This window comes from Drosophila ficusphila, unplaced genomic scaffold (genome assembly GCF_018152265.1).
Source record: "Drosophila ficusphila isolate 14025-0441.05 unplaced genomic scaffold, ASM1815226v1 contig_791, whole genome shotgun sequence".
NCBI lineage: Eukaryota > Metazoa > Arthropoda > Insecta > Diptera > Drosophilidae > Drosophila > Drosophila ficusphila.
The window spans coordinates 24,240,371-24,350,035 of record NW_025064737.1 but is presented as its reverse complement, the minus strand read 5'-3'; the positions used below and the strand labels follow the sequence as shown (position 1 = coordinate 24,350,035).

The following is a 109,665-nucleotide window of genomic DNA, read 5'->3' as shown; positions in this document are numbered from 1 at the left end:
TCACGATTGTTGTTGAACGTTTTAACTTAATTAAATTTGCATTGATCGCCTCTGTTGTTTCCATTCAATGAGATTAAACCCAGTTGATTATTGTTTTTGCACATCCAATAGCTTACAGTTAATACGGTTTTATCAGCCTTCCGGCTGCTTTTAGCCGCATTCTTTTCCGCGTGTACCTGCAACTTTTCAGTTGTTTCACTTTGGGGAGCTGAATTTCACTCGAAATGCGAAAGAGGCAAGGCAGTGAACCGTGTGGGAAGGACCCCTCGGCAGGACCCTCGGCAGGAGCACCCACCCACCGAATGCCACCCACTGCACCAGCACTCGTGGCTGTGATTTATTTACCGTTGAAATTATCTTGTTTTGCGGTTTGATGCATCGCATTGCCAAAGTAACTTTATTTTGCACTCGAAACCTTTTTGCACTGCACCGCGCAGAGATAAAAATTTACGTTTCGGCTTTCGTTTTCTTTTTGTGTGTTTCTTTTTTTTCCATTTTTTTTCTTCCATTCCGCTCCCGCTGCTGTGTTTTGGCCCACTCCCACCTCGTGTTGCTAACTTTTCAACTAACGTCGACTTGGGTGAAAATTGACTTTGCAGGCAGCAGGCAGCCAGCTGCCACGCCCACACGCCCACCGCTAGGCGTTCTTTTAGTGCATAAAACTTTTGTGTTAGACTATCAATATTTGCACCCGTGAGGGCGGACTGTTTATCTAGCTGCAGTTTGAAGTTTGTGTGCATGCTGCGGCCGAGCCAGGATTCTAGATGGCCAGATAGTGGGATGGATGGATGGCAGGATGGCTGGATGGCTGGATGGCAGGATGGCAGGATGGCAGGATGGCTGGATGGTGGATTCCGGATACGGAAGGATAGTGGGCTTGACTGGAACGCAACACTTTAGTTTAATTGGTTACCAGGCGAGCTGTGTGCATTTTTAAGTAAGAGTTAATATTTAAGGGCTTCAGTTCGGCAAGCACAGCTAATTTGACACTTGAATTCGAAAGTTTGGTGGACAGCGAGAGTTGGAGACTGGAGGCTTCGGTTTTGGCCAAGCCGCATACATACAAATCCCATATCAAAGCCGACCACATGTCACAATCACACGCACGGGGGAAAACTCCTCTGCAGGCTCTGCAGGTGTGGGTGTGTTTTTCCAACCCCTCCCCCATATTTACACACACACCCCCCACACAGCCATGCGAATGAGTGTGACACCGTGTGCTTATCGTGCTTAAATAGCTTACACAATTATAATAATCCCCACCGCCACTAAGTGCAGACAATGTCCGTGGAAAACACACCGTGGAACGCGAAAGGGGGGGAAATCAGTTGTCGAATTAAATAAATGTATACTTTCCAAAAAACAAAGTTCCTTTGTTTGTCATAGCCGAATGGCCGGGATTAATGGCATTAAGCGTGCCACATCAACATCAGTTCGTTCCGATATCCTGCTCCTCGATTGCAGTGCATGAAGCCCATGGTAGCAGCAGTTGTTTGCCAACTATTTTGTTTGTAATTTATTTGAAAATTGAATATAAATTATTTACTAAAAAAGCATTAAAAGCAGGACGGGTGAGAGAGTCCGACGGAGCGGGGGAACAAGGACACAACAGGGCCACAGACATGGTTCTGTAATTTTAATTAAAACAAACAAACGGACGAACACAGGATGGAGCCAGCTACACGGATCGGTACATACATTTATGCATTTGTATGTATGTATTTGTATGCATGCACAGTGCGGAGGTCCTGCCCGATTATATTCTAGTTGTATCGCTCAACTTTCGCCCATAATTGCTGGTCAAAACGAAGGGAGAGGACTGGATGGGGGGGTATGATTTGTTTGTTTGTTTGCTGTAACTGTCATTATAAATTTCATTTCAGCCCGAACGGAAGTCCGTGTGTCTGCGCGTGGGCTTACCAATTTTAATGAGGTGATACAGGAAGTTGCAGTGGCATGGAGTCCGCTCTAATTGGCAAAACAAAAAGTGTGCATTGTGAATCAATAATGAGTCGAAACACATCAAGCCCTTAAAGTCCCTTTTGTTGTCCGCAATTAAACCGCACTGACCATTGATTGAGTTACAGGTTGCTGGCATTTGACGAGGACGAGGACGAGAAGGAGGAGAATGACCAATGCTATTTGCACATTAGTCCAATTCAATAATAATGGCAAATGCAAAACTGAAACTAATTGCTATTTGCATGCAGCTCCTCCGAGTTCTAATGCACATGCCAATTGAGTTAGTCCATAATTACAATGGCCATTGCCACGGCACACCGATATTGTTTTAGTTTTTGGTCCTCGCCCGGGGCTTTTGGTCGAGATTTCAAACCTGAGACAGCAGAACAGAGATGCTATAAGTCCATGACTTTCAAACTTAGTATTGCAATTTAATTAGGTATTCATCTGAGGATAAAAACTTGTTATGTTTACTATTCAACTCATATGTACAAATATTTAATTTGAGAGTTTTCCCTCAAGCATCACTGTGGCAATCGTAATGATTTCAAAGCCAACACGAAAACCGCAAATGTAACTAGCAATTCAGCAATCCAGAGGCGAAGGGCTGGAAGAACTTGCCTCGAAAGTAGGCCTCGATTATTGCCAAACTATTGGCCTGGTCGGTAATATCATAAATTCATTACCCGCCAGGCGACCGGCCACGCCCCCCGATAACCACACGCCCACGGCCGCAGTAATGAGCTTTCACATTTCCACATTTCAGCGGAGCGCGGCAGGCAGCTCATCATCTGCCTGCCAGATGCCACGCCCCCATTACGAGCGGCAATGACTATTGAAAAACGGTTGACCGAAAATGACGCGCAAATGTTGGCAACATTAAATTAAAGCGCCAGTAAACTGGCTCAAACCGCACGCGAAAATTTATGCATATAAATCAGGCAACGTGGCCGCCGCTCGCTGATTGACGTGTGCCCGTCAGCCAGGCCCAGCAAACTACTGCTAATTTGTCGGGGGGTCTGGGAACACTCCACCCCCTTCCACCCCCCTTTCCACCAGACTCCCCCTCTGCGAAAAAAGAAGCAGAAAGGAAAAAATCCGAAACAACCAAAACAAGGCAAACGCGGCCAAGCCAAACCAAAGCAAACAACAACACGAGCAGCTGGAGCAAGAGCGAAATGTGCCGAAATTCCATCAAAGCGACGTTTTACGGATAAAACATTTGCATATTTTGATTGGACACGCCCAGTTGTGTGTGCACAGTGGGCGAGCAAACAATGGGACGGCGGCGCGGCATTTGGGACGGTTTGGCATGCAGCTAACAAACTGCGACGTGCGCTAGGCTCAGACAACCTCCGCGGTGGCACAGGAGGCACAGCAGCAATACCAGTGGCACCAACAGCAACACCAACAACAATAGCAACAGCAACAGCAACAACAATAGCAACAGCAACAACAGCAGCAACACAATAGCGATAAGGGAGTCGGCATTCAGGATTCAGGAGTCAGGAGCCGGACACGCCCACTGGCAGGGCGGTCAACTCCCCCGGACTGGACTGGTCTATCATGCGGCTGACGTGACGTGACGCGGCAGCGATTTTTACACTTTGCACTTTTTTCCACAGCCAGATACCCCGCGCATTTTAAAATGTAAAAGGTAGTTGGGTTTAGAGAGCAGCTACCACTCTATTTGTTGCGGGAAAATTATTATTTCTTATTTTACAAATAGCATGGAAATTGATAAACCACTTTATAAAAATTTTTTAGGATTTAATTAACATTAGCCTAAGCATTGAAATGAAGCCTTCAAGAAATACCAACTCCAACGGGCATCTAAACTTATATTTAGTTAATTATATGCTTCATAAAATATGTCATGAAACCATTCCTTATAACCTATTTATTTATTGGCAAATCCAACTTGTGTTTACACAGCCCTTCCCAGTCGATAACTGGAATGATATAGGGCATTAACTGCTGCCGATTTCGCTGGTCAGTGGCTCTTTGTTTCGCTTTTGTTTTAAACGCGCTTTTTAGTTGAGCTCCCCTCCATTTTTTTGGCGTTTCGGCGACGTCATCCGTCGCTGTCGTCGTCGAGGGCAATAAATCTTCATTTTCGCTATTAAAATGTTGTAATATTTTCGCTTGTTTTTTAACGCGCTGCCGATTGTCCTTGTCGATCCGCACTGCCGCCGTCCGCTGGCCGAAATGTATTTAGAGTTTTGGTTTAAGGGCCGCGGACAGAGTCATAAATAAGGAATAGAGAATAAAAATTGAATTGCCCGACGTTCCAGCGGCTGTTGCCTTAGTTTTTGACCGTTTTATTAAGGGGTGCCGCTTAGATTTTGTGGCTCTAAACGGATTTATGCCCGTCCGTAATTGATCTCTGGGAGGGAATTGCCCGGGCGATAAGCTTTTCGATGGCAGCTCGACTTTAATGCGATTTCTTTTGACCCTGCGACCGCTGATGTCACTGCTGACACATTGCGTATACGCAGCGTGTGGCAGGGGCTTTCAGCTTTCAGCACGATAGCTGCGACCCTCATTGCATTAAAATATTTGACACAATTGCAGCTTTATGGCAATTTGCAAATTGCATGCCCCCCCCGCGGAGTCCTCTTCCTCGGCGGTCGACTTTGTCAGGTGCACACACATTGTGTGCACCGTGTCATTTCGAATAATTCCGGAGTGCGTGACAGCGTTTTCTGCCCCGCCTCGCATGCAAGTCAATCAGTTCGCCGGCGAGAAATATTAAAAAGCAATTCCGTATTACCGCTACGAAAATATATTCAGTTCGCTGGGGTTAAAGTTTTGCTAAAAGAGCACTGCTGCCGATCAACTAATAAATTGATTTACTAGCCGGGTTATTTTCAGGAATTTCCGCCTGGCGGTTCCAGCCGCGGAATAAATTCAGCAAAGCTCGATTCACTTCCGCGCCGGGGTCATAAATCAAACTGTCTAAAATGGCACACATAAATTTCCATACTGGAAGAGGCATTTGCGATGAAATTAACACGCTGCGGCCAGGTATCGTTGGCCGTGATTAATGCAACGCGGCGTATGCGTAACGTTTCGCTAGCTGTCTTTATTAATGGACGCTGATTTGCACATAAAGCACGGCACACACACACACACACACGACTCGGGCGATAAAATGTGGCCAGGAGGAGGCACTAGGAGGGGAGAGGAGAAAAGGAGGGCTCTGGAGTGGAGCACAGGGCACAAGGTGCTGGGATTAAGCCAGATAGCTGCTCAGCTCCTGTGGCTTCTTGGCCGGAGCAGCTCCTCCGCTCCGAGCCGAGGTGCCCGGGCATTGTTGTAGAGTCATTAAGGTGTAAATTATACCACTAATTAGCCATTAAGCACCAAACGGCATCAGGCAGCAGGCGGCAGGCAGCGGCGTTTAAGCACGTACATGCCAAAAACAAAACGAGTTCTGCGTGCTGCGAGGGACTTAGAACTATACGGAGCAATAAAATTTAATGAGCATATAAAATGTGAGAGTGAAAAGTAAATTCCGGGGCTCAAATCGAACATTCGTACTGCTCGTCGAGGTGCCCCGGGATTATCAGCGAGTGTGTCCTCAATCCTTTCCAGAAGTAACGCAGAGGCGAGCGGCGAAACAAAGCGAAGCAAGAGCGGCAAAAACAGCAGAAATAGTTTGAAAAAATATTGAATTCCTAAGACATAAACAAAGCGAAGAGGAGCGCGCAGCAGAGGCAGCAGCCGTAGAACTCCGGCGGACTATTGAAGCAGAAAATCGAAAATTTATACAAATATGCTGAAGGAGCGGAGTGGGACTGAAAATGGAGCAGCGCTCCGGCGCTCGGCAAATGTGCAGCGGCGGCAACAAAAGGAGCAGCAGCAGCCCTTCGACCAATGTGTGTGTGTCTGTATGTGTCTCTGTATGTGTGTGTGTGTTTGCCATGGCTAAATTTGCATTTATTTTCCGAGGGTATGTTCAAATGTGCAACGAACTGTGCTTGAGTAGAAGACAGGCGGAGAGCCATGCAATCAAAGACGAGCCGCTGCCGCCGAGATCGCTCCTTCGCTCTTCAGCTCCTTCAGCTCCTTTGGCTCCTTTCTGCTCCTTTTGATGCTGCTCCACTTTTTTTTGGGGCCCTTCGGCAGTTCGTGTCCAGTGCACCCACATCTCATCCACATCCACCCTTTGCCGTGTCCATTCGCAATAGAGAACACATAGAACAGAACAAGACAAAAGCACTCGCACAGCTGACCCTGCAGCCAAATCGCAGGAGGAGATCCATCTGGAGATCCACCGAGTCGGCAACTGCCTTTGATTGCCTTTAAAGCGCCCTCCGCTCGGAATTGAAATTGAATTTGCCATTTGTTCGCCGGCAACTTGTAAATTCAAATAAGCCGAGTCCCGAGCCCCGCTCCCCAGCCATCCGCCATCCGCCTGTGTTTTTCATTGCGTCATGCTGCATAATGAGCTGCAAAATCCTTGCCCGGCTTACATGGCGTGTGAGTGACGTTTAATTTGCCGTCGACAGCGCTCGAAACCCCCTTACGGAAATCTTGCCTTAAATACGAATAAAACTTAGCACTAATCTTCCGATCGGTTCCATTACCTCCTATAATTGGCGAGCTAAATCGAAGAAATTGGAAAGGTCTTGTATAGTCTTACTTTCTACTTTTTAGCTTTACTTCCTTAGCAATGATGAAGATGGAGGTGTTATTACTGGCCCTGTTGGGTTTAAGCCACGTTAAGTTCTCAGTGGGTCAAACCGGAGGCAATCGGACCCTTGGACAACCATCGCTGGATGATTACATGGTTCGCTTGACGAATAAGGACGGGATCTTCTGCACCGGAGTGATCGTTAATAGGCGGCAGGTCCTCACTGCGTGGAATTGCAATATGAGATCGTATGGGAAATCCATAAAAGCACTCCTGTCCGATGGCTCCACATATAGCATCGAGCACGAAACTTGGGCCAATGACTACACAGCAAAAGACGTCCCAGAGCTGATTCTGCTTGAACTGAAACCTGAATTGGGGGAACAGTTTTCTCAGGCGCCGCCCTTTTGCAAGGAACGCCCTGGCTCCTCCGAAATACTTGATCTCTGGAAGTGGGACTCGAGTGGCAGAAAACTGGAGAAGAAGCCCACTCCGCAGACGCCAGCTAAGGATTGCGGGCGGCATATGTACCGTCTCGACGGGAGGCTCAACTGGGACGAAATCGTCTGCCTGAATACCTCGCCTGCCTCGAAGGAGCATTGTTTGGCCATTCGCGGGAGCCCCTTCGTTTGGCGGAACACCTTCTGCGGCATGAACGCCAAGGGTTCCTGCAGCACATTGGACCTGCCAGGTTTATTTGTTCCACTGCTCAAGGTTGATTAGGTTCCTAAAGCAGGCGCAAAAATAGAATGAATAGGGAGCGTAGCATGTAATCTCTTCAGTATTTAATCAAATAAAAGCTCCTATGACAACCGTGGTCAATTTTTCATTTCGTCAAGCGTCATGCTGCATAATGAGCTGCAACATCTTTTCCCGGCTTACATGGCGTGTGAGTGACGTTTAATTTGCCGTCGACAGCGCTCGAATGAAACCCGCTTATGGATATCTAGCCTTCATGTTGGTAAGTAAATAATGCTACTAGTTTTATAAGAATATTTAAAGAACATTATCATGGGAAAGGTGGTATAAACCAAACTACATTCTTTGTATGGAATGTCATGGATAGCAAACGATAAGGGATAACTTTCACACCTTGCTATATCAAATCGCGACTCGACTCTTGTTTCAGATTTGGCGCCCATCCAACTGATTCGCTTTCTGGCAAATGGAGATTATTTATTATACAGCAGGAACACTAAAGTGCAAAACTAAAGCGAGAAGTGAACCGGATCCTGCACGCATTTTACAGCTAATAATAAATGACCCGAGGTGGCTTGTCGTCGGCCACGTTTTTCAGCCGGGCACGTACGCATAAATTTCGACAAGGCCGTTGAATGTCCTTTTCCCCCGAATCCCCCTTCCCATTCCTTTCTCCGTTTCAGGTGTGTGCGTTTTTCGTCCTGTCCCCGTGCGCCGGCCCATAAACATAATGACCAGCTATTACGGCCGGTCGGCTCGACTTACATGCCGGCGAACACATGTTTGTCAGTCGAGTTATGTGCCAAGTGTAGCATATTTTAAATAATTGATGAGCGAGCCCGACCCGACCCGGCAGCTGCTCCTTCCGTCCGCCAGCTGAAGGGAAATCAGAGCCAGATCCCACGAACTGTACGGGTATTTGCATGGAAAAGCCTTTGGCCGGCCATCAATTAGACGCACTCGTCGCCGGCGAAACTGCCGACAAGGCTGTCACTTTTTGCTGTCGACGCCAGGGAAAGTCTGGAGGGGCTGGAAGTGCCTTTGGCCATCCGTTTTCTTGCCGCAGGTGGTGCATACATTACAAACACTTCAATTTCCGACTGCCAGTCTTTCTGCCTTTCTGGGAGATGGAGATGGTGCCTGCTGATTCGGGATCGGCTTCGGGTTTTTTTCCCCCTCGCAAAACCAGACAACTGTAATCAAAGCAAATTAATTATCTATGTCCTCCGTTGTGCGCCTCTTCTTCCGGCTTTTCCTGCCCTCCTGCTTATGTAGGTACTCGTGCCTTCCAGTCAGTCAAGCCTTTCATGTCCGGCACAATGTCGTCTGCCGTTGTCAGCCGGTCCACTCAGCTGTCTGCCCCCTTTGGCGGCAAAAGGCGAAAGGCAAGAGTTAAATGACGGCCATTGATGCCTGGTTTATAATTCAATATGCAGCCAGACTCCTGGACTCCAGAACCCATCACAATGCAGTGTCTTTCATTCCCTCGCTCGCTTTCAACGCTCTCGAAGGCAGTCAGCAAAAAATGCAAATGCCAAAACAATGACTGACACGGCAAATAAAGGACATGGCCAGAATTGGAGAGGCGTGCGAGATGAGTCTGCCGATTGGCTTTCATCTAAATTCTTAATTAATATTGCTGCAGGTACACTCGGCAAAACAGCAACGCAAAGCGTTTTAAAAAAGATCTACTTATTTGCAATCTTCTTCTGCATTGCTTTATGTCGTATTGACTTTATCTTTTTTTTTTTAGCAAGCTGTGCAACTAATCTGATAACCGAAACAAATGCCTTTTGAGATGGAGAATCGGATAACTTTCCCTGGCAGTGTTAGTTATTCTCCGACATGCGAATCCTAATCACAGGCACTTTGCTCGTTCTGTGGCTAGACTTTGGTGCTTCCATGTGGCTGAAACAGTTCGATGAGAACTACCATCGGCCCACGTACTACAATAGCCACCACAGATCGAAGCAGCACGTGGACTACAATCGCCAGGCTCTCGAGGATCGGGACAAGGAGGATCCGGTGACTCCCCGCAGTCTGCCTCCCTTTGATGCCTCGACGGACTTATCCTTCTACGTAAATGTCCTGAACAAGGGATCCGTGATCTGCGCGGGGGCTCTGATCTCCCGCAGGATGGTCATCACCTCGACGCACTGCTTCGAAGCGCCGGCCAGCGACGCCATCTACGAGTTCTCGGCCAAGGACATGAGCATCCTCACTGGGAGCGAGTTTGGCCAGAATCCTGCTGGCCACAGTGTGCTGGCCTTCTACATCCCGACGAACCGCAGGGAAGGGCGTGTGAATCGAGCGGCTCTGCTCGGATTGACAATGAAGCTGGACAAGTTCACCTACCGGTACATTCCGCTGAACAGGAGGAGGCCGAAGGAGGGAGACCGCGTCAAGATGGCCCAGATCTCCCCGCCCGAGTACCAGATAGAGCTCTACGACACCCGCGTCCTCGACTACGATCGCTGTCGGGTGCATTACGGCCTGAGGGACTTCTTCCAGGTGTCCACATTCGAGCCGGACTTCTTCTGCGTCCGCAACAGGCGGCACTCGAAGAAGAGCACCTGCGCCACTCGACCCGGCGATCCCCTGGTCATGGACAACAAGCTGCTGGGCATCAACATCTACGGGGAGCACTGCGACGAGGAAGAGGACTCCATCAACATGGACATTTACCTGCCCATCAGGCCAGTGATCCCCTTCATCCAGACCGCCACGGATGCGTTGAGAGCCTTCACCCTCAGTGGTCCCTACAACCAGTCGCTGCCCACCACGGTCTCTCCCCTGATTCAGTCCCTGATCAACAGGTCGCCCAACATTTACGTGGGTGAGCATGTGCCCGAGATTCTCTTCGACGATCCCCTCAACGGTGGACCACCCGGCGATGACACGCCTTCGGAGGAGCGCCACATTCTATCAGTTCCCGATTACTACTAAGCTTCTTACATTACCTCTGAAGGTTTCTGAAAGAATATATATAATTAAGTTTAAAGTATATGTAAAAAAACAAACTAATTAGCGAAATAAAATCAGGCGTAAACGTAACCAATTGGTTTGTTGTTATACCTTTACGAACCATAAGTTCAGTGCCAGTGATTTCCTCAAGACACAATGCAGCGTCTAGTGCTTATTTTTGGAATAATACTACTAGCTGCCCTGGCAAATGTATCGCTCTCATCAAATACCCATTATCACCGCTATATGCTGAGCGATTACAAGGCGCAGCACAATCCGAAGACTCAGATGGACTACAAACGACGTCGAGCGCGGACTGGGGACACAACCGATCAGCCGGAAGAACTTCCACCTCCACAAGATCAAAATGTGACCTTCGGGGACTCCAGGGAACCCTTTGTTATCTTGACCAAGTCCAAAGAGAAGGTGTCGCTGCACGAGCTGATGGTCCGGATATACAAACAAAGCAAGTACATCTGCATGGGAACCATTATATCCCCGAAACTAGTGGTGACCGCGGACACTTGCTTTGATGAGAAGGACGGCGACACGGTGCACATGAAGATGCACGACAACGAAATAATCGAGGGGAAGAAGATACCGCTGAACGAGACCTTTCTGAAGGGAGCAGATCCCCTTTTGGTCGCCATTCAAGTGGACAAGCTGCCCAAAAACTCGAGTGTAGTCGGGGATACAGTGAAGCTCTGCGACTCCGAACTGGAGAACTACAGTCCCGTCGAGGTGCCACTCTGGATAAGGAAGCGCCACAGCATCCACTCGCAGACGTCCTTCATCCTCCCGCTGCAGGAGTGCCGTCACCGCATGAACGATCGCCAGGGTCTGGTGGCCATCGACACGATGTTCTGCGTGCGGAACCCGAAGTACACGGTCCAATGCCAGCTGGCCATCGGGAATCCCCTGATCCACGACGGGGAGATCTGCGGCATCAACGTGGCTGGCCACAACTGCCCCGTCTTTACGGGGGTCGACCTCTACATCAAGATCTACGACGCCCTCGAGTTCTCGATTGTTGGCATGGAACTCATCAAGAACTCCCGCATCGAGGACACAATACTGTAACCCTTAAATAAATAATATCAATGATTTACTTCATTAGATTGTTTGGTAGTGTCGTAAGCCATAAGTAAGCACCATAAATAACTGATTACCCAGAAAGCCATTAATAATTTCATTTGACAAGAGGCGAGTTAAGTAGCAGTTAATTTTAGACTTCTAAAGTCAATACTACCATGTTGAAACTTGGGATTGTTTTGCTTTTGGCCTTGCTGTGCTCAGCCCACAAGGGTGAATCCGGATCTTCTGGTCCAAAACATCACAAGTTGAGGTACATGAGAGATGACTGGCGTCCACACTTTGGCTACCATCCTAGTCATGCTGCAGATAGCCACGGCTGATTCAAACCGTAACTACAGGATGTCGTTCTTAATTTCTATAAAATTTTTTAAATGTAAAAGCTAAGAAATGTACTTCGCAATGCGAATAAAATTTTGCGCTAATCTTCCGATCGGTTCCATTTCCTTCTATAATTGGCGAACTAAATCGAAGAAATTGGAAATGTCTTATATAGTCTTACTTCTTACTTTTCAGCTTTACTTCCTTAGCAAGGATGAAGATGGAGATTTTGTTACTGGCCCTGTTGGGTTTAAGCCACGTTAAGTTCTCAGTGGGAGAAGGCAGTTGGGTCCTCCTCCAGCCGTCGCTGGACGATTACGTCGTTCGCGTGATGATTAAGGACAAGATGTACTGCAGCGGACTGATCGTTAATAGGCGGCAGGTCCTCACCTCCAACATTTGCTATTCTAGATGGGGTACGAAGGACCACAAAGTAGTCCTTTCCGATGGCTCCACGTATAGCGTCGAGGGCATAACTTATTCCAAGAACTACACAGCAAATAGTAAAAGGTATACTAAGCTGATTCTGCTCCAATTGGAAACTGCATTGGAGGAGCCGTTTTCCTGGGAGCCGCCCTTTTGCAATGAAATCCCTGGCCCCTCCGAAATTCTTGATTTCTGGAGGTGGGACCCGAGTGGCAGAAAACTGGAGAAGAAGCCCACTCCGCAGACGCCAACTAAGGATTGCGAGCGGGAGGAGCCCAATCCCAATCCCGATTTTTTCAAAGATAACGATTTCGTCTGCCTGAAGAACCAGGGCTGGTCCGTGGAATGTGTGCCCACCTTCGGAAGCCCCTTGGTTTGGCGGAACAGTTTCTGTGGCATGCACACCTGGCACTTCTGCGGTTCACCAACAATCAACTATTCAGATGTATTTATTCGACTGCTCAAGGTTGATTCGGTTCCTAAAGCAGACGCAAAAATAGAATGATTAACTATCTATTTATAGGGAGCGTAGAATGTAATCTCTTATGAATCTTATTAAACAAAAGCTCCTATGACAACCGTGGTCAATTTATTTTCGAACGCTAATGTCGTAATCGCCTTATTTATTGTTCCAATTGGTCTCCTTTAAGCTAAACGATTCCCCGACCAAGTTGCGACTGGCGAAGATCAAATAAAAACAATATTTCGTGTGTCTCGAATATGACATTAAATTGTTCTGTCTCATTTCCGTTCGCCAGAGTTCGGCTGAGGTTCAATCAAATTAATGAAATACCGCTGCCGGTGGCGCTGCCGAATCAAAGTTTCCCGACAAGAACCAAGAACCATTAAACGCGCAGACGCCCGGCTTTATTTGCCGGGAAAGGAAGGTCCTTCGGCTCAGTGTCATTGACAAAAAGCAAAAAGCAGCGGAATGAATGGGAGGAAGCTCTGCAAACACTGGGATGAAGTGGCAGTGGCAAAACCTTTTGTATTGCAGCGATAATGTCATCAGCTAAAGTACTCCGTCGGGCATAGTGAAAAGTTCTAGTCAATCGCCATAAAGCACATAATGTGGCTAAGAGCCTGCCAGCGAGTCACAGAATCCCGCTCCCTGGATGTTGACGGTCGCATTCGAACTGTGTAAACATCATTAAAATGGTTTCCCTCACCCCCCTCCACCACTGCCGATTCGAAATGGAAAATCATTGAAATTATATTTCCGTCCATGTGTTCTGTTTGCTTTTTTGATTTCCCTTTTGATCTCCGCACTGCGATTTGTCCCCTGCCAAGGAGCGAGGTCCTTGCAAATTAGCCGCATATCACTTTATGGGAAAAGCACTTTGGTAAATTAAACTAAATAATTCAGAGGCGCGACCGCAGTTCATAAAATGGGGGCACAGCTAACGAAAACAAAAACTCGCGCCTCCTAAGCTTTTGTTTTGCTTTTTGTTTTTGCAAATATTTTCAACTGGCACCCGCACTCATAAACGAATATAGTATGTGGCTGCAGCTGGATGTGGAAATGTGGAAATGCTTGACAAGAAAAATGCGTTCGTCTACTCGGGGGAAAACTCAGACAATGCTATGCGAAAAAATGTTAGCGTACACTGAGAAAAGTCAGGGATCGAAAAAAATATTTGTATGGTCTATACTTAATAATATTACTAAAGCAACTATTAAGTGACTATCTTTTTTAATTTGTTTTCCTTCTATCAAATAAGAGGTGGAAGCATTTTAAGATTGATATTTGATTTTTTTTGTGTGATTTTGTTCCTCTACTCCGGAACGCATTTGTATGTGTGCGCACGTCCTTGGCCGTCGGGTGTGCGTGTGTGTGGGTGTGCGTAAAATTTTACGATAATACGCAACAATTCCGAAATGAGTGCACCCTGCCAAGCGGCCAAGTCTGCAGAGCATTTCGAGTGCAAAGAAAGCAATTTCCTCAATATTCTTTACGGCCAACAGGAGCCAGCGGGAAAGAGAGAGCAATAGAGAGAAAGAGAGTGGGAGAAAGAGAGAGAGAGAGGGGGGATAACAGGGGCACTCCTTGCTGGTTTTTTGTTATTATTTTCAAAGTTCCATAAGCCGCTTGCTAATAAAATTTTAGAAGCCTGCGTCGGGCCGTTAACATTATCATAACGCACACAGCGAAGCCATCTTGTGTGTGTGTGAGAGTGGCCATATAATAATCACACCTACACACACACACCCCCACCCCCACCCCCACCCCCACCTCCACCTCCACTCACCCACACTGTCATAGACACTGACACATATTTACATGCCACTTAGACATTGTCGCCCATTTCTTTGACTAGCGTTGCGTATACGCCGCGTTGTGCGTGCGCCTTATAATTCATTTATTGGCATAATTTCGTTTTATTTTTATTTGTTTTACGGCTTTTGCGATTGCCTTTGATAGGACGCAAACGACGCGAGAAGCAGAGATGCGAGAAGAAAGCGGCAAATTGAAAACATATTGAATATATCGGGTTTTGTTGCCTTGGCCGCCCTTGAATTGGCCGCGCCACTTAATTGCTAAGCTGCACACGCGACCCGGCATACAATTAGGTGTATCCCCCAGATCCTGGCCCCGTGCATCCATTACAAAGCACTTTAATTCGACCCAGCTCGAGCGCATAGATCACGCCCGACTTAATAAATTCCCACGCCAACGCCAACGCCAAAGGCAATGGCAATCGCAGAAGGCAAAAGGCAGCCGAAAACAAAGGAATCCTCGGACGTCGCTGCCACTCAATGGGGGCGTATGTCTTACCTGGCAGCAGCTGGAATCGGAGGAGCCGGAGGAGCGGAGCATCCGCAGCTCCGGTCTGTCTGCACACTTGTCTGGTCGCTGGAGACGTGACTGGGAAAATGCATTTCCGCTGCACGTGAAAAGCGGGGCGAGCGAAAACGAGAACGTTGCCACGGCAAACTCGCAAGGAGCGAGGAGCCAAACGAGAGGCACGTAAGTCAATCAGCGAGCGGGCAGGAGCCACAAGGACCCAGGATCCAGTGGCAAGGACCAAGCACCAAGCACCGAGCACCCAACTACTAAGTATAACCCTAATGCAATGCGGAAGTCACACTCCAATTTGGCTCGGGCATGGCGCCTGATTTTGTTGCTAACTGAATGAGTTACTTCCGCTTTGCCTAACAATTTTAAATAAAATCACATCACTCTTCGGATGGGAAGGGGCATCCTTTGCCGGCCAACAAACTCGGCCACCGACCAATATGGACAATGCTGTCTGGCCAGTGGGTGTGTGTGTGTGTATGTGTGTGTGTGGGCTTGTTCGTGTGTTTGTGTGTGTTCGGCAGTGGCCATCTCCGCCTTTTTTTCTTTCTGGGCGGCTGTGCATGGCAACCGACGCGACGCTGGCCTTTGAAATATTTATGGCAGCAACAAAGGCCATAAAAAGGCAATGCCAATATGCCAGTGAGCCACTGAATCGCGACTCAATGAAAGCGCCGGCCGTTTGGTAGCCAATTTAATTCACTCCGGCCCCGATTTATTCGCCATCAACTGATTGACATAGGAAGCAGTCTATATTTGCAAGTCCATCACGTTATTATGTTATGTTCCCGGCCCGAATCAACAGCAATTATGTGTTTGCCGGGTGCCGGGTGGGCAAATAAAACAAATCAGAACGCTGCATAATGAGGGGGAGGTAAATTGTGCAAATCATTACACTCAATTAATTGCCAGCAAAATATGAATTGCGAAATATTTCCGCGCTGTACACACAAAGTAAGTAATGCAATTATAATGCAAAAATAATGTAATCAAATGAGGTGGCTGGCGAAGCTCGCATTCCAACTATTCAATAAGCGGTTTTTTGTTGCCGGGCTGCTTATGAAATAGTTTCTGGCATATCAATAACACTCAATCACAATCCGCTGGTAAAAGCTGCGGAATGTCTGATATCGGAGTGCGCCAAGGGCCATGAATGAAATATCGTCGATAATATCGTCGCCCCCTCCAAAGTCCCCAGAAACCTGACAGCTCATGGGTAATAGATAGTTTCGTTTGCCGCAATTAACACCTTACGAGCTGCCCACAAATATTTGCCAAACTTATCGAGCATTTATCACTGACAAGTGTGACAAGAAGCGATGATATGATTCCATTCGCTGTTATATCGCTCGTTCAGCATGTGACGACACAATCAAAGGCAGCTAAGTAGAAAAGCTGAAGAAACCCACCTTTTCCACGGAAAGTGATAATATGAAAGACGGCCGAACAGAAGTCATAATTCTGAGGGCAGAGCGTGGAGCTCCAGTCTCAGCGATTTAGTTTCGTTTTTCGGCCAGACTTGTGACTACTCGAAACGCCATGCGGAAACGAAATCGGAATCAGTTCAGTTCTTATAATATATTTTGTCATGTTCGCTGGCAGACAATTTCGTCGACATCGCCGATGGATGGTCTATTTCCTGGGCTTTGTGATCTTTCAGTTGGTTCTATCACTTCTGTTTCTCCGTAATAGAATCTATAATGATTTATCAGTAAATGGGGTGAGTTATTTATGTGGAAAGTTTTTATCGTTTGTTTTAATCAAGTTTTGTTCTCAACAGCTAAATCAAAATGAAAACAGTGGAGATTACTTTCTTGACTGGCGCGAGTTTATATCCCATACACCTAAAAGATCCGAGGACTTTTACCAGTACAACCTTCGTCTTAGTGACACTTTGGGAGTAATACGCGAATTGCCTTCGACAAGACATCAAAGGTAAAAAAAGGGGGAAGACTTCTCTCTTGAGTTGCCTTACAATAACTTTATGAATTATTTTCCTTATAATTTTAGTTGTGCTAACCGCTCCTTTAGGCTTCCTCCTCCGGAAAGGGGAAATGTGAGCGTGGTGATCAGTTTCCACAACGAGGCGCGTTCGATGCTGCTGCGCACTTTGGTGTCCCTGCTGGTTCGCACTCCTGCGGAGTTTCTGCACGAGCTCATCATCGTGGACGACGGCAGTCGGGATGGTGGGTCCTTGAACTATTCGAGCCACTTTGCAAGCACTTACCACTCCATTAATAGTCACCCTGCTGGCTGACCTAAAGAGATTGATGGAGGGGGTTTACGCCTCGAGGGATCGCCTGGGGCTCATCTTCCTATTAAATCAAGAGCGGAAAGGTCTGATTTGGTCGCGCAACAAGGCGGCATCGATGGCCAGTGGACACCACGTGCTCTTCCTGGACAGCCACTGCGAGGTGAACGAGGGCTGGCTGGAGCCCCTGCTGGAGCGACTAAATTCGAGTCCCAATCTGGCGGTTAGTCCCCTGCTCGACCCCATTGACCCCACGACCCTGAGTTACCGCAAGGGCAACGAGATGCTGAAGGGCGGGTTCGACTGGTCGCTGCACTTCCACTGGCTGAGGCGCCAGTTGGCCGGCGGAGAGCTGCCCGAGATGGCCTACAGAAGTCCTGGCTTCGCAGGCGGTGTCCTGATGATGTCACGCGATTGGTTCCTTAAGCTCGGCGGCTTCAACTCGCTGCTGAAGGTGAGAAAACCCAATTAGCCCGTGTCAAGTGCCCTAATTGCCAATGTCCGGTGGCTTCTCTCTGTCACATTTCCGAGCGAATGACTTCGCAGTTCAGCTGTCCCTTTGTCCCACTACTCGTTTTCCTTGCAGATCTGGGGCGGCGAGTCCATCGAGCTGGCCATCAAGCTGTGGCTTTGCGGCGGACAAATTGAGATCGTGCCCTGCAGCCGAATCGGGCACATCTTCCGAGAGCGCCACGCCTTCGACTTCCCCCGCAATCCGACGGGCGGATGAGCCCTGCCCAGGAAACCTATCTGCAGTGAGTCGAGCTCGGGGATTAGGTGTGAAATGGCCGGTGGCCGCACCGCCCTGGTATTTTTCAATTTATTTCCGCACGGCGTCCGTTTAATATAAACATTCCGATCACATGCTGATTGACCCTTCCCTTCTTTTATTCCCTGCTCCTCCTCTGCAGCAACTCGAAAATCATCGCCGAGTCCTGGCTGGACGAGTACAAAAATATGTTCTACGCACTGAAACCGGCGGCCAGGCGCATTCCACTGGCTCACAATCACACCTCCGACGGGATGCGGATGCGGATTGGATGGATGCAGCGATTTAGGAGGGAGAGGCACTGCCATAGTTTCGACTGGTATCTGCGGCATGTGAGTCCCGAACTAAGGTCAGTCCACTGGGGAAAAAGATTGAGGATGTGGTTGTATGTTAAGATTTCTGAGCTAGAAGTGAGGAATGTAAAATATCAACTTCTCTATTTAAATCAAATTAATTCAAAATTAATAAATCAAATCATGTAATGCATAATTATGAATTGTGAATTATATACCTATGATAGTTCGAAATATTTGCAACACATATTTCTTTATGCATAATATTATTATTATTTTTCATATTGTTTTTTATGAGAAGTTTCCTAGGTTTTTCAATAATATTAGTACCTCCAAAATATTTTCTGTGTGTTCAGTTATGTGAGTTATGATTAATTTAAAAATAGCTAACACCCAATACCTCCGCAGGCTGCACTTTGACGAGCTGTCGGCGACGGGAACGCTGAGGAACGAGGATCGCTGCCTGCACGCCGGGCCGAAGGACTCCCACCTGGTCCTGGCCAACTGCTACCTGAGCGACATCACCCAGTGGAGCCTGATGCGCGGCAGCGGACAGCTGAGCACCCAGAGGGAGCTCTGCCTGGGAGTGGCAGCCAGGATGCGGGTTTCCCTGGAGCCCTGCGGCAGGAGCAACGGAAGGGGGAAGGCGCAGCGGTGGAGGCGCCTCGGCACCCGCCTCCTGCACGCCGAGACGCACCTGTGCCTGGATAATCCACTCGGGGACCGTCTGGAGCTCAGCTCCTGCCGCTCGCATGCGGTCTCGCAGTCGTTTCAATTTGCATTGGAAATGGAGTGGAGTAAACTTGGCTAATGATCCCGATTCCTGATACGCGAATCGATGCCGCTTAGCTGGTGGGCTGCAGCTGGTGGGGTTGAGTCCGGTGGCATGCAGGTAAATCAAAATGCTGACATGTTGCGCTAATCTCTGCGAGGCACTTCCGCTGCCGGAGCAACTCGACCGTAGATTACGCGCGGCGGCTGCCGGGGAAGCAGTAAATTATGGCGCCACAGATACACGACTCCTTGCTGCCTGCCGCCGGCGGGCTCCCTTTTTTCGAGGCTATCAAGACTCGCAGCGCTTCCTGGCGCATCCGTCACACGGGACAGGACACAAAGGGCGGTGCGGCTGGAGGCGGGGGCGTGGCAGATAAAGGCGGCGACGCGGCGCGTATTGTGCGGATTGTTTAGGAGCTCCTGTCATCAGTCGGCGAACAAAAGGCGAAGGCAAAGGCGGAGGAAAAGGCGGTGGCAAAGGCAATGGCAAAGGCCGGCTTCCCCTCGGCGGCAAATGTAATTGAGTTGATGACAATGACGGTGGCACCGACTGCCCGGCTCGCGCTTCCGGCAATTTTGATGGCCTCCGGATGGCGGTGACAAAAAAGCGGCGACTCCGGAAACGAGACCAAATAAAACAGGAACGGCAGCAGGAACAGCAACAGAAACAGCAACCAGCAACAGAAACCGAAACTTTAAGGAAGGAAGGGAAAACAGAAGTTCGTGCAACTGCAACTGCAACTGTCGCAACTTGAGATTTGTTTTGTTTCGCCATTGTTGCGGTAATAAAGCGTAAAAGTTAATTTCGTATCTCAACAATGGCAACAAGTGTGTCCACGGGCCTGACAGTCAGCCAGCCAGCCATCCAGCCAGGCAGCCAGGCAGAGACTGCGATATTTTGCTCACAATAGCTGCAGCTGCGCGTAAAAATCGCATTTTTCACGGAAGTTAATAAAAACAAAAAGCCTTGGGTGGCCGGGAAGTCTAACAAGTTGCAGTTGCTCCGGCTTTGGTTTTGGGTTTGGGTTGGGTTCTTCTCGCTTCCGGACAGCCAGTCGCGACATTTTATTGTCCCGCACCTGGAATGCAAGGACAATAAAGCGAGTGGCGGTAATAAAACGGCGAAGCACTAGAAAATTTAATTTTCCATAAAGTTTGCCCAGGTAACGCGTAACGCCACCACCACTTTAAGGAGTCCCGGTCATTTGGCTAAAACGCTTCAGTCCTTGACTCGGATTCGCCAAGTTGTATTGCCTTTTGAAAGCTGGATGGTTTCAAAAGCCGCTCCATCATCGAGTGAACCCAACTGGTAACTGCGAACTGGGAACTGCGATTCTGCTCAAGGACGGACCTTAATTATGAGCGGTTCTCCGGCCAGCCATGCAAAACTTGATTATTCATTTGAAGACTCATTTTATTATCTGCATAAATCTTTGCCGAACCCACCGACCAACTTTCTGTTTACTTTGTTGGGGGCCAAAGGAAAAAAGACAAAACGGTATCCATCATTCACTGGCGTGGCCGCATTTAAAACATCTTGATTAAAAAACTAAAAGCGGACCGGGGCCGCGGCGAAATGAAAGCCAAATGCAAACTCAGCGCATTCTAAGTGCGCTGGCGGAAAAACAAAAAGGAAATTCGCGGAGCGGAGCGCAGAAAAAAAAAGAATCGGCGAAGGCTAAAAAACTTATAAGCCGCGAGCTTGGAGCTTGGATAGTGGAAAGTGGAGGGAAGTTGCGGAATAACCGCGGGTGGGCAGCGTTTAAAAAGGGATTTCGAAATTAACGTCCGTCAGGAAAAAGTCAATTTGAATGATTAAATAGCGAAAGCTGTGTAAAAGTTGTGTCCCCAGACCGGACCGGACCGAACCCACCGCAATCGACCCCGACCAGAAACGCAGCCGTTTCCAATCCAGAATCCAGAATCCAGATCCCCGAAAACCCCTCAGTCGCGCCCACCGGACCAAAAACAGAGAAAAAGCGATTAGTGTGGTCTTTTGTGTGGCTTAAGCAGCGCAGTCGCCTCCTCTCTGGGCGCTCCCATGCGGATTTACATTTATTAATTCCCCCGGCAGGCTCCGAAAAAGGGTCAGGTTGTATGCGCCAGTAAATAAAAACATGTGAACGTTAGCGCAAAAAGCGATAATCCATCATTTTCGTCACAGGTTGAAAGCGTTCCCCGCACAGTGGGACAAACCTTGCGATTGGTAAGCAAAATGCTTAAAATCATATTAAGCTTGGTTACAATTTGTATGAACTTGAGTAGTTAGAGAGTATGATTGATGGGAAGAGGATACCCTGGAGTTCAAAACTATTCCTTTTGAAATACTTTTACTTTTTTGAGTCCCACCCACAGTAGGTCCTTTGACAAGACCAAAAGTTCGTGTCCCTGGCAGAAACTGGTAATCCCTATCGCATGATTATGCCGAAAATGAACCAATCCATCGCAGCACACGAAAAAGGTTGAGCTCAGTGTCCCTGCAAGATGGGTCCTTCGATCCTGCGAGTGGGCGTGTGTGCGTTTGTGTGTGTGCGTTTGTGTGTGTGCGTGCTGTTTGTTGTACGGACTGCGTGTGTGCGCCATCGGATTATCATGCCGCTCAGAAGCACCCAAACAATTTTGACGCAATGAAATGATTTTGATGAAAAATTAAAAAGCATTTCAATCACGTCGAAAGTTTTCTGACATCACAAAAATTGTTGCTCTTGGCGAGGAAAAGGGAGAGTGCAGGGTATTTTCCGAGTGGAACTTTCGAGGACGCGTGGGTGGGAAAACCAGCCAACTCTCGTGTCTGGCTGCCGTTTATTTAGATGCTAATTTAAGTGTGTGACTGGAAGAATGCTTTCAATTTTCGTTAAAACGCTGCAGAAGTTGTGGTTCAAGGTGAAAGTGAGTGTTCGGTGTTTGGTGATGTGAACTTTAAAATTAGAAAATACTATGGAACATGTATAATATATCAGACAGGTAAAGAATACATCAACTGAATCATTGCAATAAATTGAGTTCCCTTAAGTATTATTTCATTAACTATCACTTTTCATATGTTCGTCACCTCCAAAGTATGCCATGGAATTTCAAGCACTGAACTAGACCAATTGAACTATGGAAAATTAAAATCAAAGAAAAGCCCATTATATTGCTCAGTTGGCAGAGGGAAAAGTGATTTCTTCGAGGACCTCTCGATTCGTTTGCTTGCCACTTCCGGTCCATTTGTTAGCCACCCGCAAAGTATGCAATAAAATGGGATGAACGGCCAAGATGGCGCCTCAGCTTTTCAGCCAGAATTCAACCATTGTTGGAATGCTGGCCGTTTAAATAGGCAATGAAGCTGCATTAAGAATTAAAGACTTCATTAAATCCGCAGTGCTGCACATTAAATAAACATAATGCCGCCTGCGCCTCTTGCCATTTGCTGGTTGCTGTTTGCTTGGCCATTTCCAATTCCATTGCGATTGCCGGTGATTTCTTGGTTTAATTTTTTTGAAAGCCGCCGCTGTTGTTCGTGGCGCTTAATTCGCATTTAATCTCATCAGGTTGCCGACGTCCTCGTCAGGGGTGCACTGAGCCATGGCCCCACATCAGCCGGAAAATGTCGAGCGACAGCTCGCCGCAGATTTGATGGGGGCCACACAGCTGCTGTCGCCGGCTCTGCCGCTGCCTCTGCCACCGCTAACTGCGCTGCCGCCGTCGACGTCTGCAGGTGACAGGTGAGTATTGCGCTGGCAGCGGCAATAAAAAGCATGTAAATGAGGCGGGCTTGGCCTAGGCCAAGATTGTTCCAGCTGCGGTTACATAATGTTGTGACAAGCTGTCCCCGCCGAGGTGTTAACTCTCTGGATCTGCGGAGCACGAGGCGCCTTGTTTGTTCTTCCCTTCGCCTCCGACCCGCCCCGCCCCTCCCGCTCCTCGCGGGGCAGTTAATCAGAGAAATTAAGCAAAGCACTAAGGGCTGCGAGTCCAGCTGTGCGAGACCGCCCGCCGAGCAGGACAATGGCCGCCAGGACCCCAGTCGTGATTGCCCCGGCAATCGGAGCAGCCAGAGCAAATACGCCAGCCAGCTGAAATGGGTTGTAGATTGGGGGATTGGGAGATTGGGGGGAGGTAGGAGGAGGTAGGAGGAGGTTGGTAGAAGGCATCACACACTCACGCACAACAACCGCCGGCGCTGGCTGGCTGGCTGGTCGCTATTGTTGCCATCATTCTTGCTGGGATGGCTGGCGTCGCTGCCGGCGCTTTTCCACTGCCACTGCCACCGCTGCTGCCGCCGCCGAGGCATCGACGTATTCCCCAGCAAGCTCGGCCAGCAATCAGTTGGGCGCTGGAAACGAACGCGTGCAGTGTGGATTTTGAAATTGGCCAAAAAGCCGGAGAACGCCGGGCGAAAAACAGCAAACCGAAAACCGAAAATCGAGAAGCGAAAACTGAAAACCGAAAAGCGAAAGCCGAAAGCATAGAACGTCTGTTTTGGGTAGAGCCGCAAAATTTATGCCATTCGTTTGTCAATAAAAAGCGGAGAAACGTAAACAGAAGCGAGGCGAACGGGGCGGACCGAAAGAAAGAAAGACATCATACAGAATTTATGGCGTAGGTGCAGCGCCGAGTCCTCGAGGATTTCCCCGTGTCCTTATCATCGGGGTGTGACACGGCGTCGACTCGTACGTGCCTCCTTGGTTCCTCAATTCCTCGATTCCTCAACTCCTCGTTTCCTCGCCTTTGAGGCCCGAGTGCGTCCTTTATTGTTGTCTTACCTGGCAACAATTACCGTTATCGGGCGATGGCCAAATTGCTTTTGCCACCAGCCACCACAACCAGCACCACCACCGCCTCGATTGAACGATTGAAAAATTCCGGTCCGAGTCCGCACGGCGTATGCGTTACGGTTTTTTTTGAGGGCTCGCCGCTCGTTCGGTTTTGCGCATGATAATTGAATTTTTGTGGCGGCTGCTTTGTCCTAATTGGAAATTTGTTACCCGAGTTCGATGAACTGTGAAAAAGCGATGCGAAATTGAAAATGTGCCATTGCAATCGAGTGAAACTAGCCGGCAGCACAAAGTTATAAATCAAATATAAGATTATATATAATGGAGAACGCCACCTTCTTCCCGGCCAAGATGCTGGGCAGCTTGGCTTCCAATGCTACCAGGAACGACGAGAACCTCACCACCTTCTTCACCGACGAGGAGTGGCTGGCCATCAACAGTACGCTGCCATGGGTGGTGGGCTTCTTCTTCGGGGCCATCGCCATCACAGGCTTCTTCGGCAACCTGCTGGTCATCCTGGTGGTGGTCTTCAACAAGAGCATGCGCTCCACCACCAACCTGATGATCGTGAACCTGGCCGTCGCCGACCTGCTGTTCGTCATCCTCTGCATCCCCTTCACGGCCACCGACTACATGGTGCCCTACTGGCCCTACGGGCGCTTCTGGTGCCACAGTGTCCAGTACCTCATCGTGGTCACAGCCTTCGCCTCAATCTACACCCTGGTCCTCATGTCCATCGATCGGTTTCTGGCCGTGGTGCATCCCATCCGATCGCGGATGATGCGCACCGAGAACATAACTCTGATCGCCATCGTGACTCTGTGGATCGTGGTGCTGGTGGTCTCCGTGCCAGTAGCACTCAACCACGACGTGGTGGTAAGTCTATAGTAGTTGTGGATGTGGATGTGCATGTGGTTGTAGGAGGAGGCATGCTGTGCCTTAATCTGCTGCGAAGAACACGGGCCAGGCAAATTTATTGCTTTCCATCATCGTCACCTCGTTAGATTCCTCTCGCTGCACGTCAATGCTGGCTGATCTTCAGATACAAAGATAGAAATATAGATGGGTAGGTGGATCGTAATCCAGAAGGTGGGGAATACCTCCCCGCCGAACGATCCACTGATCCTGATACAAATCATTTGCCTCACTATTAAAGTTTCCCCTTTTTATCTCACAGAGCAGAAACTGTGTGTTTATATTGAAAATTTTGGCTAGATGCGCGGCGCCCGATTTGTTTTTGTTACTAATTTGCTATTTTGCTATTTGAATTCATAAATTCTTAATTATAGACCAGATAGGCAGCGAGAAACACTTGCCAACTGGCGTTCGCCGCCCACTTCCCTTCAACTGGGGCTTGCAGCATCTCAGTTTCAATTGTTGGTCCGAAGGCACGTAAATCACGGCCAGTCGTAAGTCGTAACAAGTGGTCATTATGGAAACTTTGCACTTGCGAACTTCGGGCGCACACTGCGTATGATAAATGTGTTCGCGGTGGCGACCTTGGAGTGCTCCTTGGCCTTTGGCATTTATGATCGATGGTTTAATTGCGGAACAATCGGTGGAGATTTCGATTGTTTTCTTGGGATCAGCGGGTGATATCAGAAATTTAGAGAGGCAAAGTTCACCTACTGGGGGGTCTTGTCTTCCTAACAAATTTCCCTTTAATTGCACAGTGGGAAAGTGTTTTTAAATCCTTTTTCATTTTAATACCAAATGAACCACAGCTACGATACATTTATTACTCATTTAGTGTTGCACTAAATGCCCGATTTCACCATTACGAGCATCAATTACAACTAATCACTGGCACAGGGTTATTTTCCCGTTTACGTCACCAAATGGCTTGTTTGTCCCACTGTCGCACTGTCCCACTGTTCCACTGTCGCATTGTTTTCCCACTGCCAATAAAGCGAGTCCCACATCACACACGACCAACTTTTTATTCGGTTGGTTATGTGGTCGCTCTTCTCTTTACTTTTCCTTTGCCGAAAGCGAAAGAATCGCGGTTAATTAAACGGATCCCATCGTCACCGGGACGATGAGCTATTTTATCTGCGAGATGGCCCACTGTTGCGCTATTGCCGTTGTTATTGTAACCTAATATTTTATTAAATGGCATTTCACGCTTCGTTATTTTCCTCCCGCTTGTTTACCATGGAAAAAGGGGTTGGGTTGGGTAAAGAGGAGAAGGGATGGGAGCTCCGATGGGTCGCATTATTGTTTGTTTATGTGTTTGCTTTGCTTTGTCTAAGGATTAAGCTGGAAAAATACAGGCCAAATTGAATGTTTTGTGTGTGTGCTCGCTTGTTATCTGGCCGTGCGTGTGCAAATACAAAGAATCAGGCGATAAAAAGGCATAATTAAGTCATGTTTGATCAACATGTTAATTAACAGTTTGCCATTAATTATTTCCATATTACATTGACCGGCGAGCCGACATGCCAGCCACACACACACACAAATACACACGCACACACAGAGAAAGAAATGCGATTGAAGCGCTGCGAGCGTGTGCCATTATCTTTTTATTAGAAATCGATAACCAATAATCATAAAGGCACATATGTCCGACTGCGTAACTAGATACGCGATCTCCAGGTCATGGCATTGATTGACAGCTGTTGGCCGCCTTTCTCGAACATTAATGGCTTGTCAAGTCTAATGGGTCGATGGGCTGGCGGGGAGAAACCGAACCAAATTAACCCATAAATCAGCGGAGGGTCCACTTCACTGGCCTTGGCCACTTGACGCTGCCCAGATTCGAACTCTATTTGGGGGCCAACATCTCTCGCTCAGTGTAACCACAACAACAACACAAAAACAATGGCGGGTAATAAACAAACATATTTGTAAGCATTTACGGGTATTAACGGGAAGATTTTTTAAATGCGATTTTCCACACGCATCCATCGGTGAAAAGCGCGGGCCGAGGAGCCGGCGATTGTAAACAAAAATGTAAACAAAGGCTGCAAATATTTTTACGATATGCCAGCCAGCCAGTTTATTACCCTCCTAAGCGTCAGCACACTAGGCCGGCCAATAGACCGAACCCCAAGCCAAATGCCCATCCCTCCCCTCCTTTGGGTAACCAAACTCGGGCAGAACAATTTGTCAGCCAAATGTCAGCGACAGAGGAACAAAGCGAGATTGCGATTGCGAGTTAGTTGTCGACGGCCGAACTATTCGAATGACAGTTTAGTTTTATTTACGATGTCTGGCTGTGGGCCGTCTGATGGTTCTTCGCTGCCATGCAACTGTCATGGGCAACATGACGTATGCGCGATATTAGATTCCCACACTGAAAAGCCCCGCTATCTCCTTTCCTCCTTTTATCCCCCAGGAGGCCATCGACGAGAAGAAGAACATCACCTACGGCCTGTGCACGTACTCCCCGAACGAGTTCCTAAGCTCGCGCACCTACCACGTGACCTTCTTCGTCAGCTCCTACCTGATGCCCCTGATGGTCATCAGTGGGCTCTACATGCGCATGATCATGCGGCTCTGGCGTCAGGGAACGGGTGTCCGGATGTCCAAGGAGTCGCAGCGGGGTCGCAAGCGGGTCACCCGGCTGGTCGTCGTAGTGGTCATCGCTTTCGCATCCCTATGGCTGCCAGTTCAGGTGGGTATCGAAAACCTTGGAGTTCCTGAAAAATATCTCAATTATTATGAGCAGTAACATTGATTCACAATTTAATTGAAATTGCTATTCATTTAACAATCAGTTTTCTTTCCATAGTTGTACCATTGGGTACTGTGTTTCTTTCTTTAATAACCCCCAATCGATTTGTTCTATTGAACAGCTCATCCTCTTGCTGAAAGCGCTGGATGTCATCGAGATGAACAGCCTGAACAAACTCATCATCCAGGTCAGCGCTCAGACGTTGGCCTACAGCAGTTCGTGCATCAATCCGCTGCTCTACGCCTTTCTCTCCGAGAATTTCCGGAAGGCCTTCTACAAGGTGAGTGTGGGTGTCCTCGAAAGGATGAGCTGAGGGTCCTCCAATGGCCGTCACCTGAGAGCTCGGTCAATATATCGATGATTCGACTGCCGGCAGCGTTGGTTGATATTTTCCCATGGCTTTGTTTTCGCTTCCATTTCATTTGACTTTCCGTTCACATTTTTATAATTTTAAATTGGGTCACCGTGTTGATTTATTGACTAACAAACAACAATTCTTTGCCACACATGTGATATTCGTTCCCATTTTCCGATATATAAAGTTTTATACGTATCCGCTCGGCTGCATTTTCATTTCCAATCCTAATGAGTTTTTAAACGGGAATGTTTTCATTTCAAATCAGAAGTCTGAAGTGCAATTAAATAATTTACGATAATAATGGACGGAAGAAACCCGAAAAAGAATCCATCGGAGAGAGTTCCCAAAAAACAGCGCGTGTTTTCCCATTAAGTTTCGACGGGCAAACGGCGACCGTTTTAATGAGTTAAGTGCGAAAAACGCGCATACGCCGCGTGGGCCGAATTTGGCTCAGCTCGCAGCGCCAGCATCAGCATCAAATTTTATATTTACGATATAAATAGGCAGAGTTTACAGAATAATTTCGGCCCAGCAGCCGGGCAGTTGAGCAGGCCCATCAAACCGGATCATCATCTTCATCGGCCGTCCATCTTAATTTCTCTATTTATAAAGCCGGCAAGAGGGCAACAATTGGATGGAAAGCAGCTGCTGGGCATTAAGCACAGAGCACTGGCCTTGTTATGAGAGCATATTTCCCCTAATGGGGATGTGTAAAAATCTTTTGTCTTGTCCGGTCGATGGAGTGCATCGAAGTGCGGAGGAATTCACACAATGCATTCAGCAATTTTCCGTGGAATTGCACGATGATGCGGCCTTTAATTTCAAATAATTCCTCGGGTTGGCCGTTTAAAGACATGACCAAATTAGCAACGCACTGGGGCACTGGGGGAGTAGGAAATTACAGGCTTTACATTCTCCGCTCGCGCTTTTTATAGCATTCCGTGTGAATTCATTGACGGTCGTTGGCATCCGCTGATGCTGATGCTGATGTCCCGCCCGCAAAGTGAAACAGACGGTAAAACTGACAGGCTGCCCGCGGTTTTCGGTTGCTTTTCGGGCTCCGGATCCGGCTCCGGCGGCTCATTCCAATTCAACTCACTTTCGGGACGCATTAATTCTTTTGGTCAGCGGCCATTTGCATAAACACAAAAAGCGTTGCGGGACGCAAATCACTGGACAGCCACGCCCCCCACCATTCGTCCTTCGCCCTCAGCCCACCGCCCACATCTCGGGGGTGATTTTGGTTTACTTATTTTTAATTACTTTAGGGACAAACAGACGCAAACAGCTCGAGAAACAGCGGGCGGGAAAAGCCGGAGACACAGCACTCATCGATCGAGTTCGGCGAGTTTTGCTTTCGCCGTAACAACATTTCCTTTCAATCATTTTGTGGCTTAATTTTAATATTTTAATTTGTTTTGCCGCTGCGGTGCGTGAGTCCTGGCGAGTCCTGGCGAGTCCTGTTTTGCGCCAGGCTTTCGGGCACTTTGCATATAAATTGTGTTCCTGGTCCGCCCTGTCTTGGCCTGCCTTTCGCTAATTGATGTGTTTGTCAAGTCATTAAATTAGATTAATTACGTTAATTAAATTGCCGAGCCGTTGTTTGTATGGTTTTTCGCTATTCCTGTGTATCCCTGTGAAGCAGGAGCGTGTTTGGAATGCCTTCGGTATTTTCCGGATACCACGTGATCGGGAATATGTCAATCTGATTAATTGGCCGTGTGACTGGCCCTCCTATTAGCCGGGCATTTATTCATGTGTCGAATCGCTCCATTTCTCCCCGTTCTCTTCCCTTTCACGCTTTTACCCAAAGAGTTTTTACTCCAAGAGGCTGGGCATGATGACAGTGACGCACCAGGATGTGAGTTCTGAGAAAACTACCATTTAAATATAACAGTAAGGCGGAGTAAATATTGCTTGTTATTTTGTTTGCTTCTTATTTACATAATTTAAAGCTCTCTTTGAATATTTTTTGCTTGGATTGAAGGCAAGCTTAATGCCGCCGCATGCATGTTTTTCTTGATTGTTTTTCTAATTGCTGCACCAATCTGTATCGCACTTTTTGCATCCCCAGTTTATTGTTTGTACTGCAGATTTGAACGATTAAATACCACCTTTAACAGCTTCCCGCTGCCGCCTATTTGCCATAATCGAATAATGAGACAATGGGAGTGCAGAGCGCACCTAGGAACCCGGAGCCGAAATCCTAAATGCCGTCGGTTGAAAGGCCGTAATTCATTTCCCCAGTCGCCCGGTTGTTGTTGTTGTTGTTGGTTGCCTCTGTGACGAGGCACTAATCAACAATTTCAGGCAGTTCAATCAAAGCGCAAATTCATAAATCATTTATATGCAAGCTCTCACTCCTCAATCGGCCTGGATTCAGTGGTCCCAGCTCCCAGCTCCCAGATCCCAGCTTTTGGCTTTCAGTTCCCAGTTCAACCGGCTGGTTGCTGGGCAACTGGGCCCGTCGATGCTTGTCTGGCGGCATTTCAACACCTCAAACCACTTTAATAATTGAATATTGAATCAAATCTAATCATTCAAATGCAAAGCGACGGCAACAATCGCAGCCAGAGGCCTTGACAAGGGAATAGCTTTCGGGCCATTTCCCATTTGCCCGTTCGAACGCCGCAGAAGTGACTCTGCATCAAAACACATCATTAATCAAATATTGCGGCCGAGCTGTGAATTCAGTGGGCCATCAGTTCTTTATGTACTTTTAGCGCTATATTCTGCCAATTTTCCATCACTTCCTCTGTGTTCTGTATTCTGTGTTCGGTATTCACAGTCCTTCTCCTTCTGCTCCCGCAGGCCATTAACTGCTCCTCCCGATATCAGAACTACACATCTGATTTGCCGCCGCCGCGCAAGACGTCCTGCGCCAGGACCTCCACCACAGGACTCTAAGGGCAATTTCCTAAGCGGGCACAGCCATACGATTAACCGATAGCCGGCTAAGGGGGCAGACCCCAGGAATTGGCATCGTTACGAGTGAATCTCCGTGGGCGAACGTGGAGAGCTACGGATGTCCTTTCAGGGAACCAGAGGACCAATGGAACCAGGACTGCAGGCGATCACTTCAGCACAGTGATGCTCTTCGAATGGCTAGTTTTAGCCATAAGTATTTGTAAATAGAGCGTAGCACACGTAGATTAATAGCCTATCATTAAATAAGCACTATAGTTAACTAAAAAAATATTATTATATATTCGTCCAAAAAAGAGCATGTAATCCAGATAACGCTTGTCTCAATAAACGAACCTACCTTTTTGTTGGCTGATCTTAAACAGTATCAAGATAGTGCGATTCTGTGTATAAGGAATTCTTAACTCTCCTCGACTAAGCGAAATTGTTCTCTTTATAACGCAGTTATTGAATATTTATATTTAATGCTTATCGGATTACAATCTATTACAACTTCCCTTGCTGAAAACCACATTGTTAACTAGGTTACCGCAGTTTGTTATTTGTGTAAACCATTAAAGAATTAACGAACACACCATTACCTATTTGACTTTAACTGAATGGAGTTGACAAAATATTTGGTTGTCAGCCTGCGGCTCCCGAGGCAATTGCCCAAACTATTCGAACCGCATAGGTATATGTATGCTAATTCGCCTGCCGGCTTTTAAATGGGCATTTAGTGACGCGTGAAACATGAAATTGAAATTCTTGTCGAATATTCGCGATGGCATCGATTTCGGCGTCGGCTGCCTGCTGCACTTGTGCAATCACTCGCTTTCGCGTTTTCACAGCCACTCAGCCATTCATTTATTCTAAGGTCCCCTCCCGAAAAAGTCCTTCCACGGCGAAAGGGTTCTGCTGTCACACCACTTGATATATTGGCCTTTGATTGACAAGGAACTTAGACGCTTAGCTAGTGCTACCACAAACTGTGATATCACACTGTTTAAAACCATCAAAGAATGGGAAAAATTTAATCTTTTTGGTGTCAAAATTTCAGTTATTTAATCGGTTTTATTGTCTGAAAAAAGAAAAACTATGGTCAGAATGTGGAATGCTATACCTCGTTGAACTCGCAATAAAATTCCCGATCGATTAGTGTACTTGCCAAAAAATATTTTTTTTCACCAATTTTCGCAAAAAATGCGATGGTACAAAAAATGCGAAAATCGGTCGATATTTAATTATTTTTAAATGCTCCAAAAGTGATATGTATCGTTAGAGGGGGTTGCCAGTTGTCCAAAACGGTGCGCCTTTCAGCTGTGGGTCAACCTTGGGCCAAGTAACAAACAAAAACTTACAAGAAAAATGTGTTTTTTGCCAATTTTCGGTATAATTTCGAGGCCCTATTAAAACACCAAGGAGATATAACTTTCGTAGGCAAGCGTTTCTTTAGGACTTTGCTCTGTGAAAGTCTACAACACAAGGTTCTGCGATGGCTGCGAAGTCAGCGACTCAGGATGGTGATTGCATTTCGCTCTGCGCTGGCGAATGACCGGAATTAATTATGCGGTGTCCATCTTGGGGATCCTGGCGAGTATATGTATTGGCGCAGGAGCATCGACTGGGCTTTCCGCGCTGCCAGGCCACGCGCACTTTTGCATAATTTATTCAATTTTAATAAGCGGCCCGTCTAGAGTCGAGGCGTTGCTTTTTACACCAGGTAACGTAATTAATGCGTATCAGTCGCTGACAGGTTCCTCTTCGGCGCGTTGCCAATGTAATCAAAATTTCAAATGAGCTACAAGGAGTGCGGGCCCAGGTGCTCGGTCTGGCTCAAAGTGTCCTTGCAAATGAGGCGGGAAAATCAATGGATCGATTCGGAGCCTGGAGGCGAGCTGCAGGAAGTCGGCGAAATAAAGCTGGGCAACTATTGGCGCCATAAACGAGCACGCTTCGCTGGCCAAAGTTTTGTTTCGACTTTATTTACACGCGGAAAAAAAACGAATGCGAAAGCCATTCTAATACAAAAAAACTTATTTTCGCGAGGAAGAATGTTTCAATATCAAGTCAATAACATTAAAATTTGGAATATCCACTTCATGACGAATTACTTTGATATATAATAATTTTTTAAAGTGTTTTTTACTACATATATGCTTGGCTAGCCCATAGGATAAGTCATTTCTCCACCGAGCAAATAGCCAAACAATAACGCCAAAGCCGGGTAAAACAACAACAAGGACTGCTTATGCTGCTGACATTATCATAATAACAATAATCATAACTGTGAGTGTAACAGTTGTCGCACCCCTCCCCCCTTCTTTTGTCCCTTTCTGCTTAAAGCCGCCGAAGTATTAAGAAATTGCGGCATATCCTGTCGTGTTGGCTGCATACCAAGCAGTTACCGTTACGTGGGCGTGTGGGGAACGGAGTGGAATCGGGACTGTTACACTACTGACCTAGTCTACACATCAAGCGTTTCGTGCTTAGTCTAAAAACTTGAAATACTCTGATTTATTTATTAAAAGTCTGCTTTACTTAACATATAAGAATAATTACGGCCAGGGTTATTAAGTTGTACTTCTGATAAGAAATAAGCTGAGATCAGAAACCAGATTGCAACCCATTTCAAGAGCCGGTTAAGTTCAAATATTTGTTTTTTACGCGGCCAAGAGAAGAGCGACTTTGTTCGCTTAAGAGAGCGCGGTCGAAGAGAATTACTCCGAAAACGTGGTGAGTTTCGAGTTAACAGTGAAGAGAGCGAAGGAAACGCGTGGAATTGGGACAGCGAACGGAACGTAGCCTGCTTTTGGGCATTCGAGTCGCTCGACTCGCGAGCGAAGGTCACGGCGTGGCCAACGTGGCGAATACGCAACGGCCCACCTGCTCCGGTCAGTCACACGCTGCTAGTCCCGAAGGGGGGAGAGGGGAGCCAGCGGAACTGGGAGCCGGGCTCCTTGGCCAAATGAAGCGTAACCAAATGCTGATAGCCCAAATGTTGCAGTTTATGGCCGAGGCATTGGCCAAATTGCCTCTTGGCGTGCGGCATAATGGCGACAATGGGCACATTGTCTTGACTCTGAACCGGAGCACGGGAGCACCGGAGCACCGGAGCGCCAGAGCGAGAGAGCAATAACAGAGGGAGGGTGGGAGAGGGTACGGTCCACGCCCACCGCGATTGCATAATGCGGTGGCGCCAAAACAGAAAAACAACTTTGAACAGCTTTGCAGTTCATTTCGGCGTGTGCTGCAACTTCCCATCCCTTCACTTCCATTTCTTCTTTCTTTTTTTTTCCACCGGCTTTTTGTCGTTTCGCGTTGAACTGGCAAATTTCCGGCAAGCTTTGCATGCACACAAAGCCATCTTCCGTCTTTGTCCCACGCACACCCCCACTCCCCAACACACTCGCACACCCACTCGAAAGGAAAGTTTATCTGTCAATTTCGGTGCACAAACACACGCAGGCGGAAAACGGCAACGCACTGAGCGGATTTCTTACCCTGCAAGTTACTTGGCAACAGGCAGCATGATAAAGTTAAATAGAAACAAAATTAACCCTTAAAAATATATTACTATCAGCATCAAAATTTAATTAGTTCTGTTATAAAGAAAAAGCTTCTTTCTGTAAAGATTACCTACTAGTACTTTGTTATAGACATCGTATAATCCCATTTCCATAACTCAAACTGCCCAACTCTAAATCCCCATTATTCGAACTGGCTTAAATAACCATCGAGAGTATTAATAATGCCCATCTCTGGAGCGCATCTGATATTCAGGGGAAAGCCGGTTAGTTAAACTTTTTTCCAGTCCAGCACTTCTGCGATAGTTTGAGGAAGAAACATTTTGTCAACTTTAATGCGCTTTGTTGTTAAGACGGTAAAACGAAGGAAACGCTCGGAAGCCAGAGCCACGTTACATGTGCCATTTTAGCAGCAGGTAAAGCGCAAAAGTTCGAACCGATTTGCATATAGCTCGGTGATCCAAAAAACGAATTTCTCGGTTAGTTGGCAAAGTACTTGGCTCAGCCCTTATGCATTTTAAAACCGAGAATCCCTTTTCCATTTGCCCAAACGATGACACAGTTCCGAGTTCGATTTAATTTGTGATTTATTTCGCTAAGCACTAGGGTTATAATTTTGATTACAATTGGAGTACACGAAGGAAGGGGTGTGCTGTTTGCATAATGGAATTTTTAAGTAATTTTGATTAGGAGTTAGCCAGCAATTGGTTAAGGCGCATACTAATGCCCACTAGCGTCCTTTGGCCAGGATCTTCTTCGTTTTCATCTTCTTTTAGCCGCAGCAAGCGGCGAGCAGCGTCAAATAAATAAATGATAAACTTTGGCCGAAAACTGACAAGAACATAATTTCCGTGTCGTGGGTCCTTGTCGAAAGCCGCAGGAATTAATTGCGGGTCGCTCGCTGGTGGCCTCGTTAAACTTTCGGCCGGATTAGGAAGTGCGGGCGGGGAGCGTTCGTTTGCAATAATTTAAATATTAGTTACACATAATGTAAAGCATAAATTAATTTTGTATTCGCCAACTATTAAAAAACTTTCCCCTCGCTCTGGGGAAGTGCTGCAAAAGTGGATTGCCATAGGAGGCAAAGAGGGACATCCGCTTAAACTTTATCCGCAGCTCGGGGCAATTAGTTATTCACGCTTGCGCTTGTCTTTGGAGCAAGTTGGCCGCTGCCCAATGCGGATTGCGCTGGCATTCCTTCCTAGCTGCGATTCGAATTAGCCGAAAGATAAATAACCGGACCCCGTGGGCTCACCCGCGATAATGTGCACCATGGCGTGGCACACCGCTCGCCGCTCAGAGGCTCTGCAACATCCGGCCGTAGACCTGACTCCGCTCGAAGCTGCTGAAGGCCTCGCGGAAGCGCTGCCGCTGCTCGCCACTCAATTTCGCATGGAAATCTTGCGCAGCTGTCACGAACAATGCAATTTCGTGTTGACCCAATTTTCTGCCCGTCGCCGGTGCCGCTGGTTCAGATGTTGCAGTTGCCCTTGCAGTCGCCGTTGCGTTCGTCGAGTTGGCTGCCCCGATGCCGAGCACCAGCGGAAATAGTTTAATCAAATGCAGATTTATGGAGGCGGATAAGAAGATGACGCTGAGGCCCCAGACGCCCTGCTGCTCCGGCTGGTCCAGGAACGTCGGCAGGGTGCAGATCAGCCAGTCCTGGAGCATCTGCAGGTAGGAAGAGTCGATGGCAGAACGGAATACCTGCAGAGAGAGAAGGAGAAAGGATAAAGAGGGGTTAAGGGTAAGGGGTTAAGGGTTAAGGAGTGCCAACGAAATGCTTAAGCAAAGCCAAGTCGACAATACGGAAATTAAATTTTATTGTGCCGCTCGAGACGAGGTGCTCGAGGTGCCTGCACAGCATACTTTGTGGCAGAAAGTTGGCTAATGAAATTCCGCAGCCAGGGAATCCTCCGGAATCGTCCTGCCAATGACAGTGCAAACTCTGCTCGATGGCGACCGTAGGATCCCGGGGATCCGAGCTCGTTCTTATTAATTTCCATGCACGCACCCACCGGGCAACCTTGAACCTAATGAAAAAATTTTATGGCACCACAGTGGTCGCCGCCGTAGGCCCTTCGCATTGACCCACATACTCGCTGTGGTGGCACTCGCACCTCCTGGCAAAGGACCTGCTGCTGGACAAGGACCTTCTGGACAGGGGCCAAGCCGCAGCCATGAATTCCATTAATTTTCAAGCTGCCAAAAATTCCAGAGGCGCACACGCACACACGCACACTCGCACACACACATGTGGCAGCTGGCGGCGAGTGCTTTACCCTTTCGACTTGTGGCAGGAGCAACATGGGCGCTGCACTGGCCCCATTCCGTAAAGTGAAGCCTACCCAAGAATCCTTGTCTGTGTGCATGTGTGTGTGTGAATCAGGAGCCACGCACGAATGGCCAGCGTCTTACCTTCGCTAGATCTTCTGACCAGCCAGCACTCACCTGATATACAATCATGGCAATAACATCGCCGTGCGGTTGATTTATGGCCAGAAACTCCTTTATGACCTTCGTCAATATTTCATTCGGTGGCACTAAATCACGAATAATTTGGCACAGCACTTGTCCATAAATCCAGGCGGCATCTCGAGTCGATGATTTAATACAATGCAAAAGTATATCGACCTTATCGTTTTGCTGGGCGATTATCTCCGGGTCGTCCTGCACAATGCCGTTCGACAGCTCCGTGTTCTCCAGCTGGGCAGCAGATCCTGCGGGGAGGGAGAAAGTGGAAAGTGGAATTCAGAAAACGGTAAGTCACCCACGAGTTGCAGGAGAAAGGAAGAAAGTGAAACTTTCTAATTAACAAAGCAGCCTTCGAGCCACATGCCGATGGCCATTATTCACATGCTCGGGGTCCTTCACACGCCACCGCTGTCACTGCCCCATCCCCGACCAGCCAACCATCCAACCATCCTGCTCCAATTCCCATTCCCCGGGACACCGGAATCCCCAGGACACACACGTACATAAATTTGCATTTAAATTTTATGGATTTTTCGGGGCAACAGCAACGCTCTCTGAATCTGCTTCTGGTTCTGGCAAACTTTCTCCGATGACCGGGCACCCGCCATCAAATTGAAAACTAAACAAAAAACGGAACCAGAAGCCGGCAAAAAGCAAGAGCAACCATAGATTAGAGCTGTTCGATTGAGCCCGCCGCCGGGAAGGTCACCAAATAAATGTGCGTTCCTTCTGGCCAGGTGAAAAATGATGGCTGCCGGAGACCGCTGAAAGCCACAGCCTGTGTGCTGCTTAGTGTGGTTTAGCGGCATCGAATTATTTACAATGCGAATGGGCCACCTCCATCTCCTCCACCACCTGGCTAACCTGCCAATGGGCCAACGGGCCAACTGGCCACCTCAGCCGCCTTTTGGCCGCGCCAACTTTGGCTTTGGCCTTTGTTTTGCAGCTTAGCATTGTTGGCCGTGGCCGGTGGCCTGCGGGCAGCTTGTTTGGCTGGCTGTTGCCAATTTTGGCATTGTTGTTTCCCGCTTTGAACGGGGATGAAGTATGGCCAAGTGACCGTGGAGGCGGGTTGAATTCTATGGGAATGGGGATTGGAAAGGGGAGTGGCAGGGGAAAGGGGAGTCTCGGCGCCTGGCCACAATTATGCGCGCCACGAATGCCGCAGGCAATGCAGGAAAAAAATGAGAAAAAAACCCAGCAAACTCTAAAATTCGTTTAAGCAAGAGCGTGTTGCGAAAAAAACGTATTTACTATAAGCACAACAGCACAAGCAGGGTCAAACATAGACCATTCTGCAATACAGTTGGTTATTAATTCGAATAATGTATACCCTTTAGAATATTGAACAAGTTATCTTATAAACAGGGGAAGTATAAATACCTTCTAACTCTTCCCGTTCCAATAAGCAAGGGCTGTTCCATTTAAAATATTTTTATAAACTAAATCAAATGCCAATCCTCCCCTTTTAAAGGGTGCTCGACATACGAGGGTTTGCCTTTCGAGCGTTTCCCACCAACGGGGTGACCAATATTGCCGCAAATATTTATTATTGCGTTTTGCAACTTTGAGGGCAAATATATACACGTTTTTTCCGACTTTCCCTGTTTTGCCGGCGCGCTCCTTTTTTAAGCTTTCGCTCTCTCCGATATTTTTTACCAGCAGGCCAACCTGTATTGTCTTCGGCGACGCGGTCCTTTGTTTATACAGCGCTTTAAAAAAGCAAGCAGGCGGAAAAAGAGCAAAAAAAGCGTGCCCAGAAATGGCCAGCTTCCGCTAGGATGCGTCCGTTGGTTCGCTGGCAGGGTCCTGTCCCCCGAAAGGATCCCGATTCGAGGGCTGGCATATTCGAGATTTGTGTGCGTGTGCGTGTGCTGGCAGGAGCCGAAATCGAGGCAGTCGCCGCCATTTAGTGGCACAAGTAAGCATCGCGAATGGCCTGCTACGCAAACATTGACGTTTCTCAAAGGATTTGCGTGCTGTGGCCATGGCAAAAGGACTCGCAGTCGGCAATCCTGCGAACTGACAAAGTGCAAGGCAAATACGCAACGCTCCACTTCCAATTTCACCTACACACACACACTACCGAATACACACACACACACACACGCACACACACTCGCACATTCAGCCGCGGGCATTCTTCGACATATTTGTGGAGCGACTTGCATAATTTCTGGCCAGGAGTGGCCCATTCGAAAGCTTTGCCAAGATTCCCTGCACAGCAGATTGAATGGGCATCAGTTAGCAGCAGGCAGGCAGCACATCCCGATGCTGGGAGAAGGGAAAAGGGAGAACCAAGGCACATTTCCTACGTTCCTTTTTTCCAGTCGGCCTTAAAATGGTTGACGGCTGTTGTTTTTTCTCGTTAGGGAATGAGCAGGGATGTCTGTGGAGCCAGGGAACCGATTGGCTTAGGATGTTAAATGAAACGAGACTGAGCGGATTACGATTGACCCATCGAGTCGATTTCCATAGACACCTATGCACGAGCCTTTAAACAAGAGTTCCGGCTAATGAACTAAACAAGAATGAAAACGGGTGTTGAGTAAGCCAGCTGCCTGGTTTTCTCTCAGCCACTGGAAATTCTTCTTTAAACTGGGAAGTGAATTGGTAAAGAATCTTAGGAAGGTTTACACTCACAGATGCTCTAGTTTGAGTTGTTCTGTCCGTTCTTCTCCCCCCGAAACATAACTTGCAGATAAATCTAGTTTATGGTTCGGATTAGGGCAGAGACCTATTTGCCCGCATCGGAGGCCCAAACTGAAACTGGGCCCCGTAAACTGGGCCAGTAAACTAACATTTCGGCTGACAGGGCGAGTGCATGTGCGCGACAGTTGAAACGATAATAATTGTCCTGGAATTGCGCTAATAACAGCAGCAGGGATAATTGTTGGCCGGCGACGGCAGAGATACGCGTCGCCCATCGGAATCAGCAGCAACAGTCGGTGGTGTTTTGGCCGCGACAGCAATTAGCCTTTCCCCGGCAAGGGCACACACACGCAATCGCACACACTCATGGCCATAATGATCAGCGCCAAACTGTTGACCCGCAAACACACAAAGTGCCTCCTAGCCATCGCAACTGGCGCATTTAAAATCGAAAGAGAACTGGCGAAACAGCAGCCAAATAAAGGATATCGAGAGTGTAAAGGGAATAAAGTTCAGTTGGCCGACTAAAGCCGCCTTGTCGCGCTTTAAAGTGATGCTTCCTTTTTGGTTTTCAAACCGTTTATTTCCGCAGGCATTTCCATCCCCAACGCACTTGGATGTCTCCCCCTTTCCGCTTTTCCCTTTTCCCTCCTGCAATTTTCTTATAACAACAGCAACCCGTTCGCGGCCCAAGCGGCATTAAATGAAATTACAAAATATTTCTGTTCCCCCTCTGCGACACTCGATTTCGGTTATTCTCGCTCCCCTTTTCGATCTTGGCATTATTTTTGTTATTTCTACGGCCCGAGTACTCACCCACATACATGCAGGACAAAAGCAATTTCAATGCCGGAATCGAAAATTTCTCATTTTCCATTTTCAGCAGCTCGAGTGCAAGTTTTTCAATTTTATGTCGCATCTGCGGTGTGACCACGACTCCGCCTCCGCCTGTGCCTCCGCTTCCAACTCCGATTCCACTGTCTGCTCCTGCCAGAGGGTCTCCAGCCGAAGAGGAGTCCTTTCCAGTAGGCTGGACGCCGGGAGACGGCACTCCGCTGCTGACCACCAGGCGCTCCAGGCCCTGGGAAACGGCGCAAAAAGAGGGATAAATAAATACAATAAGCAACGTATAAAACAGGGAGGGGGAGGTGCGACGGAAGTGGGAGGAACTCATAGAAATAGCAACGCGGCTCTCGATTCGCTTTTGAATTTTTATCATTGCATACTTAAGTGGGTTTTTTCAGTAATGGCCACGCTAATTGAGTGGCAAATTGTTATTGTTATGGGCGCTGTTGTCGCTGCGCGCCATTGCGCTTTCCCCTGCCACTTTCTCTTGGCCGCTGCTGATTCAGAGTCCGATTCCGATGATGCCGCCATCAAAGCAAAAGGCAGCAGAAGCACCAGCAGCAGCAACAATAACAAGGACATCATAGCAGCGGCCGCAGCGAAAGCAACAAAATGGCGCAATTGAATTGCGTGCAAATTTCATAAATTGCTTAAAAAGTCGAATTTAATTTTCGTCCGAACGGAACGCAACGGAACGGACGCCCGGAAGTGCGACGGGCAAAAACAGTTTTTAATTACTTGCCGCTCGGCATACTTGTAAACTGCAATTAAAATCTCAGCTCTATATTAAATGGCGGCAAAATGACGCTCGCCCACGGAGGAATTCTTTTTATGGCGGACACGCAGTGTTTAAACAAAATGCCCGACTCTTTTTCATTACGCTCAATTTGGGAGCGATCCCCCGGCCCGATTCCCTGGCCATGGCCATGTGAGCGCCTCTCGACCGGGCCAATAAACATTCGCTGGGCTGCCTGTTCAGCCCGTCAGTTATGACAGCGGCCGTTGCGGTCCGCCCGCGGAAACCCTTCGCTCTGTTTGGACAGCTCGGTCCGCTCGAACTGCAGCCGGCAGTCGGCAGTCTGCCGTTTTGAAAATTGTCAATCAAAAAACCAATTAAGCGCAACGTTGGCTCCCCGGCTAAGCCGCAGCAGGCAGGGGAGCGTTTGCCCCGGTCGATGGCAGTCAGATTTGGCCGCGAGTCGCCCGACAGCTGGCAAGTGGCTAGACAGGCTGACAGGCATTCAAGTGGCATGCTAAGTCCCTCCTCCCCAGTTCCTCCTTCCCATCAACCAGTTAACTTCGATATACTCACATGCAGAACGCACAGATACAACTCCTCGTCCACGGTCGTCTTCAGGAAGTTGTTGGCCGCAATGATTGTGTTCGACAGCAGATGACACTGCGGCACGAATTTCGATGTCCACTCGATCAGGCTGTAATTGAGCGTCCAGACCAGCTTCGTGTGCTCCGCGCTGAAGGGCAGCGGGCTAAAAGAGGAAAGAGGAGAGGAAATTCCCAGAGATGATTACAAAACGATATACTCTGCACTAGGGCACTGCTGCACGCGGCGTGATTCCATCTAAATTAATTACAAGTCTGACGACCGCAGAATTGCATCCGCCGCTGGCCAATGGCCAAAACAGCCAAAATAGCCAGAGCAGCCCAACAGAACCCCCTCTCCAATTGCTTTTCGCGCGCAAAATTACAAAATAATTAGCTCGGCGAGGGCAGCTCGCTGATTAGTTGCCGCGGTCGTGCCTCCGAAAGCAGGGCCATCCATTGATTTTATAGCCGTAGTCAGAGTAGCCAGATTGGCAAGAGTTGCTGCAGCTGCATCTGCAATTTTCGCTGAGGTTTCGGCTTGGCATACGCTGCGTATGCGCAACAAAAGTTGTTTGCTCTTCAAAGCGCGGAATGGGAGTTGTTACTTTCAAGGTTGCCCAACCCATCCAGAGCTGAAGTTCGGCCGCCGGAAACCCACTTAAACTTGAGAATGAGGTGCAGCATATGAAATTCCATCAAAACCGCGAAACAGGAGGCAGCTGCTCAGCCAATAATTAGAATTTGCTGGCGAGCATAAACAAGCAAATGCAACGCGGCACGAACAACAGCGTGCGCTTGATTCTCCAAAATCTATCGAAGGCAGCCCAAAGTTTCGATGGCCAGGTTCGTCGATGTTCTGCACGTTGTCGAGTTATGGCAACTTCCCCGGTATCCTTTATCGAGAAGGAAAGGAAAGGATGGGGGAGGAGGGATGACTGCTTCCGGCGCAGTCCTTGAAAAGTTTTTGATAACACCCTAAACAGCAAGGTGGAATAAGGAGAAGGAAAGGAGGAGTACACCAGACCACAGAGCCCAGATGCCGATGAGCCGAGGTAACTAATGCGAAATGAGAACTTTTGCCATTAGTGAGTGGATCTGTGGAGCAGATAGAGACACGCCGGGAGCCGCAGGACTCCGGCAGTCTGAGGAGCCCCGCCAAGCCGGGTTGATGAGTTTCGATTCAAGATGGTGCCAGGTACTCGTACTCGCATGGCATTCAGCTTTCGGTTGCCGGCTTTCGGCTTTCGCCCTTGGAACAAGTTCCACTTTCAATTCCATCCAAGGGCCAGAGCAGACTGATAATGGCGAAGGACCGGCTCTTAATTGCGCCGAGTGGTAAATTATGGACAGCAGGTTCCGGGTAACCAGAATCCGTATTCCGTACTCCGTATTTCGTATGCCGGATCCCCCACTCTGACCTTCGATCCCCGCACTCACCTCTCGTCGATGATGCCATGGCGATTGATGTAGCCCACAATTAGGGCTCGCAACAATGCCAGCTCCTCGCTGAGCCTGCCCATTGTCGTGTTGGTCTTGCTGCAGCTCTCCAGCAGGCAGAGCAGCCCCTGCAACGTGGCGATGCGGATGAAGCAGTGCGTGCTCTTCAAGTAGATGTTGCCAATCAAGGAGCACAGGACCTGCAGCTCTCCCAGGCTGGGGATGAGCAGGGCTTGGCTGCGGCACAGTAAGTAGATTATGTGCTGCGGAGAACGGAAAGCAATAGCATTAAAAACAACAGAAAGGGATAATGCACTGTCAAAAAATTATATTTATCTATATACTAAATAATAATCAAGTAAGCAAAGAAGTCAACTTATGACCACAAAATACATGCTAATACTTTTAATATTGGGTAACATTTTAACCAAAATTTATATGCACATTGCATGTGTTCAATTAGAGAGTTTCAGCTTTCCTACCTGATGGGAAATCGTGTCGTCCATGGCCACCTGCTCCTGCAGCTTGAGGCAGCGCTCCCTGATCCACTTGACGTGGTCGCGGCTCTCGCAAATCTCGCAGAACTTCACCAAATTGGGCAGCACCAGGATGTGGTTGAGCTGTCGGGCGAAAGAGTGAAATTTGGCAAGAGTTATGGCAAGCTGCAGCTGCAAATTAAATCACTGCCAAGCCGCGGCCCAAATGGCCAACTGCACAACAGCACAACAGCACAACTGCTCTGTAATGTCCGCCGAGCGCTGAGCGGCTTGCATAATCGAATTAAAACCCATCGAATGTGCGGCACGCGATGTGCGAGTGCCATTGCTGGCAATGCACAGGACGTGACTGCCGCGGGATTTTGACAGGAGCTCAGGCAATGGCAGTGGCAGATTCAGGAGCAATGGTGCTGTGGGGCAGTGGAGCAGGACCTACCTCGATCATCTGCTGCAGTACGTCAAAGACCAGCTGCGTGCTGCTGCGAAAGTCAATTCCCGACAGCTGCGTAAAATGGCGATAGTTGCGCATTGCCATGTCGGGCACATCCGACGCATCGCCGGACTGCTTAATGTCCGCCGTGGAGTCCTGTTCCCCGCCCCCGCCGGATAAGGCCCCCGTTCCCGTTCCCGCTCCCGTGGCCTGGGCCTCCATTTGGGCCCAGCTGAAATTGAGATCGTACTGATTGGCCGCAAAGGTGCGTGTGCCAATCACATTGTCGTGGGCCAACTCCCTCTCCAGATTGGGATGGTAGAACACATTGTTCGCGTCCACCAGGAGCTGCACCTTGTGGAGTTTCTTCAAGCTGCAAAGGTTGTTTATAAAATAAAGCATACACTACAAGCTGATAAATCTGTTTGTTGTAGGGAGTCCCGAACCTAATTGCCAACTCCTATCGATTTAATAGCGCATACGCACTGTTGACCGAGCAGCTGGAGTGGCAGGCAAAAACTATTTGCTTGTAATTAAAAACTAATTTATAAAGTCAACATCGGGCGACAGGGATTTGTCAGAGTTTCGTGTTACCCAGAAAGGCCAACAGCCATTGCTGGTCAGCTAATACGGAAAATATGTGTGTCGGCAAATTTCCTAGGGGTTGTCAACAGACTTTTTGATATTTCAGCTTGGGAGCTTCCCTCCCTTTTTTTTTTGGCTCTTCGTTCCAGGCAATTGAATCGCGTCGACGGGAGACATGAAAAAGAGTTCGGCACTCGTTAACTTTTAAAATTATTTTCATAATTCATGTGCTCACGTCACGCCAAACGAGTATGCGAGCATATGAGTACTATATGCAATATTCGTGGTCCCACCGACAAAGACTTTTTGTCGCTTTTAATTAAAAGCGCAGACATTGTAAAAGCATCCGAAAACTTGTTTACCAAATTGTTTTTGGCCGCTCCCATGTTAACAAATTAGTTGTGCATTTAAAGTTGAAGGATTTTTTCGCAACGGGGGAGCGCTATGGTATAGTATGGCATAATGTGTGCCCGAGCCGAATCGGGATATGCCCGCTCATTCACAGACTCAACTTTTGCCGTTCGCTCGCATTTAATTTGTACTTTTTGCCATTTACACATTAAAAACTTTTGCCACCGCTCTGTGAATTTTAATTTTCATAAATTTCCACCCAACGGACGGATGGACAGAGGGACCGAACCGAGAACCGAGAACGGAGAACCGAGTAGCGACAACCATCGAGGAGGAGGAACAAGTGAAACAACTCACCTAATGCTGTCACAAGTGATGCGCTGCCAGCGAGTCGTGTGATGGAACTGTCCGCCGGCCTGGCCCACAATGGGAAAAGTTTTGTACGTCATTAAAAGTTCGAGGATGGCCTGCAGGCAGACCTGCTTGATCTGGAACTGCTCCTGCTGATCGACCATGTGCTCGTCGTACAGCCGGTTGATCAGCAGCAGGCTGGTCATGAAGTACTCCTCGAACTGCTGCCGCGTTGTGAACCCGAAGATGGAGAGCCTGGAATCGAGAATCCGGAGTGGCGATGAGTGTCAATTTAATTACATCCAGCAAAAGCAGTAGCATCCGCTTCAGTTTCAGCTTCAGCAGAAGCATCCACATCAGCATCCACATCCAGCTGCCGTTCGTGTGTGTAAGTAATTAATTGGAAATTGAAAATTGAAATTTGTGCATAAAATGTTTTCAGCCAATGCTTGAAATTTTAATTCAATTAGTGCTGGCCTCTTCAAATATTTAAAATATGCAATATACATGCTAGCATATACACACATGTATATATATTTATACATATTTAGGGAGTGTAGTTAAATGTGAGCAGGCCTGAAATGTCAATTAGTCATCGATTACTCCAGGCATTCGTCGGTGGAGCGGAGCTCCATCCATTCGAGCGGAGCTCGGGGATGCGATGCTGTTGTGCATCGTGGTGGTTTCTGTGCAATTAGCAACAATGTTGCTCCAGCAAAGGCATCCTCATCCTCATCCTGATCCGCATCCGCATCCTGGCATGACGTGCCTTTTGTTAGCAGCCATCTGCAACACGCACACATGCATTTATCTCACTTTGCTGCTCATAATTTGTTTATATCGCTCGCTGCCTCGACGGCGGCTCTTCCTGCTCTGCGCTGTCTTTCATCTGGCTCAGGGTCCCTTTTACTCCATCCTCTACTCCACACCGTACTCCGCACTCCTGCGAGGCTGATCCTGCGCAGAGTTCCATCTAATAGAGTTGTTGATGTTCCGCTCCGCAAGCCCTTTGGGGATTTTGTCGTTATCGTCCTCGCAGCTTTCCTCGCTGGCTGCTGAGCTGCTCCCCGACCGATGTGGTTTTGATGTTTGTGCTCTTGTCGGTTGGCCATCATCCAGAACAGCCAAACCAGGCAAAGGAGTCAGGCAGAAGTGCGAGTGCAAGTATGCATGCTTTCCGGGGGAGAAAGTCAAGTTTTAGGCCCCGCACAACCACCGTGGAGACCACGGCCACAGACATCTAGCCGTGTACAATTATTCCGCCCAATTCCTGGCTGATGACGATTCAGCTTTCAGCTTTTGGCTTTTCGGGGGTTCAGCTTTCGGCTGACAGCGTAATGATGACGACTGCCATCGAAACAATGGGCCAGCAAAAGCAATAGCAATGGCATCAGCAATAGCAGTTGGAGTAGCAGTAGCAGCAGCAGCAGCAGCAGCAACAGGAACGGCGGCTTGGGGAGCCTGTCAAGTGACAAGGACGAGGCAAACAAGCCAAGGACAATGACGATGACGATGACAATGAAGTCTTACGGCCGCACTCTAGCATACGTACTTTACACACACACGAGTGTCGCTGTGTGTGTTTGGATTTGTGCTTGTGTTTGCAATAGAACAACAGGATGTTGATGTTTCCAGTTGCGGTTTAGCCGTCGTCGTTGCCGTCCTCATCATCGCTCCATGTAGCTGCCATGCGCTCGTCAACGCTGTCAGGGCATTGTCAGCAACTTTGTTGTTGCTACCGCTCTGGTTGTTGTCGCCGGACACGATGACAACGACAGGAGCAACACCAACACACCCACACAGCCACCAAGGAACACAGTAATACAGCAACACAACAACACACCAACAGGCGGGACAATGCAACTGGCCAGTTGATAAGGGGAGCGACAGTTGGCCAAGAGGACAATGGCGCCTACGAGCCAGGTGACGGACTCGAAGCCCCACTGGTTTTCGTTTAAGGTGTGACCCGTAAGATTGCCGAATTTAATTAGCAGGAGGCGGTTTCGAACTCCCTAATTAAGGCTTTACTGTCAAGGAGGTAAGCTTAAAGGTGATAATAAGTGCATTGCAGGGTACTAGATTATAAAACCCCTATTTACTGTTAAGGAATTAATAATATAACTTAATAGAAAGTGAGTTTATCAAGAAGAAGGTATCAATTTTAAGGATTAATTCAGGCTGCTCCACTGAATGCTTATCCAGCATGCAACTATTGTTTGAATTAAATAGACAATAAAGTTATTACAGCACTTCGAACCGTATTAATATCCCTTAGTATCAATGGTGCTTTAAACCAGTTACTTCCTTCGGATTTAAAGAACTGCCAATCTTCACCCTTCGACTCCCGTTCTCAACTCACCTCTTGACAAATTGACGCAGCACATCCACATCGCTCAGGCAGTCCACGGGAATGGTCGGCAGCTTGCCGCCGGCCTGGGCCTGTTGCTCCTTCAAAGGCTGCTCCTCCGGCCGGAGGATGAGCTCGTGCGGAGTGACCGCGTAGGCATAAAACTGGTGCGTGCGCAGCAGCGAGATGCCGATGGAGGCCACCAGCGACTGCAAAAGAGGAGGAGGAAGAAGGGTAAATGGTAAAGTGCCGCTGGATAGGACTGACAAATGACCGGCCGAGTGTCACTTACCAGTGGCACTTGGAGCCGCGCCAACTCCTGCCCGGCGAACTGCAGCCGGGCATCCCCAGCCTCGCCTGCCAGGACCCTTCCGCTCTCGAGGGACTCGATTTCAATTTGGGTTTCAATCAATTTGGCCAGGAAAACCGCCTGCGGCGCCGCTCCCTTGGCCTTGCTCCCTTCCTGGCGGTGGCGTCGGTGGAAAATGCTGTCCTGCAGGACGCACCGGGCCACCGAGTCGAGCAGCTCGAGCAGCTGGCAGCGCAGGGTGGGCTCACCACTGGCATTCAGCTCACGCCAGACGCGCGGCTGCTGCAGGAGCGCGTCCACGGTGGCCAGCAGAGTGCCCAGGGCGTCCTGCTCCGCCTCCTGTGCATTTACTATATCCAGAATCCCTTTGGCCGCCTCGGTTAGCCAGCCCAAGTAGGCCAGCCACTGCGGCAGGTGCTCGGGGCGCAGGAGCTGCTCGGCCACGAACTTCTCCACCAGCCGGGCGTCGATGTAGACGAGTGCTGTTCGCTCCACATTCCTGGTGCAGGCCATCAGCGTGGCCACCGCCCGCGCCACGTCCAGTTCCTCTTGGCTGGGAGCTGCTGTCTGGTGGGTGGCCTGCACGCAGGAGGAGACCTTCGCCAGGAGCAGGGAGGAGGACACACGCGCCAGCGGCGGCGGCTGCATGTAGTTGATGTGCGGGGCATGTTGGATGCACTTCTGCCGGAAGGAGGTGAGCATGGCATCCAGGGATCCCGCGATGGCGTGGCGCAGCAGCCTGGCCTCCTGCTCGGGGCCCAGGCTCCGCAGCAGGCGCTGCAGCTTCGGCTCCGACTGGATCTCCAGGAGGAGGAGCATTAGCTGCCTCTGCTGCTGCGGGGCATCCGGGTGCTGGGTGGCGAACTTGATTAGCTGCGTGGCCAATACAGAGGGAGGGGTAACCACCCGAGGAGGAGGAAAAAGGGAAAAGGGGAGGAAAAGAACAACAAATTAGCTGTGGCAGTGCCATAATGGCCGAGTGCTCGTCCCACTCACCTGCGCAAAGAGCCAGCTCTCATCAATTATGCGCGACGGCGTTGCAGTCTCATTGTCCTGGCGGCACTCGAGGTCCTTCAGTCTGCGATGCGGAGCAATGAAACATAAATAAAAGCATCGAGGATAATGAGAGTCTGCTGATCCGAACAGGGAGTACTCTTCGGTGGCTCTGAGTGGTTTACTTGCTTGGCGGGGGAAGGGAAACCACTTACAGCAGGGTGGGACGTATTGTGTTTTATAAATTGTGGGGGGAAGTCTTACAATATTTTCATGTCACATTAAGGTGACACAACATCGCAAAGAAAAAGCTCAGCATTAGGAAACTATTTAAAATTCTGTTAATTGGGAATCAATAATTATGGTAAGGAAAATAAATTCAGTTAATTGGAAATCAATAATTATAGTAAGGAAAATAATTATTTAAACATATTCAGCAAATGTGGTTCCTATAATTTCATTGCAAAAGAACCACCCCAACAACTAACATTCGCATAAAGTGAATGCAAATCTGCACTCCTTCCGAAGAGTAATTGCCAAGGATCTACTCACAGCAGGGTGCGCAGGGCGTCCTGGTCCTCACCGCCGGCGAGGTCCCCTTCGACCAGCCGCTCGTAGATGACGCTCCTGGCCGCCGGACCGCTCTGGGCACTCAGGCGGCGGGCCATCCGCTCGACGGGCAGCTGCAGCGAGCGCTCTCCCTCGTGCAGCTGGTGGAGGCGACTAAGGAGCTGGAGGGCCTGCAGGGTGGCGTCCGCATCCCCGGCGGCGTCTCCGGAGGCGCCCTGCTCGGCGGGCTCACAAAGCCGTCCCAAGAGCCGAAGGACGATGCGAATGGATGGCTGTGGGGACAAAGATGGGGGAGGGGAGAAGAAAGGGGCTGATGAGGGAGGCGCTTTGTTATGCAAAAGTCATCGCAACTTACCCTGCTCAATCGGTGGGCGCTCCGCAGCAGGGCCACCTGCAGTAATGAGCCGCACTCGGGACGCTCTTGGCATAGTTCGCAAAGGAATTCCAAGTGGTCAGCAATTAGGAAATTCAGATACCTGCCGTCGAACAGGCGGCGCACTTGTTGCGCACTCCAATCGTAGCCCTGCAATTAGTGGACAATTGTGATTTGGTCGGGTTCACCGGGAATTATAAGCGATTGGAAAGCGGATGGGAGGATGGGGGAGCCATTAGCCAACAAGTGGCGCATGTTCGAGTGGCAATCATTTAAATTATGCCCGCCAATGAACAGTGCTTAAAGTAAGCCAACCGTTTAAAGGCTCACTCCCGTCGGCGGGACTCTGAACCGAAAGCCGAAACCGAAAACCCGGTGCGGTGAACCGCAAAATTGCGAGCGCGACAACTGTCAGCTGGAAAAATTCGCATTGTCGTTTATGGTTTGGATATTCAGGGGGGAACGCGGCGGTTCTGAAGGCCCAACAATCGCTGTCGTCTGCCAAACTCAAATTAAACTAATGTGTCTGATTCGCCATGACTGCGCTGCCCTCCTTTGCTTGGTTACACTGCAAGAACTAAAGCACTAATTACAAAGACTGTGGTCAGTTCTGGAGTTCATATAGATATGGCTGAATAATGAGATGCATTTAAGGACATTCGGAATTTTCAATAAGTACTGAATGGGTTAAGAAAAGTAGTGCATCATTCAAACGGCATTTAAATTACCTTTCCATTGATGCCAAAAATTAAGCGGAGCAAGATCAAGTTTCGAGTATATTTCACTTTTATTTTGTGAAATTACTTTTGACCACCCCTGTATATCTTTGCAGTGTACGAAACCGAAAATAATATTCCTGACCACTTTTGGAGAATTTTAAATTTCTTTTGAATAAATAATTACCCAATCTGAAATGACCACAAAATGTTGTAAGCCCAGTTTTCCCCCAGTTCACTTACCACATTGGTGCGACAAACTTCGCGGAGCACCGCCCGCTGCAAGTTACTCCTCAGCGGCAGCTGGGCGGCCTGTTCCAGGAGGGTGGCAGGCTCCTCCAGCCGCATGGCCAGCAGCAGTCGCAGGGAGGCCAGCAGCACGGCGTCCAGTGGGCCGGATCCGCCCTGGCCGGCGGCACTCAGCAGCAGCAGGCCGTGGAACTTGCAGAGGAACTCGGACTCGGCCAGGACCAAACGGAACACCGACTGGAGGGCGTCCTTGTGCCGCGAGCGACAGCAGACGTTCTGCAGGGCGTCGACGAACCGCGCGGCCAACTGAGCGTAGGCGTGGCTGGGAATCGAGCTGGAGTCCTGGCCCAGCAGGACGTCGAGGCAGGCGAGCAGCTTCTCGGAGAGAACTTTGGCGAAGTAGTTAATCTCGCTGATGGTCGAGCGGGAGGCGGAGGAGGCGGAAGCGGCCGCCCGGGCAGCTGCGGCCGCCGAGGAGGTGGAGGGCTCCTCGTCCTTCCAGAGAGGAGCAGCGGAGGCGGAGGGCAGGAGGGGAGTGCAGACGCCGCTCGGCTGTTGGATTGTTCTTCAAATAAAGTTTTATGTGATTCACCAGATAAATCTCCTCGGTCTTCAGGATCACGTTGGCCAGCACGACCGTGGCCAGGGCCAAATCACCAAAGTTGCCGACGCCCTGCAACGAAAGTGGGGAGAGAAAGGGGAGAAAGACGTTAGTTCGCTGGCTGATGACTCCTTTCGTTGCTGACCGCCAGTGCAGTAAAGTGTGAAAGTTTGCATAAATTTGTGTGACAAAGTTGCCAGTGCCAACATCAACATATTTTCCGGCAGTAATTAGAGTGGATCCTCCCCGCTTTCCTTCAGCCTCTGCGTTTGCCACATGTGGCGAGTGCAATTCCATTTGCTGCGGTGCACATTTTAAATAAGCTTTTTTCCGAACGCCTCGCGTGCCTCCTCGAGTAAATGTTTACACGCAGAATGTTGTTTAAGTTGCGGTGCAATTTCAATTTCAATTAAAACGCTGCTGCCATAAAACTAGTCACCTGCCTCCCATAAATAAGGGAGGATGGTGATGGGGGCTTGGTGTGTTAATTACTCATCCCACTTGAGCGGCGACGAGTGCATAAAACCCTCTAAACTTTCCCAACCAACTCATCTCTCCTGCATGTCAAAATTAAATAAACGATAATTAGTTAAAGTTTTTAAGCCGTGCGCATAACTTACAAGTTAAATGAAGTTGAATTGCCGGTGGCAGTAAAGTGTCAGGTCGCCATTAATACGAGCGATTTGGGGGGATGGCAGTTGGGTGCCCAGTTGGGTGGGTGGCCAGTGGCCAAGGGCGTTAGACAGGTGGATGCAGCCGGGGTCAAGTTGGGTCTTCACGTGCAATTGACTGCCTACTGCGACAAGCACTCCACCCTACTCAACTCGACTCGAGTGAGGCCACCGGCCCCCGAGAAGCGACACACACTCGCTAGTGAGACTGTGTAATTAAGTTGGTTTAACTGTAGCATAACGGTTGACTGGTCTATCTGGGGGCGGGATGGCAGGGGGCGTGGCCCTGCCCCGGAGGCAGCAGCAGCAGCAGGAGGAGTACGAGCTATGTACATACATGTGAGGCAACTCCTGCCCGACAGTTAATGCATGTGTAGCTTAAATGCGCATTAATAGTTGAAAATGTGCGGCGTTGAAGCGTAGGTATTAAAAATGTCACGTATACGACATGTGCCACATTAACTACAGCGCCACATGGATCAGCAACAGCTACAGCAACAGCAGTGGCAACAACAACAACTGTAGTAAAAAGCAAAAACAGCAAGGCGAAATAAAAAATTGCCCTGTAACTGCAACTAAGTGCATTCGTGTGTATGGAAATGCAGAGGGTTGAATGGACGGACGGACGGACGGACGGCCAATGACAAATCGTTGATGAGCTTCGATGGTGGCAGAGGCCCTACAGGTGTTTTTGCCACCTTTCGAGTTGCCTTGGCTTTCGATACTTTACACAAAACTCATTCGGCACTGACTCCGAACGAATGCAAACTGATGAAATCGCCTGTCATCTTGAAGCCAAAGCATCTGTCGCCCGGCAATTCGAGCTCAATCGAGTTCAATTTATGCAATTGCTGGCGTCGAAACTAAGTACCAGTTAAGTCGCACGGCCGACGTTGCCAAACTGAGAGCGTTGTAATTTGTGGCATTACTTCAATTATATTATTAAGTGGATGCCTGGCACGCCCGATGACACCTACTCAGGACTCAGGACTCAGGACATTCATATGTCATTTGCATTGGCAGCCTGCCAAACCGGCGGCTGATAGACAGCTTTATGTTCATTTGCATGTCGGCTGTGTTTTAAGTTCCGTCTGCATTCATAAATATTACAAATTGCCCGACGCCTCGAAGTGAGTGTGTGCGGCATGGCATGTATATTTAAGCAGGCAGCTCGCATATTTATGAGTTCGATCTGCCGGAGCGGAGACTCACTGCCTCCATGCCCTGCGTAATTGAAGTCCCGATGGGCAGCTCTGAATTGGCTGACTGGCTGAGCAACTGAGTAACTGAGCAACGGAGTGGCTTGCCAGGTTTTAGGCCCTGCATCCTGCATATTTAACCCACCTGCTCGACGAACAGCTGCAGCAGCTGCAGGAATCCCTTGCTGTCGGCCAGCACGTGGTTGCCGTTGTTGCGGAAGCAGCTCTCCAGCAGCCGCAGGTCTCCGGCGGAGTGGAGGCGCCACTGGTTGGAGGCCAGGCCGCGGCACAGCGTTCCGTAGACGGCGTCCGCGTCCTGGGCACTGCGGTAGGGAGGCGTGTCCAGCTCCTGCACACTCCGCTCGAAGAGGAGGAGGAGGGCCAGGACCTGTTGACTCGGCCGCGCCTCGATGAACTTCTCCAGCATCCCCAGGACCACCTCCCGCTGGGTGTCCAGTTCGCGACGCTGCGCCAGCAAGGCCTCTCTGGTTTCCGGTGTGGGAGCCGCGCTCAGAGGACTCTGGCACGCCGTTCTTCCCGAGCCATGCTCCTCCGTGTCCAGTGCCTCCTCCAGCTGGCTGTGCATGAAGAAGAGCTCGTAGCTGAGGGTCTTTAAAGCCAGCAGGGCCACCTCGCGAACGGACCCGTTGGCCAGCAGGTTGTTGGTGATGCTGATGATCTTGGGGATGGTGATCAACTGCCGGACGCTCTTGTGGGTCAGCTGCACCAGGAACCGCAGCATGGGTGGCACAATTATAAAGGCGTTTCTGAAAGAGCAATTTGAAATTAAACGAGCAATTGTAATTGAGGGGAGATAACAAAGATACTGTTCAGACTCATACAAATATTGCCTATATAAACCAAACTCAAGAAAGAATAAAATCAGTTTCCTACAAAAAACTCAACCCTGTAAGTGTTTTCTTATTGGGAGCCTTACAGATACTATTATATCATTATCTATATGCTTATGGCTTACCTATCAATTCCACTCTCGATCAGATCCATGGTGCTCAGTATCTGGTCGAATATCACGTTCTTGGAGTCCAGAATGCTGTAGGTTACATTGAGTTCCAGCAGCTGGGAAAGTAGTTGCAAAATGGGCGCCTGAACCAGCGCATTGGATTTCATGAAGAGCTGAAAGCGGAGAAAGAGGGATTGAGGTATATAGTGTGTTACATGCGGGAATGCTAGCACAAATTCTGCCATTAATAAAATATCAATGGCTGCACTTTGAACCAGCCAACACACTCACATGCGGGGCAGATTAAGGACTGCTCCCCAGGACGTTCGCTATTCGTGTCTGTGCATTTTTAATCAAACAAATTGGCTACAACTAAAATTAATTAGCCATCGCTGGCCAACGTAACGTTGTTACACTTGCGAAAAAGTGGAAATAATTATGGAATATTCTAGTAAAAGGTATGAATTACTATTCAATATGTATTTCAATTTCATATGTAATTCAGCTTTCAATTTATATTGATTTAATGGCATGAATGGGTTCCTATTCAGCTTTACCCTCTCTTTACTTCTGCTTCAAACTACTTGTATATTTCTTGGAGTGTACTCACCGTCAGACAGTATATGACCAGTGGTTCGAATAGCTTTATAAGCCGGACGCAGTCGCCCGTCGGCGGAGAGGCCGGCTGGAGGCCCTGGACAAAGAGCATGCCCATCGCCTGGAGCGGGGCGTCAGTATCAGTATCAATTGGCTGGCGGTGGGCTGCTCCGGCTGCTCCTGCCCCGCGGAGAGCCTCCTCGGGTTTTGAATTTATTGTTGGCAACGGTGCTGAGCCGGCGCCGTGACCCCTGCCCTTGGCCGCGAAGAAGGGACGGATGAAGGAGGCATGGTGACCAACTCCACCGCTGGTTGGCGTTGGCTGCAGCCGCACTTGGCTGGCATAATTTTGGGCGAATAAATATTTCAGCAGTTGCCGCAGACATGCAACGCACTCGGCGGGCGCATAATTTATGAGCTTGGTCAGATAGTGGAGCACTTCTTCGATTAGTTTGAGCTCCGGGGGCGAGCCACTGTCCATGGCCTCCAGGCAGAGGCTCAGTGCGTTGAGGCAGGTTTTGAGGAGACAAATTAATAAGCTGCCCGCCTCGTGATTTATGGTTATCTGGGGAGGCGGAATAAAGAGTTACCCAGTTAGATCCTGTGGCTGATGGGTGGCTGGGGGGCCCTAATGCAACCCGCACATTAAGTCACTCGGCGCGAGAAGTTTTCTGTTTGAGCTGCGAGTGGCAAAAGTGGCAAAAGTCAAGTGAGGATGCTACGTTGCCTGCATTTCGTCGCGGGTTGAATTTTTACAACTCATTGCCGTTGCATATAAAACGGCGCATTGCGCTCTACGTGCAACGCAGGCGGGCGAGGGCAACTCCATCTCGTAGCTTGAGTCCTCAGTCCTGAATCCCGAATGCTGCGAAATCTCAGTGCACGTGCTGTGCAACTTTTGCCATTTCGGCGCCACCAGCGACTTAATGGCGGTTGCTCGCTCGAGTCCGCGAATCTGCGAATCTGCGACTCCGGGAATCCGTGGCTTGACTTACCTTGTAGCTGTCATTAGCACCTCTTAAAACGTTGTAAAGTTTCATGTAAACGTAATCGCCGGCAAAGTAACCCATCGCCTGTGGGGATCCGGCTGGCGGTTCGCGGGCGAAGAGCTCGCTCTTGGCGGGCTTCGAGCTCCCGTGGTGGGATCCAGTGGGCGGGCGCTGGTTGGTGGCCAGGTGGAAGTAGACGTTCAGCATCTTGACGCTGTGGCGCAGCAGAAAGTCCAGGTGAGGGCCACTTGGTTCGCCGGAGGAGAGCAGGGCACCTGGAGTGACGGAGTGACGGATGAAGGGCGGTGGCGGTGGCTTATTAATGGCAAATTAAGTGATCCCGCCCGGCTAATTGTGTTAAAATGCAAACGAGCCCTCAACATTATACAAATGCGGCGTAATTGCAGCTCACCGAATGAAAAACGCATTAATGGATTTGCAATTGAAAAATGCCTGATTCAATGGGATTGCCATGGCGATATGCGGATGCGGATATGCGGATGCGGGCGAAGGCCGAAAAGGCGGAAAAATAATGCGAAATTAAAACAAAAATTGCATAGGTAACGAGCGGAAAACGCTTCAAAGTCCGCTATGATTTATCTGCATTAATTAACGCGTGTGTGCCGTGTGTGTGTTGTGTGTGCGGTGTGTGTTTGCTTCTGCACTGCGAGACACGCAACATTTCAATTTATGTGTCAACAATGCAACGCGCTCCGGCAATAAGCATTTTAAATTTGTATTTCTGCATTTTTGTATTTCTGTGGCAGCGGCAAAGGAAACGCCGGTGCAAAAAAATATTATTTACAAATAAATTAAATTGTGTGCGCATAAATATTTATAAAAATTAAGTGTTAAGGGAGCCATTTAAAGAGCCCCCTTCGGGTGCTCCGATGGGCGATTGGGCGATTGGATACGCCTGCGGCCCGGATCGCAGTTTGCATTACATTTACTAATTAATTGAAAATCGCACACAATCGCAATGAGACGCCGCCATTCTTCCGTTACCAATTTATATTTATTTATCGCGCATTTCAGTTATTTTTCCCGTTTGGCGCCAGTGCAACATTGGATCCTAGAGGGGAAAAGGTGGAGTTCGCACCGCTCACGATATGTAAGTAGATGAATTAAACCGCACGGCACACAAGACCATTCGTACACGGACAATTGTGATAAATGATTCCCCGAGGCCCTTAAAATTCATTCATTTATTATTAGTGCAAACTTCAAAGCTGCTTCATTAAAACTGTTTCATTACTCCTTTCATTCATCTAATCATCTGAAAGCTCTTATGGAATAAAGGGAGTTCATCTCAGGTTTATTCGACACATATTAGTAATAAGAGCAGTACTACCATCTACAAGTTTAGCTTTAAAATAACAACAAGCCCTACCTTAAATAACATTGTAATGCAGGTGGCTAAGTGGCTTTAAGCCATTGGTGAACTGTGAATTCACACAGGCTACAATTAAGGGATTTTCGCGGGCTTTTTGTTTTCCGCTCGGACATGAATTGGAAACTATTTGCATACATTTTGGCAACTGTCAAAACTTATCATGAAGCGCACGCGGAGTGTCGGAAAACATTTGGCGATTCCGTTTCCAAATCGATGTGCAGATATGCGAGCCACACGGACAAAAGGACTAAAGGACACGCGGCCACATAAGTGCACGCGGCTTAAATATTAAATTGTTGAATGCGAAATGCAAAATGGGAAATGCGAAATGCATGTAAGCAGCACAAATGCAAATGCAAATCGCCATAGGATCGATGGGCAGTGCAAGAGCAGCCGGCGCCGCTGACACAAAAATTGTTTAACATTTAATGGTTTATTAATAATTTAATTACTTTTTGATTATGGTGGATTACATTAGCGCGTAGCAAGTACGCGACCGGCATGATAAATAATTGAGCGCCTGTCGCCGCTGCCCCGCCCCTCGGCATAATGTCCCCAAATTTATAGCATCCTAATGCACGTCGGCCGATTCGACGAATGGGTGGAGTGGTGGTTCGATGTGAAATGCACTAATGAAATTGAGTTGAAGTTTGGTCTGCTGTTTGCGTTTTTGTTGTGCGCTATAAACATTTTGTAAATTGAATTGAAATGTTTATTAGCGCACTATCCGCGTAACTGCCGCTGATGTTGATGTTGCCACAGTTGCTGGTATTTTTTAGATACGCACTTTGTTAATGATGTTGTTGAAAATTATTAAATTATAAACCCCAGGCTAAATTGTGGGAAAGTCGGGACTGGAATGCAGTCTGTTGTCTATACTAAAACTGTATTAATTTCAATGTAAATCGCAGTTTTTGTAGCCTGAATTAGAGTAGTCTGTGGAAAACTATTTACCACATAAATTGGATTAGTCATACTTATATTGAAGAGTGTTTTATATTCGACCTGTTTGCAGTCTGCACTGGGTTTTTTCTAATTTTAATTGCTAACCTTTTTGGTAGCCAAACAAACTTTTAGTGAAACGGAAATTTAAAACCATTTATGCTAATTTCCCGTTGCCCTGATTAAATTTAAAAATAATAACAGCTGGAAAAAAATAGACTGCGCCCAGTCACTTACACCGCAGCATAAAAATATTTATGCAAATCTATTTAATGACAAACAATTAATTAAAATGATTTATGCAAACGTTGCCACAGCATTCATTACAGCATAATGCAATTAAATATGCAGTCTCAGACTAAAAATTACTGTTTTTGTAATTCCATTTAAATTAAATTAGCCAAACGAGCCACAAAGCGCAGACCTCCGGCCGCCAGTCGAATAAATCCAATAAATATCGGAAATATCGGGAATGCATTCGACCAGCCAGCCATCCGTGCATTAATGCGGCATGAATGCGAGTGTCGGTCGGATCGGGGGCAAGGAAGTATCCCAGTAAATCGACCCCAGAATCAGAATAATACTCAGACCCACAATGGGAACCCCTTTGCGATCGGGCCCACTCACCTGCCATTAGTTTGCCCATCACATCAATCAAATCGTTCTGGCAGCTGAGGTCCGCAGCTGTTGCATTGTTGTAGTAGGCATAGCTAATGCAAATTTCGACGAAATTGAATTCCAGCCAGGTCTGTTGATAGTCCACGAAATTGAAGTGCCTCAGCAGGAGGCGCAGCGCGTAAATTATGCCAAACTGTAACGGGCAGAGGGAAAAGGGGGAGGGAATGAGAGCGGTCTGGTCGATTCGCCTCGATTCGATTCTGTTCGATTCGATTCGATTCGGTTCGCTTCGATTGGCGGCTGGCACACAAATATTTACCTGCACATTTTTATCATTCAGCGTCATCAATTTATTTGTCAAGCGATACAAAACTTTGGCCAAAACTTTTTCCTCCTGCGCGATTTGACGTTGGCCCGCCGATGCCAGCGAAAAAACATGCCCCTCGGCGATTCCGATGCCGTAACTCGCCGCGAAGTAGGCCGCCGCCGCGGAGACTGGGGCTCCGGATCCTGAGGAGGCAGCTGCCGATCCCGAGGACGTGCTGCCCGAGGAGTCCGAGGAGGAGCTAGAGGAGGGTAGTGCATCCAACTCAGCCAGCGGAGGCACAATCGTCGAACTGGCCCGGAATAAATTACGCAACGTCACGGACATGCTGCCAAATATGCGATAGTCGAAAAAATCCCACAGCAAATTGAAATTAGTTTGTTGAGTTTCCACGTTGACGTTGCCACTGCCACTGCCACTGGTGGAGCCTTCGATTTGGCCCGCTCCTCGGTCCCCATCCCCATCCTTGGCCGTCGAAGGGTCCTGGCGCGCCGTTTGCATTATAAAGCGGCAAAGACAGCAGGCGGCGTGTTCCCGCACCCGCGCATCATCGTCGCCGAGCAGATGTAAAAGTTCAGCCAGGAACTGCGCCTGCGAGAGCAAAGTGTTTTTTTGAGTCGCTTGACGGCACGTTGTAAATCAAAAAGTGAGCCAAGTTTTCATTATGCAGTTTGGCAGTTCCCGATGCCGTGCAGATGCGGTTTGCCTAGTCGGTTTACCCCGCAAGGAGCTACACTCGAGAAAACCTAACTAGGACTAGGCTTAAAAGAAATTACTAATATATTTAGGCAGGAGAACGGCTTAGTAAATAAGTTGTTAATTTTCTAATTTCGATTGTAAGTTCCCAGCAATAAACCAATAGAACTTGTTATTGTTTCAAATCCTTTTTTTCTGAGTGTGCAACCAGCAAAAATGCGGGATGCGAAGTTTTGAACTTTGTGAAAACACAGTCAACCATAATTGCTACTGCGATTGGAATACTAAATCTGGGCCACTATCCTTGCCTATCCTATCCCATCTATTGATGGGCGCCTAGGCACACTAGTCAAGTTCTGCTCATGCCATTACGTTTCTTGGTGCTCAGTTTGATCCGCCAGTCGCCTTCTTTCGGCTCGATTGTTTGCCGACTCTCGAGTTGGCGTACGTTTCCCCCCTCTGTGCCATTTAGTAAATTGCTTAGCTTTGTCAAAATAATAAATAAACAAATATATGTGCGAGCGCCATGAAAAAGCCCGAAGCTCTGCGCGTCAGTCGTCGGTCCGTCAGTTTGTCAGTCGGTAAGTCGTGGAAACATTCGGCAGGATGCGCTCCGCAGTCTCCTGCGGAATGCACAAAGAGCCCGGCCACACACTTGAGTGCACAAATGTTCAATAAGAGTTGTCAGAGGACGGAGCGCCAGGCACTCGAATTGCTTTCGGAGCTGCAGAGCTGCAGAGTCGGGCGAAAACACACTCGTAAAATAATCTGCACAATAAACAAGCTGGCCAGAAGTGCGGCGGACTGCCAGCGGGCCCGGCTGTAATAAGACGATTTAGCTGCTTACCTCATAAGTGCAGACAATGTCCTCACCCTCGTCCTTCGTCGTGGAGTCCTGCTCCCTGGCTCCCTGGCTGCTTCTGTTGTCTGAGCCGCATCGAAAATTTGCGTAGTACGACCGCAGCAGCACGTAATTTAAATTCGAGATAACTTCGGCGTATTTATTCTGGACCAGCCAATATTTATTGTGATGGCAGAGCCGGAGTTTGCTCAAGAGCAATTTGGGCGAGATGGCAAACACGCAGAAGGGTTCCACTTTGGGGTCGGCCTCATTACCCGACTGCCCGCTATTCTTTTGCTGCTCCTGCTGTTGTTGCTGCATGCCAGTCGATTGCAATTGGAAATCATTCAAAAGAGCAGCCAGTAGCTCATCATTATCAGTGGCCGAGGAGGACTTGGCACATGTCCCGGCATCATCGTTAGGACCCCTTTGTTGCTGCCGACGACTGCTTAAGGCATTATCCTGCTCCCTGGCAAAAGTTTGTTGGCCAAATGTTTGCGCCTGGCCCGGACGCCTTTGTTGTCCACTTGAATGTCGCTGCAGGTCCTGCTCCTTTGGCTCCTTGTCATCCTGCTCCAACTTTAGCTCCTGCTCCTTCTGTCGCTGCTGCTGCTGCTGATGAGCATGATAATGACATGGCGGCTCTGTCAAATATTTGGACACCACATGCGGAAATATCTTATCGAATGCATTCAACGCTTGTATAACCACTGTGTGGATCTCGTCCTCGAATCCCTGCAAGAAACGAAACGAAGGGAAGAGCTAGAAAAAGTTTTCGGCTAAATTTCTTTATACAGGGTCTCAAGAACAGGCAGAAGACGGCCAAAGCGAGACGTTGGCTAAGCGAATTTGTGTTTTATTGTTTGCACAAGCAAAAAGTTTTCCACAATCACACAGTGGCCAGCTCTCCGGCATCCGGATTGCGGCCATCCTTCTGGGGGAGTGTGTGCATTTTTAACGAATCCCTAACAAGCTTTTCCTAGCTGCAAAGGGCTATTGTTATCAAAGTTGCTTTGCCTTTGGCCTGCTCCTGCTCCTCTGGCTGCTGCTCCTGCTCCGGGGAGGATCTTCCCTATCTCGTTTTGGCTCCAATTTTGGCATGCTGGCAAGTGCCATTGAGACGGATTTGCAGCCATTATGTAGCAGGCTTCTAATGTGATTTTCAGCCAGCACGTCCTGCGTTCCCCCTATCCACTTTTTCCCTTCCCTTTTTCCTTTGCCCTTTCGACAACCCCTACTTTTCGCTGCAACAACATTGCATAATCAAATTGCACTTTTGGGGGGCCAGCACAGCCAGTAGCAATTTAAATGTTCGGTGCCGGCCACTAAATTATTGAATTCAATAAGAAACCGGGCCCAACTTACTGCCACGGCCAATCCCCAGACAGAAATCAATGTGCAACTTATGCGCACATTCCGCATGCCGGAAGGGTATTTTCTGGAGGAGGTGGATGGTGGAGGAGCCACCGTGGCAGCGGATGCGCTGCTCCCTTTGGGGGCATTTGCACTTGCACATTGCGAGGGCGATAAGAATTCTCTTTCTTGCTTTCCAATGAAAAACAACCAGCACACTGAGTGCCGCCGGCCAAGCTCCACTGCCACTTCCACAGCCACTGCCACTGCAGCTGCAGTTGGCTTGAGTCGGTGGCCGGAGCTGGGAAATATTCAAAAGGCAGCAGCCATTGATATGGACACGTGTCCGGGTCCGTGTGTGTTCGTTTGCCTGCATGTGTTAAAATATGTTAGCTTGATGGTTTAACATAGAAAAAAGTACAGCGAAAAGGTGGGGGCGCATATTTATAGATATAGAATGTTTGCGCAGGGAGCGCAAAAAGGGGAGCTACTGACACATGGTAATTCAGATCATACGAAGACGGAATGCTCTTGAATTCCGAATAAAATTATTCAACCAATTTTCTTCTCATAAAAAATAAAGATTTTTATAAACAGTATTTAATGCCTTGATAATTATAAGTCTTTAGTTTGTATAGATATAATACGAAGTGTACTTCCTAACCAAATCTCTGTACTCTGAAAAGGGTAAAGCAAATATTCTATCGTACAACGTGGCGTATGCGTTATGCAAACGCAGGGGAGAAAACGGAGTAACATGGTGAAAAAAACAGTAGCGAAGAGTGGGGCAAGTGGGCGTTCTATGACAAAGATATAGCGCCAGATATACAAAGCGGGTTGGCATACATGTAATGTGGCTTACCATTAACCGTGGAGCCACCCATTAGGGAACTTTCTCCGGAGTGCCCGTGGCTACGGAACGCTTTGTGTTCGGGATTATCGATGCACTCACCTTCAGCAAAATGGCCAGCAAGTGTTGCAGGCCGAGATTACGCCGCAGCTCCAGGAACACTCCAGCGCCGCTGGATTGCAGGAAGTAGCCCACAACCTGCTGGACGCCTCCCCGCAGAATGGGATCGCAGTGGTCGTGGAAGAGCAGGACGTCCGAGAGTGCCTGGCTTCCCTGCTTCGGAGCACTCTCTGCTGGCGAAGGCAATCCAATTAGACCCGCTCGACTGCGCGTGGACTTGGTGCGCTTGGGAGGACGCGGTGGCAGACTCAGCGGAGGCACATCCTCCGCAGCCACAGTGGGTCGAAAGGAGCTGCCGATAATCTCGGACTTGGAGAGCTTCTCCTCGTTCGCCGATCTCTTGGCAGACCGGGATGGAGAGCTGCCTCCGAGCAGCAGAACCGAGGCATCTGCACTGCGGCTGAGGGAGGGAGTAGTTGGCTGCAGATAGGCAGGACATGTGCTGGGGCCAAAGTGGTCGTCCTTGATGTCCAGCAGCAGCATATTCTCCTCCAGCTCAGTCTGAATGAGGGGACTGTCCACGGTTGATTTATCTGCACTCAATTGAGAGTTATCGCTGCTCTGCGGACTGGAAGCCTGGGTGCTGTCGCCACTGGCCACCACCTGCGAGTCCTCCAGCAGCTGCAGCTCCTGATCGCTGATCTCCAGACTGAGCTGGAGCACCCTGGGCGCCAGCCGTACACAGTGGGCCACCACCGCCAGGGAGAGGCTCTTGATAGACACCCGGCTGAAGCTGTCCGGCTGCAGTCCCGCCGCCTGTCCGCTGAGCAGGAAGCGAGCTGCCACCAGGCGGGCGGTGTAGTGGAGCATCGGCTGCTCCAGGATGCTGCCGATTTTCACGGAGACCAGGGTTCGACCCACGACCGTCTGTCGGAGCGGTGAGTTCTCCGCCAGAAAGGGATTAGCTGCGGGGATAGAGCTTCTAATTAGCGGCTCCTGAGTGCAAGGTCCTCTGACTTACCGTTCGGCGTTCCTCGCAGCTGCGGTGTTTCGGGCTTGGGAGCCACCACCTCCTCCTCCTCCGCCGCAGGAGCGTCCATCATAAGGGCCGTGGAGGCGGTGTGGGAGGCAGTCATCGAACAGGAGTCCTCCGCGGGGGTGGGCGTCTCGGCAATCGAGGGCTGCCGCTCCGGAGGCTCCAGGTTGCCGCTGCTGGCCAGCGAACTCAGCGACAGGGTGAGCGAGGCCGTGGAGGCGGCATCCGATTTGTCGGCGGGCGCCGACTTCGAGGGCGTGGATTTGGAGGCACTTGATTGACGAAAGAGCTTACTGACCGACTCCGAAGCTGCAATTGGAGTACACAAAGGCACAAAGGCGAGTTAGAAGGTCCAGCGGATAACTTCGCCTGACACTAATTCCTGCGATGGCGTTGGCTAATTTGCGGTCACTCCAGACGGCCAATTACCAGGCTCATTCGTCTCCCCCAGCAAACTTTTCCAGCAAAGAAAATGGATGGGGATGTGGGAGTGCATGTGTGTGTGGAAAAACCGCTAAAACTATTTTCCTTAGCTGCTTTTTATGTTGTTCTATTAGCTGGTCGCCGCGGGCGAAACTTGCCGGCTCTCCATCTTGTATTGAAAATTAATTGAAAACTTCAATTTCATGGAGAGTACGAGTAGAGAGCAGCCAGCCACTCGCCATTCGCCTCCCCCACTGACCACTTAAGTGGGTTAAAAATGGCTGCATCTTTTAGATGCACTTGTTGTGGCTTCCCCGCCGCTGTGTTTGTTATTGTTCTAATGGATGTTCCGGCCGCATGCAAGCGCTGTAAAAATTAGAGCAGCCACGATTGCGACTGCGGCCAGCGGAAGCAGCGGAGCACTTTATGGCCAAAGTGCTCGCATGTATTGTTCGAGGGATGAGTGGGATAAACCGAGGAGGAAGCCGATCTGTGTTGCATTTGCAGCACACACTTGAACCAGAAGTGGCAGTCCGACAATGTGGTTAAGAATTAGCAAGGAATTGTCAACTGAAGTAAGTAACGATATAGTTTGGATATCAGCCGAGACCTAATCAAAAACATACATATTTTAAAAAGGTTTTCCCAAGAAGTATATCATACATATTAATGGTAATCCCCACTTTCAGATGCAGATTAACCGAAAAATGCAACTCGAATAACATTGGCATTCCCTCAAATTAGCGAAAGCTCGCTGCTCGTAAAAAGCCCCGAAATCAGGGAGCCCTTCATGCAGTTTTATGGAACTCCACGCTCATCCACTCGCCTGTAATTATGTTTGGGGTTGTGCCGCGGGTTCGGTTGCCTTTTATGCTTTAATAGTTTCGCCCCATAAAAGTGAAAACGGCAGCAGCTCCGCAACTTCGGTGGAGTGTTTTCTTTTTATTGTAAAATCACGTTGAAAACGAAAACAAAAAACGCAGCACACAAAAATGGCAAATAAAACTTTGAAGCGTATGGGCAGAGAAGCGAACAAAACCCCAAACTAGACGACAATGAAAACCGCGTAGGAAACGCGGGCTGGTCGGGAAGCCCGATGGGAGAAGGTCTCATGGTTGCTACTTTATGCCTGACACACAGACGGCAAACCTCTTTCTCTCCGCTGCCAGCACACATGCAAATGTTTTTTACAGCCCGAGTTACATATGTGGAGCTGCGAGAGGAATGGCAAAAAGTAGGGAAAGCGGAGCACAGGACCTGCAGTTGCTAAAAATTGTTTATGAAAATAGGCTAAGATGGTGAGCCGAAACAAAGTGGGATCCTGAATATACTATCTAACCACCTATCAATCGATCTATAACACTATTCAAAATTAATTTAGTATTGATACATTAATAAAAGATTTTTAAAAATAATACATTTTTAAACATAACATACGAAATGTATAATGTATGTACACACAATAAAATCACTCGACAAGGACATGTCCCTGGAGTCCTTGCTAGAGTATACTAATCGTCGTGGCTCTAATGCAGATAAAGACGGGCGGCTGTGGCAACATATCTGAGCACACATACTCGTATATATATTTATAAAAAAGACAAACAAACAACCGGCAATAACTACCGCGGACGGACGGGCAGAGCAGCGCAAAAGGCTGATAGCGCATAAGTGCACAATGGCAAAAACAACTAATACGGCCCAGAAAGGATAACAACAACAACAACAACAATAAAAAGAGGAACTGGAGCAACAATAACAACAGAGGCAGGCAATGGAGAGGAGGAAGAAAATAAAAACAGCTAAACGCGGAGCAGGCAAAGTGCAGCAACTGATGGCTGGCTCCCCGTTTCGGCCCGCTCGTCTCACGATTCCTGGCAATGCTAAATAAACCCGGACACACACATGGCACACTTGGCCCACACTCACACACACACACCCACATACACCGCACCGCACACCCGCGCCGAAAACTCACACACACCCACACCCACACACGAATACTGTGACACAACATGTAAGCTTGCATACATGCAATTTGAGTAACCGCATTTTATCACGTAACCCATTTGTCTTAACCACTTTGTTGCCAACTTGCAGTGTGATGCTTTGGCCAAGTGGCAGTGGCGGCACAAGAAAACCAGCAATGAGGTTGCCTTGGTGGCGCTGGTGGGCGGACTTTTGGGGCCATCGCACAGCAAATGCATTGCCATGTTTCAGGCTTAATCCGCATCCACACACACACCCACGTACACACATACACACTCACGCGCGCTGGCAAGAAATGCCGGATTTAAGCCCAACATTCACGTCAAGTAGATGTGGGTTTTTCGCAGGCACTCCCCTCTCCTTCTCTCTCTCTCTCTCTCTTTTACCCCAATCAGTTGTCTTTTTTTCCCCCATCAAAGGACTCTGCTCCGCCCACAACTCATTCGCTTAATTAGTACTTCCGGCTCAGTGCAGTACATTTCCTTTGTTTATTACTAGCCCCCGCCCCGCGCACTAACTAACGACAGGACATGGGTCTGGCATCGTGTCTGCCACTCTTCCCGGGCTCCTTCCTTTGTGGGTCAGGGGAAAGTGGGGCACACACGCGTGCACTCGGCGCTGCGATCCTTTCGCTCCAGCAAGTCAATCAGCCAGCGATTTAAATATTAAAATAAATTATCTCAAGGACAATGCAATCAGAAGGCATCGAAATGTCAGCAAACAGCATCGAAATCAAAGAGCGGGATTTGTTTACCCTATTTTCGCAATGATGTTAACCGACTAGAAAAAGCTAACGACGAGATGCACACACTTAGCAAAACAGGAAACAAAATCAGAATTAAATTTAGTGTGATTACCAAAAAATTATCATTACTATTTCCAATCAAATAAACGCCAATAAACCTTATGATATCTCCATATTTTTCATAGAAAACTTAAAGATTTCCAAACAATTAAGTATAGTTCGATGATTGTTTACCATTATTCCCCAAAATAGTTTCCCTCCTCCTCAAAGGACGAAACTTCTGCACGAATTGCCTATTTTTACTTGACAACTTTAGGGAGTTGCAGCGGCAACAATTACGCTTCATTAAATCGCAAGTGCAATTGGCAATCGAGAACTGCTCGCCGGCAAGTCACGTCTGCAGCTCTGCCGTAATTATGCAAATAATACCGCCGAATACCGCCCGAATATTGCACATAAATGGGGAATTGTTTGGCGCAAAAAAAAAAAAAAGAAATCAGAAATCAAAAGGCGGGGGAATAATAGAATTTGGTGGCGACTGCGGTAGACCGTGAAATGCAATAACATCAAATGGAAATAGTTTTGAACTTGCTTCGCTGACTTTGAACTTTGCTAATGAAATATTTGCGCGGGATATAGTCATAGTTATGGCGGACTCACCTGCGTTGGAATGCGACAGCAGATTGTTGAAGAATGTGCCAATTGCCGTTGCATCGCCGGATTCCAACGAATCATCCGCCGCAGGATGTTGTTGTTTCTGTTGCTGTTGCTGTTCCCGCTGCTGCTCTTTGCTGCCAGCAATTGTGATTTCGGCTTCGAAATCGATGCTGTTGAAAGATTCATTGTCGATGTCACTCAAATGCTGGGATTTGTCGTCGCTGCCGGCGAGCAGGTTCTGCAGAGATGACTGATGCTGCGGTTTAGGCAGCCCCCCGACATCGGCATCAACATCAATCAGTTTATCGTCCTGCGATGCTCCTGCTGCTCCCGCTGTCGTTGTTGTTGCTGCTGCAGTTATGGTTGTTGCTGTTGTTGCGGGCAATCGCAATGCCGCTGACAGCGGCTGTTGTTGTTCATTTAGTTGCGACAGGGTTGTGAAGTCATCACACTCGGCACTCAGCAGCTCCATGTCGTCGTCATCGTCGTCGTCGTCCTCCATGTCATCATCCTCGTCCTGCCGCTGCTGGTGTCCTTGCCCCCTGGCGTCCTCGTCCGGGGCAACGCATTCGCTGATGCTGCGTGCGGCATTCCTAATGTGGCTGCGCTGCTTGGCTGCCTTTCTGTCTCCCCCTGGAAAAGGCAAACGGGTGTGGGCGTGACTGTGGGTTAGCCTTACAATTTGTGTAAATATTTGTGCAGGATTCCGCTGGCGGCAAATGCAAATGCAAATTCGGCCTGACCTCGTTCCTGCATGTGCCGCCTAAGAGCATGCACTAATAATTTTCATATGTGCATTGTGTGTGTGTTGTGTGTGGGTGTCTCCATCTGCCTGTGCAATTGCTCAATTTTCTTGATTTCGGCATGGTCTGTCTGTCTGTCTGTCGGTCTCGTTCCTTAGTTCCCCGGTTCTCTGGTTCTCTGGTACCCAGTTCCTCTGATCCTCTGTCAGCATGTCACATTTCCACATGACTTCCCGCACACACACACTCATACCACCAAAAACCCACAAGCCATCTCGACTTGCATTCTGCCTTATTTGCCATACCTTCATCAGCGACGGAACTTGCAGCCTCGGTCGTGGCATCTTCCCCGGCATTAATTCCCAGCGAGCTCCTCTCAACCCCGAGCTTCTCCTGTTGTTGTTGCTGCTGCTGTTGACACTTCGCCTGCTGCAGTTTTGCATTTGAATTCTTTTTCATTTGCATTGCACTGGCCCCATCCGCCAGCTCATCCGCATCCGCATCTGCATCCTCGTCCTCGTTGTCGAGCTGCTGTTGACTTGTCGCCACTTCGTAATTTTTCAATTGGAATATTTGATTCTTTAATGATTTCCTTCGCCGCAAATACTCATTGTGCTGCAGTTGTTGATTGCACAACAGTTGGCGCAAACTTTGGCCCAGACCCTGGCTACATTGGCCATCGGTCGGGGCGTCCAGCGCCTGGAGAATGCCGTTGATGACCTCCAGTGTGGCATTTATGATGGCGTGATTCGTGGTGGGCTGCGTGCTCAGCAGGTGCAAACAATAATCATAAATTTCAATAATTTGCCGGCAGTCGGAGGTCGTCGTCGTCTGCTGCTGCTGCTGCCTCTTCTGCAGATTCTGCTGCTGCTGCTGGCCGGCCAAGGACTCGGAGTCCTCGAGGCTGTCGGCCGAGTAGCCGCGTATGAGTTGCGGCAGCAGGAGGCGCAACAGCCCCAGAGCTCCCAGCACGCTGCTCGTCTGCTGGTCCGTCAGCAGGAGCTCTGCGAAACAAAGGATAAGGGGATAAGTTGGTTAATGGCGGGAAACTTATGGCAGCTGTTGATACAAATTAAAAACGCTCCTCAAACTTTTTGCGCAGCGTGCGCCGGCAATGCCAATTTGCTCAATAAGCAAGCCCCAGATACCGATACCAATACCAATAGCAATACCATTACCGATACCAGCAGGAGATACCAATGGCAATGGACTACCTTTACCCACTTCGCGCTGCTTTTGGCCGGCCAATTGCAGTTCATACTTCTTTCGTGTTCTTGGCAACTTTTCCCTCATATGTTTTGCAACAAATTGCCTCCAATTAAATTTATCTCGTTGAAAACTTTCCATCTGATATTTATAGACTCCGCACACATGCCACCCACTCTCCCACTCGCCCACTCACCCACTAGCCACCCACTGTGAGCAGTTCCCAGCAGTTCTTGCTCTTGTTGTCTCCGCTTATTTGTCGTTTCATTACGTATACGCCACCAATCACAAAACGCCATGTTGGAAGTTTGTTACTCAATTAGTTTTCATTTTCTTCCTTTGGGGCGCAAAATTGAAAACACTTCTCGCCGGAGAAACTTTTTACATGGCCCTCATGGCAGGCAAGTGACTTTGCCGAGCACAACTTGCGGCCTGTTTCCATGTGTATCAATTAATTGCGGCAGAAGCCGCAAGAACTTTCTGCAAAATTGGCGAGCCCGAAATGGGCGGGGGGTGGCATCATGCTGGGCACGTTTAAAGACTGCAATTAATAGCCGCCCGAAAGGTGTACTATATACTGTGGGAACTACTTATCGGAATCGATACCAAAGTAATCTTGGACCAGAAATCAAACTTTTGACAGGCTTTAAGTTTGTGTTTAAAACCCTTAACCATCATTCGTTTAATAATAAAGAGAATAATGAAACAAGTTCTTTAAATGTTTAAGCATTTAATAGTATTACCCAACACATTTATCATTAATTATCGAGCTTTGCACAAACCCAAAATTAAGTCAAAAACTATGCATCTCTGATTACTTTGGCATGTTCAGTCAGTTTAACAATCAGGAGCCATAAAGCACAATTTTAGATGGGAGCTTCAGCGATTTCAGAGAATGAACTGGACATTCGGCTATTTATGCTGCCACAGCTGACATGAAAATAATTTGCACTTTTTGTTTAGCTCGGCGTCAGTCAGTGGGCAACATAAATTTTGCATGCTCCCTTCGCAGCTGTTGGCTTTGCTGCCCTCGTTCGGCTGGCATTTGTTTACAACGTTGATTATCCGCTTTAAAGCTGCACAGGAATGAATATCTGATTCAATTTCGCATGAATTATTGCATGGAAGTGTCCGAGTGCATAAATTTCATTTCGTCTACGGGCGGAGACAAACAAACGGAGCTGGCGGGGGCGGCTCCGAGGTCTAGGACCCGAGTAGTCCTGAGGACCAGGGCCGCACTTTGTGTCTGCTTGTTGGGGCATGCCAGGCAGCCAGCAGCCAGGCAGCCAGGATGCCGGGATGCCAGGATGCCAGGATGCGAGGATGCAAGGATGCCAGGCAGCCCAAGTAGGGCCGCCGAGATGGATGCCCATAAAAAGAGGCGCCAGACTGTATAAGGATGCGCTGAAGAGCTGCCTGGCATTGTGCCTTTGCCGAGAAGTGGCATAAAGTTGACACAGGACTAGAAGACTAGCCGGCAGGGGAAGGAGCATTCGGGTAGGGGCAGGGGCGGCAGCTGAAGGAGTTGATTTGAAGGTAAACATTTGGACAAGAAAAGAGCAAAGGTAAAGTCAAGTCGAAGCTTAATTTATATGAACTGAGGTGAGGTCAGAGCTTTGACTTCCGTGCATGAGTCGCAAAAGTAATCCCAGTAAATGAATTAGTTTTTCCCTAACTTCTCACTTTAATTGTTTGCCAATGCCATACACAGATCTCTGCCAAAGTTTATTCGTAACTCATAAAAAGCAATGGAAACTTTAACTAGGTGCATTTACCTTTCCGCCGACGTGTGCCAACAATATTTTCATGAAAATTCAATAAAAAGTGATTTGTGTTTGCAATTTTTAAGCATTTTCGCATGGCTCGCGTTGCCATGACTTTTGTTTTTGCCGCTGCAGTTATTGCTGCAGTCCGCCAGTCAGCAAATGCTAAAATAAAAACTGCCGCTATCGCTGTCTAAAATCAAAACAAATCTCAAAAAAATATATACGTTCGATGGCTCGCCCATTGATTGGGAAAGGTAACCAACAGCAATGTAGAAATATAATTTATTTCGACCGTCTAGTTACTCTTATTGTGGCCCGCCCATCAGCGCCCACAAACCACAGACAAACAAACCCACGGTTGTGATTGCATCCCCAATGCGAGTTTGAATAAAACCCGAAAGCCAGCCTTCTTCCCGCTCACGTAGTTCGCAGTTCGATGGCTCTACTCTTTGGTAAGGTATTTTTCATGGATTTGCGGCTTTTTAGAATATTAAAAATATTTTTTAGCAACAGCGCTCACATGCCCAACAATATATATGCAGATCTATGCGGGGCTTAGCGTTTGGCCGTTACACGCTTTTTAAACACCACTTTCATTATTGATGCGAATATAAAGAGCGTTCTGCTGGACGTGTTCGAAGCGAAAATGCGTTAAATAACTAACAGCGATAACACCGAATTGTGGATTAGTTCATCCAAATCTGGACGAACAATAACGGGCTTTTATGGGAGCCGGCGTGTTTTCAAATTAAAAGGCCTTGACATGGCTGGGAAACAAAAACTGTTCAATTAAATGGATTTTTTGGGGCAGGCAGATTTTATGCAACGTCGAACCTATATTTTTTGTCATCTTTAATCACTTACTAAACAAGAATTTAACACCTGTATAAACAGATTTTTCTATTAACTTTTTCCTGGAATTGCGTACTACTATTCAGTCTATAACTCTATATTTTTTACAAGACTTATTAAAATTGCTTCTTATAAGGTCTTGAACATCTCTCGAAAAGCGAATTTTTTATTCCTATCTGACGCTTCATTTCCGTTTTCCTCTGCCGCTTACCCATCACTTTGTTGACTCCATGTCTGGCCATTAGACTTTTATTGCGTGCATGCTCAATCAGACTGATGCAATTTTGCGCCGAGCAGCGACGCTTGACGGCACAATCGGAGCCAATATTGTCTAGAAAAGTCTGCAAAAAATCAACATGGAATTGAGTAACTAAATAAATTAACTGGTAGATGATCATAAGCACCTCGAATAGCTTGCAGGACTCGCTATCGCTGAGTCCCTGCTGTAGATAACGGCCAAAGTGCTTGACGAATTCGGATAGGGTTTCCTGGAGCAGCGTCTCCTTGCGCTGAGAAATTGTGGTCATGCATTGGAGTAACCTGACAGCATACCACTTGATGTGCTTCTCTTTTATTTGTGGGGCATAGTAGGAGAACAGGTTCAGGCAAATCCTCAGGGATCTAAAATGAGTACGCTTTTAGAAAATGTGGTAGTACGAGTTTGGGCTGCCTACCTCTGGTTGCCATTCCTTTTAATCTCTCCGTACAGATCCATGAGGATGCGACTGACTCGGGTCTTCTCCAGTGCCCGCAGGATCTTGTTGAGGTTCTCCTCCGCACTCATCCGCACTACGGAGTCCACATCCTCGCAGAAGAGCAGCAGGACATTTGTGGCCGTGCCGCAGTGGGCCGCATAGTTGATGTGCCCGGCCAGCGAGGGCGACATGATGCACTCGGCTATCTGCTGAAAGCAGGCGATCTTCTGCTTTTGACTGTGGGAATTTGAGATAGTATGCAATTAGTGCAGGTATGTGGCATGACGTCATAACGGATGTGCTTGTTGTCAACGGCAGCAGGAATGTTTTCGGGCTAAATCAGTCGGCTGAGCCACGTAAGAGGCATAAAGCCCCAGGGAAATAACCTCGACACATAGATTTATTAATGTTATTCCGTAATCAAAACAAACTGTTGCCGGTCTCCTCCCCAAAACATTCCATTGCAACCGAAAAAAAACAAACAGGATCAAAACACACCTGCATTCTGTATTGCGCAACTGCTCCACAAAGCCAACGAACTTGTCGTAAACACTGGACCTAGATTTGTCCATTTCGTCGCTAAACGAACGTTTTTAAACGTTATTTTAAAATAAAAACACAGAAAAACATTGCTCTTTTGTTTTGTTTTGATCTGAAAATGAAAGCAGTATTTTTTCACTAGTGTTGCAAAATTCCGAGCAAAAAAGAGTAGTCGAGTTCGTGAAAAAATGTTCTTAACTATCGGTACGTGTGATTCATATGCATAAATAAATTATTATAATTATTTTTATTAAATGAATATAATGTTTCAAATCATATCTACATCTGAACATATAATAAGCAATATAGTCGACAGATAGTGAACCTCTTTTAAAATGAGTCCCAGCTTTTATAGCTGCATTGAGGTCGTGTTGAGTAACGATAACGGTGCTGCCAACCGCCAATGTTATCGATAGCTCTTTTTTTAAATATTTATTTAAATTATTTCTGGTAACTGTTTTTACTATTCCGTTCATTAAAAGAAATAAAAGTTTTATTTACGTTTTATTATTATTTATACATAACTGCGTTCACATAGTAATTAATTTTCTTAGCTTAGAACGTTTTTCACTTGTTCGTTGTTTATTGTCTTATTTATTTTTTGTTTTGTTCGATGTGAAATACTTATGCTTAGTGCATAATATTTCCTGAAATAGATTTTTACATACTCTTTAGTGTAGTGTACATTATTGTATTTAATTATGTTTTACCTTAAAAACTTAAACCCATACAAAAAATGCTTTAAGCTACTTAATGTTATTAACAAACCCACCATTGTTTTTGTTCGCTTTTCATTGTGTTTTGTTTTTGTTTAGGCTTGCCCTACGTGTATTCGCGTGAATTATGTAGAAAAAACAATCACAGTCCATTGAAGAATATATAAAATTAGTTGTGTGTGAAATAAATTGCCCGTTTCGGAATCGTGAAAAGGTCTAGTACAGAGGGTTGCAAATAATGGACATCTAGCAACGGATTACTGAATTCGTGACACAAAATATTTACAACAATTCATTTAGGTACCTAAACCTTACGCTTTAACCTACGAATGTGCAGAACTTAGTCTAGGGAAACGGGTGCCGAGTAGAAAGCTAAGGAAAGCTGCGAATGTGCTTAAATAATTTATGACATTTGGGCAGATACGGGGAAGTGAAGAATCGGAGGCGGATAAGAAGTGGAGCCGAAGTAGGGGGTAAACTAACTAGGACGACGAGGACGACTAATCGCGAGCTAAAGTACGCATCTAAAAGTAGGTTGATATCAGGAGCTCCTAGCCGCGCTTGGACCGCAGCACGAGGAGCGTCAGCACCAGGAAGCCCACGATCCAGGACAGCGTGCTCACGTAGCCGATGTACACATCGGACTCCAGTATCGCCCAGCCGCGGGTGAGGATGGATCTCAGCGAGGAAGTGGCCAGCGTCAGCGGCAGGCACAACGAGATGTATCTGTGGGGTAAATAGGTATTTATAAAATACAATCTTTAAGAGGAATCCCTATCTACAACTCACCTCAGCACCACTGGCATGCCCTCAATGGGCCAGATCACTCCGGACAGCAGCAGCGTGGGATAGAAGGAGCCCAGGGCCAGCTGGATGGCATTCCTCTCCAGCTCGCAGACCGAGGAGATGAGGAAGCCGAAGCACATGCCGCACATGCCCTGCAGCAGGGTCAGCACGATCACCCAGAAGAGGTCGCCGTTGTTGGTCACCCCGAACACCACCAGCATGAAGATCAGCACCAGAGTGGTCTGTCCGCACATCACCACGAACTGTGTGATCACGTGGGAGAAGAGGATCTCGAAGGGCGAGACGCCAGCCACCCAGGAACGATCCAGAAGACCCTAGAATAAAGCAAAGATTTTATTATATTTTTTTTCTGAATTTCAATTTAATTGTTTGTTCGACTTACCTCAGTGCGCTCGATGATCAGGGCCGATGACGTCAAAGCGACAGCCAAGAAGAAAACAATGCTGTTAAATATAACAAAAAACACTTTAACGACACACCCATAAAAAGAGATAGCAATGAAACCTACGTCAAGATCACGCCAGGTGCCACGAAATCGGTGAACGAGGGATTCATGGTGCCGTAGATGGGATCTCTGAACTGAATGGGCACGTCGCCCAGCTTCGGATTGCTGCCGCACTGTCCCAAGAGTCCCATGGCGAAGTCCCTGAAGGCCAGCTGGATGTCCCTGTTGAGCATGACACCGATCTGCTGGTTGGACATGTCCAGCCAGACCTTCACCTCGGAGGAGTCGATTGTCTCATCATCCGAATCGCGTCCCAGATTCGCGCGGGCAATGAAGGCGTCCGTGAAGTTCTCGCTTATGTACACCGCTCCCCAGGCTGTTCCCTTTCTCACGGCTTCCTTGGCATCGTCCAGGTCCTCGTAGTACGTTTTGACCACACTCGTGTTCAGGTGACTCAAGTAGCGACATCCCAGGTTCTTGAAGTGGCAGCCGTCTTCCCAATAGCAGTTTTCCTACAGAAACAAGTAATAAATTTGATTAAAGAGATATCGGGTTTATAATAAGATATTAATGTGCTTTGTTGTATCTTGGGACTTCTTTTATATCTCTTTATGGAAGATATTTCATAGTTTACAAAGTTGTGCCGGATTGAGTGTATGAATGTGTGTCTTACCCTTACCGTGTCGTTCATCTCCCCGTTGACTATAGCCAGGTTGAGGCCCTGGGGATCGCGTCCGATGGCCAGGCAAAAGAGGATCACCTGCATGACGGGCAGGGCGAAGATGAAGAGCATCACTCCCACGTTCCGCCACATGCGCAGCATGTTCTTGGTGAGCAGGGCGCGGATCTTGCCCTTCGAGGTGATCTTGCACAGGTTGGAGTAGCAGTCCTGGCAGCTCTCCTCGTCATTGGGATTGTTGTTGCGCCTCGACGGCGGCGGACTGTAGGGTTCCTGGTTCAGCTATCACACAAATAAGTCAGGAATTAAGTCAGGAAACCCCTTAATAAATAGGAGAACAGACCGTGTAAATGGAGCCATTGCTGTCGTTGATGAGCACCTCCTTGCTCTGGTGGAAGTTGAGGCCCACCACGCCGCCCTCCTGACTGGAACTGGGCTTGTCCATCTTGCTGCCAAAGGCCATGGCGTGCAACGAGATGTTGTTACTACTCCCGAAAAACAACCACAAACAGATGGAGGGTGGAACACAGATTGCGAGCATGCGAGTGTCGGATGGAGCAGAGTTCATAGTTCAGAGGTCAGAGTTCAAAGTGGAGATTAAGAGTTTTAAGTGTGATTAGAGTGCTGTCGGGTTAGCCACGTGTGCATGCGGGATGCTTACCTGAAGTTCACGTGGGTCACATCGCCCTTCTGGCTCTGGATGCGGGACAACTTGAGGAAGACCTCCTCCAGACTGATGCACTTGTAGATGGAGAGCAGGACGCTGGGCGACTCCTCGGCCAGCAAATGGCCCGATCGCATGAGACCAATCTAAAAAAAAAAAAAATGGTTTATAATATATTTTAAATAATCAAATAATTAGATTGCTTACCGTATGCGCCTGGCGAGCCTCCTCAATGTAATGTGTGGTGATGATGACCGTCTTTTGGCCCGCCTTCGTGATGTGCACCAGGTGGTTCCAGATGCTCTGGCGCAGCAGGGGGTCCACTCCCACGGTGGGCTCGTCCAGGATGAGCAGCTCTGGATCGTGCATCAGGGCGACGGCGAAGCTCACGCGGCGCTGCTGGCCTCCACTGAGGTTCTTGACCAGACGCTTCTCCGACGGCAGGTCGAGGAAGTTGAGCAGGAACTGCAGGCGCTCCAGGATCTCCTTGGTCTCCATGCCGAAGATCCAGCCGAAGTACATCATGGTCTCCTGGATGGAGAACTCGCCGTAGAGGGCGATCTCCTGGGGCATGTAGCCGACGCGCTTTCCCGGAACTCCGGATCCCCGGGTGCCGGGCTTGCCGCCCAAAACGAAGATCTCGCCGGCGTCCATGTAGCGGCGACCCACGATGCAGGACAGCAGGGTGGTCTTGCCACAGCCGGAGGCGCCCAGCAGTCCATAACTGGGGAGCACAACAAAATTAACATTTATATTAAAAACTGAAAGCAACAAAAAAAACCATTGCGAGTGAGAATACTTTAGCATCTATTCAGCGTTTTTACGGCTCGCAGAGGTCAAGAAGCCAACCATGACAAACAAGTAAAGAAAAACTCGGTTTTATAAAGGGGGGAAAAAACTTTGTGCCAAATCAGCACGAAAACTGTCGCCAGCACAACATGTCTATAAATGTAACTGGGCAAATAATTTTGATGATCGTGGCATGTCGGCGGCGATGTCAATGTTAATTCCAGCAGTTCAAGTTGAATTGTTTCGAAATGTTCACCTTGAAATGTAAGAAATGCCGTCGCACAGCGAGCGACTCCGCCTCTTTTCGGAGGGGCTAGTCTCCTATCATTATCATTATCATTATCACCGCCGTCGCCGTCATCATGATGAACTTGGTAGCCGAGATTATTGTGATTATCGCTTCGTTAGTCTATCGTCTGTTTTCGCCTGGTCTTTCGGCCTTTGACAAAATATTGCAGCACGTAGGTCGCACGTTTCGGCCTCTTATTGGATCTATTATAATAATTAGCAGGCTGCGCCGCTTATCGAACTAATCGTAGTGGCAAGTAGCAAGGCCTCCGGGGAGAGGAGTGTCTGTCCGTCTGGAAGTTGGCCAGGCAGGCAGACTTCAACTGGTTCGATCGTAAATGCGCTGGCTTTGAGAGCCCCCAAAAGCGGGTTGGCCTGCTGCGTGCAGTTCGTTGACTCGCCGAAGTGACTAACTCGCCGACCTGACCTAGGTCAAAAAGCTGAACGAACCGGGCTGTTAACTGGGTCAAGACTGCTGCACGTCGGAGCGGCGGAGAATAACATAAAATTCCGTTACGACACCGCGGCATTAATTCGGCGAATAAATCACTCAGAATGCCGAAACAAACAACATTTTATTAATAACTCGCTCGGCCATATCCATATCCATATCCAATGCCAAAGGCAGCGAAGAAAAAACAGATTCGTTTACGATTTCGCTTTATGGCCCCTAAATGTTTGCCAAAATTCGTGAACCGTAATTAAGCACATGTGCCTCGACTGAGATGGAGATGGATGGCTTTGGGCCTCAAACAAATATTTGCAGTCTTTTCGGACGATAATCGATCAGTACAGCCGGGCATATTGTTTATATTGCTGCGAGAATATCGCAAACAACCTCAGTGCCTGGCATACGAATGGATTTTCGGATTAATTGCAAAGACGTGTGGACTTAGCGCTGGCATTGACGTCAGTTAGGAAGCGGCTTAATTGGGATCACTTCTGCGGGCATCCCGAGAACTCTGCTGGCGACCCTCGTTAGTCGCTCAGAAATTATCATGCAAAAATGCCGTTTCAATTGCAAGATAGTCGAACGACTAACAGGTTTGCCGTATATAATAGCCGCAATTATCCGCCAGCGTAACCAAGTGACCTCTGATATAGACGAGATCCGAGATTCGAGATCGGAGATCGGTGCACAAGGAAATCGCCTAACATTGCCCAGTAGTGCCGATTTCCAATTTTCAATTCGAGTTCAGATCAGCCGGTCGGCATTAGTTAGTTAGTTGCTAATTACTTTCGCCGTTTCTATTTTACGAACTTGCTAAATTGAGCTGTCAACATTTCACTTTTATTGATGAACCCGCGACCACTCACATCGTTCCCTTGGGCACAGTCATGTTCAGGTTGTTGAGCACCTGGTTGGCGTTCTTCTTCTTCCCGTACGCCTTGAAGGCGTGCCGCACGGACACGGCGGCCTGTGTGTTCCGGGGTCCATTGGCCGGGGCTCCCCAAGCTGCCACCGCATTTGGCTGCGTGCCACCGTCGTTGTTTGTGGCCGCCATTGCGGAGTCTGTGGAAATGCTGCAAGCAGAACAGAAAACGTAAATTAGTTAAAAGTTTTCGATTAAGACATATATACAATAGTCATATAAATAAGGGATTTATCAAGAGGGGGATGTATTAAAAATTCAGAGGCAGCCTGAAATAAATCAAACGCCCTTCCACAGGTAATAAATATTTATGAAGTGCTGCTGTAAAAGTTTTTAAATTATTTAATGATTTTAAAGGGTCTTTAGGTTGATTTATAGGAGAGTGTCATAGAAATTAAAAAATAAATAAGACATCAAGAGTCTAAGCTTTCTAACACTAAACAATAAATAAGCAATTTAAATGTGTTAATCGGATGAAAATCAACATTGCAAGTGCAGGATTAAATTGAACTAGAAGAAAAAATAAATATATCACAACGTTTATATTATGTGTATTATATTTATTCTATGAATTCATTAAACAAGTGGTAAACATGTCTTTTAAGTAAGTAATGAGCTTGCTTTTCAACAAGCCTGTTGAATAATAATGAATCCAACTGCCGTCTGCTGATATTTATCTTTACTTGTTAAAACAACTAACTGCAGTATAGATTTTTCCATGTTTTCCCAATAGAGATTTTGACAAAAAACATTATTTGGTAATCATCGTACACTGTAGCGAGCTTTAATGATTACTTAGTAGACTTATTTTTTCCATTTAGATCAATCAATAGAATATTTATAGCAATATAATTATCAGTCAGCTTCCTGCTCCGCAAATCGCAATTTGCATAACGATCGCGAGCGGATTTGCATCTCAACCCGCGGCCAGTGGGTTTTGTGTTTTGTGTCTGCTGTTTGTGTGTCTGTGGGTATGCTTCAATGGCTCGACTCGACAGCAAATCTGTGTCAGCGGCACACATTGCAAAAAACATAAAACAGAGCGAAACAGCTCCACAATGGACAGGCTTGGCAACACTTTTCATTTCAATATTTTCAGCTGGCCACTCGGAGCACTCGTCTCTTGCCCAACGCGCTTTTGGTCACTTGCTCGCCCGAAGAGCTGGACTCCAGATGAAGTCGGAGTAAGCTTGAGTCGTTGGCCAAGTCTGGTTTTGCAATTGCCCAACAGCCATCTATCCATCCGCCGCCAAGTTGGTCAGCCGTTGGCAAATTTGCAAGCCGCACTTTGCAGCTTGTGCAGTTTGCCTTTTGCAGTTTGCAGTTTGCTTTTTGCATTTGCATTGGCAGCGCTTGTTATGCAACTTCCCATGCAGTTTTTGGCTCGCATCGCGAAACGTGTGGATCCGATTTTGGGTCAAGGTTAGCTGCACTGTTAGTGGCGGAGGTCCCGGGGAAGAAAGTTCGTAATTGCCCGCAATTAATCACATTCGCACCTTTTTAACATATTTCGACTGCCAGCGTTTTTTTGGCTGCCAGCCAGCTTCATATCATTAGCGCTGGCGAACGAGCAAGTCATACCAGAAAACGAGAAGCGAGACAAGCTCACCAAAATATAAATAACACGCTGGGGGGAAACTAGTTCAAGGTCACTGATTGAGCGCATTCGATCGCCGCCGTTGTTGTTTTCCCCCGAAGGCGCTTTCGAAAACGATTTGGCTACGGTTTTGGCCGCCTCGGGTTTTTGCTAATCGATTGCGTTACTTCTCGTTAAGATAAACATTCGGTCGGCCGCAAATATTTGCATTTATTATAAGGCGCGAGATGGGACCGATGGTTGCCCAACGGTCGAGTGGCGAGCAAACATCCTCGAAAGGCCGGGCAGCCAGGGAAAATAAAGTGTCTTTATTATGCGGCCTATCAAATATTAGCATAATGCGCTGACAACATTTTTTGGGCTGGGCCGCACGAATTCTGAATACGGAGCGCGACAAGAAATGCCATGCTGCAATTTCATTTCATTTCGTTTGGTCGCCTGACGGTTGACGAAATGTGTGTTCAAGTTCGTTGCCTGAGTCTTTCGATTTGCGTACGATGGCCGGAGTTAGTCAGATCCAAAAACTGAATACCAAAAACTGAAAACCAAGAGCGCGGGTTGCGTAAATCGGTGCGTCGCTGTGTGCGCCAGTCAACAATGGACAAGGTCAGGCCAGGCGGTTTTTTATAATGACAACAAACCGACATTTCCCCCCTCTCCCCAGTTTTTTGTGCTTGACATTTACGGCGCTGGAAACTCGGGCCGTTGACGATGGTGTTTGTCTTCGTGAATGCTCATTGATAATTTAATTAACTATTAGAGCGCTGTTTATGCATGCAGCGATGTGCCAGCACGGGTCCACATATTTTTGGGGATTTTTCGGTTGATTTCCCCAGAGAGACGCGCCTTTTTGAATGACACAGCGTGAGAATAGTGTGCTGTGTGTCAACACAGTGAGTAATAGGTGAAACAAGTCGTTCGAAACACCTTATTACGAGTACACAGCCCAGCACATCGTTTAGCCAGAAACCATCAATAAGTTTAACTGCTCTACTCTGCCATATTTGACACATTTTCCGCCCTTTGCCCAGCGAATTAAGTGCGGACTTTAGAATGTCTAATTAACGTGTCGAATAGTATGAAATGAAAGCGGGAAAGCAAAGTGCAGAGTGAGGTCATCAAAACAAGACACTAGGCAGAAACATGATCATTAAGATAGTGAACAAATATATCAAATCGTACGAAATAGTAGGTATCCATCAGATACTATAATTTCAATTTGATCTTGAGAGGCTTTTATTCTCTGTTCAGCTTTATATAATGTCTAAAGACCCTGCCTTTCGTGCTAGGATTTCATTGATGATCGATCCGCCTAATCGTCTGTAATCGGCCAAGGGAGAGGCATTATCAGGGGGCTCAAATTGTTCCTGGCTCTCCAAAGCCGGAGTCTGTCACGCACCGAGAACGACTGCTGAATGCTAAGCACGCCGATCCCCCCAGTGGCTCTTGGGTCCCCAGACTTCGGGGAATTCCAGGCCGGACCGGGCACTATTGACAGGCAGAACACCTCTTAGCCGTTTCCAAACAAGTCGCTGCCACACGCGGAAGATGCAAATGTCGTGTAATTGCCTTTTTCTGTAGGGTTCGCCTCGTTTTTCTTTTCGCGCGTTCTATTCTTGAGAACGACGAGGAAGCCATTAAAATGACAGACCCGTCGACACTCCGAATAAATCAGCCAACTCCCATGATTTACAGAGCAGCGGGGGCCGAAATAATAATGCCCGGGAGATACCCAAGCGATACTAAATGGGTGCTTCATCTCCTTGGCTGATTCGAGTGCGACTCAATTTGATTGGAGCCGAAAGAAGACGAATTCGCGATGATACGAGTATGGCGGGGATTATGCAACGAGCCTTTGGTGTTTGACATAATTACAAACTTGTTCGCCCCGCTGAGAAATGCGGTCGCATTTTTCGCCCCAGCCGAGCTGGCGAATATGCAAAAGCCGCTAAAAAACAGCAAAAGAGAAGCAAATTGCGGCCGAGGCGGGAAAAGAGATGCAAAGGGCGAATCGCTGGAAAAGTCAAATCAAAGCCAGCTCGGATTACGCAAGAGTAATGGGAATGCGTCGAAGACAAGTGCCGAAGATCGGGCGTTGACAGCAGGAAACTGGAAGACAAAGCCGAGGGTCCCAGCGAGCGGATGACTGATGACCAAGTGGGTCAACACCAGTGGGTCAATAGATGAGGGAGGGGGAGGGGAAAGAAATCCGAAACTATTGCGTTTGTTTCGCGCCTTGATTGCAATTTATGGCCGTAATCTCTGCACGTTTACCCACGAGTTTACTTACGTTGATATCAGCATTTTATTTGATGGTTTTGTTGGATTTGCTGGGTTTGTTTTGGATTTGGATTCGGATTTGCTGGTGCGCCGCTGTGGGTGTTGCTTTGTTTGCTTTGCCTATTTCTGGTTTTTATTTGCCTTTGTCTAAATGCTAGTTACTTTGTTAAGCGTTTACTTTTACTTCGCTGCCGGCCGAAATCTTTTGCAATGCCCAAGTGGTTGGGAGGCTGAGTTTTTATGTGTTTCGGGCACACATTGCTGAAATGTATAAATAATAATCATGTTTGAGCGTACATTGTTGTTTGATTTATGCACTGGACCTGGACTTTGCCGAGCTTTTGTGTGTTTGCCTTGTTTTTCGCCCCGGCTTTTGTGTCTTTCACCCGGCGCGATATTGCGCATGCGTCACGTTGCCCGGAATTTGCTCCGTCATCGCAGGTGATGGCTGAGAACCATCAATGATCCCTCTTCTTTTAAGGAGCTTATGGCGCAGAATTCCAGGGCAAAGTCTCCCAGCAGAAGAATTGCCAATCGATCAGCAAATTAAATTCCCAATCGGGGATCGAATTCCCCGTTCGATTTGTTATACAATCAACACCTTGCGGTGTTTACCTCAGTTGTTGTGATCGGAACAACACATAATGACGAGTCATGCTTGGTGACTGCAGCATTATACGATCAAGTCGATCAATGAAAACTGTGAATGTTTCTTGAGGGCAGCGGCAATTCGATATTCGATATGCGAACGGGCAAAAGCCGCTTAGTTACGCCCAAAAACAACAATGCCAATAGAAATAATAACAATAATTGAGCTTGAAAGCAATGTTCGCATTTGACATTGGGGCTCAGTTGTTTTCGGAGCCACTCGAAGATGTGTTTTGCGCCGAAGTCTCAAAAGTCTCAAAAGCCTCAAAACAACAGGCGGTTCTTAACAACCGCTTGCGATTCGCTGATGCCTAGTTTGCATGCCAAGTGCGTTGCCGTACTGCCAAGGTCAAAAGCGGCTGGCATGCAATGGCTTTCCGTGAATTTCCGGTGCAGCGGAAAGTTTTATCTAAGCGCTGGCAAGTGCGTCATCGAATGTGCTAAGTGAGAGAACTGAAAAGCCACTGAGATCCACATGACTCACAATCACAACACAACTCCGTGGATTGGCAACGCACTCAACACTTCAACAGTTTCCCCATCAGCTGGCCACTTGAGCATGAAAGCATTTGGCCATTCGAGGAGCTAACCATTTAACCAGCTGCACACAATGCTTGGATGAATTTATTTATATGCCATTTAAATTTCAATTGGGCAATCTCGATGCAACCGCCGAGCGACTTTTCAGCAGCTGCAGACGGGAAAACCCACCTTCATTGCCTGATTAAAGCTCAGCCTGGCCTAATGAGTACGTGTGTGGCAAGTGGGCCAAAAGAGACTTTAAATCGGCCTCCAAGGTGATTAGAACTGCCTTGAAGAGTCGAAAAACCCCCATGAACCGATAACCACTTTCGATCTCCGCTGGTCGATGGCCAGTTTTCATTTTCCTCGACTGGCTTTTCCGATGACATAATTTCAGGCACGTCTGTCTGTGAGCCTTTATTCGTTGGTGTGCGACACAGATTCGTGACTGTAACTGCGACTGCGACTGCTACTGCCACTTCTGCAACTTCTTCGGCGCGGCTTTTGGCCATTTCTGCAAATGGCAAGCCGGCCGACCAGTTCGCAACTGGTTCTGCAACAGGTCTTTAGACTTTTCTGTCAAGCACTCACCCGCGCCGCCTGGGCCGGGGTGTTAGATAATCCAGATAGTCTGTGAGCCAACTTAGCGAGCCTAATCAATTCGCAAGTGGCGTGTATCGATCGCCGCAGTCGCTCTACAAACCAAACCAAACCAAACCAGTCCGCAGTCCACAGTCCACTGTCCGCAGTTCGATTCCCGAAAGAGAATGTCCGATTGCGGCAATTAATATTTAATTTTCCCAATTGTCGAGTGGCCCGCAGTTGCTCAATCGAATCCAGGCAGGAGTTGAGCCGGGGTCACGTGAACCCTGACAAGTGTCTTGTCCCCCTGGAGCGGGAGCGCATTACCAATTCTGAATTTATAATATCCACGGGCTGGAATAACAAGTGCTCCCTAAAGGTCGACACCCCTGAATGGCAGTTAAAAATCAATAAGACAGCCCCCCAGCCCCATTAAATCTCAGCCAGTCACCCAGTTTGCCAGTTTTCCAGTTAGCCAGTTAGCCAGCATTTGCTAAGCATCTCGCCTGACATTATTGAGCAATTAGGGCCTGTTGATCGGCCATTAAGTGGCCGGCCAGAACGGAGCATAGAATTAAGTCCAGTTTAAGGCTAATTCCATTGGCTATGCGGCTCGGCGATCAGCAATCATCCGGGGGAAGCATTACAATCGATTAGAGCAATGCAAATTGTCCGCAATTAGAGTAACAATCCCCATAATCACGCCGGATCGGGTGAACTTCCCCGTGTTCTGCCGGCTGTTTTTATATAAGGCGCCTTGGGTGCCTTGGTATTAATTAAATGTCGCACCGCTTAATGGCTCGATAATGGCCATATCGCTCTAGTCGCAGCCTCACTTGGCATCGCTCTGTTGCTGAGTGGATCGGATCCGATCCGATCGGATCGGATTGGATCGAAGGCACCTTGAACTCTGCTCGAGGCACAGCCGCGACGTGATAAACGGAGAATAAGAGACCCCAAAACCGAGAGACCGAAAGAAAGAAAGACAGATACTGGACAAAAAACAAAAACCCAGTCGAAATACCAGTTCAAGTTTAAACTTTAAATGCTGCACAGCTCGGAAATGCACAAAATGGGGAGCGGGGGGGCCGGAAACCTTGACAACTAATTTCAGGGCCCTCGGCGAAGGTCTTTGGGTGCACAAAATACGACGATGAATGCACATTACTGCAAGATATAATTGTTATTATCATGACGCTTTTCAGTGGAGTGCTGCACTGGAAAAGCAAAATGCAAAATGCAAAAAGTCACAGCGCTTAATTGCGCTGAACTTTGCTCGAGTTGCAATGTCCAGTGCAAATGGAGCTGCTCGCAAAAGTGGCTAACTGCTCTCCAATTCGCATTTCGCATTTCGGTGCTGGTGTGGTGGGTGTCTCCACAACTCGGTATTCAGTACTTTGTTTGCTGGAATGGGTGGCTGGAATGCGCTGATCTCAGATAATCACGGGGCTTTTAGCGAAATGCTTATGGGGGTCGCAGGTCGCAGCGTGTTTATGTCTTTGTGAGAGTGGCTTTTAAGCAGCGGCTAGAATGAAAATATTCCATACTGACTGCCGCAGAAAACAGGTATTATTCCAATCGATAAAAGGAAACCCAGGCAGGCAAAGTGCTGGAGCGATAATGACACATCGGGCGATGTGAAACGTAGTTAATGACCGAAATTATGGCCGCATTTTCCACGTTTTTATGCAATTCACATCCATCACTGGCAAAAGTGTAGCAACAACAGAGTGGATTTAGCGGAGTTGCTCCACTCGGATTGCCAATACCGAAGTGGGCACATTCTAACAGCGTTTGGGTGGCGATGACGATCCGCTCCCTGATTTGTATGCCGCAAGCGAGCCACACGCGTTGGAGCTTTTTGGGGGGAAGGAAGCGCAGGCAGGCACTTTGATATTGGCGATGTGGAGCTCGATGGCGATGATGGCGATTGTGACGCCGATGGAAGTTCGCGAACAAAGTAATTGACGACAAAGCGGCGGGCAGCCATTTGTTTTTGCGAAGAATGAGCTGTTGTTTGCTTGAATTTCGCGCTGACTGCCTTTTGGGCGATTTCCTGAAACGTGTAGCGTGTGTCTCTAAGTGTGTGTGTGCCTGTGTGTGTGGGGCCATTCAAGCTCGGCAAATTCCAAAAAGTCCCATTTCTGTTTGATGAGCAAATTTACACTTACAATGCGCGTTCTAGTTGCTGAATGTTTGCACACAGTTTCAGTCGTTTCGCTGGTTCGCTTATAATCCACTTCTCGCCAAACGAAAGACTTAGGGCACGAACGCGATCGCGATTGCCTGGGATTCGAGCGCGGGGATCTGTCTTCCGACGGGGGTTCACACAAAAGCACAAAACCACGAGCGGACCAAGCGGTTAACCGGAGCACTTGCGCTGCGCTTGAAGGTTCGACGAAGACTGACTTCGACTCGCTCGCTTCGGGCGGCCTGAGCTGCTAAACTGAATCGAGTTGAGCTGAGTTGGAAGCGGGCTGATGCTGAGACGTCGACGTCGTCGCTGCCGTCTTTGCACTTTACACTTTGTCAATGGGGCAGACAGAGATGGAGGCAGAGCGGAGGCAGAGAGAGAGAGAGAGGGACGGAGAGAGCGGTGGCGGGAGCGGGAGCGGTAAGCGAGCGATTGCACTTTTGCACGTGCGTTTCAAGCGCGACTTTAAACGCGTCTGTAGACGTTGGACCTGCGACTGCTTGGCTGCCAGAAACTCAACTGAAAAGCTGGCCAGCGGCGAAGCCGAAGCAAAGCGCAAAGCACCTGTGCCTCGCACTCAAAGCACTCAAAGAGCCACTCAAAGAGGCACTCACTCGATTCGACTTGACTTGAGTGGAATCCGCTTCTCGAGTGGCACGAATGGTGGTGAATGAGCGCGATGCGTCTGGCAAACAAGTGTGCGAGTGGCAAGTTTGTTGGCTTCGCTCCTGGCGGCGGTTCACCTTCGCGGCGGAGGAGGGGAGCAGCTCCCCGAAGACAAGAAACCAAAATAAAGCATCAAGAAAGGGCTCCGGTTTTTGGGGTTTTTTACGTCGCCGTTGTGACGTTGCCATAAACCGCTTGCGCAATCCGCCGGCGACCTTGGCGCTATCTTCTTCCTCGACCAGAATTGCAAAAGCCCAGCGGCCGCTCACCCATTCACTGCATTCACTCCCTTTAGATCGCTTAATGGCTTCATTCGGCGGTAATTGCGATCGCCATTCCAATGAAATTCCCGGGCACTTTTAATTAGGATTGCTTTCGTTTACATAAGCTAACGATCCAATTGGTGCAAAGTTCGCCGCAATAGATCAATCCGGCAATGGAGAGGAGAGGTGCAGCATTTTGCAGCTGCTCAAGGCGAAATTAAGTGCCTTAATTGCCATAATTACTATGCCAAAGAATGCTCTTGGACAGGCCAGCCGCGAATCAATAAACATGTCTATATTAAAAATTTCGTTGTTTGCCTATTGCACAATTTCAATGTCATCCCAGAAACCGAAAAAAAAAACGAAGAGAAAAAATTAACAAGCCGGCGTTAAGGGCGTGACTAAGGGCGTTTGCGTTTGCGTTTAGAAAAAACGGAGCCGCAGAGAGAAGACGGCCAAAACAGACCAAACTGGACAGTTTTGCGCAACGCTGACATTGAAAATGCAGAGCCAAGTTAGCGCTGTGCGCTGTGGGTGTTTCTGGCCAAAAGTGCCATCAAATCGAGTCGGGTGTTGTAACGAATCGCGCTCAAACATCTTAAGCAGGTGGTCAATGGTCAATGGACAGCGACACAATGGCCAATGGCCAGTGGCCACTTGCTGCGGAGCTTTACATTTTTTCTGTTTCTTTTTTTCTTCTTTTGCTATTAAACGGCAATTAAGCGACAAGGTCGCCCGCTACACATTATTTTCCCTTACCCTCTGAATATTACTCATACGCCGAGTGGAGCATGTCAGTTGGATTTAATGAATCGCATAAAAGCGATTTCGCGGCTGACTGATGGGCCTGTAAACATCCTCGTAGTCGGTGCAATGGACATAATTGAGTTCGAAAACAAGCAATTCAGGGGGGTATATGGGTATGCATATCTGGGGATATCGAGAAATAAATAAACGGAGTGCGTCGCTGCCGCACTTGACATGCTTTTCGGAATATGCGACAGGCAACGTGCTAATGAGCCCTGAAAACTCCGCTCCAGCTCCTCGTTCATCATTAACTGGGATGTGAGGCAATGGTCGCATAGGTTTATGATTCACTCGTCTCGTTTCCAGCTAATTTACCATAAGTAAGTCGCCGGGTCATGGTGTACTAATTTGTGCAGTTGGAGCCGTGTAAGCCTTCGGACCCTGGGCTCTTTTACAAGCTGCAGGTTTCATAACTGCTGTGTTTAGTTTCGTCTAATGGGTAACGCCCACTCGAAAACAACACTCGACTCGACTCGGCTTATAAAGATCAGCCAACACAGCTCGCTTTCAATACGAAATCCAAACTAAGCTTGCAATTTTCTAACTCTGTCTGCGTCTTTCTTTGTTTTATGGCTTTTTTGGACAGTCATGCTGCGGCAGCAGCAACTACAACAACAACAACACCTTGGACAAGTTTGTTGACTTCGAGTCGGAAAACGAGAACAACAACACAAGTGGCCACCGCGAAAATGGCAACAGAAATATTGAAGAAATTGGTTGACAGTGTTTCGGTTTCGGGTTTTGCCATGGCATCAATTTTACTCTCGACAGCTTCACTTACAATTTCGGCCTTTTGTCTGCGATGTGCACACTCCAAATCTACATTTTCGTATTGTTTATAGCCCCCCATTCCCAGTTGAGGTTCCCCATTCAGACGAACCATTTCATTTCGGCTTAGTTTCTTCTTTCCCGCTGCTTTTTTTCTCCTTTTGGGTATCTCTCTGTTTTTATGCGGCTGTGAAAATGGGCACAAGGTCGCCGTTGCTACGAGGAGGAAGTTCGCTGGGAAGCTGGCGGAGAAAGGGGGCCAAAAGAGCTCCAGACAGCAGAAGCTCCAGCCCGAGTTTAAATTAATTGCATCCAGCCACGAGACGACCGACAGCGGCGGCAATTTCAAGCTCATAAAACGGATTGCACTTAACGATAAAAATTTCCCTTTCGCTCGGAACTCGTTTTTTGCCCGGGCATTCCGACTGTGTCCTAATCCCCCATATCTGTGGAGTGACTCAAGGAAAAAATAAACAAAGAAGACGGAGTTGAAGAAACAGTTTATCTATAAATATATCTTGAGAATTGTGTGTGATTAAGTGCTTAGTACGTGCTTGGTAATGTATTTGTTTGCTGCTGCCTATTTTAAGACCTTATGTTTTAATTGCCAAAGATCTATTAACGTGTATTAAGAAATTAAATGATATAAAGTTTCACAAATTTGTCAAATCTTAATAAAAAGCCTTTAACTTTACGATTCAACTGAAGGTAATTTTTGCTAAGCAATTTTTTAATTATAAAATTGACTGAAAATATTTAAACTCAACCTTAAACTACTAAGTATAAACATCATTCCATACCTACTTCAAAAATCCCAAAATCACCGGGTAGTTTATATTCGGTACCTCTGGTTTCCCTCAGTGCAGCCCAATGGAGTGGAAAGCTTCAGCTGGTGCAAAAGCGAAGCTTTTCAGTACTCAAAAGTGGTTTCTTTCGCGACTTGCCAAATATTATGCAACTCCTGCAACTCGGAGTCGAGAGTTTTGACTACTTTGTCTTGTTTTCGAGCGACCACACATGCAAAAGAGCTGCTAATGCAACAGCTTAATTAATTACAATTAGAGGCTGTGACCGCCCCGTAAGCAGAGATCTTTGAAATTGCAAACGCAAACGCTCCATTTGCTTTTCCTTTTCCCCGCCTTTGCTACAATTTCTGGTCCACTTTGAAAAGCAAATGAAGCTGGTGAATCTCGCTCGACTCGTCTCTGGGTTGAATAATTTGTGATGATTTTGGCCAAAGCTATCAAAAAACACACGCCCAATTGTGTCAAGGTCTTTTGTAAACTGGCAAAGGGGCAAAAGAAACGAGCCACATAAAATCAAATCAAATGGAAACCGAAAGCTGGTCGAGCGATGTGGAACTCTGGCCTGAGACTCTTGGATTTCTGTCTGTAATTAACGGAGGAAAACTTTTTGGCACACAATGCACGGCATTTGAGTCAGATTTTTGCCAAGTTGATCGGCCGCATTGTGCAATATTTTGTCTGTTCGACCACTTTTAAGCCAATTAGCAGGCTGGCCAAATTGCTGTTAATGCCGCGAGCAAATATACAGAAATAGCTGCTCTAAGACAATTCGTATGGCTTCTTGCAGCGGGCCAAAAGGGTGAAAGTAACTCGGAGGCATTGGCAAAAGTGCAAACAACAAAACACTTGAGAAGCGCCATCATTGTTTCGATAAAAAGACGGCAATACAAAAGCCCCAAGAATCGACTTTAATTTATGTGACAGACCTTACACAGGACAATTACCCGAGGCTTACGTGATATGGCATTAAGATTTAGCTCACATTGTATAACTCAGAAGTGCGTTCTTAAGTTTTCCAGAGGTGTAAGGTTGCCCACGAAAGCAAAAGCCAGTGACACTTGCACACTGCGGAAATAAATCTCCGATTGGCAGTTCTTATGACAGGCGTGTGCTCATTTTTTATTTTTTAATGAAGATGACTGGTGATTTCCCCAAGATCTGTGGCCTTCCAGGGCAAACGGCTGTCTCCACCCAGAATGGGATAGAAATTAAGCGTAATCCGCCTTAATGGCTTAACTTAAAGTTCAGCATAGACTGTAAGCGTTCAGGCCGAAAATGTTCCTAAAGAACATCAAAAGTTCTACCAAAGCTAACCACAATAGTGAATTGTTTCGACGACCTTTGATACCCATTACCAGAGATCAACGGGCTTATAACTTCTCAGACTCAGTAGTTATAATTATCTGACTCAGTGATCAAGTGGTTATTGAGCTTAAGTTTTCTCATTAGGCTAATGCCTTTTCATAAGCAACCTTAGTTAATGATTTTAAATTATTAAAAGCTTTGCGTCTTAGGTTTCATATCAGCTAGCTATGATGTTGATTTTGTTGAAAAGTTTGAACATATCGGGCTTTTGCCAGCTTAGCCAAGTTAACAGAAAAGCGATTCCAAACTGGTAGCTGTAAAGCGCACCAAAGCTTAAAAGCTAACTTTTAACACTAAGCAACACAGTTTAAAATTTTAATATACTTAACTGTAAGCTTTTGAAAAATATTTTTAGAGTATAAAACAAAAATTTATGGAGAGCCAATCCATTCCTTCTCAAAATAGGAATGCAAATAAAATCATTTCAGTTATACTTAAAAGTAATTGCCAGCTTGTCTGGCCCGCTTTATGGCTTATTGTTTTTGGGATCCCAGTTATAGTCGACAATTAGAACTTAAAGCTATAACCGTTTTAAACGGAATGGCTGCATGGGGGCGTGCTCCGGCTGCAAATCATCACCTTAATCATGAATAACAACAATTAACGACACGACAGGTATGAGAAAAACATGTTAACTGAAACGAGACCGCCGAGATTTCCCAATAATTCGATGCCACTCACAACCGAACTAGTTCATGCGGAAGTGACGTAGCCGATTGTAAGGTGGATATTGTATAATGAAGGCCAGCAAAAGAGAAAAACCGTTAAAGGCAACAAACAAACGAGGTTGGACCATCGATACGACACGAAACGATACGATACGGCGGCTAAAGACCCGACCCAAAGCCACATTTGGATGCTAATAATGTGATTATATTTGACATATAAAATGTACAGGGGTGTGGGTTACAAGAGGGGTCCTTGCAGTAGTTTCAAGAATTAAGGTTTCAGTAAGATTATTTATAGATTCCCTGTCAGTGGTATACATTAGTAAATAAAGATCCTAAACATAAAGGTTAGTTAGTATCTCTAAATAATAAAGAGAACCCCGCCTCTGTTTAGCATCGCATGTGTTGCCAATATTATGTCATTCACAAGCCGAACAAAAGAAGAAACTCAGCATAAATGAATGACCAATTCGTATTTACATAAAGCCGATAACTTCGCCCGGGCACACACCCCCTGCACCTTCAATTATGGTGAATTACGGCTAAATACTTTTCACACATCGTCCGAAATCGACCGATTGCCGGATGTGCCACAATCCAGTCAGCTGCAAAAATCGCTAACTCGACGCTGATTGCGATGGCGATGATGGACGTTAATTTGTGCGGAGCTCGTTTGCCTGCGATTTATTGTGCGGATTTGCAAGGGAAATTATTGAAACTTGCAATTAGTTGAATTAAGTGCTAAGTGCTGAAAGCCAGCCATGCGTTGCCGAGTTGCCGAGCTACCGAGCTACCGAATTGGTGAGTGGGTCTAAAAGCGACTTCTATTCCATCGCCCTACAGGCGGCGACCCTGGGTTCTATTTTAAGCCTTCGGCGTCGTTCAGCGGCTCATCGCGGCATAACTTGTTATGAATTTGTTACCCTACTACGTGTTTATATAATTGCGAATTTCACTCGTCACTTGGCGGAGTGGCTGGAGTTGCTTAGCCAGCGAACGAATGCAATTAAGCCCAGCGCTTAATAAGCATGACGTGGAATTTGCGCAGACTATTACGCGCCGCGAAATTGGGAATTTGCGGCGACAAGCGGGCTTACGAATTCGAATTCCCTATCTCGGCGATAATGATCCGATCCCAGTGAGTTGTCTGAATTTGCATTTCACCCGGCCACCATCTTGTAAGCCTTGGGCAATGCATCGAACTTTGTGCGAGGGACTCTCGAAGAGTCATTCACGTTTGGATTTCAAACAAATACTCCACAGCCCAGCCAGTAATGAATGTGATTTCGCCTTGGCTCATTTAAATATTCATTGATCGGCGAATCTCGCTGACAAATGTTGTTCGATTCGCTGGTCCGAAAATAAATGACAGAGAACACGTGCGAGTGTTAGTTATGCAATGTTTTAGCCCACTCGGCCAAACGGCCATAAAACGCAGTTCTACTTCTACTCGATCGATTCGAAAACCCAATGTTCTTGAGCCGCGACCTCGGATCAAACCACTATACGTATTTATTGCCCCAAGAAATCGAAGCAGTCAAAAGACTTCGACAACAAACTCCAGATGATTAGTGGATGGTTCAGTTCCGTTTCGGAGTCGCTCGTCTTTACGACTACTTTATGGCCCATTAAGACGAGGCTTTAGGGCAGCTGTAATGGCTGTGACTCACATGGCACTGGAATCGGACCAGCTGAAGTGGCGCTTTATCCTTTCGAGGTCCATCACGGGCTGCTGCGGCTGCTGCTGGCCCAAGGTTGCCTCCTTCTTCGGCGCCATTTTGCGGTTTCTGCGATAAGGAGGGATGCACTGGGCACTGGGCTCTGGTCAAGGGTTCAATGGATTGTTCGAAGAGCAGTTGCACAACTGGTTTCCCTGCCGCAGCTGCCAGTAAATTGTCTGGTTTATTTCGATTTGTTTCTGCACTCACAACGCACACCGCACACCGAACACCGCACCGCAACGATCGGCTTCTCGATTCACAGAAATTCGCGTGCGCCTCCGCACAAAACAAAAGACTTAGGCAACGAACTTAGACTTCATATTAGGCGCGAGCGAGCGTTTGTTTTTCGTTGGCTTTTCGACTTGTCTTGTAAACAGCTGTTTTCGGGTTTTTGGGTTTTCGCTCTAAAACGTGGACGATCGAACAACAACAGCAGCAGCTTGAAAAGAGCGCAGGCAAAACACGTAATTTGATTTATAACTAAACTCTTCTTTTTATAAGGTACACGTAATAAAAGAGCACAAAGTGATATCGTTTTTTCGTTTTTTGTGGCTGTATTTTTAGCTTTTGCCGCTGCTTTTGCTGCTGCCAAACGCGCCGGAGTCGTGAACGAAACTGAAAACCCAAGACGCGCGCATCAGGCGCAAGAGCTCCAAAATGCGACAAAAGCTGCAAAACGAGAGAGCTGCCGAGAGTCGAATCAAAATCCAACCGACTGAGAGTGCGATCGTGAGCGAGGAGATTGTATTTATTCGGTGTGATATAGTTTTTTCACATAGATAAACATGCACGGTTTTAGTCATGCACATGGGGCAGCTGGAAACCAAAAATTCGAATACTGCAAGCCAACGAACTTGTCGAGGGAATGTAAATCTGCTAATTGGAGAGTTAATGGGATAAATACGTTGTACTTCAAATGTATAGTATATAAGATATATATCTGGTGTATGCAAAATATAGTCCTACTGAAACACCATCACTTCCTCATTGAAGTTACCCAAAACACATCTATCAGCCCATCTTAGAAAATCACCACATGAATAGGCTTAATTACAGCCATACAAAAAGGTGGCTTTGGCTACGCCCACTGGGCTTCAGTTGGCCATTTTTCACGGCACTTTTGCGGCTTAATTAAGACATTACACGATACCGTTAAGAGCCCCCTTAAGCGTCTTACGGTCCCAAATAACAACCTCTTACGCTCCACAACAAATTGTGAACTACACGACGGAGTGATGAACTTTAAAGACGATTATCAAGAGTTGGTCGTTTACCCATCAACGGAATGGTATCTTTGTGCCAGTAAAACACACAAATTAATGTACTACACAGAGCGAGTTTAATTAGTAGCGCTAATAAAAAGCGAAACTAAGGTTTTCGGTGAAAACTTCTCTACTTGCCACTTGTATAATTCACACATTTCGCGTCAACGTGACGGAGATCAAATTAGAAATCCGCATAGTGGACGCCATATTTTGAGATCTTAATTTCTAATAGCAGCGGAATTTCACGCTGCATTAGTCGGGCATTAAAGCCAATCAAATGCATCAAGTCAAGTCAAAACAAAGCAGTTTCCCTGATCCCAGGTCAGTTTTCGGGGTTCCGGCTGCTTGGAGGGGTCAGTGAAAGCGCCAGTGGGTCTTACGCAAATTGCAGCAGACACTAAATAGCCGGGACTAAATAAAAGCCTATCTAAATATTTATGTGGCTTACAATGGGCCCAATTGGTATGCAAATGGCGGCGAACTGTCGTAGCATTTCCCAAAATGCAAATGCAGCTCGGGCGCTCTCTTAGCCACAATATAAAAATACTCTTTCACTCGCCGCAAAATCCGGAGGATGGGTTACCTCATCGCCGGGCGTCGTTAAATTGCAACAATTACGGCGGCGGCGAGTCTTCGGCTTCGTTTTCGGCGTAAATGAAAATCAATGAAGCGGCTAACAAAGCGAAGAAACGAATACGAATCGAGACAACTACGAATGTTTGGCCAAAGAAGTGAGTGCTAAAAGTGGCGCATAAAAAGAAAGTTTGAAGCACACTTTTGCCCCTGCTCTTCGATATCGTTTCGTTGGCGGTTTTCAATTCGAATTTCGTGTTTGTGCTCGCCGCAGTGGCCGTAATGCTGGAAATGGGCAAAACTGCATTTGATAATTACGAGTACCTCGAGCGCGGTGATTCAACAAAGGCGGCGACCACTGGCTGCTGGCTGCCTTTCCCGTCGATGCCGGGTAAATAACCAAAATTACAAAACCACTGCCACCGACTGCGCCAAAGAATTTGTGTCACAAGTTGCACAATGCCCAAAGACACAAAAACACCAAGACACCAGACTAGCAGACCAGCGGACCACCGAACACCGAACACACGGCGTATGAGCAACGAGACGGCGACGGCAATTGCGATGGCGAACAAATACCCAACCGCCAAAGAAGTAAAACTGCAATTTGCAAGCGTTACATAAGTCGACTGGGCGACTCTGTTCGACCGGCTTGGCAGAGCCGCCTTGACGGAAGTCGGCAAAACGTAGTTCCAGGGGAAAATCGCTTTTCCAAGAGCATGAAATTAGCTGAATAAATTTGCCACAGACAGGCCAAAATGCGTATGGCGCTCAAACATGGTCATCGTCCAGCCGACGAAGTATGTGGAGTAAGCCAATGAGTAAATTGGCCAACTCGATTATGGTAGTTGAACCTGGATCGGAAGTGTAATTTCATCCAAATGTAATGGTTTTCAGCCGTTTAAAAGGCTTATCTGTCAACAGTCTTTATTCGCTTAATGTGCAAATGAGGTGTAAATAAATGAAGAGGTGAAATTACGAAATACAATCATGTTAATGGGTTACAATTGAAATAGTCGATTCGTCTTTTACTTTATACAATATATTTTTTTCGAATTCATTCGTTTTCTTTTCCTTTTGTAAAATTTAAGTGATTAAAACTTGAGGGTTGATGGTTGGTTATGTAACAACATCCCCTTGAATTCAAGAATTTCCCTTTTTTAAAAAGTGCGCACTTGCCCATATAGTGGTCTCTTTTTGATTTAATGCGTATTCAGTCACTCTTAATGTTGTCCCTTTCACTCGTTGTATGTACAGTGTGCTCCCTCGCACATCTCTCTGAGTATCACGGCAGATGGCGCACTGCAATAATACCAACAGCCATCTTTTGAGTATTTGATGTTGTTATAAAGCGACATCTACGTGGCACATTTAAGCACCAAACACTGTACAAGGTTTTATGGCAAGCCAAACCTTTTATGCTTTCCCTCAAATCTCTGACTTTAGGACAAGTAAACCATAAGAAATTTCATTGTTAGGGAGCTGTAAAATTATTGCAATATATGTATATTTTATATATACATATATAATATTTTTTAATATATTCTTATTTTTGCTGTTTTTCTGGCAAAGGTTTGTGAAAACTGCATCGCAGAAATAACACAATTAAAAAAGTGAGGCATCCTTACAGACAGAGCTGCACAGTAGAACTGCGGAACTAAAGTGATATTGAAATAAGCTATTCGTCACCGGCCACTGCATTAATAAAAGTGACTAATAAGTTATCTCTCTCAGAGATGATTAGTTTGGCAATCAATTATACACTCTTAAATTTTCGAGTAACAGGTATATTCTGAATTGTAATGTCTGATAATAATAATTTCCTGCGCTCTAATGTATATCTTTTTTTAGTATTTGCTTATATATGTGTGCTCATTATGGATAATTGTTGTTCTCCTCAGTCTAGTCCTAACAAACATTAGCCAGATTTGGAACGTATGTATTAATGAAGTGGTTGGGATCGCAGCAGAAGGTGAATCCAGTGCCACTTGCATGCAAGGATGGGGGGCAGGTGACAACGCGACAGAATGAGAATGGATTGGTGTCCCAGCCATTGTTGGAAGTCACAATCACAGTCTTCCGCTTGGTGCTGAAGTTGTGAACGATCTTGTACAGCCACCTGGGAACGGGGTTCTTCTTCGGAGCCAGGTAAATCGGAGTCCGAAGATTTTGCTTATTGTTCAACTCGAGGACGCCCAAGGCTCCGGTGCAGACGTTCTGGATTTGGTGCTGATCGCGCACCCAAGCCTCCACGGTCTTCCAGTTGCCGCGATTGAAGCTGTAGTACTGAGGCACAACGTTCAAGTACTTGTTTGTCGCCCGCATGACCGTGGGAAAAGTGAAGTCCGCGACCGGAGTGAGATGTCCTCGGTCGAAGGAGAGACTGTTGGCAGAAAGTATGTAGTTTTGCTTGGGTCCCAGGAGTGTCTCGAACCGATTGTAGATATTTTTCTGCTGAAAGGTTGCCTCGTCTGCAGGAGAGATGATCCCATCACGATCGAAGGCGGTAGGTGGACGAATGGAACCTGCATACGAAAAGAAGTTTTAGCTTTGAGGAAAAAGAAATATTATTTAAACTTACTTAAGTATGTGGGGTAAACCTTGGCGATGGAGAAATAGGCCGTCATTGTTGCGCCGTCGTAGCAGTTTCTATAGAGCTCCAAGAAAGTCTTCTTAAACCAGAAGCCCACATGGTACATAGTGGCACCACAAGTGGAATCCCTTGACGTCTCAACCGATGCTGGAATTGCCACAGTGCAATTCTTTTTGGGCAGATCTGGATAAAGTCGACCGTTCCACTGACAGGTGGTGGTAAAGACGGCTTCATTGCCACCGCAAAGCAAACTTATTTGCTGATAAGTTCCCAGCCGATCCGTGAGCAAAAGTTCGTAGCCGTTTTTACCATAATAAGCAAAAATACGATCGGTCCATGTGTCAGCCAAGCGCAGCTGACAATCGCCTTGGACATCTCCTGAAACTGAAAAAGGATTTTTTAAGTAGTGATTTGCTATAGAAAATCCTTCGCTCACATAGGAAAAGGCTAAGAATAACGATTAGTCCTCGCAGTTCGAACATCTTTACAAGAATGCTTAACGGCTGAACTGGGGATCGCAATTTAAACTGTTGAGGAGGAAACCTCCGACTTCCGATAAGATAAATAATTGAATCACCATCAACAAAGGGCAAATTGCTTTTGGTTGCATCTTATCTCGTTGTTAAATTAATTATTAAATATTGAATGTCGTGATATAAATTGTTCAATCAATGCACTTCTGAGAATAATATTTCTTAAAGTAACCTCTTCCTGATATAATTGATAAGGGGAGGTGAATTAAACTCTTCAAAACTTCTTTTTTTCGATTTTGTATACTAGTAATTCTTGCTGCATACTTTTGGGATAAGCTTTCGAACATCTTGGCCTTAGCTATCTGCTTTTATTAACTTTGAGGTTGCCATTTGGAGTGAGTGGGGTTGGGCGGCAGGATCATTAACTGGAGCCGATTGCATTAAATGTATATACACTCGACAAACTGATGGCCAGTTTGAACTGCATCAGTGCCCCGAGTCAGAGAATCGGGCAAACTCGTCGCAGCGCAGCACGCCCGCATAAACATGACCTGATTGATGTTGGTTTTAGTTGGCCATTTATTTGTTATTTGCACGTTACATGGCAGCTGCAGCGGAGAAGGACGAAGGACCCTGGACGAAAGCCAGCCGTTAGCCATGGCCAAACGATACCGATACCACTACCGATACCCACGGCAGAGAGGGCCTAATGGACGAGGAGTTGGCACATCCTTAAAGTGCCCTTCTGTCCGCACTCTTGGCTTTAAATGGAACGGGCGAGTGCTGCACATTCAATTTGTCACATGCCAGGCCACCGCATATTTGGACGAAATATTTTCGAATGTGTCACAAATTTTACAGAGACGAGGGGGAGGGGGAGGGGGAATATAAGGGCCCCGCCCACTGGCGAACATGAATTATGCTTATCCACGTGTTATGCACAATGGCTGGCCGACCTTCCGTCGGCATTGCCACAACCTAATATTAATTTGCTGATTTATGGTCGCCCGGCCACCACAGCGAGGCAACTATAAATTTTAATGAAAATTTAATAAATGCGTTGGCCAGAGTGAGAGAGTTTTTGGCTGGCATTGTTAACGTGGAAATTTAAGCAATTATGCGATGGTGTTGCGGCTTTAAATGGCGAGCATTTCAATGCAGTGCCCGCAATAACAAGTCATTAAAAATAAACACGAGCCCCTGCAAAAGCGAATGGCTGAGAGCCGAGAGCTGAGAGCGGAGTGCTGGCCAAAACCGCCGACCCCGCAGAAGTGAAGCCTCTTCACAGCAGCCGCAGAAACAAACTGGCAGTCCGGCGAACTCCGAACCCACAGACAGAACTCTGAGTCTGAATCAGGATCTGAACTAGAGACTCTCTACTCTCGACCCTCAGACGGTCGATACAAAATGGCTAAATATTTTATGCCACTGCTATTTTACGCTTGTAAATCAGAGCGGCAGCCACAGGCGGACAGACGTTTCGGTTCTGGCCGGCGAAACCGAAAACTGAAAACCGAAAAGTTCGCATCGGAAAGCTGGCAAAATAGTTGGGCTCCAGTTGCAGCTTTTCGGGGCTTTGCCAACCTGGCAGACCGCTTTGCATGTGTCTCCGGGATTGGAAGTGTGTTGGTGTTGCTCCGACATTGGCCAGACCTGTTTAATATTAAAATCAAATTCCTCGAGATAAATTTTGTTTTGGCAGCCCGAACGTCTGCCGTCAGACAGACAGGCAGACAAATATTTGCCAAACCTTTGGAATTTCGCATTGAATTATTTACCGTGCTAATGCAGCTGCCGCAAGTTAACAGCAATAATAATAAGATAAACGCTCGTAAGCGATATGCAACAGACTGAGCGTCGTAAATTAAATTAATTGCATTGCAATCCACATGATAATTTAGACGCCACAAGTCACAGGTGTCGAAAGGCATACGATTCAATCTGCAGCGAGGCAGAATGCCAGGAAAAACACGCCGCTGGCAGCAAAAGGACTTTGTCCTATCAAAAGCAGAGAACAAAGCTTTGAGCTCCGTTTGCTTTCCTTTTTCGCTTCTCCAATCCATGACCTGTTTGAGCTGAGCGGCAAAACAATGCCGGCTGACAGGCGGGCCGTAATGGATATCGATATTTTTCAGATAGTTGCTGGATGCTATGAGCCCTGTTCCCGGTTTCAGTTCCATCAAAGCAGCCGCCTGCCTGACAGTCGCTACACTCCTACGACCCTTCGTGCTGGCTTGCAGCGATTTTAACAAACAAATCAATTTATTTGCCAGATTACAATTTACGTGACTCAGTTACAAATTGCTTTATTTATTTAGCACAGCACAATGAATAAACCAGGGCGAAACAGGGGGTCTCCTGGCTGAAACAAAACGTTGCCGGGCAAATACATCAATTAGATACATAGAAGCCGACTAATGTAATGACTAATTGAGTACACGATATGTTCGCATGCAACGCGGCCCAAAGCAGGAATTTCCAGGCCTTAAAACAATAAATTAGTCCTTGACATGGAGCCTTTTTTTGTGGAAAGAAAGTGTGCATCCTGAATGGGGGGCATAAAAAAACAAACCTAAAAATGATTCCTATGAGGAGAGGTATATGATTATATGTAAGGGCATTTTGGTTCGGCGATAGCCCCTTGATTTCCTCTTCGATCCAAAAAATGTAAGTGTACATTTTCACAGTGGGCAGAACAGCCTCAAAATCAATAAGCGTTGCGGCGCAAACAAACCAAAGCCGACGCCAACCATCTATGAATTCCAATTCATCAGGCCCAGAACAACAATTAAAAAGTGGGCGAAGGAAAGCCAAACAAAACAAAGGGGCGGAGGTCGAAGGGGGAGGGAAGGGAGCGGGATAAATAATGGAAAATAAAGAGAATCGATCTCATTACTTAGCAACGGGCGGGAGCACAAAGCCAGTTGAAGTGGCCGTAAGTTTAATAACAGAAATGCTCAAAACATAAGCCACAAAGGCGGAAATCGCACAGAAATGTCCAGCGGAGGCGAACAGGAGGAGAGTCTGCAAACCCGAAACCCAGCAGAACTCAATCAGGCATAAAACATTAAAAGCTCCCCAAGTAGCACGAAAGAAATGGCACAGCAATCGCTCGAAAGAAAGAAAAATGTCTGAGTGGAAGAAGGACTCGCAGGGGGGGAGGTCCTGCCACTCCCCTAAAATGTCTAAAGGGGCACGGGGCAATGGGGCAAGTAGGAAGGGAGGAAAAGCGAGGCAGGAAAAGCGAGGGAAGCGGAAGCAGTGCAAGTTAAACTTTGCAGCAACGGACTCCATCTTTGAATTAGTGAATTTCCGGCGGCAGCAACTGTAGCTGGTAGAAATGTTTTAATTCTGTTTCTGTTTCTATTTCTATTTCAGTATTTTTTCTGCAATCTCTGTTGCTGTTGCGTTGCAACAATCGCCGGGCCAAAAGGGAAAGCGTTCCATCTATCTGCCGGTCATTTATGTTTGCGTCGGTTTTAGTTTTTGTTCCACCGGCTCTTGGACAGATTGAGTTATTTTTTCCTGCAGCAAAGCCAAAGGGTCAAAGGAATGGCCGAGCTCGCTTTGACTGCGATAAGCCGCGCTCCCACTCGGCAAATGTTGAATCAGAATCCCGTGCAGTCGGCCAAGTTAAGTCAATGGCATCAGCCACAGTTGGTTTATGCCCCCCTGCCCCTCTCTCCTCTCCCCATAGAAACACGCACCAAAGGCAGCCGCAGCTATCAACATGCTGGCCCGCAAATCGATTAACTTTGGCTTCTTAATTAACATCTTTTGTGGTCGGACCAGTGTGTGGGTCCACTGGTGAACTCCCGACATGTTGCTTGAATAAATTACGTGCGACAAGCCGCAACATGTTAATCCCACATCCACACAGCCTCGCCCGATATTCCATATGCACAGCCATCGCTCATTTAACTGCTTATCAAGAATGGATATACTATATATCGTACGCCGTATATGTATATGGATGGGCATCGGCATTGGGCTTTGGAGTCCTGTCATGCGGTTGCTGGTCTCGTGTCACCGGCCATAATAACAATAATAATAATACGTAATACGTAATTCGGTGGGCTTAATTTATGCAATGGCTCCTGCTACGGCGGGGTTCATGGCACTTCCCGAATTAGGCCATGTCGCTGGGAATTAGTCGGTTCGCCGCCAGATGGATCGGAGTGCAGAGCCCAAATTGTTTGCGTTAAATAATGCATTAAATTAAATGGCCATTGCCGATGCCGTTGCCGTTGCCGATGCCGATGCCGAGACTCCAGTGCAAACAGCTGCGAGCAGCAGGTGAGAGCGGAGGCTCCACAGGATCCGAGAAAAATGCCGCACACAAACAGACCGAAATGCAGTTGCAGCCAAAAACCAACAGCCAACGACCAAAAACCAAACCGAAGCAACCCAAAAGCCGAAACGCACAGGCAAACCCGCAAATTGCATACAAATGAAGCAATTTGCACTTGAGGCTGCCTGCCTTCCAGGCGAAATCAATTTTCAATTAAGAATTGCATATTTTTGTACACAACTATATACGTACTATATATATACGTATTCTCGTATAGGTATGTACGTATAAAAGTTGCACAGGTTTGCACACTTTACACACACTTTACACATTTTGACTCGTGAAGCTTGGCGCGCGCTGGTTTAATTGGAAAATCAAATTAAATTTCGAGGCTTAAGCACATTACGTATACGCCACGTTGGCCGCACATAAAACTTCCCTTCGCTCGCTCGCTGTCTGTCGGTGCAAGTTAAGGCATTTTTAACAGCTCCAACTCAGCTCAGCTCGGTTGAGTTGAGCTCCAAGTTCCCAGTTTTCAGCTCTCAGCTCTCTGCTCGCAGCTTCCAGCTCCCAGCCATTCGCATCCGCATCCGCAGCCGCACTTTTAGCCATCGGCTGTTGCTGCCCTAAAAGCTTTGCCCCATTTGCAACAACAACTAAAAAGCAGAAGAACAACAGTTACAATAATGGCAAACCCAGGAGATAAAAAGATAATATCCATTTGTCTGTTTGTTGGTTCTCGGCAGCAGCAACAACACAAACAACAAACAACAAGGCCAAAAGGAGCGGCAGGAGCAACATTTTAAGCGGATTTCGCTCTGCTGGCTGTCAACTTTTGGTCAGGATCGACCGCTCCGTCCATTTTAATTGATTTGCATGGAACATTTCGGGTGGCAGATGGTTTTTCGGCTGTGGGTGTGGCCAGTGCGGCTATTGGTTTTAGTTTTCAGTTTTTCGGTTGCGATGGCTGCACATTTTCGCTGATTTGCCGATTTGAATGGGACGCGAGACCCAAATGTCCAAATGAGACCCCAAAGTTGAGTTGTTCCACGGCAGGAGACTCTGATTAAATCGAACCGCCATCGAGGCGTAACGCGAGCAACTCTAATTGGAATGGATCGGCCGGAAGGAATGCTAATGTGGCGCATAACTTTGCATTCGGCTGCGCAAACACATTTGTCATCCGACGTCAGGGCTTTATTATAATGTCATCACGGCTGAAAGTGTCAGCCATTAAAACCGAACATCATCGTCTATTTAGAGCGGCTTTTGTTGCCTTTGTTGTTTCTGCTCGCTCAGCGAGTGTGTGAAAATAAAAATCCACATCGTTAAAAATTTGCGCAGCGCACCGACATATTGGCCAAAGTATTTCATCAAATTGAATTCAATCACGTGCCAATGATCAATCGATACTGTCAGCGCAAAACACAATGCCACCAATGCGAAGCCCTTGCTGGAAGCTGGATTGCAGCCCTCAGTTCGCTGGGGTCGACTTTGCTTTACTCTCGGCACGAGCTGATTGAATGACTTTTGACATTAGTGCACAATGTCGTTAATCAAAATGCTTTCGATTTGGGCCCAACTCCAGTCTGCGTATCCAGCAGCCAGCAGCCAGAATCCAGAGTCCTGAATCCAGAATCCAGAATCCAAAATCCCAAATCCAACAGCCTAATGCCTGGCATGTGTCGAATGTCAATGGTCGGGTGGCAATCGAGGAATGGGAGCTATGCGACCTATGCCCACAACGTGGCACCCACAAACCACCCACCCACTTGCCACGCACCTACACTAATTCAATGAGATGGCTCACACAGACAGCAGTGGCATTATGACATGCCAGGGAATTCCATTTAGCGACCTTGAAGTGATTTTTGGCCAGCCGAATGTGGGGCCACTTCATTGAAATCGCCGCCCATTTGGGTGCTAGCTGCGCCACTTGGCTGTTTGGTTGTTTGGCTATTTGGTTATTTGGTTGTCGGGGTGTGCGTGCTGCAAAGTTAATTCTAGCACAATAAAAATCTGTTTTATGGCGCCGAGTGTGTGCCTGCTCATTAAGCATCTTCCGCTGGCAAACAGCTGCGAATGTGTGAGTTGTGCGCAGGCGGGGGGAAACCGGGGGTAGCGGGGGAATCGGGGGTCGTAAGCGCACTCTTATGTAAATGGAGCTAGGCACGAACTGAGGGGTTGCTACTGCTGTTTATTTCCTGTGCACTGTGAGGAAATCCAGTTCTTACTCCGCAGATAAAAGTACTTATCCCAAAAGTATACAAGAACTTTTATTTAACTGAAGTGATTACCAATTTCTTTCTGTTGCTTATGCAAATAATCAAATTAGGAGTTTAAAGTCTTTTATTTTAGATTTTTGAACCCCATTATTGCTAATCCTTTTCTTCGTGTGCATGTTTGTGTGCTCGTCTGCCGTCCGCTGTCTGCACGTTCTGCGTGGTGCATGCATTTCGTAGTAATTGTGTAAACAACCTCACACACGCTCGTACAACAGACACTCCCGGGTGGCCATATGCCTGCCCCACCAACCCACCAACCCACCGCCCTAATGCCCCTTGAACCCTAAGCCCCACTAAGCCCCCGCCCTCCTCGACTTGTTGTTGGTACTCCTTAGTCAAACGCATAATTATGTCACGTAAGTTTAGAGCAGTTAACTGTGATGTTGCAATTTAGTAGCAATTCACGCTCAAGTCTGCAAGGAGAGACTCTGCTGCAAGAACGACCCGCAAGTGGCCTTTAGTGTTTTACGGTTGACAGGCTGTCAGCTTGTCGGAGTCCATGTCCTGGCTGGAGTGTCGAGTTAATATGACAGAGCCTTGTTTGCCGGTCAGCGGTGAGAGCGCTCATACGCCCCATTGGCCGCTCGACTTTTCCAGCCGTTTTAATTGAGCTGAAAATCACTTAGTCCACTTGTGGCAAAAACGAAACCATTGCCAACGACACTAAGCGAGAATCGACGAAAAAAGGAGGAGCAAAGTGGGACAGACTTAAGTGCACACCAACCAGAACCAACCTGGCAGAACGGAGACGCAACATCCATTATTGCGGTCATTATGCACCTGCAAACGGTGAGACAGGCAGCATGTGTGCCTCGCCGGCGGATGGGTTCGTGAATGCTCTCATTTGGTTAGGCAGGCGTGCGGAGTGGGCTTCTATTTGGTGGCATTGCATTGCCGCAGTTGGTGAGCTCGGCTGCCGAATTGAGGGGGTTTCTGAAAGCTATCGAAGACTTTGAAATTCGACAAATCTGACATGAACAGGCGTCGAAATTTCGACCATCGGATAACGGAAAATTTTGAATGCAGTTTTATCAAGGATGCGATTACAAGCGTTTAGAGACTTGCCACTTTGAAATCGGATCAAAATTGACAAATTGGTAAGTTTTCGAAATCCAGTTTTGGGTAACTATACTGAAATCCATTGAAAACTTGGAAATTTCTGACATGAATAGGGTTCCAAATTTTGACTATAAGAAAATGAAAAATTTTAAATGCAGTTGTATTAAGGATGCGATTACAAACGTTTGGAAATATACCACTATAAAATGGGACCACAATTGGAAAAGTTGTCGGCTCTGAAATGGCCGTTTTGGGTCACCCTGAGGACGTTGTGCAATGCTTAAGGAAATTACCCACTCACCCACTTTAAGATACATTCGCGAACAAAGGAGAAACTAATGAAAACAACACGAATCCGAGTCTTTCCGCCGAATATCTGCATGTGCCGCGTTGCTTTGTGCGCCATCTTTTTAGCGGGCTGCAACAAAACACGCTCAACTATTTTGCATTTATTGCTGCAGTAGCTGGAGAGTCCTTTTGTCGTGAATAATTTATGAAAAACTAGGAAAAATAGATGCACATTGTTTAGCGGCCCGGCATTGTCTCACTCTGCACACTAATAGCTCAAATATTCAGCTGCAAGAGCTCCTCGGATCTCAAAGCTTTGTGCCAGAATGAAAAATTGAAAGTTTCCCTGCCAAACAGCAGCTAATTTCATCTGCCAGTGGGACTGGAGCACGACTACTCGTAGATGCAAATGCTTATCGCGAGAAACTTGAGCCAAGTATTCCATTGTGTCTTTGCGATCCGTTCGGAACGAGACTCCAAATTGCCAAAGCATTTAAACTGCAGATGAAGGGCGAGGATGGTGGTGGGAGAAGCCACAGATGGGGGAAATTTTGCCAAGTGCTCCGGGGCGACGACTTCTGTGTCGGAGTTTGGCAACTGTTTGTCAGATTACGCAAGCTGCACTCCTTTTTTCCGAGAGCTTGCATGTCAGATAAAGGCCACTTATGTAGCATACTCTTAAAATACGTATTACATAAGCAAGCCTTTGGGCCAGCAGTTGAGTTGGGGTGAACATAAAGCCAACAGGAGCGATCGACCGAGTGTTTTACCACTTGTGCGGAGGGTGCCAATTAAATTCAAACCGCTTGCGAGCTTGCGAGCTCGTGAGTCTCCCAATAATTTCGTCAATGAATTATGACAACAAATTGGCAGTTAGAAGAGGGCCGTCCGCCGTCCGCCGCCCGAGAAAAACGGCTCGTGGCACATGGCACATAAATTCGGAGCCAAATTACATGGCGAGTGTAAATAGGGGGCGTGCTGGGGGCCGGGCTGAAATTTATGAGAGCCACTCAACCGGCTTTCAAAGGGTTTTCGGGGCCCAAGTTAAACAACTCGGCAGGGCAACTCGATTCAAGACTCGGGACTCAGAAGTCGGGCTGAGGATGTGTGCCACGCCTTCGGGGCGGAAATCCGCAAATGTGCAAGTTAAATATTGAAAAGTATTTGTTGATTGTACGCAGCAAACGAACATTTTATTGTATTCGGGCCGCACTCAAAGCAGTCAGCCCCGAGAAGTCGATTGGCATCCGGGAAAGAGGCGCTCGAAGGCAGATTTACAAATCGGAGCGATGCCCCAGAGGCGCCGATGCTAAAAGGTAATGCACACACGTGTAGCTGCCACAGGAACAAGCTCCCAGAAACACTCGGCTGGAACAAGGACATCGCAAATCGGACTTTAGGCTTCGGACATCGGACATCGGACATCGGACAATCGGAAAATCGGCATTGAAGTGAAGGTCCGTCTGCCTGCCTTCTAATCGAATTTAAATATTCAAATGAACGGACTGGCCGGAGCAGAAGCCCAGTTCCCTGGGAATCTCAAATGGAATGGCAGGAATTTTTGTAATTTGGCTTGCTTAGTGCCGATGCAGAAGCCGAGATATGCATATGAAAAATACACAAACTGATTGCATTTCATTTGCATCCTGCATTCATTTGCATTCGCATTGTTTGCCGCAAGAAAGCCGCTCGCAAATAAATGACAACGTTTCTGATCCTGGGCTGCTGCACTCGCACAACTGCTGTCAAATGTGAAATGTGAAATACACTCGCAAATTCGTGCGTGCCACCCAGCTGCGCCTCGAGTAATTTGTCGGATTTGTTTGACATTTGTGGGGCTTGTGCGATTATGTGGGATGCGCTAACTTTGCCGAAAATGCATGTTAGTATAATGAGGAGAGCGAGCTCACACAGCTGCATGCTCGACTAAAATGAACTCCCAGGAAGTAGTTACATGCACTCTTTATACAAATGTGTGCAAACAAATATATACCATTCTCCATTTAAATGCTTCTCATAACGATGTGCACACATGCCCTGTAGCTCTATTAATAAAACAAACTATTCGTGAGCTTGGTCAATTTAGCAAAACAACAAACATTTTACTGCCTTCTCGATTGCAATTTGAAATCTATTATTTTGAAGACAGCTGTGCGAGCGCAAAATGATTCCGCTTCGATGAAATCAACCAGTAAATCTGCCGAATGCATTTTTAAATCGAAAAAATCGTTATTCTGCGGGCGGAATAAAATGCACAGCAACCGAAAGCCTTTTATAATTCTATCAAATGGAAACTCTGGCATTTTAATTGCTTACAAAAAAGCTGCTTCATTTTTATTAACATTTTAAAACGGAATCCATAATCTGAGGCCGGGCATATTAAATGCTTGTTGTCGAGTGGCTGAGATGAAATGGCTTTTAACCCCAGCCCGAACTCCGCTGAGTGAGTGACTGACTGCTGGGAATCAGTGTCAATGGTTGGCCGCAGTAGACACGTCTGTGAGAATCGCTCGAGAGATGACAGCGCCGGCTGGTCGTGTCACCAATTTCCAGCGACACATTTCCCTGGCAGGAGGCACATTTTAATAAAGCAGCCGTTGTGGATCGCACTCGGATACCCACTCGGATAGCAGCAGATACCCGGAATGTGACGGCTGAAATCGCTTTACGGGCCAAACTTCAGCCGTTGACAGATCGGGAACAAAGTTTGCATCTGCACGGA

The 109,665-nt window shown here is 47.5% G+C and overlaps 7 protein-coding genes across 16 annotated transcripts; 4 read left to right on the top strand and 3 right to left on the bottom strand.

Moving 5' to 3' along the window:
- Positions 1–9,126: 9,126 nt before the first annotated feature.
- Positions 9,127–10,354, top strand: LOC108102274. The gene has a single exon (XM_017207025.2). It carries the CDS (start codon positions 9,146–9,148, stop codon positions 10,244–10,246), a length of 1,101 nt encoding a protein of 366 aa, XP_017062514.1. The 5' UTR covers positions 9,127–9,145; the 3' UTR covers positions 10,247–10,354.
- A 51-nt stretch (positions 10,355–10,405) lies between these two features.
- LOC108086292 lies at positions 10,406–12,681 on the top strand. The gene is made up of 2 exons (XM_017183184.2): positions 10,406–11,609; positions 11,873–12,681. Exon 1 carries the CDS (start codon positions 10,421–10,423, stop codon positions 11,342–11,344), a length of 924 nt encoding a protein of 307 aa, XP_017038673.2. The 5' UTR covers positions 10,406–10,420; the 3' UTR covers positions 11,345–11,609; positions 11,873–12,681.
- Positions 12,682–16,429: 3,748 nt separating this feature from the next.
- Positions 16,430–19,790, top strand: LOC108102273 (putative polypeptide N-acetylgalactosaminyltransferase 13). The gene is given in 8 exon segments (XM_017207024.2): positions 16,430–16,620; positions 16,681–16,835; positions 16,911–17,086; positions 17,142–17,605; positions 17,738–17,852; positions 17,855–17,906; positions 18,063–18,269; positions 18,622–19,790. Coding segments are annotated over 8 exon segments (1,704 nt in total). The 5' UTR covers positions 16,430–16,488; the 3' UTR covers positions 19,025–19,790.
- A 3,504-nt stretch (positions 19,791–23,294) lies between these two features.
- Positions 23,295–31,286, top strand: LOC108086290 (allatostatin-A receptor). 3 transcript variants are annotated; one of them, XM_017183179.1, is made up of 5 exons: positions 23,295–24,623; positions 27,088–27,366; positions 27,548–27,706; positions 29,598–29,645; positions 30,596–31,286. In XM_017183179.1, the coding sequence occupies exons 1-5, from the start codon at positions 24,069–24,071 to the stop codon at positions 30,689–30,691; spliced, it is 1,137 nt and encodes a 378-aa protein (XP_017038668.1). In that variant the 5' UTR covers positions 23,295–24,068; the 3' UTR covers positions 30,692–31,286. The 3 variants fall into 3 exon arrangements, with proteins under 3 accessions (XP_017038668.1, XP_017038670.1, XP_017038669.1); XM_017183181.1 differs by having other exon boundaries at positions 29,598–29,680; positions 30,596–30,651; XM_017183180.1 differs by lacking the exon at positions 29,598–29,645.
- A 3,498-nt stretch (positions 31,287–34,784) lies between these two features.
- LOC108102290 lies at positions 34,785–73,587 on the bottom strand. Its single transcript, XM_017207043.1, is given in 30 exon segments — positions 34,785–35,922; positions 36,667–36,935; positions 40,159–40,423; positions 41,501–41,675; positions 42,949–43,211; positions 43,431–43,568; positions 43,882–44,248; positions 45,169–45,417; positions 47,522–47,718; positions 47,802–48,692; positions 48,816–48,897; positions 49,365–49,654; positions 49,738–49,905; positions 50,715–51,251; positions 51,253–51,393; positions 53,337–53,958; positions 54,168–54,325; positions 54,763–55,314; positions 55,745–56,013; positions 58,701–58,884; positions 59,011–59,607; positions 60,560–61,288; positions 62,859–63,781; positions 63,838–64,161; positions 67,670–68,299; positions 68,715–69,413; positions 72,445–72,574; positions 72,638–72,854; positions 72,908–73,165; positions 73,427–73,587. Coding segments are annotated over 30 exon segments (10,809 nt in total). The 5' UTR covers positions 73,501–73,587; the 3' UTR covers positions 34,785–35,511.
- A 372-nt stretch (positions 73,588–73,959) lies between these two features.
- LOC108102291 (ABC transporter G family member 20) lies at positions 73,960–94,269 on the bottom strand. Of its 8 annotated transcripts, none has more exons than XM_017207047.2 (11): positions 87,030–87,141; positions 83,117–83,367; positions 79,174–79,380; positions 76,987–77,503; positions 76,777–76,925; positions 76,459–76,600; positions 76,110–76,397; positions 75,500–75,948; positions 75,374–75,434; positions 74,974–75,305; positions 73,960–74,910 (listed from the first exon to the last, which is right to left on the bottom strand). In XM_017207047.2, exons 2-11 carry the CDS (start codon positions 83,128–83,130, stop codon positions 74,736–74,738), a joined length of 2,334 nt encoding a protein of 777 aa, XP_017062536.1. In that variant the 5' UTR covers positions 83,131–83,367; positions 87,030–87,141; the 3' UTR covers positions 73,960–74,735. The 8 variants fall into 8 exon arrangements, with proteins under 8 accessions (XP_017062536.1, XP_017062537.1, XP_017062539.1 ...); XM_017207048.2 differs by having other exon boundaries at positions 76,116–76,397; XM_017207050.2 differs by having other exon boundaries at positions 76,116–76,397; positions 76,459–76,564.
- A 3,456-nt stretch (positions 94,270–97,725) lies between these two features.
- Positions 97,726–99,037, bottom strand: LOC108102280. Its single transcript, XM_017207031.1, has 3 exons — positions 98,984–99,037; positions 98,536–98,931; positions 97,726–98,479 (listed from the first exon to the last, which is right to left on the bottom strand). The coding sequence occupies exons 1-3, from the start codon at positions 99,027–99,029 to the stop codon at positions 97,863–97,865; spliced, it is 1,059 nt and encodes a 352-aa protein (XP_017062520.1). The 5' UTR covers positions 99,030–99,037; the 3' UTR covers positions 97,726–97,862.
- Positions 99,038–109,665: the final 10,628 nt, after the last annotated feature.

Excerpts from the sequence above, each read along its gene's own strand:
- LOC108102274 (XM_017207025.2), top strand. The coding sequence starts at position 9,146 with ATGCGAATCCTAATCACAGGCACTTTGCTCGTTCTGTGGCTAGACTTT.
- LOC108102280 (XM_017207031.1), bottom strand. The coding sequence starts at position 99,029 with ATGTTCGAACTGCGAGGACTAATCGTTATTCTTAGCCTTTTCCTAT. Across the intron at positions 98,932-98,983 it reads TATTCTTAGCCTTTTCCTAT|TTTCAGGAGATGTCCAAGGC; the intron begins GTGAGCGAAGGA and ends ATCCTTTTTCAG. Across the intron at positions 98,480-98,535 it reads GGTTTACCCCACATACTTAA|GTTCCATTCGTCCACCTACC; the intron begins GTAAGTTTAAAT and ends TTTCGTATGCAG.
- LOC108086290 (XM_017183179.1), top strand. The coding sequence starts at position 24,069 with ATGGAGAACGCCACCTTCTTCCCGGCCAAGATGCTGGGCAGCTTGGCT. Across the intron at positions 24,624-27,087 it reads CACTCAACCACGACGTGGTG|GAGGCCATCGACGAGAAGAA; the intron begins GTAAGTCTATAG and ends TTTATCCCCCAG. Across the intron at positions 27,367-27,547 it reads CCCTATGGCTGCCAGTTCAG|CTCATCCTCTTGCTGAAAGC; the intron begins GTGGGTATCGAA and ends TCTATTGAACAG.
- LOC108102291 (XM_017207044.2), bottom strand. The coding sequence starts at position 94,172 with ATGGCGCCGAAGAAGGAGGCAACCTTGGGCCAGCAGCAGCCGCAGCAG. Across the intron at positions 79,381-94,065 it reads TGGTCCGATTCCAGTGCCAT|CATTTCCACAGACTCCGCAA; the intron begins GTGAGTCACAGC and ends TTCTGCTTGCAG. Across the intron at positions 76,398-76,458 it reads GCAATGGCTCCATTTACACG|CTGAACCAGGAACCCTACAG; the intron begins GTCTGTTCTCCT and ends TTTGTGTGATAG.
- LOC108086292 (XM_017183184.2), top strand. The coding sequence starts at position 10,421 with ATGCAGCGTCTAGTGCTTATTTTTGGAATAATACTACTAGCTGCCCTG.